This window comes from Protomyctophum bolini, assembly GCF_963924005.1.
Source record: "Protomyctophum bolini genome assembly, chromosome: 15".
NCBI classification, from domain to species: domain Eukaryota; kingdom Metazoa; phylum Chordata; class Actinopteri; order Myctophiformes; family Myctophidae; genus Protomyctophum; species Protomyctophum bolini.
In genome coordinates this window covers 26355627-26476556 of record NC_137876.1, presented here as the reverse complement: position 1 = coordinate 26476556, position 120930 = coordinate 26355627, and the positions used below count along the sequence as shown (strand labels likewise).

Sequence of the window (120930 nt, the reverse complement as noted above, 5' to 3'; positions counted from 1 at the left end):
TTGCAGGATTGGTCCGTTTTGAACAAAGCCTCATCAGCGTGCAATATGTGAAATCTTTCAGACTTTCCTACTAGGCTGAGGAATACAGTATGGCGCCACCAACAGGTGGATTTTTGCAAAACATTTCACATAGCGCCATCAGGCCACAACCTGACCTGGTGGAGACTTTTTCTAGTTTACACTGGCTCCCTGTCCATCAGTGTTTTCAAAATAAAGCCATTTCTTATCTCATATACATGAACGTTCCAGACCCTTCAAGGCATCTGGGTTAGGTCTACTTTTTGTCCCCAAAACTGAATGTGGAGAAGCAGTGTTTAGTGAATTTCTGCTAGGACCGTTTGTTTGAATCAAAGTTGAAAGAACTTTTGCCACATACAGTACAGTATGGCAGCATTTTACTGCTACATATTCTATTGTTTATTTTGTCTTAGTGCCATGTAAAGCACTTTGAATTGCCTTGTCAAAATGTGCCATCTTGCCTTGCAACTTCTGATGAGCACATTTGCAGAACCATGGATTGTATGTTAGAAGTAAAAGGGTGGGGAGACTGTGAGAGCAGATGTGGGATTGGGGTTATCAATTAGGCACCTCATGTCACAGATGTTCTGTTAAACCCAGCACTTTATAAACGATATTGAACTGAACTCCCAATGTGCTGCGGATGCAATATAATGGAGATATCGTCGCTGTCGGGCAGAAACCTCATCTGCATATTTTAACTATGTTTTTCATAAGTTAACATCCTACTTGATCATCGAGCGCTACACAAGTAGCACTTTTACACATTTTAATTCCCGAAAATTAACAGTTTTTGACATGAGGTTTCCGCACGACAGAGACGATATGTTATCTCGGTGAACATGCACAAAAGCGTCATACCGACTCAAACGATAAAGCATAAATTATACATTTGATTTCTACATCCGATCGAATTACAAACCACAATCATAAAGAAAGAACTAGAAAAAACTAAATGAATATTGGGAGACAAATATTCAAGTTGACAGACACTTTAATTGAGACGTGAGTGAACCTTATTAACCATGTGGGCATTTCTATGGACTTCCCCTCATCTCTACTTTAAAACGATACAAAAGAAGGAGAAAAAAAGCCGTATTGCGGTGAAGCCGTCTTGAAAGTAAGATACACTATTTACACTGAAAAAAACAAAAACTACGTTCATTTCCATTTGTTATCGTTGATGTTCAAGGGGGAAAAAATTATGAAATAAATAAGACTAGAAATGCTCATTTTGTCAACGTTCACAGCATGACAAATCATATTCAACTCAATGGTGGAGCCCCCGTGTGGTCGGTACAGACTTGACAAGATATTAGTAAGTAACTCAGTGATTATTGCCAAAAAGCCTTACTCTATACATTATAATATTCAATACATACTCTGCTGTATTTTGTTTAGAAAAAAAAGAAAGACATTTGGAAACTGCTACTTGGATGATTGTACAGCTTAAATACTTCTAGATATATATATATTTATACTTTCGTTTTAAACCCTTTTGTTCATAGCTTTAACTCGTTGGCAACTTTGGAAGCGATGTTTTTGAAAGCGATGGATGAGCCAGATATCCGTTTAAACCTGACGCCGTTGAGTGACAGTCGTGGCAGCTTGCACACCTCCATCTCCCACTGCACCAGGTTCTCGGCGTGCCCGTCGCCGTGCACGCACAGCAGCAGGAAGCTCTCCTGCTGCTCGTAGTCGCAGTTGTTGGCGTCGAGCACCTTGCGAATCTCCCGCATGATGTCGCAGGGCTCCATGGAGCTGGTGGTCCTCATACTCCAAGTGAATCTGAGGGAGCGGGGTTTACCACTGTCTTTAATTTCCCCCTTCTGATCCCCAGGTACATGGCGACTGTCAGGGGAGACAAAGAACAGGATTAGTTCTATTCTCTTCTCTGTGGATTTGTAAAAGGAATGGCATCAAGATTAGGGATGCAACAGTGAATCAAACTAATAGATTTAATACATTGGAAACTATCCCAAGCAATATTCACTGAGGACCTACTTTGGGTATGTCAATAAAAGCTCAAATCGTGTTGCGATGCATTGTGTGCTTGCATGTTCGTTATTTTTACTATTTTTGCACAACACCGTTGTAAGAAAAAATAAACATTAAACAATGTTTAATTGATATATATATAAAACCTGTTTTGATTGTTCGATTAATCAGAAAATTAATAAACACAATAATCGCTAAGAAAATAATCAACAGTTGCAGCCCTAATTAAGATGTCTGTCAGTAAGAGGCCATTGGGGCAACATGAACAGAAAGGAAGAGCTGGGGTGGGAGATGTATTTAGGTCATTTTGTAATGATTGCATTAAGTTCTTAGCTGCAATAGGCAGTCGATTCCAAAATGAACCAGCAACTTAACCAGAATTTATTTAGCAGACAATGTTATAATTGGTACAGACTAGAGAAGAGACTGGCTGGTTATCTGCCAAAGTCACTGGCAGATTAGACTAATTTAACAACCACAGACAAGCATTTGATTCATTATAGTTGATTTTTCACCCAGTAGATAAATGTTAAATTAAAAAGATAAGTAGGGTGTTTTGGCTAGCTTTTAGTTTACAATACCAAAACATGCGACATTAGTTAACAAATGCATTAACACAAATGCAGCACCATGCACAACTAGAAACAACACACAGTTATGGCATGGCGCCTGACAACAGAACAAACATTAAAACAACTGGAGTAATTTCTGGAAACCTGTGACACAACCCCGAAGACACCACAGTGCAGGGAGGAACCAGGCAGCTTATGTTTTGACCGACAGATTGTACACGGAGAACATGAAAACAGTGACCTACTGGTCACTGGGAATGTAAACAGACAACCTCACCTTGAGCCCTCAGGTCTCCCGTTTCTCTCAAACTCGGTTGAGACTCTGGGAGCAAAAGTTGATGAGGGAGGGAAGAAAAACAAAAAGCAAAGTTGTGGTTTGTGCACAACAGATATGCATTTTACTTTATGTAAATAGTGAGTTTATTTTAGTAAACAGTGAATTGATGTGGAGCAAAGTGTTGTCACAGAAGAAAGAGGAAAAGAATAGTGAAGCCGAGTTGTGTAAAAAGAGCCTCTACCAGACACAGCGACAATGGAAGACATTTATCCTTCCATTAGGATCAATGGGAATGAAATAAAGAAAGAAAACCCATCGATGTTCAGTGGCAAATATAAACGCCTTCATGTGTTTTGTGAAGGTGAATAAAATAAAATAAAAAGAAGACGGATATAAGAAATGCTGTACAGAACATTCAACAGAGAGTGAGACGGAGATGCAGCTGATGGGGCGATGTGTTAAAGCACTGGTAGTTTCACAATCACCAGAACATAGATGTGACTTCCAGATACAATGTAAGATGGTCTACAATGTAGTGGGACAAAGAGACTTTAAAATCCCAAAATGACTACTGCAATTTCCATAGAACAAGGTAAAGGTATGATGAGTTTCATAATGTATTGAATATGGACATATATTCTGTATTTTTTGGGTTGCCTTCATTGTAATCACAATTTATATTTGTACTAATATTTATTATTTGTGTCACAATTTGGAAGCCCTGATGTAATGCAGTGTGTTAGGACACTGTTAATACAATGTAGTGTGTGTTACAGTGCATCATTGTACACAGTGAGGTTTAGGTGCTGGTATAGCAGAGACATAACCTGAATTTTGATCCACTGCGGACATTTCCAAGGTGATGTTGACATATACAGTAAGGTCAAACATCTACCCAAATATCTTCTGGTAACAAGATGTTCCTGTCTGATTAGAGACCTTCCTGAGACAAATCTCCAAAAGTTGACCTCTGTAAATGAATTGATTATTGGAAGGAAAAGCAAAGCAGAGCCGTTGTGTGCCCATTTTGTCTTCTGTCCTCTGTTTGTCCCCTCCTGTCACTGGGTAAAATATACCTGATAAGATTTGTCCTAGAAACGGTGAGACAATGCAGAGCGACTGTTAAATAAATGTGTAACCAGTTCTTCCAACTACAAGCCACGTTAAAAAAAAAAAAACTTCCTAGCAACCCAAACCCCCCCCCCCCCCACCATCTTCAATAGCACTTGGTTTTAGAGTCGTGTAAGGCTGCATGCAGTCCAGCCTGGAGCAGGGAGGAGGAGGGCGGCATGGGTTTCAAAGATCCTGTGGGATTCTGTGTTCTACGGCAATAGCAGAGGTTCAAGATACGGGCTGAGACTGAATCTTGGGGCAAGGAAGGAAGGAACAAGGAACTGTGGAATGCGTGACACACAAGTGTACACAAAGACAAGGGACGCTGCAGGTCATGTGTGTTTGTGTTCCCTCTACGTAACCGTGACAGAGCTGACTGACTGGTGTGTGTGTGTGTGTGTGTGTGTGGTGGAGGGAGGGGGGACAGATTTGAAGCGGTCCCTTACTCTAGATCTCCTTCTGCGACTTCCTACAACTCTCTATATCTGCTGCTCCTGAATCTGGAAGAAAAGATGGATTCTGAAAAAAGAGCATGGGTTTGAAAAATAAACATGAGAGTGAGAGAAAGAAAATAGCGAGAAGAAAATGAGAAACAAAGAAACAAAGAAGTAAAGGGTGAGAAGGAGAAGAAAAACATTGAAAGAAAGCATGAGGAAGAATGAAATAACAAATCAAAGGGTAATAAAGAAAGAGTAAGAGAAAAAGGAAGAGTGGGGAAAAAAGATTAGTGACAAAGAGCAAGAAAGAATGATAGAAGGAATGCAAGAGTGAAAGAGAAAAAGAAAAACCAAAGAGTGATAAAGAATGGACATGGAAAGCCAAAGAAAGACTTGAAATGTGAAAAAAAAGAATGATATTTCATGTACTCTTCATTTGCCAAGAATGGAGAGATGGCAATGAGGAAGGAAGGAAGGATCGAGCGATGGAGCGAAGAAAGAAAATAAACAGGCCAGATAGCTGGACAGAAGACTTACTAAGGGTCTTTGCTCCCTGGGCAGAGGGGACGGCAGGCCCTGATTTGCCTGTCTGCCTTTTGGCTGGGTCAATACTGACCCTAAGACACACGGTAGGAAGGAAGAGCAGGGACAGGTCAAAGGTTAAAGGGCACAGGAAGGTTAGGAAGACACACATCGAAGGCAGAAGAAGAAGAAGAGGAAGAGGAGGAAGAAGAAGAGGAAGAAGAAGAAGAAGAGGAAGAGGAGGAAGAAGAAGAGGAAGAAGAAGAAGAAGGGGAGGTAGTGAAGAGAGGAGTGAGTGAAGCTAGCCAACGCCAGAGAGGAGAAATGAGGATGTGGGATCACCGGTGCATGTGACTGATGACCAGTTTGCCAAATGGATGGGAAGATGATAGACAGCAGATAAATCAAGTGAGGAAGATGAGGTGAAAGGAATGAGACGGGAACGCAGTGATGATGGCGTGATAGATGACAACAGAGCCTCTTGTCTAAAACAGATGACAGAGACCAATGACAGTTGATAGATGGCACTGGCAGGATGATGGAGCCAGTTTACCCTTCAGCCAGCCACTAGAGGGCACTGCTGTGTCTGGAGACATGGCCCACAAAACTGTGAGATAGGAGCGAATACCAGGTGATCCTCTTCAGTGAATAAAGGATTTTTTTTTTGTTTACACCAGTGGTTCTCAAACATTTACATCTCAAGAACCTCCATAAAGTGTGCAAATGGACCCATAAAGGTCGATTTGGATCCATTTGCACAACTTCAGAGTTTACAGACCTATAAGAGTCTATTTAGAAGCCCCCCATAGAACCCTGCAGGTCACACTTTGAGAACCACGGCGTATACACGTTGTCATGACAATAAGCCCACTCCTCCTCAGGTACAACATCTATTGTATTCATACCCAGAGTTTTTTCCCCATTGTAGATTATATTGAGATTGTGGACAATTTCCGCTTGCTTGTGTTGTAACCGTATCCATATTCTATTCCAGCCTCAGGGATTGAATAAAGCTCATCTGGGAAGCATCCAGGTTTCCTCAGCCAGACACCAAACATATCATGTAGGCACAGACCCAAGTGTGACATCATCCCCTTGGTGTACACCCGCTTTCCTGTTTTTCACATCAGTGAAGTGAAAACCCAAAGCACAAATAGAGCCACGAATCATCAGTGTTGTGAAAATCTGACCTCTAGATCAGTATCTGTGGCAAAAACATCACTTATTTGACCAGATTTGTTCCTGTTGATGATGATGCAGTGGTTCAGAAATACATTGGAAACATGCATATTAGAGGCTTCCTCCTTTAACTACTCTAGTCGTCCTCTCAGCTTTCCTGTCAACTAGAAACAGGAGAGCAGTAAACACTCTTTTAAAAAAATGGTTGTATATGATTCACTGTTGCGCCAGATAATCTCTTTAACACACGTCTTAAAAAAACAATATATATATATATATATATATATATATATATATATATATAAAAAATAACGACATTTTTATTGCTTTTTGCTACACAAAAGGTTACTCGGTTGAATCTCCATTTGGGTATGAGTAAAGTTAATCGAATGTAAGCAAATCTAAATCATCTACTGTCTTGAGTGTACATTTTGTGCTAAAGTCATTGAGGCTACATGATGCCAAAGGGAACATATTTGCTCTGTATAGATCACATAGACAGTGAGCAACACACTGCCACAACCAAAACCACATAGGCACTGCTAGTATCAAGGCTGCAACACAGAACCCTTTTTAACATCGTGTCACAGTCTCCAGTGTGTATTTAAAACAGTATACTCACTCCACACAGTTCAATACTTAAATCATTAATGTGGTGAAAAGGAAAAAAAACAAAACAGCAGCTGCAGAAGCGAACCCCATGCATGCATTGGCGATTGATTAGTGGCAGGCTAGTTTTGTTTGTTCTGCGTGGTTGTGTATGGATGACACCTAGCTCATTGGAGAAGGCTAATAGGCCCTTCCTCCCAAATCAGTTGTCTCTTTACTCAGAGTCGTCTCTCTGGCCAATAACAGCTAACTTAAGACACAAACTGGTACATGTGCGACGGAGGGAACCGTGAATGCAATCTGTCAGTTCAACCAAACACCACACCAGAGTGCCTCCACTAATCAGAACACATTCAACCAGAGGAAGGAAGTAATGAACTCAGCTGGTGTAGTGTTTCTTTGAAATGAAATCCTGCAGACACACAGAGCCTGATTTATATTTTATTTGTGGTAAGACTGTGACTGTGTCACTGACCGAAAATAACTGAATTTCACTGTGAAAGTAAACTGAAAACCTGTTATTTACATTGAGCGACATGCTCATAAGACAGAAAAATTATAGCAGGAAGTCCTATCAATGGTCCTAAGGGATCACTAGCATTTATGGTTTTATATCCTACTGTTGACTGTTGTTGTTGACTGGATTCACCTGGTTCAAATATTCCCTAATTTGACTCTACTAGAAGGACAAGGGCAGGCTATAAGCGATCTCCAAGGACCAGTAAGCACTACTCTGTTGGTGCATGACTGCACCTACTGCCTACAAACTACAAAGCTGTGTGTGTGTGTGTGTGTGTGTGTGTGTGTGTGTGTGTGTGTGTGTGTGTGTGTGTGTGTGTGTTAGTAGGTGAAGCAGTTAGCAGCCAACGGCTTTAGGAGTTGGATTTAAGAGTTGAGTTGAGTAAAGTTATTTGTTTTCACTTGTGCACAGAGCAAAGGCAAAGGACAAAGGTCCTACCTTTTGGTAAACCTGAATGACATGTTTCTACAACAGAAACCAGACAAGGGAACAGTGAAAATGGTGAAGGAGGAAGTGAAGGGGAAAAGATTATGAGAAATCTGAATGAGTGAACAAAAATGGAGTGATTGGAATCAGCAACAGTGAAAAGAGGGGCAGTTTCGTACAACTATCAAAGGTGTTGATTTCAATTCCTCATTTTAGATCAGTCATTTCAGAACAGTTGTCACTAGCCTGGCTGCCTGCTCTGTATACTAGGAAATGTAGCAACAGGTTTACATTTAGCCGTTGTCCTCCATATAGGTAAAGGAAATACAAATACATTGGTCTTACAAGGTACAAGATTACAGTGATAAGTTAAAGCTAGGCTTTTTTTTTTCATACGCTCATTCACGGAAAACATTCAGTTAAAAGTTACCAATCATATAAAATGTATTATGTTTATTTTACAAGTCATTAATAATTATAATAATAATAGTAATAATTGTGTACTTTACACACACACAGCGTTTCAATTCAGTCCAATGTAAAATAGGTCAATGTCTTCATCGGGCAGCCAGGATAGGACAGATACAGTTTAGGAATCAATCACATTCTACAGCACAATGAGCGACCCCTCCCAAAGCATGTAATTAATGACGCTAATTCTATGATTGGTTTTTAATTGGTACAGAGGGAGTCACAGGGGATTCTACTGTTAACAGAAGGGTTGGGGTCTATGCATTTCCTACTCAGTCGACTAAGTCAGCAAATAAATATTCTTTTTATCCATGAAGTAAATAACCAACATGTGATTTGAATAAAACAGTGGTTCTCAAACCACATTAACCACCCTATGTTATACTTTGGCTTTTCGAAAGTAGCTAATCTAGAAGCTCACAATGTGTCGTGATGCGAGGAGTGCATCTGGAGTAGATCTGCGGAATCTAGTATAGATAGATATAGATAGATACTATATACTATAGATCTAATAAAGATCTATTTTAAATGCGTTTCTTTTTCGAAAGATTTGGGAAAATCTCAGATGAGAGTTCACTACCAAATATAGATGGGGGTCTTGACATTAAATATTTGAGAACCACTGGAATAAAAATATATAATAATAACAATAATTGTAATAATAATAATAATATATAATTTGAGTTTGAATTTATCCATTGTCATGAATGAGCAGAAAGAGGCCTAAACCCCAACCCCGTCATAAAGGCACATAGACAAAGCAGCGCACACACACAACCCTTCCCGTTTATAACCTGGTCTAATAACTGAGCTACTCCACCAGGCCTTGTAACGACAAACATCCCACCGGCACCTCAATCTGCCTTACCTGCGCGTGAGCTTGGACGTGAGCTTGGTGAAGAGATTGCTGGTGCCGCGGCTGCGTCCCTGGGAGAGGGGCGTGGCGTCGTGTGAGAGCGTGGGTGACGCCGGGGGTCCGTTGTAGGTGGCCGTGCGTCGGTCCCTCAGCTGGCCCCCGTGGAAGGTGCTGCGGGTGGCGGTGCTTCGTGGGAAGCGTAGCCTGTCGGGCGTGGTGGCATTGGAGATGCTGTGGGTGGACGTACCCGGGTTCCTCTGGGTGCCGCCGGGAGACACCGCCACGGTGCTGCGGTAGAGACGGTGGGGGTTAGAGGTCAAAGTGGAACATGGAGAAATAACCGCATTGTGGATTGTAGAAGTCATGGATAGCCAGGGTGACTACATTGCCCTGGCATCCCCGTTTTTTTCTTTGTCCAAATTTGTTGTTCATTTTTTCCTCTTCTTATTTTAGCGATGAACAAACTCACAACTGAGTTATAATCTACTGTTCTGTACCATAACAACCCTAGGACCAGTATATATAGGTACGGAACAGTATCTTGGTGCAGAGGAAAACCTCTGGCTGCCGTCACACTCCCATTGTGTCTTCATATTTATGACATGGATTTCTGGCGTCTCTTCATTCCACTGACTTCGAGGTTAAGTGAACCTGGCCTGTTAGATGTTAAACCGAGGGTGGGGAAATTACTTGGGTATCTATCTGGTAGAAAAGCCAAATTTAACAGTGCGACGTTAAGATGTATCCAGCATTAAAGGGGATGTAAGTGATATATCTTTTTTTTGAGTGGTGCAACCACTCCTACAATCAGCAATGTTGAGTGGTGCAACCACTCCTACAATCAGCAATGTCCATGTACCTACGTGTGTGTGTACCTGTGTGTATGAGCCTGAGTATATACTGATTTATACCAGTAGGGGGCGGCAGAAACAGAGGGAGGGGTAGTGCTGTGTAATGAGAGAGAGAGAGAGAGAGAGAGAGAGGGGGGGGGGGGGGGGGGAATTGCACCACTCAGTTCACACGTGTGTGATTTTTTTTAAATAAGTGTTAAAGTTCGCTATATTGTATATTCTAATAGTAATCATTGAGTGAATCATAGAATATTCAATAACAGGGTTTCCATCTCTGTAGTAAGCAAAAAACGAATTTTCAAGTCGGGATACCAATTTCATCCAATCAGTAGAGAGATGGCCTAAAAGTAAAATTGGAAGTGATGAAACAAACAAATGAGCAGACAAATTTTGAATTGTAACAATATTAAAATAGAAGCTGATAAATTGGTTCTCTTAAATAAAAAACTAGAATTGAACGTCCTGAGTGTCAAGCTTAGCCCGTTCTCTTAAACGATGCGAGTTGTGGATACCTATTCAGTTAGAAACTAAACAAAAACAAGGCTGACTGAGGGGGTGGGACGGTAGAACTACAGAGTAATGAGTGAGTGACAGATATATCTGGACCTTTGTAGCAGGGACAAGTGATGAAGGGTCCAGCTGGGGGGAGGGGGGCTCAGAGTTCAAAGTTCAGAGCAGAGGACTGAGGAGAGACCAGGATCATAGCTGTTATTGCAGTGTTTCCTATGCAGAGCTTTGAGAGAGCAGCTGAGAGATTCTCTGTTGTGTGGTTGGTGACAGATGGGTGACAGATGACTGACAGACTCAAAAAACACACCTGCAAACTGGATTCAGGATATTCTTGTTCAAACAAAATGGTTTCAACAAGTATGAATCAGACACCTTAAATCCAGAATGTGACCACAGTCCATTTGCCCTTCAAGTCTCCCTTCACCCAACCCTTGGTTGAAATACCACATTCGAAGTGTTTGCCTCTATTCTCCTCAGCCAAGCGGTGAAGTCCATGGTTTAGTTAGGAGGTTAAGACGAGCAGCGTAAAGCAGCTGGATGTTGGGGTTGACTGTGTGGATTAGCGAGGGGAGTGGGAATGTGGGGGCGTTTGAGAAACACGAGAGAGAGGAGAGACAAGACGAGGGGCGAGATCTGCAGTCCCTGCCGTCTTACTTGGGCGTGCAGTAGTCCAGCTCGTAGTAGGAGTGCGGCAGAGTGGCCCACCCTGCCTGGCAAGCGTACAGAGGGCCAACGGTTTGATACCTCATCCGCACCGAACTGGACGAGGCACCGAACGCGCCGGGCGCAAAGGCAGACGAGGGGCTAGTAGTCGCACAAGCCATCTCAGTCATGCTGCTTGATCAACAGCAAACAACAACAACAGAAAAACCCAAACAGGTAGAATTGAAAAGTAAGTAAGAAAAGACAAACAGAAGAAGAGGGCGGGGGAAAAGTAACATAATAGAAACACAAGAAAAAGAAAACAAATGGGGTCCACTAGACAGGATCTTTAACCTCCGGGTGTTTTCTCTTAAACCAGCAGAAAAGAAAACCTTTAGACCTGAAGCCAAACCGTTTGGAATGGCAAGACTGTACTGAAAAAAAAAAGAAAACACAAACACAAAACTGAAACGTACCTGTTCTCTTTCCCATTAGGAATAACGGACAGGCGGTCTGTGTTGTTTCTGTCGCTACAGACATACGTGTTCCTCCTGGTCATGCCCGCTGACGCAGTGTTATTCTACACACACACACACACACACACACACACACACACACACACACACACACACACACACACAACAGAAGAGTAGAGGCAATCAGTTAGTAGTTCATAGACAAATTCATAATTAAAAATCAATCAATTTCCAAGTGATTGAAAAAATAAGTAAATATAATAGATTTAATCATGATTAATCATTCAATCCTACTTAAGACACACACACACTCACACACAGTGTGGTCACTCAGTATCCCCTGACAGACAGGGGTCTGTCTGTCTGTCTCACACACCCACACACACACACACACACACACACACACACACACACACACACACACAGTGTGGTCACTCAGTATCTTACACTGGGGCCAGTGGTGGCTCCCTTCTTGCGGTCTGGGATGTCAGCCTTGTTGGGATTGTTAGCATTCCCCAGCAGCGGGCTGGCAGGGGGAACTGCACGACTCCCCGGGGTGCCGGGCTTACGGAGCTGAACGCCCCCGGTCTCCTCCTTCACGCTGTTCTCCGCCGTAGTGGTCTGACTCCGCTTGGGGTGGCCTGCAGTGACGTTCTGACCGACTGGAGAGGAAAGGAAAGAGAAGAGCCGTCATTTATTTTGTGGCTTTTCTTCCTCCCGTGAAGAAGAGAAACGGGAACGGAGTGACATGTGACACGTCTTTCTGGAGAACAGCTCATCCAATCAGCTTCACATCCAACACGGCACTTCCATGTGTCCTCTGCAATAAACCTGCCTGGTGTGAAGTCGATCGGATGAACGGTTCTATAGATATGGAAATTGGAAAGAAAGACATACAGTGATTCTTGGAATGTATCGACTAGTCTGCACTCTGCAGTGCCTGGCAGTGCATTGGCTGATTGCTTGGCTCACGGTGTTGCTGGGGGGTTGTCCCTTCACAGCACATGCTCATGAATATTAATGTGGGTGTTCAGCGGCGCACGTGGCTGTTCGGACTGAAGCCATCTCTCAGTCTCCACTGATATGAGCACGCACATTTTTCCTTTTAAAATAAAAATGAATACAATATTTGAATGCTCAAGAAAGCAAAAACATTGAAAATAATGATTTTGAGACAGACATTATAACCACATACTCAATTATATTACTACATTTCCAATTTATAGTATTAATCAGAATTATATTCACTGAGCTATTACCAGTGGAGTAGTAGTGTGCTTCACATGAAGTGTAGGCCTCCACTGTGTTTAATCCTGCTCATGTACAATGATAACCACAAAAACCGTAAAATAATAGGCCAAATGAGTGAAATTGCCACATTTGTCTGGTATAGGAGCACCACAAACAGCAGCAGTCAATGCTTCAAGTCATTCCCATGGAGGATTTTCATTCAAGCAATGCCTGGAGGAGAAGGGCTACTATGTTCATGTTTATTTACAGCAATTACCTATTGTAATTAAACACAGTGAAGTATGCCTTCTGTGCCAAGTGAGTGTCGCGTGGATGGTGCCGTAACCGATTTATGCAGTAACACCCAGCCCAGAGTCTAGTTTTACTTTCTTTCTCTGAACAGCGGAGGCCATTAGACTTTATGATGTAGGCAAGTTTGCTAGTGGTCTCAGCCTCGTTTGCATACTCACCTGCCACCGTCTCCATGGCTTTGGCATTAGTCTCAACTCTAGCTCTCTTTTATGTCTATTCACACAGGACTACTATGGCGCGGAAACCAAGAAGCTTTATTGTGGTAGATGTAGATACAGCAAGTCTGTATTTTACTCAAACTTACTGACACTATGTATTAAATCCAACTGGTTAAGGTTCCATTTGGTCCATTTGTACATTTTGTGTCATTCCATTTCGACATTCCACATGCACTATTAACCCACACTAAAGCATTTATGCTTTATGATGATACACTTTCTATTGTCATTACATTTTAAGGCCAGTAGAGGGCTCCTGAACTCAATGCCAATAATAGAAATGTGCAATATGTTGCCACTCCAGATATATTGAGCTACTATTCACATCCAAGACAAGGATATACTGTAAACACACTCTCTATCAATATTATACTTATTTTAAAGATGGAATCTGGAGTAAATAATTAAATATGATGAGGTCCTTCCTCACTCAAGCTGGTAGCATTGGCTTATCGGTTTGGTATAAACAAGAGGGAGGGTTGACTTGCTTGGCTTGAAATATTGATGTTCTCACTGGAACAAGTGGATCTACACAGGCTATTATGACCTCCTAGACAGATTTGATCTTTGGCTCTTGTAATTCTCCTCTTGAAGTTGAGGGTAGACTGCATGGACATAGTATATCACGTGAGGCCACAGCATCACTCCTCTTTCCCAACACTTAGGCCAACAGCAGGTCATTGGATGCGGCATGCGGAAGTGGATTGTCTGAGCATCAAACGCTTTGGTGCAGAGACTACAGTACATTCCACGAGATCTCTTTGGCTAGCCTATGTGGCCAAAAGGATTCTAATTCACTGGCTATAAATGTAAAATGTAACAGGGGGCAATGCAATATGTTTTTATATGTCAACATACGGGAAAATACATTTTACAGTGGACAAAATATGTCAAACATATATTGTGAAAATGGATTTGGAGGCTAATATGATATCATATAATAACATTTAAATAAATACGGGTTATCTCACCTTGTTCGCTGTAGCGCCTTTGTTTCTGGTTGGAAGAAACAGTCCTCTGGACTTTGAGGTGAGATGGAGACTGGCCATTGAGCTCACTGTTAGGTCGAGGCTTGGCTAGAGACAGGTTACTGCTGGAGGCTGACTCACCGGGCTCCAACTGGGACAGAGAACCCACACCACCCACACAGATCAGAGATCAGAGAAAGACACATTCACATTTTTGTGCATATTGTATACCACACAATATACCAACAAGAGAGAAAGTGAAGTGGTTTGTACCTCGGAGGCCTTCCTGCCCAGGAGCAAGTACGTGGCTGTGATCTCATCGTACTTCATCTTGGCCAGAGATTCCTGGATCTCCTCCAGGTTATAACCCATCCCCACCATCACATCTGCACACAAGGGAAACACAGATTAAAATGCTTATTATATGCCGTGATATACTCTACTCACCCTCATGAGTAGGGTGAGTACTTTCTACTTTCAGAAACGTACTTTCTGAAAAATACTTACATTTACTCATAAAAAAGGAAAAAAAGTCTAACCACACCATCCCATCTGCAGAAAGGCCACAAGCATTGGGTTCTGTTCAAACTCATTGATTTCGAAGAGAATAACTAAGATCCAGGCAGCTGCAAGGTACAGAGGTGAATATATTGTATATATATATCATGGCTTTTTCCCCAGATACAACATTACAAGAATAGACCTGACCTTCTTAATTATAAAGAAAAACATTCTGCTTATTAACCAAAAGCGATGTATGCATACAACTAAGCAAAATCTGTGATTACTAGCCAAATTCCCCATCATCTGGTCTGGTCAGACAAAACCACAACCACGGATGTTGTAAAAGCCATTTAAGTAATTAACTAGTGAATACCGGTATGTTATCCATTGCTGTGCAATTATTTCTGTGCAGGCTTTTTAACTAATGTTTCCTACACATTGGAGAAAGGAACCGCAAGCATCCAGTTAAAACGAAACAAATGCTGTTGCCCCTCTGCTCAGTGCCTTGTGAATATCATCTAAAGAGTTGATGGTTAATGAAACCACAAGTGTGCAGATGTTGTTAAACTAATGAATGTTGTGCTACAGCCCACCCTCAGCTGGGACTCCGCATATATCCGTTTTTCTGTTCCGACTAGCTTTGTGTCTTCATATTGCCATGTTGAAATGCTGCATTCCCTCCTCAGGACCCCGGAGCGATAATGTAGTGCATCACAACACAGTCATACCCATGACCATATGGCTGATGTGTTGTGCAGATTCCATTTCCAGTGTGGGGTTGTGTGCATCTTTTCGGCTGTGGATTTCCTGCCCAGTGAATGCTTTATGCAAATGGGGCAATGGTGATCCCAGAGGGAGGTTATGGTTTATTGAATGAAGCAAACTCTTCGGGGCTTCAGAATGACTCAGTGGAGCTCAGGTGATATTACTCTCCCACTGCACGACTGCATGTGTGCATGCACACACACACACACACACACACACACACACACACACACACACAAAATCGACCCCCTTTCTGCCCTCTAGCTCGATCAGTCAGCAGAAGACAGGTGCTGACAATAAGCACAAGGCTGCAGACGCACAGATACACATGTCCACACACACACACACACACACACACACACGTTCATGGGTGTGCGCGCAAATATGTACTTGCACACGCTCCTCTGACGTGCGCTGGTTTCCAGCCCCAGTCAGCCACTAACAGAGCTCACGTTGAGTGGAGCATGCCAGGTGGAGCTGCGCACTGGTCTTGGAACAGTTATTTGTCTAAGTGAGCGCTCCACATTACCTCGCTCCACCTCTCCCTCTCTCCCCTCCCTCCCTCCCTCCCTCCCTGCCTGCCTGCGAGGATGAAAAGGGCAACTGCGACAGACACATATGCTTTGTTATCCATCCATCTACCGACCTATCAACGCATCACACCGTGAATTCGTACAACTATCCCTCACTTAAAGACTGCAGAACAACAATAAATGATTTGCATTGAGGTCCACGACAGGTATGCTTACTCAGCTATAGTCAATACTTTGTTGGAATAAATACAAATTTTAATATATAAATGAATGAGGGTAAACAAATATACCAAACAATACTTTTAGCACAGGTTCACATTTTGATTGTGTCATTTCAGTCTGCTAATGCCTTTCGACATAATACCTAAAAACTTGCACCTGGGCGTGGGCACACAAAATCGATGAGGAATCCAACACATCAAACCTCATCTTTCTATGTCTCTCCTTTCATGAGATATGACTGATTGTGTAACCTCTACTTCATCCTTGATTATGACCTTGACATGCCAAAAGTGAATTATCTCTTCAGGGCAGCCAACAAACCATTCCTACTACATTTCATGAAAATAGAGTTATTTTGTTCACAGACTAACAGACAGGAGTGATTACAATAACCTGTCACGGACTGGGCAGAAATCATTAGAACAGTTTGTATCTCTTTCCAAGTATTTAGGCCTGACCTCAAAATGTAAAAACAAATCTTCTAAATCGTCCAGTTTTCTGAAATAAATATTTTCACGATAAAAAAAAAAAAAAAAGCAGATCTACAAGCTCATAGTGCGCCACCGAGTGGCGTGCTTTAGTTATTTAGCCGTTAGCTTTTTTTCAATAGCTAAAGCATAACATAATGCTTAAAACACCAACAGGGGTTCCCGCCCAAAATGAGTTAAAGTATCTTTTGTTTTACCATTATTTGTCTGTTTTACAGCAAAAATGAGACACAGGAAAGAGGAAAGTGGCCACTCCTTTTTCCCCCTCACCAAATCTCGTAGCTGAAAATACCCCATTTACAAGGATTATGGTGTGAGCTTGAAGATCTGCTATTTGCACCGAATGTTCACCCCCCAGAATAAGGATTCTAGGGTTCATGCAGTGCAGTGCAGTGGGAGGGATTCAACCATGAAACATTCTCCCCAAGCAAGCGTGTTCTAGCATGGAGTACATGTGGGCTAGTGCTGAGTGCGGTAAACTGCCTGGATACGTTGCCGTTTCAGAGTGCTAAGAAAAAATCCATAGCGTCACAGCCCTACATAACAGCTTTATCAAAGCAGCAGGGAATTCACTTTTACTGAAGAGAGAGCAAGAGAAAAAGAGAGATGGGGAGCTCCCTGTAACGTGCTCCGACTCTCTGATTAGGAAGAACATGTGACGCCGCCTCTTAGCCCCACCCCCCTCTCTTTCTCATTAATTTATCTCTTCACGACCCTCCCTCTCTGCCTCCATTTCTCTTTTGCCTTTCTCTTCTCTTCCTATCCGTGTCATTCACCCATCCCTCCTTTTTCCCCCCTCACTTTCTCCTCTTTCTCTCGTCTTATATCGGCTTCATTAGCTTCTGTTCATTTGACTTCCTTCTCTCATACATTTGTCTTCCTCCGCTGTTTTCTCTCCATCTACTTCACGAGAATCATCTCAGCATTCATCCCTTTCACTCTTTCCATTTCATCCTTCTAATCAGTCTCTCTGCATCCTCGTTCATCCCTCTTGACTTCATCCGCTTCCTCTCATTGTTCTCTGCTCATCTCTCTCTCTGTCCTCATTCTTTCTCTTTATTTATCAGCATGTTTCACGTCTCTCTTTAAAAATTCTGCAGTGTTGGAATATTGGGAGCAGTTCAGCCATTCTGTTGTTGCAGAATAACGGTATTATCATCCATCTATAAATGTCTCTGTAACGTTTGCAATGCACGTAACTCGAGAAACCGTTCGCCCCACCGACTTCAAATTCAACACGCACGTTCCACACTTCCACAGGGAGAGCAGTGCCCGGTGTCGAGTACGTCGGATACCGGTTGTCCAGAACCAGCACAGAATCTCCATATATAGATCTGGCCTGTTCTGACATCACAACACTTCATATTTGGGCATGCCGCCTGATACAGAACTATAGGAATAAAGGGCCACAGAGAGATGGATACAGAAAACTCCATATATGGGCATAAAAGGGACACAGACGTGTATAACGGGTACTCTGACACGGGTATCTTCTATCTATTTATAAATGCACCAACTCGAGAACCCCACCGACTTCAAATTGCCCAGGCTCCATATGGAGCTGGCCTGATCTGACATCACAAACGGGCACAGCTCTAGTTATTAAAAATAGCAGGAATAATAATAAGTTATCATTAATCCTACTATTATTAATAAGCATTGACTTAATGTCAATATCTCATTTAAAAAATGTCATATTTAAGTATATTAAAAAAAGAAATGTGCTTGATTGTGCATGCAATTCCTTTTCCCCCTATACAATCTGTGTACACACACAGTCACACACACACACACACACACACACACACACACACACACACACACACACATTACCTATTCTCTTCTGGTCTGTAATGTCCAATTCTGGTTCAGTGAAGGGCTTGAGCTCATCTTCATCAAAGCCTGCGTTGATCCAGCGGTCCTTCATAATTTGCTGGAAATGAGAGAATGACACATCGAGACTATGATACAGATGGACATTAGGGCACCAGTTAACTGCTCGCAACAATATTATTGGGACTGCGAGTGTTGCGTTTTCCTGTGCTTCTGTAATAAACATGGAGTGCGCTTCAAATCGTGTAAACTCCCATGTGGGAGTTAAACTCCCGGGTGGGAGCACACAACTCAAATTTAGTGATACATTAATAAAACCATTAAAACGGGGAAAGCATTTTAGATTTTAGGCATTGGCTTTTAAAAAATAGCAGTTATACAGCTAAAAATAGATGCTGTGAGCTTCTACATCTGTTTTTGACCTGAAAGTGTGAGAACTACTGATTTATAAAGCATTTGTAGAATCAACCTCTGGTCTTAATGGGTTGATTAAAAAGGTGCAAATACGTCCATCACCTGCCTACTGGGTCATCGTAACGAGCTGAGATAAGACATCTGTTCATCTGTGTGATCTAATGAATCAGTGTAAGGGTTGAATTGATTAGAAAGACCACCCCTTCACAGCGTGAACTAGGCCGGTCATGTGGCTACTGGTGTGGAGACATTTCACTGACACATGGTCCTCTTAAGCCCAAAATCAACCTAGTTGCGCACTGGCTCCTCACACAGAGCTCACAACGTGAGCTTAGAAATCTGGTGAACGACACGACGACTAACCAAGTATAAGTCCGGCTTTATATTCAAGTCAGACACATTAAACTTAATTCACTTATGTATCGACTGTTCCCTTCAAACAGACAGAATGGGAACATTGCTATGCCTTTGATACGGAGGGTCTTGCGCTATACGGGCCGGGGCTCTGCCTTTGAGTCTAATCAGGTTAAGTGCTCATGTTGGAAGTTAATACAAGTTATGTGCCATAATAAAGCTGGGTATGAAATTGTGCATTGCACTTCATTGCATCACAGGGCGTGGCAGAGCAGAGGTGGTGGTGTTAGCATGGGTAAGCACGTAAAATAAAAAACTAAAAACTATGTGATGGCCTAGAAACAAGAATGCTCCCCAAGATTTTGCTCCCAAGGTAGCCAATACCGGTAGCCAAATATGTGCCATAACTGTGTTGTCCCCAATCTCATCGGCACAAATGTGCCACTATCACATCTTACCCAAACTCAACGTTTCCCATGTTTTCACAATTCACCCTTTGTCAGCCTTCTGATTGGTCCCTGAAAAACATGTTATTTCAATGGTAGTGGATGGAGAGAGAGGATTTTTGTCCAACCATGAACCAATAGGTGCGAACTACAGGCGAGCCTTGACAAAGGGTGAATTGTATCACTATATTTATTTATTGTTATTTTTCTACCACAAATTCTCAACTGACAACAGACCACACAAAGGAGGAAGCAAAATCCGTAAGGAACTGAATGGAAGACTGATGATGCACAGAGAGAGAGAGAGAGAGAGAGAGAGAGAGAGAGAGAGAGAGAGAGAGAGAGAGAGGCCTCAACACACTCGGACAAAGATGACTTGTGTGTGAGAGTACTGGAGAAGATGCAGGGTGGATGCAGGGGTCAGGAAGTGGCGGAGGAGTTGATGGTAGATACAGGAGAGGTGAAGGCATTCTCCAGCTGGCTGTGGGGGCATTCTGATGTGGTTCAAATTTAAAATAGGTCATATTTACATTCTGTAGGTCCTCCCTCACCTCCAGAGTGCCCCTCTTAGCCGGGTTGAGCACCAGGAAGCGCTTGAGGAGGTTCTCGCAGTCTGTGGACATGTAGAACGGGATGCGGTACTTCCCTCTGAGAACCCTCTCCCTCAACTCCTGTAGGCGGAGACAAGGATAAGGAGGAGTCAGCGATATAATACATTTCTGTTTATCCTCCAATGTTCCACAAAAATAATTGCTAGTTCATCATTCATCTCCAACTGTGGAAGTAATTGTGTTATGGTGGACATGTTGAAAGAGAACCCTCTCTCTCTCAACTCCCATGGAGGAGAGGACAGGGGCAGTTTAACAAGACATTTCCCACAAGGGTGTGAGTCATTTGGTAACGACTAAGATGGGAGGAAAAAAGCGGGGAAAGAACTGTCCCATGGTCTTATTGATAAAGTGCCCGTGAGAGAATGTGTTTGTGATGAAATATTTCAGTGCTTTTGTAAGGAATGATGAGTGTGGAAATATGACATGGGAGATGACCTCAAGAGGCAGCTGTTGTACAGGGAGGAGACGTGGACTCTCACACTACAGCAGGAAAAGGCCCTGGATAGTGTCTACACAAGAATACTACGAAGGGTACTTGATGTATGCATTGGAGGATCACATTAAAAACGCGGACCACGGACAAGGTCAGAGAGAGAAGGATGGCACCCAGCACTTGTACCGAGCAAACTGACACTTTGGGAGTTAAGCCCTTGCAAGGCGCAGCTAGAAGGGGAAAGAGTCAAACGACCTATGTACGGTAGGCACACTGCGGTGTGAGAGCGGAGCCCGATATAGCCCGGATGCTAACCAATGGCAAGACTAAAGAGATACAACAGGGAGTGCAATAAACAAACATCATTCTAAAACATTTGAAACAATAGCACAAAACCAGATATAAATACAAGAGTTGAAATGCAGCAGCGTTTTGAATGAATAGCAAAGAGTACGAGCGGTCAGCTTCAGTGCAGTGAGTGCACTGCCTGAACAAAACGCAAAGCTTCATTTCAGTAGGCTTGTTTTGTCAAACTCTCTCTTTCACTCTCTAAAGCTGGGCTCACACTATAGGATAATGAGGCAGATTTATATACAACTGCCAACATTTCCGATTTGAGGCTGGTCGGAACTGATTATCTGCCCTGCCCAAATGATCCTGTAGTGTGAGGATGAGTTTTACAGTTTTAACTGCATTGGCCACCATCATAATATCAAACTTGTTTGATATGTAGGATTTAAAGTCTGGATGATTGCATCACTAGTCTGAGTGGAAAGGCGTGAGTCACAGGTGACCACAAAAGCCAAGACAGATGGGAAGTGAATACCAAATATGATTACTCTTATATATAATTTCTTTTTTTAACTATTTTTGTTGTTGTTGCTACGTACAGGCATGTGTGTGCGGGTGCACCGTGCTTTAAGCCATGTTTTGATCACGACATCACAACAAAACGGTAGGTTAAGTAACCCCCGGTTTTTTGACAATTTGGTTTCGACTCTAAAATCAACCAAACCGAATAGCAAATATGCATTTTTCTTGCCACTATTCCGCCGAATAGTTTCGGTGCATCCCTAAGAATGTGTCTTAAAACTTCTGTAAGTGTGAGCATCAGATCTGCACTCACCTTGAGGTTCTGTCCATCGAAGGGCAGTGAGCCACTGACCAACGTGTAAAGGATGACTCCCAGACTCCAGACGTCCACCTCTGGGCCGTCGTATTTCTTACCCTGGAACAGCTCTGGGGCGGCGTAGGGAGGGGAACCACAGAACGTGTCCAACTTGTTTCCCATAGTGAATTCGTTACTGAAGCCAAAGTCTGCTATCTTTATGTTCATGTCTGCGTCCAGCAGCAGGTTCTCTGCCTGGAGACACACAGAGGAGTGCAAGGTCACATTAAATAGTCAGGGGCGGCCTTTTTTTAGGCCCGTTTCAAGGCCAAATATGCGGCCCCCATATATTTATATATATTATATATCTATTATACATTTGAGAAGTTGTACCCAAGTGCCCAGGACAAGGGACCCAAAGTCAACAGCTACGTCACTACTGCAACGCCGTCTTACACACACTCACACGGCAGTGACGTCACACACTTACACTTACCCACTTACCCAGGCAGCTAGGTTATATAATTTAGTCCACTACTCGTAGTCAACGTGTGTGTGTGTGTGTGTGTGTGTGTGTGTGTGTGTGTGTGTGTGTGTGTGTGTTTGTGTCTTGCATCCATACAACATCACTCCCTCTCTAGCCACCCTCCCATGCACCGTTCACTCCACTGCCTCCCCATTGTTATTTTATTTCATTTTCCAACTGTTCAAAAGCAATATAATGAGAGTTCAATGCTTTCTAATTAAAAACCTTTTCCGCAAGTGTTTCCGTACACTATTTGCGCATTTCCCTTTTTTCGAAAAAGTGTTTTTGCGAAAAATGTAGACTTATTCGCATTTTGAGGCGTTTCCATCCAGGAGAACAAAACGGCTTCATGGAAACACACCTACTGAAACAATTCTGGCAGTAAATGAGTGAAATAGAATATAGCCAATGTAGCAAAAGCCAGTACAAATGAATGAATTGGTCTCTGTGCGTGTGTTCATTTGTCAACTAACATTGACCACAAGCAGGGCGGTATGGCTTAAATCAATAAAATCTATTACATATTTTTTGTTATACATTTTTTTATGTCAAATGATTGATTTCCTCAGTAAGTAGCTGTGCAATAAGCAGGATAACTAACAGCAAGGCCGTCTTTGAGAAATAAACTAAACTGGGTGATTCAAGGGCCTTCTGCTTTTAAGTCCTGCATTACCCTTTCAAGAGTTTATATCTCAGTAATGACCACTTTGCTTGTTCATTATCCTTTAAATGTACTCGAGCAATGAAATATATCGCAGTGCTTAGGAGGGTTTCCGCATCATTGATGGGGGACACATGTTTACTTTATGCTCGTTTAAATGGTTAAAATGGGCCACTTTTTGCAGTGCATCCTATAAAAGTCCTTGAGCAAGATACTGCTTGTTTGTTCACCGTACTGAACATCTAGAGAACCACCATCAGCTAAAAGTCTCATTATGTCAACAGAAAAAAGGAAAGTGCACAAAATCCTCATTGTTGTTAACCATTCGAATTCTAGCAACCATATTCTGGGGGGAACATTTGCCAAATATAGCAGATCTACGAGCTATACAAGATCTACAAGCTCACACATGTGGCATTGCGTGAGCGTAAGATTATTTTGCTATGTGGGAGTCAGGTTCCAGAAGCATCCGCAGTGATGTCGTCACATGGACCCAAAGTGATGAAGTCACGTGGAGCTGCTCGAGAACAACAAAGTGGCCGACAAGTCCGAGCCGCTGTACTGTTAAAACTTTAACTATGTTCCATTTCCACTTCTCCTTTTCCCATGTGACCATTACACACACACACACACACACACACACAAGTATAAAAATTAAAAATGGATGGCGCTTATGGGTCCGTTGCTTTCAGATTCTAGGTTTGACAGTGCATACACACATGCTACCGGTACTCTCAAATCTTTGGCTCATATTTCTTTCATGTGTGTGTGTGTGTGTGTGTGTGTGTGTGTGTGTGTGTGTGTGTGTGAGACTGTGTGTGCAGAGAAAAACAGGCTTTGGACAAGCAGCTGCCGGCAAATGGGAGATATATATACTGTACAGATTCTCCACCACCACCACTCCCACTGACGTAGAGGCCCCTGGCCCACCGAGGCCTAGATAAAAATACCGGAACCATCAATATTAATAAGAAGTTGGAAGCTTGGTGTGTACTGCTGGTGCCATTAAAACGACAATAGCTGGTGTGGGGAGAGAGCAGGGGGAAACATGTGAGCAGGTGAGAAGGAAAGAGGATCCACTTACGCTCCTTACACGTGTGACTCACACATGTAGAAACAACCCCCCCGCCCACCAGCGCCCCACCAGTGGGCTTTATGGAGGTTTATTATAGCAGTTAATACCCGAGAGGTCATCTTTCACTGTGATTATGAGTCAGATAGTGACGCACAAAAAAAAGGTATAATGCAGAGCCTTGTGCCATCGGTGCGCGGGAAAAATCCTCAGTGTTTTATTTAACAATTTGGTTCCGTTTGCACACTTTCGGGAGTTACAAATGGATACGTTAACACTGTGGGTTTTATTGTGCGCCACCTAAGTATTACTATCACGGCGGTGAGGAACATCTGCAAGGCTGTCGCTAACCAGAGCATTCATACGGACAATGCTAGTTCACTTCATTGATAGCAGGATTTGTCGGATTGTCCATCTATCGTATTGTGTTCTGACGTGATACGTACTTCGAGGGTCCACTGAGAATGAAAATTCTTTGTATTTTGTGTTTTCTTCTTGGGGTTGGTATTGTACTTGCCTTAGTATCATCATCATAATCTCTGCCAATGTTTATGACATTCTACAAAATGTTCTTTTATTTATCAAGTCATATTTGTGAGCATAACGTGGGTTTTATAGTGTTGGAAATCCTACTTAAACTGCATGTTTCACCCATAATGACATGCCCGAAATAGGGACCCCAAGCGGTTAAAGTGATTAATCAAAGTGCAGTCAGTGGAGTCTTCTACTCACCTTAAGGTCTCTGTGAACAATGTGCTTCTGGTGGCAGTACTGCACTGCTGATACAATCTGGACAAACAAGACAAAGACAAACACAGTGTTAGTCTAATGTCTCACACTCTGTACAGTGTACACAATGACAAAGCATCATGTGCCAAGTGATGGTACATGATGGTACAGTAGGTTACCAGATGTAGTCAAGACAGAGAGAGGGAAGATACGACCACACACGGGCAAAATACTAGGGCTGGGCGTGGTATATGGCGTGGTATATATCGTCAGTCAGGACACTTCGACGCTAGCTCTGGGGGAGCCCGGGTTCGAACAGGCAACCTTGCGGTTCCCATCCGGCCACTCTACCCCCTGAGCCACCACCGCCCCTCATCGCATTAAAATAGTCAAGCTCACAATGTGTAACAAAGTTTTTGCCTACAGTGACATGCCCAAAATGGGGATGCCAAGACCAAGTAGAAAGTGGTTAGGTCTGTCCGTCCTTTTTATTAATATTTAACCACAGGTATTACCAAGAACATTTCCGGCCAACAGTGACGATATAAGCAACTATATTATTCCCCTGTGGATTCCTCAAGTCACAACAGGTTCAACACATGACTTTGTTTGATGTTGCATTATTTAAAACCAGTAAGACGGGCGAGAAGCGACCTCGCCCTAAAGGCCAGAGGTAGAGTTGCTGGCCGGCTCCATATATGCAGATCCAGGTGATAATTATATGGCGCGTGTCTTGAGTGTACAGGGTTTGATGAGGTCAGATCAACATATGGAATGTCAGAACAGGTCAGCTCCATATATGGAGATCTAATAACTTGATGAGGTCAGATTAACATATGGAATTAATTCTGTATTGGCCATATATGGATCATGTCACGAGGCCTGACGGACACGAGATGCAGGTTTTCATAGTAAACTGCGAGCTACAGTAGCAATCAAATATTTTACATTAGGTCAGGTAACTTTGGCGTTCAGAGGGTAAGCCATGTTGACACCATAGGAATGCGGACCGTGTCGACTCAATGCACAATCCTGACACCAGGGTTAAGCACTGTTCTCTTTGCTAAGGTTAGGGTAAGGGCCGATTCATACTCCTATTTTACCGCTGTTTCGGCGCTGTAGTGCCGAAATGATTTCGGCTCGTCAGAAAATTTCAGTACCACCGAAGAGTCGACTTTAGGACGGTACCCGCCCCCCCCGAACCTCAAATGACGTCACATTGTAGGCTCTATACAGAGCCGAACCGACTTTTATTCGGCTCTAAAATAGGAGTATGAATCGGCCCTAAGTGTTTGCTTCGTCTTTTGTTTTTATCTCATCTGCACAAATGTTCTTTCCAACGTTCCTTGTCTTTTTTTTGGTTTTAAAAAGACTTATTCCTGAGTTTTCTATCACTTCAGTTCTGCTTTATAATGATGCGACTGAACCAAGGTAGACTAGAGAGTTATAGGTCACTTCTCTTTGTACAACTGTTACCAGTGTAACTTCATATGATGACTTCAGCGAATTTACACTGATGTGACTCATCTTTACATTCACCTTTCAATTTGGTTGGTGAGGTGGTGGTGAGTTTTTTTCATTTGCCTTTTCATCTTTCCACCCAAATTAGTCAATCGTTTGTTGTGTTTGTTGTATTTTTAATCAGTTGAAAGTCAGGGTTAAAATGTGTTGTCCCATAGGTCCATGGATGTGTGACAAGACATAGATTATGTGATGCGGAAGTGGTTTCGTTTAGACATTTTTCATTACTCAGGATGTCAGTGGTGACAGAGCTGTTCTCAGGTCAGGTCTCTGGGCTGTCTGGAGAGAACAGCCATAAGGCAGAACAGAGTGATGAAATCAGAGCACTGCAGGGGAAAATACTGGGTACCTGTCTAAATTTAGCCCTGGCCTCTTTTTCCTTCATCCTTCCATGGGCGACCAGGTAGTCGAACACCTCTCCTGCAAGACAGAGAACAAGAGGAGAGAGGAGAGAGAGAAAAGGGGACGATAATTAGAGGAACAGGCAGAAGTGAGAGAATGGATGTAAGGGGGGAGAGAAGAGGACATAAGAGTAACTTCAAAGCCCAAATATAACTAGAACTGCACTCTGCTGAGTGCATACTTGCTTGTTGCACACTAGTAGGCCATAAATGGCCAACTAGTGCGCAAGCAGAGCGCGCAAGTACTTTCGACCTCTGTAAACTGTCACATCTCAGTATCTCTGTGAAGGAACGTTTGAAATGTATAATCATTAGGTGTAACTATTTGCTACCTACCTACTTTTTTACAGAAAAATAAATCATTGATATGTGATGAAAAAATCACATATCAATGACCCCAAAATCTGTGTAATCTGGTCCCAGCAATTTGATTAGCAGTATACTGTGGTTACTTGGTGCCAAGAAGTGACAGCCGTCAACCATTTTTTTGGGTATGCAAGAAAAGCAGCAAATCTGTGCCTGGTTTGCTGGGACCAGATTACACAGATGTCCATTTTTCTTACGTCATCATTGAGAGCTAGTCATACATATACACACCACGTACTCTGGTATACATATGTGTACATATACATATACTATATAGAGTATGTAGTTGTAATTTGATTAGCAGTATACCGTGGTTACTTGGTGCCAAGAAGTGACAGCCGTCAACCATTTTTTTGGGTATGCAAGAAAAGCAGCAAATCTGTGCCTGGTTTGCTGGGGCCAGATTACACAGATGACCATTTTTCTTACGTCATCGTTGAGAGCTGGGACCAGAGTACATGGTGTGTATATGTATGACTAGCTCTCAATGATGACGTAAGAGAAATGGTCATCTGTGTAATCTGGTCCCAGCAAACCAGGCACAGATTTGCTTACACAGAAAAGTGGTTGACGGCTATCACATTGAAGAGACCGGGCGAAATTATTACTTGCGCGCTCTGCTTGCGCAAGTAATAACTTTACAGAAGAACAATGATCATCGAACTCAACTTCCCAAAGCAGCAGCCCTACATAGGGCGTTTACTGACTGCACTGAGGTACTGTAGGAGAATAACTTACAACTTAGAGCAAGTTAGAGCACTGAGGGGGGTATGTGTCTTGCTCAAAGTAGGGGGTACAGGGCAGTCTCTCTAGCAAATAAACATGGGGTTTTCAAACGTTATGCCATGGATCCCCATATCAAGTGATTCGGTCCTAGTAGGGACACCGATATGAAAAGACTAAGCGAGCTGGCCACCCAGAGAAACATATGATATCCCTTCTCATGTGTTGGATTAGAACCCAACACTTTACCTCTATGCAATATTTGAAGCTGTGTCTGTCTCAGAGATGATGATAATAATAATGCTGCTTATTCTAAACATGGCTTCCAACCTCAGACTGTTTACTTCCCTCAGCCCACGCCATATCATGCCTTCGAGCTCATACAGTACATCCCCCTCCACCCAAAACGTGACTGTAGTGTACTTCCTCGTGTGCCAACAGAAGCAGAGTGGTCGACAGTCGAAGCGTGGGGGTGCTTGCGCATCTGTGTTAAGTGTGTCCTTTGCGCGTGCACGTGTGTGTACACTTTTTATGCGTGTCTGTGTGTGCATGTATCGAATCGATGCCTTTGTGTGAAGTCTGTCAAGTGCGTGTCAAGTGGCGTGTCAAATGGCGACGATGGTTGAGAAGTGTGTGTAAATTGTGCATCGAGTATGTGCTAAGAGTGTGACGTGTGTGCAGGCATAAGGCTTAAGTGTATTTACATGTGTAGATAGATACATGTTTCTTGTGTATTCAGGAAAACCGGCAACAACCTGCCCAGGGATATTTTGACCCAAAAACATGGGCAGGATGCAACTACCTAAGGGTCAGCATTCATTGAAAGGAACTATTGTTGGGGTACTTGCCAATTTGTGTGAAGTGAGGGGTGCCTAATGTATTTATATCGGCCACATGACGTCTTAGGTCATCATTTAGGGCCCCAAAAAAATATTAAAGTCCAGACTTTGGCAAACGATTTACGTCCCAAGTGCTCTACACAAACATTACAAATCCGATAGACTTGGCTGCCATATGACGTAATCTTCAAAAGCCATGCATTGGATGGGCTGGTACCCCCCCCCCCCAAAAGAATAGTAAAAAAAGATAATAAATAAAATAAGAGATAAAATCCTCTATTACAGATCAATAGGAAAATAGTACACCAGACAATAAATAGGTCAGATGAAAAAGAACAGGAATAGAAAAGCAACAGGAAGTAAACAATTATAAAAAAGAAAAAAAGGATGTCCTGACCACAGCAATGCCCTGGCCCTCCTGGGTTTCGCATTCAGGATGTGGGGTTTACATCAGTATGCTATGGTCACTGTATAAAAGCACTAGTACAGTACTCTTGGAGGCCAGTCTATGATGTCAGTCATCTCCATATTTGGACAGAGACAGACACACAGAGATTCATGGGATTTATAAGACAGATCAGGTCAGGGTGTGTGTGACGGTCACTCACCTCCACTGGCATACTCCATCACCAAGTACAATGTCCTCTCGGTCTCAATCACCTCAAACAGTTTGACTGAGAGAGAGACAGACAGCAAGTGACAGAGAGGACAGGCAGAAAAAGGAGTGAGATAAAGACAGAGCGAGTTAGAAACAATTATTCAGGGGAATTCAATTACATCTCAGGGCAGTGATCAATGTTTGACATTTACATTGATCTACAACATTGTAGAACAGTAACAACTTCATGGACATGAATACCTAAAAAGTATTAAACGGGAAAGAACAGATTTGTCAGAGGACACTTAGGGAGGGAGAGAGAGAGAGATGCAAGTAATTGATGCTGTGTTTTATTAGAGAGACAGAGACAAAAGTAAAAGATCACCACTGTTTCCGCATCTCAGGGAACAATGTTCACCATCAGAGACCTGCTCCCTCTATACAGACTTTTCTTAACTCATAGACTATAGTTTGTTGTATGGCGGTGTCACACGCTACGTACGGTCTGACAAATTGAGCTTGTAGATCGGCTATTTTTGGCACGTACCACAAAGTATAAATCGGGCTAAGGACTGCATGATGAGCAGCTGAACACTGCTAAATATAGACCAGAGAGAGAGAGAGACACAGGGACAGAATGAGAGAGAAGATCGATAGACATTTTGGGAAGGAGAGAAAGAAAATGAGTGAAAGTGCGAGAAGAACAGAGAGCGAGAAAAACGTTTTGACCGGTAATTATGTCTCTGCACAGGAAACCATGGTGCGTTGTCCCTTCACATAAACCAAACATACCCTCTAGTCGGGTCTGATCTGCCTAGGTGCCGTGTGGCAACTGTGGCATCATGACAAGTGCATGTGGTTTTATCCACTGTGTTGCGCGTGTTTGTTGTGCTTGTGTTTTGGGCGCATGTGTCTATATTAATGTTGCAATTAAATGAAGTTTATGCGCATGTAGTACTGTATGTGTGCGATTATGTGCATACATGCAAGCAAATGTCATCCACTTACCTATATTGGGGTGATTCAAGATCTTCATTATTCTAACTTCTCTGAAAAGCTGAAAAAAAGAAAAGAAAAAGCATTAATAATTTACTGATTGTGATTATATGGACCTCGTGATGATGCATTTTTTTTTCTCAGGATAAGACCAGGTCCACTACAGGAGATAATTTTACATCATTTTCATGTATCATTCTGTTTTTCTTCCATTCTGTGCAACTCTTCTGATGATTTCCCAGAGATAGTCAGTAATAAAGCACATGTACTGACAATGTGCCAGGGACTTATGTGCCTGTTTCAATGCATTTAGAAAGACACTCACTCAACTCAGTCTCATTCCCATATGTCATATCTGCCATTTTGGACACTTGCTCTTACAAAAACAAGACATAAAAGGTAAAAGGTAAGTGTTGGTATTATAAAATATTCAGTGTGCTTAACGGTGTGTAGACCCACATGTCATTCCTTCCTGACCCACTAAATGCCACCTGAAGACCTCTCTCTTATGACTCTCCTACACTGTCTACTACACCTACTCAGTGTTGCCAACTCTCCAGTAACGGAAGTAGCTAGTGGCTCCTCGAAAAGTAGCTAAAAGTCGCTAGGGGTGGGATATGCGCGCGCGTAGCGCGCGCCGCCCCTAGCGACTTTTTTGCGTCCCTAGCGACTTTTAGGCGCCCCTAGCAACGAAAATATGTAGCCAGCCCAGAAAAACATTTGTCATTTATGTGCACTTAGTTTGTATCATCTCTTCATTTGATAACACATCGTTTAAACTCATTGTAATATTTTAAAAAAACATACCTCAATTCAACTAATGTTTAGAACGCTATTTTGTTCCGATCCATACAGGAATTAGAAGGTTAATACTTTATGCATCCGAGTGTGTATTTTATTTTTACTAGCAGACTAAACTGAGCTGCCAGTGCTTCCTCCTTTCTTGCTCTGTCGAGCTCGAGGGGCGCGTTCGGAAATACCGCACCGGAGCGCACTCGCCTAGGCAGAGCAAGAAAGGAGGAAGCACTGGTAGACAGTCTGTGCAGTGTGCACATAACCGAGCCGAGGAAGCCACTGAGCCTGCTGTGACCTGTGAGCCAGACCAGACGCGCCGACCACTTTTAGTTTTGCCAATTTCGCGGATTTGAGGCTGAGAAAAAAAAAAAAAAAGATTTTATCTCTGGCGCATATCTGGCGCCTGTCAACACGATTTGTCCCCAATTCACCAGGGGAAAAAAGCTAGATTTCTCGCCAGAAGCTTTTCACTAATTCAGTCGCTAGGGGGGTCTGGAAAGAAGCTAAATATGACGACAAATCCGCTAAGTTGGCAACACTGCACCTACTGTCTGTCTCCACTACAGCTGTCCTACTGGGTCTGTCTTACACCATTTCCCTCTCAGCTGTTCTAATGTCTGTCTTTCCTACACCGTCTCCCACTCAGCTGTCCTATTGTCTCGCTATACTGCCCGCCTCTCAGCTTTCATTCTGTCTCCCTTACAGTCTCCCTCTCCATGCGTCTCTCCCACATACTACCTCTCAGCTTCTTTACTTGTGTTTGTCTCTCCTACACAGTCTCCTCTAAGCTTTCCTACCATCTCTGAACTGCCCACTCTCCATTAAAAACATTCACACAGTGAAGAATTTCAAATAGCAACCACCCCCCACAAGGGAAAACGAAATGTTTTACAGAAAACCCTGAGCGTATTTGCTTGTCACATCGTTGTGGTGACCACCTGGTGATGTGAATAAAGTTTTAAAGTGTGCTATAGCTGTTACCATCCCGCCCAGAGTGCTGAGTGATCAGTGGACCAGTGGTGGGGTCCCAGAAACGGTAAGACAGGCCAGACAGGTCGATCCGTCGGGGACAAAATACTCTCTTTTGTCTGGCCCAACTGGGAACGAAAACTAAGTGCTACTTAATATTGATCCCTTTAACTACATTCTCTATGTGTGCTCCCCCACTCTCCATCTCTACCTCTCCATATGCCTCCATCTCTCTCTGAGCATCTTTACAATTCCCTTTAATTCTCTCTCCCTCATACCATCACTAGTCACTACTAACCACCCCTCCCTCCCACGATACTCTCCCTCTCCTCACTCCCCCCCCCCCCATCTCCATAAAAATATAAAAGGCATCAATCTTTCATGGAGTGAGAATAGGGGCTGATGCTTCTTGTTGGCTTTCTGATGGTCTGCAGCTGCAGCACACGGACACAAACGGATATTTAGAAAAAGCCTGCCACGTGATGAAATGAGGTCCTATATAATAAAACACATTAGACTGCCTCATATCAAATAATATCAAACTCTTTCTTCCAAACTAATTTTATTATTATTACATTGTAGTAGACAATACTCTGTGTGGGGGTTTATGTTCATGTAAATGTACACACATTCATGTACGGGATTGCATGGGTCTGACTTTGTTAGCATACGTGTGGTACGTGTGTGTATGTTTGTGTATCGGCCTACATAGCCATGCACGGGCAAAATGTTGTGACGTACTAATCATGTGAACACCCTGCTGGGAGAATGAAATGATTTGGCAACATGAGTGGCAAGGAATGTATGCTTCTCTTAATCTCAATGTTAATAGTCTGTTTATGTTAAAGTGAGTCCAATAAAACTATTTTCTGTTAACCAACTTGAATGTTTTCCACAAAAGGTAAAAACAACTGAACTATAGCAGATCTACAAGCTCACAATGCCTCTCAATGCAAGGCATTGTGAGCCTCCAGATCAGCTATCCCCCACCCCCAAAAATAAAATCTCGTACTTCTGTGCACAGCTCTGAACTATGATTAATAGACAAAATGCCTTTTCATCAATCTGAGATAAAATGTCCATACTGAGAAATGCAGAAATGTGTACTCTACTACACACAATATTGGCTCTTGGAGTAAACAGCTTTCAGTCACCCTGTGCCACGCCTTACCACCAGAACCTGTATTCCTTCCTGTGTCACGCGTCATCCTCTCTACCCTTTCTCTGTCCTCGTGACTGCCTGATAAATTATAAATTCACTATATGTTTAAGGATGCTGTCCCCTGACTCCACTCTGACCCCGGACCCCATTTCTAGGACTAGACACGGTGCAGAGGGCTAACAAATGAGATGAGGAAAAAAAGTCGTTATTCCATAATTAGTCTTCTTACGTAGCTATATACAAGAAATTGAAGGTAATGGCTACAGTGAGTACACCTACCTCTACAAAGAACTAGATGACACAAATAAGAATAATATGAATGGCGCTAAAATAGCGGCAGTGTAAAATCAAACACTGCTTTGTACAAAAATAGAAATTCTGTAGGATCAATAATGTTTGTCAGTGATGTAACATTTAAAAAGCCCCTAAATGCCATGGTTCACTTCAGAAACCCAGCTCCATGTGTCAACTATGACAGTTCATCTACCATCATCAGCAAGACAGCGTCTGGTTAATTAAAGGGTTAATTAAAATAGCCATCATTGTCAGGGGCCTTTGATGTAATCAACCTTTTGAGAGATGCCATGGTAACAAATGGGGCCAGGACTCTGTCTGTCTGCTTACCGAGGAGGAGGAGGAGGGGAGAGGAAGAAAAAGAAGACGAGGAGATGTTTTAGCCTGAGATTGAGGTCTACCTCACTGTCATTACCCTGCGCCCGTACTACAGCTCTGCCCATCATTATAATCTAAATACTCTCCCTGCTGTTAGAGAAAGTATAGAGGAATAAATCGCAGCTTGTTTTGACTGTGACAGTGGAAGCCCTATCATTGCTGCTTAACCAGGACAGGACAGTTTCGTCTTTGTCCCCCGTATCCGTATTCACCGTGTTCTTTGAGGGGAAACCCACCGTGGATACTAGTGAGGAACAGTCTAAGTCATGGGTTATATTCCCAGGGTAGCTTGGTAACAGGGTCCATCCTTCCATCTTAAACCACTTATCCGTAGTCGGGTCGCGGGGGCAACAGCTCCAGCAGAGAGCTCCAGACATTCCTCTCCAGAGCAACATTTCAGAGCAACTTCCTCCTGGGAGATCCCGAGGCGTTCCAAGGCCAGTGAGTCGATGTAATCCCTCCATCTGCGCCTTGGTCTGCCCCGAGGTCTCCTCCCAGTGGGACGTGCATCGAGGACCTCCCTAGGGAAACGCTCGAGACTCGAGAGGCATCCTAACCAGATGCCCGAACCACCTAAGCTGGCTCCTTTCCAGGCGAAGAGGTAGCAGCTCTACTCTGAGTCTCCCTCGTGTGACTGAACTTCTAAGATCAGTTTAACAATCTGGCTAAAGTCTGGCGTTAATATTCCAAACGAGAGGGATGCTGAATTCAGAAATGAAGACAGAACACATGCCCATCTGGTCAAAACCATGGAGAGTTCCCTAGATTAGGAGATACGAGCCATTCTTTCTGAGTAAACAAGGAAGTGAACGGCAGCGCGCATGCGCAAATAAAAAAGCCCTAAAGATGTGTATACACGTCCAAGGCCACCTGCGGTTTGATTAGAAAAGAGGTGTATACATACACGTCCAAGGCCTTAATTGTGTTAAATTCCAATTCATTACGGATTATACAAAAGGTCAGTATGGTGTGTCCCTGACTCCCTGGGATGTCTACCTACCTGACACCACAGGTCAAGAACACAATCAAACGATAACAAATACTGGCAAATACCAAGACTAGGTCTGCTCTTTTGAATGTTGAAACTTTCAGCTCCATCCGAGTGGAAAAACACAGGATGAGAGTGATTCACCAACACAACTGTCAGGAGGCCCAGGATGTGAATCGACCCTACGGGGGACGAGTAGTGTGATGAAACCCTCCGAGTCATATCACTGCAGTGAAACACAGATCTCCAACACGTCGTCTTTTATGTCATATTAGCATGCAGCAGACACCTTCAGGCCAAATGACACAATGTCAGTTTGGTTTAGGAGATCACAGATGAGACATCGACTCTTAATGAGTTGACACGTAGGTTTTTAATAAGTCCACCAAATAGACTGATAGATCAACAAGCCAAGATATAAATCTGAAGAGATAATAATCACGGTTAGATCAATACAATCACATAGTCATCATGAACGAACGTGTGTTCGATATAATAATTATTTATTGAATACCATCTATCAAGCATCAACGTTAAATTGTTTCCCTTTCATTCAGGGGTGATTCGATGTTTGATCTTCACCAGGCCTGCATTGTTCACAATCATATACAGTATATTGTGTAGAACTTTTCTTCCCCCTCCATGTTCAAAAGGAGAACAGAATTACATGGAAAAGAGGATATGTGGCTAGAATTTACTAATGACTTCCTCCTTTGATGTGTAGACATCAGATTCTGTAGACAAACACTTTGATTATATAGTTCTGATTCTAGTAGAAGTAAATATATTTCTGACCACACTTCCTAAATGGCTTCTTGTGAGATGGATGTAACGTTCAATATTATGATTACAATATATTTTGCAATTCATTATGCTGTGTTTACAACAGAATGACAGACCATAAACATTATACTGTAACAACACAGTAAAATCCTGTGTTAGTGTATCCATTTGTAACTTAGAGCACACAAGTGGATTTCATTGTGATTACCGTACTAGGCATTTAATAACTGTTACTGAACTTTGGTCACTGGTCAGTTTATGAAACAGGAAATGGTTGAGGAGAGGCGTGAGAGGGAGGGGGAGATGAGGCAGGGAGTTTCAGAACTCTGAAGCATATTGGGAACTACTGTGTTTACATTTAATCAAGACTTAACCGCATGCTCTATTTCTTCAACCTTTACCCTGAGAGACTAAAGAGACGGTCTGCCGGTAAAAAGAAGAGCACTTAAGGAGGGAACTTGCGACAGAGTGAGAACAGAAGGGGGAGTAAAAGAAGATTACGTAGAGGGACAGTCACAGATGTGAGAGGATTCAGGATTGATATCAACTCTTCCGACTATTAAGAAGAGGGCTGAACATAAACATTGGAGATTCACAAATTGTCATCAGTGCCGTGTGAACGACACACAACGGTGTCAGATGGACCTCAACTAACAGGTAGCCAGGATCACTGCAGGAAGCAGCAGAGAGAGAGCCGACAGATGAGAAGGGAGACAAACACAATGTCCAAGATTTGATCCTTTGAGACGTATTTGAGCCTGAACAAAAGTGCAGCATTGCACTGAGATTGACAGGCTAAACAGTGGCCCTGCGAAACAGGGACAGCATGGCGCCACCACCAACACCAACACCAAGTCAGGTTTCAATTAACACTCCAAAGTTTTACTGTGTAGGGTACTAGGGTTCAATCCCCCTCGATGTTCAGAGGGTGAAGCATGGCGCCAACACCACCAACACTACTAAGGGCTAGTGGTCACATTTCCTGTGTGAGTCAGAGTGTTGACTACAGAACTGACAGGATTTGGGGTTCAATTCATTGGATAGCTAAAATGAGTAGACTGTGACTCTAAAGGTTGCTTTGGACTTTGCCTGGACAGTGAAAACTGCAATAATTAATCAGTTGCTATAAAATGGCAACTTCCAATGTTCTTTCTTTGGTTTGTGGCTCCAGGAAGCACCTCCCTATTAGATTCCGTTTGTGTTTGGTCAGAATGCCTAAAATGTTGCCAGGTTACGCACTGAAGTGACTTTGACATGCTTCAGTCTCAAGTTGAACCAAGTTCATGCAAGACCACTTCAAATGCACAGCAGAAAATGGAAATGACCGTTTCCTCTACTGCTTGACAATGTGATCAGCGCCCAAGACTGCCAGAGTTGTCTGTGTAGCTCAATGGAATAAGAATGGAAATAGCATGAGGGTTGAGGGTTCTATTCCTTGCATGCCTCAGTGGATTGACACAAAGAACTTAGAGTGAGAGCCTAAATATAGAAGAACTGGAAAGGCAGAGGAACTTTAAAGATATCCATTTGTGGAAAATACTTTAATAAAGCATACTCCATGTAACCCTGTCCCTTTGACTAAAAAAAAAATTTGAAACATCTCAAAGCCATAGCAAGTAAAATAGCATGTAGCTGACAAATCCTATCCTCAAAGAGGAAAGACAAAAGCCTAGATAAAAAAATGACAATGCCCAAGCATGAAGTAGAGCGCCTTGTCTTTAAATAGCTCTGGTAGCATTTCACTTTGTATATTTTAAGACTTCAAAACAATATCTCTTATCATTATATAAGTATAGGGCAAAACATGGCTGATTTCAGAAGTGCACACAGAATTCATCAAATATAATTAATTCTGTGACATGAGGCTATATTTAGACAAAAAGCAATGTTGATTACTTCTGAATTCCTAAATGGATTCTCTCTCACTTAAAATGGCAAATACTTTTCGCTAAGAATCTTGTTTTTCTCTATGGCAGTTTCAGTAACTACTGACTGATTTCAGCCGAGCAGGTCACAAAGTAATGACGCCCCCCCAGAACAACAAGGCCTGCCGACAAAGAGCCTGACGCCTTTTGTTTTTGTGAACAGGCTCCTGTCATGACTCAGCTTAGCAGTGACGGCCAGCCCCACACGGCCCAAGGCCCCACACACACACACGCACACACACACACACACACAAAGAACCCACAATCAATGGTGCTTTGGAAAAACTGATGGAAACTGCCACCGACCACTGAGCTAAAGAGAGAGAGGGAAGTAGAGAGAGGGAGAAGCAGTGAGGTGCTTAGTGGGGAGACTCCGTTGCAGGGAAACAGAGAGACAGCAGGAGCAGTATAAAGGGAAGGAAAGAGAGTAAAACAGACAGCGAGTCAGCAAGAAAGGAGACAAAACGACAAAGTAAAAGACAGAGAGAGAAAGCGAAAGAGAGAGAGAGAGGCAGCCAGCAGGCTCAGTGTGTCCATGTTATAGTTGTCTGATTAACACAAGCCCCCTCCAGCGCAGCAACAGACAAGTCAATAGTACTGCTCTGCTCTGTGACCAGTGCAAGGTACACAGCCAAAAGACAACCCCAACCCCTCTTTCTTCAGTCTCTCAGTTGTTGAACTTGAAATGTTAAAGAAAACCACTTTCTTGAACTGACCCTCTGGTTCGGACACACACATCACATTTATTATCACAGCTGATCTTATCATCTTTACCTATCAAAATACCCTTACTGCAATTTCAAAAGTTTATTTATCTAGCAAAGTCCACAACGCATGTGTGTTCATTTGCTTAATTATACTATGTCCGTCGTACACCAGTGCCACCTGCCAAAAATAGACAATCCACAAGCTGTGAGCTTGTATATGTGCAATTTTCAGCGAGTGACACCGTCGTACGGCAAAAGGGTATAATTTGCCGTATGTATACTGTTTTTTCTCAGAGATGCACTGCGTCACATCTCACATGCACACATTCTGTCCTCCCAGAATGTGAGGACAGAGGACAACGTGAGAACGGTTTGTGCATTTATAAGTTAAATTTGTCCCAGCATGAACAGGAAGGGAGGGATGGGGTGAATTACCTTTTGCAGACTATTTGGGTTCAGTTGTGTCTTGTCTATTATCTTAATCGCCACCTGTGGAGAGAGTAAAGACATTTGAAACAGAGATAATTGAACGGAACCATTCAGAACACAACACTGGAATAGAGCGTAAAATAGGATGGAACAGAGCGGAACAGAACAGAAGAATTTTAGGCATTTTGCTGACGCTCGAGTGTACAGGACAGGTATAGTACAGTTTACAGTAGGGACATGGTTTTGTTCAAGGACACTTCAGAATGGAATAGACATGGGGAAAATAGAAAGGAAAAGTTTAGTAGGGCCGTCCCAAATATATTCGGCACAGCCCAATATTCCCTGTACCTTCCGAGGAAGTATCAATACACATTTTCAATTAGCCAATGAAAACCAGGCTTTTTGCAGTGAGATTGTTTGAGATTGATCTCTGCAGACTCAGAGGCCAGCACACTATGGCAAATGCAGTAAGCCATGTCTCCAATCACATTGTCCAAAACACATCACAAACAAATCTTGTCTGTGTAAGACTATGAAATGGAAACTAGAAGGCAGTTGTATTTAATAAAGAATGTAAAATGTATTCTTCTGTGAAGCTCCTAGCTAGTTAGTTACACAAACAGTGCTCTTAAATACTTTTTACATACATAAAATATCTGCCGCTGCAGTGACAAGGAAATTTAATTCAAAGTCATTTAGAATGTGAAACATGTACTGTTGACATAGTTGCATGTAAAAGAATGTTATTCAGCCAATCTCTTAGTTACACTAACATTGATCTTGTGAAGCAGTTTGTACTTCAAGGTACATAGAAGTATTTTAAAGATTGTCATGTTCATTTGGCCAAAGGGGACAACTAGGCCCAGACAGTCACTTCCACACTAGCTTAAACACCCACAAGCAGCCAGTGGCAGATTACAGTGGATTGAAAGCTGATACTCTTCATCAGCTCTGTGTGCACACATGACATGATTATGCAGCATCCAAATATTGGAATTATGTCCCAATATCAACCTGCCAAACAACCATTTGAATATTCGGGGACAGCCCAACCAAATAATCCAAGCAAAACTGTAGTTTAGCCATGAGAAGAAATTGAGCCTTCACTGTGACATCGACACACCAGTAGCCTGGCATGACGTCAAACTATTGGACGCCTACGCAAGTAGCTGCTCTGAAGTGTGTGGGTGTACAGTACACGCTACACAGTGCCTTATATTTCCTTTTTTAATAACAGGCTTCCACTCAAATTAAATTGATTGTTAACCTGAGCATTAAGAGAAGATTCAGGGTCAAAAATCATCATCACCGGTCTAAGTCTAAGTCTAAATCAAGTCTCCTTTGCTAGAAAAACAAATCTGTTGCATGTGGTAATTAGGAATAAACAGCCATTGACTATCATGGCTGGGTGTTCCTGCGTTGGTCCGTTATGACTTTTTTTTTTATTGCAAAATTGTTAATTTTCTCCATCTGCTCTGAAGAATGTACACGTGTGTGAATGTAACCAAATGGACACTTAATTTAAGAATGTAAATGTTAACGTTCAGGTTTTTAAAGCATAACAATAGTGCTGCAGCACAGCTCCCCTCTGCCTTCCCTCTCACCTCTCGGCCTGTGAGGATGTGTCGGGCCAATTTGACCTTAGCAAAGTTGCCCTTGCCGATGGTTTTCAGTAGCCGGTAGTTGCCGACGTGGGGCTGTTGAGGTTCGTCGGCCCCCGAGCTACGGGATCGAACCCCGGAGCGAACCGATCGTGTGCTGATCTCCTGGCGGCCATTGCTGTGAGATGTGTGCTGAGGACAGACAAGAAGTTATAGACGTGAGGCATGATGTTGACTAGATCTGCTCCAAATATACTACGTACTGTAGCCATTTTGCGGACAAGGTCATTACTTGAAGATTGTTGTTCAATATTTCTGAAGCACAACAATGTTTATCAGTATATAAAAATGCCATCTTGTCAATCAAGAACTTCAATTACCTGTTATGCTTTAAAATAAAGTAAAGTAGTGACTTGTTTCTTAATTGAAAAATGGTCAGAACCATCAGATCATCAACCATCTAATACCATCTAAATTGAATTACCTGGAATACCAACTACACTTGTCTGTAAAGGAAACTTGATTCACTTCATTCAATAGCAGTTTATGGAATTTGACACTAGTAACATTGACACACTCTTAGCATAAGTACATAGCGATAACAGGACCTTACACACTGAGAGGATCAGGAGAGGGCAATTACAGCAGACTGTAATACACATCACTCTACATGCACTACAATTACACAAATAGTTGAGTTTACACACAAAAACATATAGGCCACGCTGACTCATAAATGATGCCGGACGTTACACATCTCTTAACATTCATTCAAGCAAAACCATCTGATATTTATAGTATGGCACCCCAAGAAAAGGCATAAAGTAGACCGAATATTCTCAGCACAAGTTTTACAGTACAGCACTAGGGCATAAGAAGACCGTGAAGTGAGACGGAAATATTTATGAAGGTTAAAGCCTGCAGTGTCTGCACTGTTCACACATCACCACCGGCATTGTCCACATTTTGATCCAACTGATTGAAGAAAATGTTTGTGTTTAAGTGATTGTGTTAATGAGAACTGATCACGTGACTTTAAAATGTCTCATGAGACCATGAAAATGTTTTGTTTACATCATAATTTCGTCATAACTGTGTTAATTAAAAAATAAATAAATAGGGTAGGTACTAGGTACCCTCACAAAAACATGCAGTAATCCTAGTCTCTAAACTGGCCAGCTGGGGCGCCTGATGGAGGGGAAGGAACTGGTTGGAATAACGTGTTCCTTCCAGGCCCAACCAGGGAAAATCCCCTCTGTCAGGTGTAAAGGAGCGACTTGGACACTCATGCATGAAGGAAGCATGAGTTCAAGTCTGTTGCTCTTTCCAGGTTGGCGGAGGGTGTGTATAGAGCCCAGGATCACATTAGATAATTGACACAGGGGTGAAAAATTTGTTACAAAATCGTTGGATAAAAAAATAAAAAAAATAAAACCAACCTCTAAGACTAAGTGCAACTTATGAAATTAGAAAAGAATACTATTTTCCTTATACACATACAGTCTTTAAGACGCAACTGAACTGTGTAGTGGTTACTCAGGAAGTACATTGCAATCCTTCAGCTTTCAATAGTCATTAGCTTGATACATTGTGTATACCCTGCCTTGAATACAAACACAGAAATGGGGAATGATTCTCATAGCACAGTTTAAAAACTCAAAGCACTTCTGTTTGAGGTAGGCATCAACTACCTTGTGAACTCCCTGCAAACACCCCAACCGCCACAGCTAGCCTACCTGGTACCTGCCATACTACTGCATAGGACTGGTCCATCTTATGAACTGTTCAATGACATTATTAGAGTCAGAGATATGAAATGAGTGACCAGGTATTATAATACTGTAGTTATATAGGGGTTAATTGATGTTTAATGAGCTAAATTAATGGGCTATATGAAATTGAAATACAGGAATAAACAACAGTTTTAGAGCATATTCATTTGACTTTTAACAGGAGCCAGCGGGTGGTTATGAGCACCAATTCATCCGACCAAGAGTAATTAATCCATGATTAATTGATTGAATACTTTATTAACAGTTTGCATGGACAAGCACAGGGAAGTACAGTATGCAAGGTCTGCAAAAAGGATTTACCGTCCGTTATCCAAGAAAGCCTATGGCTTGTTTCCATTGGGGTACTTTTGTACTTATTCAAATCGCCTTTAAACTATTCACTTGTGCATTCATTCCCATTTTTCCCGGTGATTTCCATCATCACCCACCCTCTACCACTTCCTCTGAATTCCCGGTGGGTTTACTCACAAAGCTGGGATGCCTCCATTCAGACTGAGAGCCTGTCATGTTCCTACAGCTGCATTCATGTCAGGAAACAACCTGGTCGTTACTGTAGACTAGAAGCTTTCTTCCTTGATCAGTGTGCATCGACTGACAGTGGTACTGGGAATCCTCTCGGTCAAATGAGGAGGGGATAAACTAGTGGTCCTCAATCTCAAGGTGGGATCCAGGCCAGGGACCCCCAGGGGTGACTCCAAAGGGGCTCCCCAGCTAAACGACAAACAGTTAAAATACTTATGGCCCATTTTATTTTTTTAGGATATTCGAAAATAGGATGCGATGTAAGGCGTGGTGAGCTTGCAAATGCATATAATACATATACATTTGGGGGCCGTTTCCATAAAAAATAAGTTAAAGAACCACAGTACTAGGATGTAGCTACCAGTACCAATAGCTATGTCTATCTGCCATCTCTGCACTAAATAGGTTTTGTTTTGAGTTTGTTAAGTAAAAACAAAACTCTGTATTGACCACCTAAATTGAATTTACGAGACGGGATGTTGATCCACATCAAGATTGCCATGAATTTGTCTTCAGTTTGAACATTTGGACGCTCATCTCATGGTGTCTGTCCACTCAGTTAACAGCCTGGTAGTAGTCGCTCATGGATTTATTTCCCAAAGCTTTTACTCCCAGAAACTAGACTTGGGATATAAATCTGACATGGGGGGGTTTACTTGGTAAAGAGGGGTGGGTGGGACAAACTAAAAGTCCATATGTGGAAACGACTGAACCCCAGACTGACACATCGGAAAACCAGTAGCGAGCCCGATTCTTTTTTTCCCTTTTGCCAACCGGGTTAGCCAACCAGTACCAGCAGGCAGAATTATTGTAGTTTCTGTACAAGGCTGGGGCCTCCTGTGTATCCTGACTGGCCTGGCACACACACGCATTCAACAATTGAACACAAAGTTAATGACTTTGTTATTGGATGTGTTTTGGATATTTAGTTTCCAGTTCGCCGTGCGGGCAGGCTGATCACAGGGCGTGTTTGACGTAGAGGATATGAGTGTTTACGAGTTGGTAACAATGTTTCACCCCCCTTGTGAACCCACAGCGAAACACCGAAATCACACAAGACAACACAAGTACTTCTCCACCAGAGTTAATAATAACCATATTACGGTAGATCATGAACACAAAGCCAAGTGTAATGCCATTATTTTTTTACTACTTACACTTTCCGTCGACTTTTCGTTGACCGTTGGCAGGATAGGTTTTGTTGACATTGTTGGGTTTTTAATCCGTTAAAGACTTTACTGTCCTTTTTGTAAATGTCGCACCACCTTCAACTAATGGAATATGTTCCTCCGAAAACCATTCAGGCTTCTCGCAAAGAAAGAGTCTCCACATTGATCGATATACAAAAACTCCCAACAAGACAGACGTGTTATCAGCCCCGATCTCCTTTATAATTGTTTGTGATCGAAAAGTTGTACTAGATATCCTAAAGATCAGTATTTACATGGCGTAGCTATACCGTACATGGCCTGCGTTCAACTAAAGGCAAGCACAGGCAGACAAAAATCACTGTCCGTTGGGGTTGCAAGTAAAAAAAAATTGACGGCGGCGTTAGCCGCTTCCGAAAATCTCCTCTGGTTTTACAATCAAAACTATCTGTAACAACACGTCATGGCGTCCGCTGTCACCCGTCGATATTTTAACAGAGATTCAAAGCTTCGAGACCCAGAAAAGACTTGCTGTCGGCTCCGTTTCCTCCATCTCCGGCCCAGAACACTAAAAGCTGGTGGTGGTGTTTTAGGTGGGACCAAAATGGCTCCTCAGACAGAGGCTGGAGTTGGATTAGAGTCAACTCAACACCGCATACGGTACTTTTTTTCCTTTACTTGTGCGTTAAGCTTTATGCCTGTCTTAAGTAAATGTAGGCTAATATAACTTAGAAATGTCAAACTGTACAAGTGTGTGTATATATGTAGTGTGTGTGTATATATGTGTATATATGTATATATATGTATATATACACACACATTCCTTGTGTAAATTATATTAGCCTAATTAAAATAAAACATGTATACATAGCCTACCATACTGGATTTATCATACCATTAATATATAAATACAAGAGTGGCACTGGTACATGTTTTCCCAACTGTAAAGTAGGCTACATTTCAACACTATACTAGCCTACAGTAAAGTCAGTAATCATTGATATTCAAAATAGGCCTATGCAATCTGATTTTAGACCAACCATGTTAAAAAAAATCAAGTCAATTATGGGTGGAAGATCACATAAACATGTAGCCTACTTTGTCAAATCTATGGTCAACTTATTTCAAACTAGGTTACCAGTGATAAAAGTATGAACCTATTTTACAGTCTGTGTTGAACAGGGAAACTTGCTACGAAGTTCTACCGTCGGACTTTTATCAAGGCAAAAAAGTCCCCTCTGCTTGCAGACAGCTGAACAGTTCGCTGGAGGAAGTGAGGAAACGGCCTGACCTCCACACTCATTGGAGCACAATGCAGAGTACAGGCTGGTGTCATCATTTTGGAGACAGTCGGAAACAGTCACTGCCGAATTAATGGCTTCATTTGAAAGCTCATATCAATGTATTGTGGCTCGCTGTTGTCAGTATTTACAAGCCCAGCAGCACCAAATAAACTAAACACTTTAGTAGAAAACATCTAATTTAAGATTAGATTATGTCAAGATCTGAAAGCCTCCTGCTAGGGTGTTTTTTTTTTATAAAGTCACCAACTCACCATATTCTTTTGTCCAAATTTAACACGCACAATATATAGCCTACTAGTTTGCCGGGAATTAAAACTGAACGATTACATTGTCCAGGCATAACCTGCCCCATACAGCATTAGTAATTATTGGCTGAAACACTTTAGTCACGGCAAAGACTACAGTACTGAACATCTATTACACATTTAAATTAGGTGGATAGCAAAACATTCTTTATTGACTGGAAAATTCATACAGAAACAAAATAAATGTGCAGTCAAATGAACCCACCCCCCACCCCAAAACACCTTGATTAAAATCCCCAAAAGCTTTTTTTCTTCTTTTTTTTTAACATTTTTATCGTCTCGAATACATCATGTGCAGCAAGTGAAGCACTATGTTTATTCATGCCACAAAGCAGAGACAGGGCTGTTGGATGAGGATGGAGAGAGGGAAGGTTAATAAGAGGACGGGGGGCAGGAAAAAGGCCAGCCACTTGGGTAAAGATTTGAGTCAAAGCCACAATGCAAGAAAGTATCTCTTCCAAGTCCATCGTCTTTTTAAATTGCATCAATATCGATGTCTTCCTCTTCTTTCTCAGGTTTGTCTGGCTTCACAGTCTCGACCGTCAGCTCTCGGGCAGAGGATGAATACACCACCTGGGGACAGAAATCAGATGAGGTGGTTTTCATTTCGCAGGATTTTTTGTATAAATCTAAAACTGATGTTTGTGTCATGAGTACATCCAAACAGAAAGTTTGTGTCCATGTATCCCAAGTTAAATGTCAGTGACCAAAACTACTATTGCTTATTTATACTTGCGCACCATGTCTCACACCAAACAGAAGAGCTACAATCTCACATCATGTCGCGCTGCGACTCTAGTCACTGTCCAAGCTTTAAATTACTGTCAAGTAAGCATTGTCATTTGTCTTCTGAAACAATGTTGAATAGAGTGCTAAGCACATGAGGCTGACTTGCAGCTTAATGCAGGACATTAGTTAACCATTTCAGGGAATGAATTGTCTTAGGGCAGCAAGTATTTAAAAAAAATCCGCAAAGAAATTATTCTACAGATTTGTGATTAATTGTATAATCAAGTGCTTTTTTAAAGTAAAAACATTTATGGTTAAAATGTATCAACAAAACAAATTCTATAAGTTTTCTATAACTGATTAAATAGATTACTCTGATTAACTTAAGATCCATTTTATTATTTTATATTTCTTAAACTATTAAATTGATTAGTTTGATTAATGTGCATATCCCCAAAGATTATAGATTGCTGTGGCGCAACACCTACCAAAGAAATAACTAATTGAATACACCAATGGTTGTGTGCAAAACCAGCAGAGTACAAACTCGGCCAGAGTACACACGGGCCATTGTCCAAAATTGAACAACCCACAGTGAGGCCAGTTGATGCTACAAGTTTGTTTTGATCAGACATCGGCAAAATGCAGACATTTTTGCCTAGAAATGTTATCAAATTATGTAAAATCTGTGACCCCTTGGTGAAGTCTTAAAGCAACAGTACCCTACAGCAATGGTTTAACCCTTTTCATATCAAGGCCCATTATTTATTCAGCATTTAAGCCACAGACCAACATTTGATGAGATTTAGCCTCTCAAAACCAAAACTTAGAACATTGTTCTATGTCATCATTGTATAAGATTTTGGCCACAATTCCATGCTGTATTGATGTGGTATCATAGGAGATAACAGGCAACCGATCAAAATAACAATTCTTCTACATCCCTTCTTGTAAATTAAGTAATGCAGATGTACAATTTAACAATAATTTAACTTTTGAGTTACGGGTCCATTTGGTTTCATTCTACACTCTCGAGTTGAAGATCTATAAAGATCCATTTGGTTACCAACTCTCCATTTGGTTACCAACTCTCCATTTGGCTAGGGACCACCTGGAAGCCCCTCAAGGTTAGGACCACTGGTTGAAAACCACTGCCCTACAAACTCCATGACATTAAAACAGAAAAATACAGTACTTTATCAAAACAGTTTAATTATTGGCTAACCAATGCTGTACTGTAAGCATCACTCAGTGACTTGCAGTCAGCCACTGATATGTGTAGGGATGGCTTGCTGGTTTTGACCATCAAGACGTTACAATTAGTAAAAGAACATTTTAAAATCATTTACCTCAACGTTCTCATCATCTTCATCTTCCTCTTCTTCGCTTCCCCCGCTCTCCTCCTCTGCCTCCTTCAGCCATTTGACGAACGGCGCAGCTTTGGCCTGGATCTCTTTGGCAAGTTCCTTAGAGATGTACTTCTTAGAAACCTGGTGGAGGAAAGCGCAGGAAGTCAGACTTTATGCAGTCTAGAAATAGGCTTACATTTTTACAATAGAAGAATTATGTGGAGGCAGTAATTCTACGTTTCTAAGTAATTCTAAGTTCTAAGTAATTTTAAGTTTCCAAGGTCAACCCAGTAATACACCCCCCCCCCCCCCCTATTTGGGGGCTTAATTCACTAGTTAGTTTGATGAAACTAACATGAGTTTTATTTATTGTTCAATTAAAGTGAATGTCAAAGTACATTATAGCATTGACATCCACCAAAAACCATTATACAATATAAATCTAGTAATAACCTAGACCTACATTATATAGTTCTGTAAACTATTTCAGAAGATAGATACATCACTACATTGCCTAGTCATAACGTCAGTCACATTGTACAACATAGGTCAATTTACTGCATTATTCTGCGGTTAACTGGTTATATTTTCTCCGTAAACAATTATACTGTGGTTTTCACAAGACTGAATGTCTTACACCTAGCAAGTTAAAATGGAGTGATTATGGACAAAAATATAAGCATATGAGAAAAAGTAAAGCCATTTACAGAAAAATGATTTACATTTATACGTCATGAGGCCAAAGTTTAATAGACGATATGTAGTAATGCTGGAATGGTTCTTTAAAACACCCACTCTCCTGAAGTAGACGCTAATGAACCGCCTTTATACTGTCACACACAACTCCAGCTACCTTCTCTGACCAGGCGATGATTACGTCTTCTTCCAGCAGGTCTGCGTCGTACAGGTCTTTGAGGATGATGGGAACACGTGGCAGCAGCTGAGCCTGGTGCAGCTTCACCAGGCATTCAAACCCTCCCAGCAGATACTTCTGGGCCTTCTTGTTGTTGTGACAGAACTGTGGGTAGCATTAGAAACCAATTTTATTGGACCAGTACATTTTCAGACAGCGAGCAATGTGACTTTTATGTATCATATTTACAGACCAAACTAATTTCATGATAGCCAGGTTTTAATAGGTCTTCAGTGAAATCAGTTCTTTCATATTTAACAGGTTAAAAAAAAAACACTGGAACAAGTGTGGAAATGGACAATAGAAAGAATTTTCATCCCTGTATCAGTTTGATACATTTCATACACATTTTAGGGCTGTAGCTGTGTCATTACTCTCTGCCCAGATTACTACTGGTTTCAGTCAAAATGTCCAACTATGGACAAATTTAGACCTATGAAACCAGCTGAATACAATTTACTACAAAGCGCGGGCAGTAGTCTGATATTCCAGACCACAACTGCAGCCAAGCACCACCATGCCTCAGGTTAGCCACAAACTTACTCGAAGGAAGTGGCGTGTGTACTTCTTGATCTGGTCTCGGATGTTCTCGTCGAAGAGCAGTTCGCTGAGGATGAGAGGTCCCATGGCCTTCACATCCAGACGCTCTGCCTCAGCCAAGATCTCCTTATCAGCAGCATCTATGGTTCCACTCTCCTTCTTATGCTGAAGACACCAGAATACATTTTATTTATCTTGAACATTATAGCAGCATGAACATGCGGGCTGTTTGCAGGGCGTTAAGGCGATTTCTATTGTTATCCAAGTGGAAAGAAAACAAAAAATAATTAAGCCAACAATAATAGCTACAGATTAGATGACTAGCATTTGTGGGCTAATGTGATTAGATGACTAGCATTTGAGAGTAAAAAATAAAGCGTTTGTTATAAAATAAAATAAACATATCCACACATCACTCAATGTGTAACACCATTATGTAGTACTCCGTTTCAACTACTTAAAACAAACAAGTTAAATTAACAATGTATTATCACCAGTCTTACTTTGACAAAGTTGTAGAACAAGTTGACCCTCTCCTCCAGGGGTTTCTCCAGATCCTCACTGAGGGTGAGGACCTTGGCGTGGTCACTGATCTCCTCCATCCGTCGTCTCTGTGCCTCCTCCGTTGTCTCCTCCACCCAGTCTTCATCGTCGTCATCACCATCCTAAAAGGTCACACAAATACACAGGTCAGATGGAAGGGCAGGGGTCAAGACAAACGCTAAATGAAGTATGCTTGGCTGTCAGTTTGATCATTTATTTTGAGATAACACCCCAGTAAGGTCCCGCGACCCGACAGCAGTTGAAGATAGATGGCCCCAGCAGTGTTTCCTTAAATGTCTGCCAGCAGAAATGTTACCTTCCCTGTGCCGTCATGTATACAAATGAAACATTGTAAGAGTAAAAGTCACAGTATCATAGAAGCAACTAGCAAGTACACACAACAGTTAACCTCGTGTCTCCAGACTTTCTGGTTTGTCCAGTATACAACAGATAATTAACTGTAATAAATAACGCAAACTACAAATGCTACAGCTAACAGACTAATGGAGCAAGTTAATACAAGATCTTGAGATATAAGTTTGTGTATGTATATCTAACGTGTGGGTGCGTGTGTTCAACACATATGTAGAGAGGTTACACACCACAGCATCCGGAGCGTCAATGTCATCATCTCCTGCCTCTCCGCTACCAGAACCGTTTTCTTTGTCCTTCTTGCGGTTCTTCTTGTCCTTCTCCTTCTTGACAGAAGCTGATCCATATCCACAGTCAACAATAGCTGTGGTGAAGAACAGCAGGGGAGTCATTAAAGTCACGTTTCTAAACCTGCTTCATAGACCACTACCAGGATGATGGGTTCAAATCCCGGTCTAGCGCAATGGTGGGGCATGGAAAACATCTGACGCAACACACCTCAGTAGGAATGGAAGCCTTTCACTTTGGTAGTATTAACATTAACAGTCACTAAGAAAGTACCTCAGCTAGATTCTGAAATTCAAAAGAGTTGTGACGCAAAGCTACAAGTGTTCACGCCAAATTGCTTCAGGTAAAGCAATTTAGCTACAGTCTTGGTATGAAATGGGCTATACAAAAGCCAAAGGTCTCACCTGGTGGGTTTTTGAGGATGAAGGTGCAGAGTTTGTGTCTGGTGTCAAGCATGCCACGGTATCCACAGGCCTTACAGGAGTTGCCGATGGTTTGTTTCTTGGGATTGACATGCTGAGAATTGCAAGATCCAAAAATCAATACTAATTTACCCCAACAAGTTACAACAACAAGATAGATTACTATACGTCACCAATATGTTCAGACAGATATTTAAAAAATAGATGCCTCATTGGCTGCTGCAGTTCGTTGACGTGTTGATGTGTGTTGACGGGAGGGCGGAAGAATTTACACTGGTACGCCGGAAGAGTGGATGGAACATTACGTCACGCTGCCACTCAAGTGACACTCAAGGGCCAATCACAGCGCATCTTTTCCAGGACTTATCAGACCTGAACATGGGCTCCGTGGGGCTTCGCAAGGAATCTCGGGAATTTTTTGCCCTCCCTTGAGCACATGAAAGATCCTAGATGTACATTTGATGTGCATTTTCAAATGTATGCATCAGCACATTCAGCAGCCACTATGGCTAGTAACAGCACAATGCTCAGATGTTTAACTTTGATCCTTTATAAACTACTAGTCCTTACCCGTTCTGAATATATGAACAGCAAATAAATATTATATATATATATATATATATATATATATAATATTAGTGGTCCATGACATGAAAATGTTTGAGAACCACTGCTCTGAAACAACATTGGACAATGATGTTTGACAGTCAGCTATATTGTTGCTTATTGTAGATTGTATAGGGCACATTTTGTTGTGTTGCAGCGGTAGCTAGAGGAAGCATGCCAGTGGGGTAACGGTGATAACAGTGGCCTGTGATGCAGGTGTCGCTAAGGGACGGAGGTGCGAGGTTAATTCACTAATAAATTGATTATTAATCATTAATGTGTCAAATGGGAAAAAGGGCTCCGTTACACCCTCCATATAATTATGGTCCATGCCTGTGTGAAAAGTGGGAGTGATTCGTACAGTTAATGATGAGATAACGCGCTGTCAGTGACATTCATTCAGACATTTGCTGAATTATTATTTAGATTTCATTCAATCTTCAAACATTTACCAGGTCAGTTTCAGGGTTGTCACACTCGGGACACAGCACAAATTTTCTGATGAACCCATCAAGCATGTCCTGTAACTTATTGGCCTCGTGGGAGCCGTTGACAATAAAGCGGTCGTTCTTCGCATCAAACTGGGTCTGAGCACCGAGTTCACAACCAAAAAACTTGGTTGGGTCTGGGAGAAAAAAAACAAAAACATACAGGCATACATTAGACATTTTTATTCATCTCAAAGGATGCTCTCAAGGGGCATGTCAGCCATTTGAAGTGCCTAGTTAAGTTTCAGCCTTAGGACACGTGTAGAATGTGTTGGTATATTTTCAAATACAAGGAATTTGATTCAGGGCATTGCACCAAATCATAAGTTAATATGTATAAAAGTAAAAAATAATGTCCCTTCACTCATTTATCCAGCTATTTATACTGTCAAACCTGACATTCCTAATGGTTGGGATTCAATGCCACCACAGCCTTTTCTCTTGTTCCTCCCATGTTTTCATATAAACAACTAAACATCGGTTAGGTTTTTGTTATTCTTATTCAGGGACTAGTTCAAACTTGAGATTCAAGGTAAATGCAGAAAACCAGGTGTTCCCTGGTGTGGTGTCCAGTCAGGAAAGAATGTATTCATAAAGCTGTTAATGAAACCACTTTGTTGTCATCCTGTGACACTATCCTTTTGTTCAAATCATTACAGCACTTTGTGACCAATGAACACAAAAAGCTGTATTGTGGTTGTATACACTACAGGGAGCGAGGCCAAATGGACTGGAGAATGACAGATGAAAAGGTTAAATTAGCTGATGTAGTTAAACGGTGTTGTGGATGTAAGCTAAAGTTAAACAGCTGCCTTTTTTATACAGCAATAATATTGTGAGGCACTGTGAATTGCATATTATAATAATCACCAAATAAATGTGTCAGCCAGGTTTTACTTACATGTTGGAGGCCTGTTCAATGCCTTTGCAACATCAACCATGTTGACAATGACCGTCTTGATTCCATTCCCTTTGCCTTCAACCTGAACAGAACACAGAAATAAGAAATCTTAGTCTATAACTCATTCTATCATTCTTAATTCATTAATTACTCAAATATGATGCAAACTATATGTGTTGACTTCTGTCGACTAGTTATCTTAGCCTCAAGACAGACTGTTGGCTCACACCATTTTCAAATACAATGGCTAAAGCTTAGCAGAAATGACTTGGGTACCTTGGCAATCAAACGGGGCATCTTGTAGCGGTAGAACTGGTCCAACACGCTGCGGTTGACGTTGACAGACATGTTGGCTGGATGTTATGAGCACTATCAGTAAGATAAACAGATCTTGAATGGCGATTTTTGGGGATCTTCTGTCTGGAAAAGAGGGGATGACATAAACGACTGCAAGCGTGCTCGGTCTCTGACATGAAAAATGTCGTGCCGCTGTGGCCGCAAGCTCCTCGCTTGAAGGCTAGGTTTCCACCACACAGGTTCCAACGGCTGCGCAACAGCTCTGCAAGACAAGAGGGGGAGATAAGTGTACACTTGTTAGCAAGCCGTGTCTCGTTAGCATAAACATTGACAATTTGTATCTTATCAATACTTACTTTGTGCTTATTGAGCCATTTTGCATGAGCAACACCTCAGTTAAGACTAAATCTAATCCACAGATAAACAGATAAATAAATCATATTAAGATGTACCCACTTGTCATCAATTAGTATCAATAGTAAGCTGGACGGCAGGGAGGCAGAGATACATTTTACTGGTTTGTGTGCAGCTAATTGGACAGTCAATCATTTCATGCAAACTGCCAGTAGGACAAGGAAGAAACTACTCCAAAATTGCCTCAGGTGGCCTATAACTCTTTTAGGACGTACACAAATTACATGGCCCAACTTCCCATGTAGGCCACACCCATCTCTGGCAAATATTCTTCCAAGCCACTTTGTTACCAATCTTAAATACATTGTCCAAAACTCACATAAATCGTTACACATTATCTCAGGAGTCATGGGTAATTAGGGAGTGTGGTTACCTGCTGGTAAACAGTGGCTTTTTACTGCGGTTCCATCTTTTAAAGAATCCGTAATGCCCCCTAGAGCAAAACCTGAGTTCCAATTTAGTATGTGAAAGGACGTTGCGTCCCGACTCCCCAGAGGCAAACACTTTTTTTGCTTAAATTGTGCAATCACACTTCCAGAGGCAGCCCACATAATGTAATATAAGTTTAGCTCAACCGCCCCCAATGTTAAAAGGAAAAGAAATAAGTGGAACCTCTTGACATTAAAGAATTTGAGAACGACTCGTCTACTGTATGCCAGTACGTGTCATTGGGTTCAGTGATACATGTAGTTGGGGGGGGGGGGGGGGGGGGGGGGGGGGGTAAAGTCTACTAAACGGATCCCGTTTAGTAGACTTGAGCCATATGGCCCATACCCATCTCCTGTAGCAGGGGAGCTTGATGTACACACCTTGGACATGACACCAATATGGAGCAGGGACTTATGCCTTTGATGCTGAGTGCCAAGCAAAGAGGCATTGGGCACCATTGTAGAGTTGGTCTTTGGTATGACTCAGTCATTGATCCCTGACCTCCAATTCTCAGGGTGGACAAACTAACCAAAGTGACTGAGCTGGTTAGATAAATGAATTCAGATTATTAACTATTATCAACAAACTAATAGGCATCCATTTGTAGGATGTTCTATAGCAGCAAATTCAACAATGTCCACAATAAACGGTCATGTAAAAAGGAAAGAAACGTCAGCAGTGTGTCCTCAAAAGCCCCCTGCATTTTAGGAATTTGTCTGACACCATTATCCAGTAACGGGCAACTGTCCAGAGCAACCTAGGAGAGGAACAATGCAGTAAGCCTACATTCCAGGATCTACAAAATTAAAACCAGCCAAAATACAGACTGCATGGATAAACGGTTGAGTGCCGTGGGAATATAAGTAACAAAATATCCCTGTGATACCTAGAATGATCATGTGAAGTTGGAAGTGCTAAGCAAAGAAATTAGAGCAGTAGTCTATTTAAATTGGCTTTGTAAGAGCCCTTTATTTAAAATGAAGGCCTCTGGGTTTAGTGAAATAAAGGCTGCTACTGTTAATAGGTCACAAACAGGGGCCTAGTTGCTGCCAAAGCATTTTCTCCCTTTCGCTCCCCCTCTCCGAGTGTCGGCTAACATTGCACAATGTTGAGTTCCAGCTCATGGGGTATTTCGCAGCCATGGTAATAATTAAATCCACCCCGAGAAAATGACTCACTACTACTACTACTACTACTAACTGCTTCATCAATGACACTGTGGTAGCGGTCAAAAGCTGCTCTGGATGGGGCAGAGATCGTGCTGTATTATTTCCATAGAAGAGTTGCGCATAATTTACCTTTATGGGTATGTCACTTGCCGAAAATAGACGATCTACAAGCTCAGAACTTTGTAGATCTGCCATTTTCGAGACCGACAGTTATACGACCTGGTCTAGATCAGGCTCTAGCAGGCTGCTACTTGGTGCATAGTGCGTCACCATATCTGGGCTGTACAGTCACCGCACACGAGTGATCGAGCTGGGAGACGCCATTTTGATCCACTTGCTCACAAACAGCATATTTGTACGACACAGTGAACGTAAATTCGTTATGTTTTGCTATAAAATATCCCACCCGTTACATTAACACACGCTGATACAGTAAACGAGCATGCATCAATTCATACAACTTACCGTTTTCACAAAACAAAGACATAAACACAACGCTGATCGTCCCAAGAGGCGCAGTGAAGGGTTGTCTGTCTTGTCGCTTGGTAGGTATGATAATTGATTTAAACAAGCAAAGGTGCTTTATTTGCTTCAAAAAGGCGCACAGTTGTTCAGCGGAAAAAGTCCCAACAATGGAGCCGATGTCGTCTCAAAAGAAACGGGAATATCTGGAACGTCCTCGGGGTTTGGAAACCTTATGGGAGAAAATGATTGTTATCCAGCAGAATGTTGCTTGCTAGTACATAATCAGGTGTGTCAATTCGCGGCCTTTCATTACGATTGACAAAAATGACGTAGTTTCAACCGAATAAAGTGACGCATCGTTGTTTTTCTCCCTCAAGTAACAAGTTACACGTCATTTTTAATCGAGCGTGTGTCGCTGTGACGGGGCGTTAAATGAACAGTCAATAAATCAATACATAGAAAGCAACACCGTCATCGAAACATCGACGTTTTCTGTGTCGAGCTAAATTTAGTATGAACGACGAGGCATCGTCAACCAAACGAGCCATTAACTGGATCAAATGAATCACACGTGTTTCAAAGTAATACACAGATAGCGACCGCGGATATTAGCGAAGTTTAACGTTACCAATGACGGTTAAAAAAAGCCACCTTTTAGGCTTCGAATAGAGCAACAAAAAATATTGTTAAATTTAAGTGGAAAAGTCGGGGTTTTCTCACTGAGCTCCAGGAAATAGACGGAGCCAGCCTGGACACACGGAGATGCTTCAGGAAGCCCATTGACGACGTGCCATTACGGTCCTGTTAGCTCACAGGGCTAACAACGCTAGCCGCCAGCATCGAGACGTCGAGGTTGTTGGATCCAGATATTATTGGCCAAAACAAAAGTCGCGTAATTGAAATCAGCTGGCTGAATTAGTTAGCTATGACATAATAAAACGGACAGTTAACCTACGTCGTCGGGATATAAAAAAACGAGGCGTGCAGTAGAAGCGCGTCTCTGTGCTTACCTCTCGAATGTTCTGCGGAATAACCGTGCCTGCTGCGTAGATTTTACTGACGACCACTGTAACCATGCAGCGTCAAGTCAGCGCTAGTAAGTCAGCGCAAACTGACACACGACGACTTCCGTCCTCTGCACTTCTCCAAAATAAGTTATTATTACAAAGATGTTCCTGCATTTTCATTTTTATTCGTAAAACATAATAAAAAGAATATCCTACATATAAAATATATATTATAATATATATATATAATTTTTTAGAGCATATCTATATTATTGTTTTAATGCTAAATAGCAGGCAAGTGAACCTTTTTACTTGAATACAATTTCCAATCAATCAATCAATGGGAAAAGCAACATTTCGAGGTCTGCGCAGCAAGACACAAAACAATCCTGGAATCATGTCATCATTATGTCATTGGTAGATGGTAGTTAATCTCTATCACTAAATAATTAAAATGTGATCTATTAATTTCATTAACGTGTTCCACAACAATGCTTTTATTCTGACGACAATCGACTAAACCGGAGATCGTTACTTATGCTAGCATCTGCTGACTTTATACAAACCATTCACTATTGATGTAAACGGACGTAAACTCCCTTTTCATTGGTTGTTGGTGACGCTGTACGTGCGCAGACGCTTCCTGAACTTGACTAGCAGCAGAAGCAGCAAAATAAAATGGTAAGTATGAAAAGAAGAAAACCTATTCTCTCTTTTAAAACGTTGGCGTTTGGAACACGTTGCCTGCATGACGATGCTGAGGGTGGTGTTTGGTTGACAGAGAGGCCCCAGTGGGGTTCAAGGGGGGGCAGAGAGAGAGCCTTTTATGTTTTTAGTCAAGTCCCATCCCGTGAAGGAGCGGATCACATGACAGCTCCACTATATGCATTCATCAAGCTTCCTTTAAATCTCTCTTTAGTTTGCACGGTTTGATTTTAGTTTGGCTTTTATTTCCAGTCTACTATTTCTGTCTACAGTTAACATTGTCATATTGATGATAAACCCTGGTTTAGATTGTGAATTTGTGTCACCCGTTCAGCTTAAGCTATAAGCTAGCAGGCTAACAACTAATGTCATCACACATCTCATCGTTTCATCAGTCACTTTCTGATGTAGTAATCATTCCAAATACAACCATTATGTATGAAGTAGGCAGGGTCTTCATTGCAAGGGGCCGTGTTGTACTGTACATCAGAACTTCCATTCATTCATCCTCTATCTTTCTAATGTATCTAACATTCTTATTTCTCTCTACACACAACCATGTACACATTTCTTTGAGGACCAGCAACTGGGAGAGATACCATTGTAGGGACTGTCGTGTGACTGGGTCTGACCACTGTTAAAATGACGTTTCTCATTTGTTTATAATATTTCACCCATCTTTCATAAGCTTGAAACATCAGTCATTACTTTGCACCCCATTGAAATCACTAACCAGCAACCACTAACAAAACTGATGTTTTGTGTGATGTCAGTCTATTTAATTCATTCACTTTTTAATTTCTAATATCAGTTTTAACCCCTCGTTGTCCTGTTTTAAAACATTATTTTGTTTTTTTTTGTTTCGTTTCCTCTTCCAATCTTTGATCATGCCTCATGTTGTTTTCTCCACACACATCCTGCCTTCCCACCTATCTCACCCGCTCCCCTCCTCCCACCTCCCCACCTTGCTTGTCTCCAATGAATCAACCAGGCTGGTCACCGGGTAAGTGCCCCTTGCTCCGTGTTGGATCCCTATTCTCTATCTCTTCTCTCATCTCTGCTGGGTGGAGGGCCTGCCTTGCACACTAACTAACGGGGGAATTAGGGATTTAAATGGGACACAGCTGTGGAGTTTCACAGCCACTGCCAGGTCTGCCAGTTCACTGACAGTAGTGGATTGTTGTGCTTGGCAGGCAGGCATTTGATGCTCTGCTCTGGTCCCCAACTAATGATCACTGATCTACAGAATTGAAGCGCGCAATGAACATAGGAATAGTGTGGTCAATTATGGGTTTTATATTGAATATTACTTGTGGATGTTTCTACCATTGATTGACCCCTGTGTTGTGTGAAAATTGATTGATTGAAGTATTTATTAACATTATGCAGAATGGGTACATTTCAAACGAAAGCACAACTCAATACAAAAACTGTTACTGTGGACGACGCCTTGTTAAAGCATTACACTTGTTTACAACAGGGTCCAACATTTTTAACATAAAACATGTATGTGTGACTGTGTGCGTGCATATTCTCCCAATCAGTTTTATTAATTGTTTCCATTTTTTGTTTTGTCAAGCCTGACAATATCTTGATGTATGTCTTGAATATGCACTCTGATCCCTTACTTATTCTCTCTAGTCTAGGTTGTCCTCAGGCGAGCCCTCCTTGCCAGATATTTCTTCTGGGATTACAAATTTCTTATCAATTTCACAGCTTATTATCTGGTCCATATTATTGCTTGTGTATCCATGACACTACACCAGCTATTCTTGTGGTCAAGACCAGCATAATAGTGCTTCTAGTACTGCTATGAAGCAGTAAGATATACAGTATCTATATAATCCTAAATCCTCCACAAAAAATGAATTGCCTGGATTCTATTTTCGACCCCCATCATTTTCACTCTGCATTCTCAAAAAAAGGCAAGGCTTTTGTACACTGCCCTTTAATTAATAGGGAAACATAGCAACGTTTCGGCCTATCTTTTGGATAGCCTGATGAAGGCCGCATAGGCCGAAACATTGCTAGTTTCCTTATTAAAGTTTTTTCACTGCATTTGAAGACAGTGTGTGTGGGTATTTGTTATTTTACTCTGCATTCTCTGAAAGTACAGATTCAATTTTTCATTTTAGATTTTAGCGTTGGCTATTAAAAAATAGCAGATCACAAAGTCACTTTGTACCACGCTGCAAACTTGTACATGCTATTTTTGAAATTTGTTGAAAAATATTGAAAGAGTGAGAAATACTCATTTAGAAGGCATTTGTAGAATCGGCATCAGGCCTTATTAATGGGTTATTATTAAATCATCTCTCTGTCCTGTGCTGGTAGTTGGTCCTGGTGTTAGGTGACCTGCACATTCCCCACCGGTGCAACACCCTGCCAGCCAAGTTCAAGAAGCTCTTGGTCCCAGGCAAGATCCAACACATTCTCTGTACAGGCAACCTCTGTACCAAGGAGAGCTATGACTACCTGAAGACCCTAGCTGGAGACGTCCACATTGTCAGAGGAGACTTTGACGAGGTGGGTTGGTGTAGTAGTGTACATGTGCACAGTTACGGGATATACAGTATACGAGTGTTTGCACTCCGTTGCACAGCTGCAAAAACACAAATCTCAATCGGATCACTGTCAGAAGTACTTTAATCTTAAAGTGCAATACTTATACAGTACATGCATGTATAGTTCAGTTTTTTGTAAGTCCTGTCAGTTTTCAAGGATGCATGAACACACACAACCTGCCCACTCTCAGGACATTGCACGATAAAACCATCAACTAAAAGCCTACACATGTAAATGTAATTCAGCTTCCTCTACTTGTTGATTTCCTGTCATTTCATCTCAGTAAAGATAAATGCTGAAGAGAGAGTAGTGCTCTGCTTGAGGGGGGGGGGAAAGAATGTACATAAAATAAATGACAGCATCTCACTGTGCTTTATACCTCACCCATCTCATGGAACAGAACCTGAACTACCCTGAGCAGAAGGTTGTGACGGTGGGCCAGTTTAAGATCGGACTGATCCACGGACACCAGGTGATCCCCTGGGGGGATATGGCGAGTCTGGCGCTACTGCAGAGGCAGTTGGATGTCGACATCCTCATCTCTGGACACACACACAAGTTTGAGGCCTTCGAGAATGAAAACAAGTTCTACATCAACCCCGGCTCGGCCACAGGGGCCTACAACGCACTGGAAAGGTATGGGAACAAGAGACCGTTTCACAGTTAGGAATAGGATCAAAGCCGAAATTGTAGTCTGGTCAGTTTGAGCACATGGCTGGAGGAAGGAAGGTGGCCAGAAAGAGAATCAATAAAAAACAAGACCTATCATCTGTGTGAAAATACTAGTTAGGTTGTAGTCATTAGATTATCATGCCACAGAGAGTTAAGCTAGAGCTACTCCTGTACTGCAGAAATGAGCCGATTGTCCCAATCACCGGTGTCATTTCAATGGCATTAAGTCTTAACTTTTTCCCGGCAGCAACATCATCCCCTCCTTCGTGTTAATGGACATCCAGGCATCTACGGTGGTCACGTACGTCTACCAGCTCATCGGAGATGACGTCAAGGTGGAGAGAATTGAGTACAAGAAGTCGTAAAGCTGGAGTGAAGGAGTATGGAGGGAGAGATTGCAGCAGAGAAGAGGGAGGAGGGTGAGGCTTGGGGTGGGCGCACTTGTTGGCTACATGTTTATCGTTTCATTCCTTTCCACCTGCGGCTTCCTGGGCCACTACAACAACGTTAATGCTGTACCAAACTGTTTGCTAACTTAAACTCTAAAAGAAAAGAATGTGTATGATTATATAGGTTTATATATGTCATCAACGTTTGCTTGTGTCCAAGCTATCGTTTGGTATCTGTAGAGGATGCAATAACGTCACATGTATTTGTATTCAAGGGGAGGGGGTTCATTTGGTGCCATTTTTTTTATTTTAATTTTTACCTCTTAGCTGTTCCAGATCTCCTGTTAGTACATGTAACCCCTGAGAAAGTGTTCTTATTGTCATTTCACCCCCACAATAAATATCTAATTTCACTCATTTAATCGATAGTAGTTGCATTAGTTATCCAAACCTTTCAGTTTAATGTGAAACATAAATGTAACGTGGAAATGAACATTGTGGGATGGGAGGAAAGCGTCTACTCGTCTTCATACCAAAACCTTCATACCGAAAATGTCATTCTAGGCAAAGGCAGATCTACAATACAAGTTCATAATCTGTCCCATTTCCACTATTTGTCATACAACGAAGTACCACTTAAGAGTGGTTAAAGAACATAACTTGCGCAGCACATGCCCAGAGAGAGTGTGCTGTTTCACAATCCTCTGCAAGCAGCCCCTGTACCCCCTTGTAGTGTCCCAACAGAATCTTTTCCTGTACAATGTACAGTGTAAAAGTTACCCTAGGGGGAAAAAACACTGGGCTGGCAGTAGTGTGAGAGAATTTTTGTTTTTCTGATGCTGATCCAGAGTGTGTGGCATTTGGCTAAACCTGTGCCCAATGTTCCATCCCGTGTCTAACTGCATGTACCCTGGGGTCTACCAATGCTGTCTACCTCCGGCAGACCAGAGTTTGACACCAAGGTCAGGAGGCACGTGTGCTGTTGTGTAGCAGGTCATCTGGCTAGAGCTGTGTGTAACATTAGCTTCCATTGAGGATCAAATGTGCGCCACACACACAGCAATATCATCCGTTAGTCTAACTAAAAGTGTAGAGAGAGAGAATTACATGCTCTACCTTAAGCAAGGCAATAAGTTTGCCATTCTCAACCCTTACTTATCCTATTTGCATATTTTCTTTATACAGAGACAGTGGTGTTAAAAGTACATTTACTCAAGTACTGTACTTTTTTTTACACTGGGAACGGAACCCCCAATCCAGTCATAGATCTTGATCAGAATCAGAATGCTTTATTAGAGCATACTAGAGCCATTATTTGACTTTTTACAACATGGAACTGCAATTGAAGTCCATGTGTCCCAACCTCAAACCTGAAAATGTTTGAAAATATGAACATTCGTTAATCGGTGGTCTAGGACTAGTATCCACTGAACAACACAGAAGCATAACTTTTTAAATATGTTGTGTGTCACACATCGGAGGAGAGGCTGTCACTGTCAACCCCTATAGACAGTAAACTCAGACATTCACTGAGAGAATCATCAGGTCCTTCCTCAATGTCCAGATCCAGGTCATCCCACAGACTGCTGCTCCTGGATCCTGGTCACAGATTCATGCCAAATGCCAAAATTGTGTGTTATTTGTGCAGTTCTTCATCCTCAATTTACAACATATCAGTCAAATCCAATGAGGTATAATTTAAAAAAGGTAGAAACCTATTCATCCAATCTACACTGTAAAATCCAAAGTCATAATTGAATTTAGAGACAAATGCTTTTTTTTGTACACAGTTTTGATTGGAATTTGATTCCTCACTATTAATCTTTTATGCTGGGGACACCCTGGAACCCACCCAAGGACTCCTGTATATGGGTCCCCACTACCCAGACTCCATGTTGAGAACCAGTGCAGCAGCTCTGTCAGGAACGGATTTAAAAGATTATAGTATAGTACTAATGCAATTTGATCAACTTACGTTTCAGCTTTGTCTTTTTCTTCAATCCAGGCACCTTTGCGGTGTATTTTTTGGTGTTTCTATGTTTTGATGTTGGTGTACCAGGAGATCTGTTTTTTAAAACAAAAACAAGAGTTTGTATTAAAGAATTTAGGCGTAAATTCCTATAAAGTGCCAACATTACTAGAATTAGCAATTTTAATAAAAATATGATTAGATTTTTTTTCCAGTAAAGCTACCAGACCCGGGTGCAACTATACAAAATACACATTTCTGTCTCTGTAGTACTGTATGTACAATAGTGCTAGGTAAGGAAATTAGAGACAAGAGATTTATTTTCAATATGTAATAAATTAGATTATCTGTATGGTGTTTAAGATTGGCATCAAGATAGCTAAATTGTAAAAAAAGAAAATAAGAAGATAAAAGAATACATTAAATTATATGAAACATTGTTTCCTAGTCCTACCTTCCTTGTCTTTTGGCATGGATTTTGGAGAGCTTGGATTTCCCTGCATGCTTTGCACCACTGTGTGTCTGTTGCTTTGAGCTGCTGGGAACTTCTGTTTCACTTGTATTATTTTCTAGTGCACACTGTACCTCCGGCTCTGGAGTCACAACAAAACTGTCCCTCTCTGGACTGTTGTCTATGAAAAACATCAAACAAAGAACACATCATAACTTTAATTTACATAATCATGCCGTGAAATGAATCACGCAATGAAATGAGAACAAATTGCATCATTCTTACTATTCAACACCATTGTATTACAAGTCTGACATTGCATTTTCTCTCTTATTCTATTTTCTTAAATATCTCCTTATAGCTTTCCAGGACTGCTTGTTTCTATATATGGCTAGTGAAACAACCACCTTTGAAGATCAATAAGGTTCAATGTAAGTTATCAAATGATGCTGAATTGCAACAGCAGTGTGCATTTCCTCCACGTTTCATCCTACATGCAATGGATCTGCAGCGATCAGGTTTAGATGTGCAAGCTTTTCCTTTTCCCTTAAGTCAGCAGCACATTGTCCCACACAAAATACAAACAAATGCATTTCTCTCACCTGTCCTTATGCACCTGTGGAGCACATTCATGTAATGTTGGGTAATAAGGTTGCGCACGTGCTGTGCACTGTAGGATTCAGCTATAGTATACAGATACTCCTTCTGAGCTGGGGTCAGCTCTGCGTTCTAGAGGAGAGAGAAAGTCACTGGCTCACTAGTGTTTTTCATTCCATGCTGTTAGAAATCTACCCAAAATAAAATCTTATGGTTTTGGTGATTATATTCTGCATTCAATAAGATTAACTTTAATCACCAGGCATAACTATTTCAGGGCATGTCATAGGCAAGACTCTTTTCTTTTTTTTTATACTTAAAATAGCAGATTTACTCACAACGTGTCACAATGGGACATGTATTACAGTATAGGCTAATTTGCACCTGAATACAACAATACCATGGCATGACATAACATGGATGTTCACCTTTAAAAATGGGGCTGAAGTCATAGCTCTGCGAATGTGAATGATGGGTTCATGCTGTGGAGAGTGTCTAGCCAGGGGTCTCCTGACCCTCAAACCACTTTTCGAGTTCACACTGACATCGAGCAATACTGTTAACAAGAACACCACCAAACTGTCTAATTTAGCTCTTGAAAATCACAATAAAAAATCATCAGTTTTCATCTCGAGTTTGTACAAATGTAATCAATTGAACCATTGAATCCATTGCCTTCTGTTTCTTATCTCCGCTACAGTGTCAGCTCCCTCTTCTTGTGATATGTTTTGAATTTCATTTACCGTAATTGATCTAGGTTGCATTGAGTTGAATTGAATTGAACCATGACCAATGGATTAAAAAGGAAAACTTTGTTTAGTACTCAGCATAGACCGTATGTCTTTGCTGTAGTTAGTGTGTCAAACCAAAGCATTCCTAATTAGGACACCAGCCGCCAACGTTCTTCCTGTTACAGCTCAGGCAGGCATGACCCAAATTCAACCTCAGGTGTAGTATTTCCTCTAGTTTCCACAGATAATGTGCACACTGCTGGGTCTTGAAAAATCTGTCTCTCGGGTTTCAAACCAAACAAGACACTGACGTATTTTGTTGATTCAGCAAGGAGATGGTGTCTATGTGTCCGAAATGCTGACTGGGTTGACTGAGAGTGAGTTGAAAGAAAAGTTAAACTTGTGTTCTGGATTTAAATATGCTTGTCTCTACTCTCTTCTCTAAAAAAGCTGTCATTTTATTAACTATGTAGCCTTAATCATGGAGGAGTATTTTAGATTTGAATGTTTAGTTATTCAGAACTGATATTACTAGTATTAACTAAGGAGCATGATGAACTTACCACTATTTGAATCAGGTATCCCTGTTAACCTGCAATTTAAAAAAAGTTTCAGTTAGTATAATCACAATGAACTGCATATTGAATAATACTATTCCCTTATTTCATTTCTAGGGAAGCTATAGGTTAAAAGGTATGCGTTTAATTAATAAAATAATTATAGGCAGAAAAGAAAAAGAAACGATTAGCAGTTCATTATTCACAGTGATAAAATGCTGGTACAGTATCACTTTACCTGGGCAAAATGCTATCTGGATGCTCACTGTTCACTTTCTGATTTTCTGCAAACGTCACCTGCTTTTTCATGGCAGGAAGAGGTGACGTTGCAATGAGCAGGTGGTCGAGCCCACTGACCTTGGATGCACACATTTCCCAGCTGGTCTAGGCCCAAGCCCTCTTTCCTGTGCCACCCCTATATGCTGTTTCCAACTTTCCATATCATCCGTCTGCAGTGATGGAAGAAGTACTCACATTTTTTATTGTAAAAATAGTCTGTTTTCAAGTACAAGTTCGATAATTCAATACTACAAATTGTACTTGATTAAAAGCAAAAAGGTACTGGTATCAAAAGACCACTAAAAGTACTCGTTATGAAAAATGTCCCATTTCACAAGTTTTCAAAATGTATACAAATCCTTTGAAAATAGCCGAATTACAAGCATGGGTTTGGGGTTGTAAATCGGCTATTTTCAAATGGCCAAAGTATGTAGTCATAGGTCTGAAGTATTTTTGTAATAATATTAATAAAAATAACTAAGTAACTATAACTAAAGTTTTCAAATAATTCTGGCCGAGTCCAAGTACGATATTTGCCTTTCAAATGTAGTGGAGTAGCCTAGAAGTCAAATTATTTAAAATTGGAAGTACTCAGTAGAGTAGAAAATACCTCAAAATTGTACAAAAAAAAAAAAGTACAGTACTTGAGTAAATGTACTTTTAACACCACTGTCTCTGTATAAAGAAAATATGCAAATAGGATAAGACTGCCCACTACCCGTTAGAATGTATGATATAAAAAAGTAGGGCTGAACCAGTCTACCTTGTTGTAAATTAATAATATAGCCCATTAATAATATATTACTAATAATAATAATATAAATAGAGACTCACCTGTATAAATAAAGGTAAAAAAAACAAATAAAGAACAGATCCATATTCACTGAAGGTCCAAACCTATAACTTTAGAATGAAGGAAAGGCTACTGGCTCCTATAACTAGAGGGCCCTGTAGGTGTGTTCTTGAACAGGTATCTATGTCCAATCTGCATGGGAGTAGCACCTTCAAAATAAAAGCATACAGCCGTCACAAAAAAGAACATGCTAAGCAAATATTGTGGTTAACAATAACAAGACAACACAAACATATACATATGAATTACTCAGTTACTCACTTAATTAAAAAGAAAAACAGTGCTATACACCTGTGCTACATGCTCAATAGGATCAGTCTAAATCAGGGGTTGTCAACTGGTGGACCTTGGACCACTGGTGCTCTGAGAAGGTTTGTTTGATAAACTTAGACCATATCTGTTGGTGGGAGAACAGTGGAATTAGACATCATCATTAGCCTATCAGTGGTCATTTTAGGAGGCTTGTACTTAAAGCTTAACTATGATCGATGAGGATCAGTTCATTGACATGTCCACAGACTGTCAAGAGGCACATGTATGAAACAGTCCCTTGTGAAGTTACGTTCTGGATGAGTTGTTAGAATCCCTAGAGCCTAGAGCTTATAGTAAAAGCAAAGTGTTTTTTACCTTTTGGAACTACATATTTTTGTGAGTTTTTTTCCCCCCACACAGGCATACCAGAATTGGTACAGGCCTACTGTAGGTTAGAGACAGAAAATGATACTAGACTTTGTCCACCACTATAGCCAGCCCAAGAATAGACAGACTGCAACTCAAGATAAAACCTAATCATAGCCTAGCCCATATCCCCCGCCTGACACCACAGTGGTCCACAGGTTGATTAGTCATGGCAGTGGTCCCTGCTTGACAATCAGTTGAAAACCCAAATTCAAAATATGACTCATATGTATAGGAATACATTTTGACCTAGCACTGTGAATTTGACCTTTGGATATTTGATGGGGGAGATAATAATAAATGTAGCAAGTGCTATTCCCAACTCATCTGCCAAGTGTAGATTAAAACAAAACACACTCAGGACCCCACACATTCTCACTCATACACGCACACAACCAAACCAACTGAGGTTGGATTAGTTTATCACCCTCACGCTACGTTTTTCACTCTCCTCATCGATGGCAAATTAAGGCTGAGTATGTGATGAACTAATAAATGTAGATATCAACTGGACAATATAATAGTAGAGTTCCAACCTTAATTAATGTAATTTGTTTTTGTTAGTCCTCATTAGAATAAAATACAGTCATGCCTGTATTTTCGTGGCTCCTTATTGCTGGTCACCTGTATCACCTGCCAAATTGGGTTATCATTCTGCTAAAATATGTTGTGTGGCTTAAAGGACCACTTCACCACTTTTCAACCTATCTTCATATAATAATAGGTCCTCACTAATAATCATGAAAAAAAAATGGTGCAATTTTTTTCTACTCGGTCTGTGTCTCATAGGAGGGCTGTGGGCAGTTCAGAAACCGTCTTCCAGTGACATCATCGATGGGGAATACAAGCTAATAACTGCAGGCTTTCTAGTCCTGAAAAGTTACAATGTGAAAATGGAAGCCATCGTTCTCACGATAATGAAAATCGAAATATCTTTGTAAAAAAATCTGCCTAATGATGATGTCACTGGAAGACAGTTTCTCAACTGCCCACAGCCGTCCTATGAGACACAGACTGAGTAGAAAAGAATCGTGCCATTTTTTCATGATTATTAGTGAGGACCTATTATATGAAGATGGGTTGAAAAGTGGTGAAGTGGTCCTTTAAGATGAACTTCCAAGGTTTCACATACTACCATGGAAAACTGACCCTATAGTGAACGAAAAGGTTGTCCTGCTGGAATTTCCTCACTGTGTATAGGGAGGGAGTTTAAAAACACATCTGGCTGGCTGGCTGACAGCCTCACCATTACACAGCAATTCTCTGAAGTCTGAACCATTGAAGGTTGCCGTTGTCCTGCACTCTATATTTTTGTTTCCTTTGCATCCAGATAAACGCCAGTGTCTCATCACCTAAGAATTCTTCCACACTATGAAGTAGACATGTGATGTTGGTGGTGGTGGATGAGGTTAGCCTGGCATGGCCATGCAGACAGACCTGGCAAAAAAAAGAAAACATTAAAAGTCCATATAGCTACTTGTCCTGTATAAATGAATGAAGAGTGAGACACCAAATGAATGCAGATGCTGCCATAGGCCTATAGGTGTATAGACTAATAGACTTTTTTATTGCCATAAAATAGTAGGCTAGGGTTATGTTACATCCTCGATGATACTTACTAATTAAGTTGTGTTCCATTCAGGTCAAACAGAATCATGGTGCTTCTATTGTGCATGTTGGCTCACTGGAAAAGGCTCTGTTTATCATTGGTAGGCTATTCGTGTCATTGGTATCGCCTGTGAAAGATTAGGATGTAACATTACCCTACTAATTAATCATGTCAGGCCACTGTGACAATGCCCATCTACACGCTCACAACACCTCACGTGCTGTTGTGAGCGTGTAGATCTGCTATTTTCTGGAAATAGTTAAACTTTTAGGCCGAGGATTGGCGCTGTTTGACAGACCGTCAATATGTAAACAATGAGCTGATAGATTCAGTCAGATTGCTTTATACTACTAGGCCTACTGCTGAAAGTTTGTGGGATCAGTGCTTATTAACACATGGGGTCACAGGCAAACGAGGCATTCCTACACTACAGTCAGGCGGTCATTTCACTCAATGCCATTATCAAAAATATTCCATATTCAATCTTTTTAAGCATTTTTTAAGTAAAAATGCCTTGTATTGGCAAACTTACTTGATAAAGGAGTTATAACTCCATGGTTCTGACTGCTATTATTTTTTTGTATTATTGTTATGTACTAATAATTACGTAACTATATATAGTTACCTATATAGGCCTACATACAATTATATACATAATATATATAGGGGTATCATATAACAATTAGGTGAAAACTAGTTTTTAGTTTTCATTGCTTATTACTGTTTAAGTAAAGTTCCCTGCAGGGGCGACTGACTGGGCGTTAGTAAACAATGACGTCAACTCAGAATACTGCGCGTTGCTTGTTGCAGCAGTTTGTTTGGTTGGCATAGCTCTGCCCCGGCTCCTTTAAAGTCTTTTGTTGTTTTACAATTTGTCTTCTGGTTCTGAAAATGTCAAAAGTAGGAATGCTGAGAGCGTTCGTCAACGAGAGATTGACTGTGGCAGTCGAAGAGATATTTGTGCAGTTTGAAAGAACGATAACAGACTACGAGGATGAAGTTACTCGTTTAAAAGCGCAGAACATTCAACAACAGACGCGACTGGACACCATTTTGAAAACTCAAAGTAGTAGAAGAAAAGGTTTGTTTAAAAAATAAACAATACAGCTCTATGACGACTACTACTCTATGACTTACTACGTACTTAGTGTGCAATGTGTGCATCTTATTCTTATGTTATTTGTGACTAGCCTAAGATTTAGACTCGTGGATGTACTGACATTTGATTGAAAATGTCAGAATCGATAAATACATCGTAGGCTAATTTGTAACATGATTAGAACTTCTAATTAGGCTATGCCACAAATAAAGACGCACCTTATTCTACTGCAGGCAAGCGGGTATAGGTGTCAAGTTCCACATTTTTAGCTGGATATCTGTAACCGCTCCTATCCAGCAGAATAAACGCTCCAACTGATATCTCAAGGTGGTTTATTTCCCCAAGACAACGTGAAAAACTGCAACACAAAACATAACAATATCCTTTTAAACACAATGAAGCATGAAATATGAATGTCCTTGTTGTCAGTCAATCATGATGTCCGTATTATATATAAACAAACACAATGATACACAAACAAACGATCGACAGAAGTACAACAATGTTTACAAACAAAGAAAACACATATGTAACATACCGTGTGCGCCTTCTGCAGATTATTTTAGGAGAGCTACGTTATCTTCTCTTATTATTCTTTATCTTCTCTTATATTCTTTATTTAAGGACGCTCTCTTTTTAGACGTGAGAAGAGCTCCTTGCACCACTGAAACTCAGCTTGTTCTGAGTTCAGCTCACACAGGTGCAATCGATGCTGCCTCACTCTAATCACAGGGCTCTTCTCCTGCATGCCCAAACCCAACAGGTGATTGAAATGAAACAGGTGAGCCTAATTCAACCTGCCCATGAACCAGACAAACAGACCACAAATACAGAGCACAGTTGCCACAGTAGATGGCACTATCTCACCATGCATTTACCATATGTACCCAAATAAACACACATAATGTTCACATATACATTTTCAGAAAGGTGAGTAATAAAATAGAACATTACAAAATACCCATTGCTGGGACAGCTACAATATCAATGAACCCTAGGTTTCATTGATATCCAGCTAGCAGTCTTGCACCAAGGCTAAATTAAACTCCTAGCCAGCCTAGCCCTAGAATAGCTAGGGGTTAATGTCCTCATTGAAAGGAGTTTACATATGCTTAATTATTAAGCATTATGTAAACTACAACAAACAACAATATTAAGTTAATATTGTTGTGAATAACTTCTGTTAACAGAGAATGTTGTCTGTATGAATCTCGTGGAATAGTGCAGAATATACACGTTTGATTGATTGAAGTATTTATTAACAGTTTGCAGAATCACAGTACATTTCAAGCACAACTCAATACAACACCTGTCAACTGTGAGTGCATATGACCCAATAAAGCATTACACTACAAGAGGGTCCACCTAACGTTTTTGGCAATAACTTTAAAACACTAGCCCAAAATTTGAACTCTCGTAGATGTATGTGATTGAAAATGTCAGAATCGATAAATAAATATATGAGATTTCAAAATCTGGGCTATTAAAACACCACTGATAGTGTGATATTATGATATTTGTTCAAATCCATTTTTGCTCTGTGTTTGTTTCATTGTTCTCTCCCAAGAAGAGAACTAGTTTATTTTTGTCATCATTATTAATGTATTTCACTCTTCCCTCTAGAACCTACCCAGGTTATTCCAGAGGAGGTTTCCTCTGTGCAGCAGACGAGTCCCAGTCTGTGCCAGGAGCAACCAGAGCTGCTGCTGATTAAAGAGGAACGGGAGGAATTATTTAGACCTTTGTCTTCACATGTCAATCAAAGCAAAACTGAGGACAACAGAGAGACGGAGTCACCAGTTGGATCCTCAACTGCGCAAAGGAAAGTTGATGGAAATCTAGCTACCAACATTAAGCTCCTCTCTTCAGACCGTTTTGAAACTGACACTGAAGACAGTGATGAGGATCAGAAGGATACTGGGGAACCTAAGTCAGGTTTATACATGCTGAAACCAAAGAACGCACAGCTCATGAAAGGACAAAATCCGTCTGTCAAGACACCTGTCGAATTTACAAACCAAATCCCAACTCCTCTTTGTTGTAAAATCTGTGAAAAATTATTTCCAAGTAAATTGTCTTTAATGGTACATGTTAGAATTCATTCAAGAGATTGTGGTTTGTGTGGAAAACATTTAGAGGCTTCAGAGAGCTTGAAACTTCACCTTCAAGCTCACAGTACCTGTAATATTTGTGGCAAAACATTTACATGGGTTTCAGGTCTTCAAAGGCATATGAAGGGTCACACTGGAGAGAAACCCTTCAGCTGCACTGTTTGTGGTAAAGTATTTAGCGAGAAAGCCTATATGAAAGTACATATGAGGAAACACACAGGCGAAAAGCCGTTCAATTGTACTATTTGTGGAAAGGGAATATATGCTAAAGGGCTTTTAAAAATACATATGAGAAGTCATACTGGTGAAAAACCTTTTATTTGCCCATTTTGTGGTAAAGGGTTTGGCCAGAAAGCAAATCTAAATGTACACATCAGAAATCACACAGGGGAGAAGCCCTTTGGGTGTAGTGTTTGTGGAAAACAATTCACAGAGAATGGAGCACTGAAAAGACACATGGCAACTCATACTGGGGAAAAGCCATTTACCTGTACAGTCTGTGGTAAAGGATTTGTTCGTGAGTCAGTTCTCAGGAACCACATGACGATTCATTCAGCGGAGAGACCTTTTGTTTGCATGCATTGTGGACAGCGATTTGTCGAGAGTGGACAGCTGAAGAGACATGTGAAATTCCACACAGCACAGAAGCTGTACTCCGAATGCTCCCTTCCAGTGGACAGTTTAAAAGAGCAAAGCGCCAGCTGTAGTTTTCAAATGAAGGACGAAACTTGAAACGGTCAGTATTTGTTTGGGTTGGGTGCAGGCTATGTGGTGGGTACAGTACAGTTGGTTACATGTACTGCTATGTGAGCAGGGGTTTCTATTTGATTATTTATTTTCGTTTTATAAAAAGTAGTATTGATTTGGTTTCAGCATTTTACTCGTGCTTGTATTCTTTTATGTTGCTTGCTTATGTTAGAAATCAATTATTGAATTGATTTCTAGCCCTAAAACTGACATTTCCATTCCAGATACTTTAGTATCTGAAGAAATGCCCCTGTCCAGTTTCCCTAGCAGACCAAAGCATAGAGCGGATACCATAAGCATATAGCTTTTTGTTGCGTTCAAGGGTGATTCTTTTTCATCAATCTGTTATTAGTTGTCATTACACACGCATCCATGCCTTGGTTGTCCCACACGAGCCATGGCAAGTCACTTGGGATCAACAAGCAGGAAAATGTTACTTGTGTGCACTGCTAAATTGGAGTCTGGAGTGTGGGACGATGCAAGGTTTTACCATATTCCATACTAGTTTGAAGTTTCCTGATAACATGTGTGATAATAGTGCAGCATAGCTGTAACCTCTATAAACGTGTTTACTGTTTATTTGGTTGTTCACAACAGTGAATGGGGCATGATGACAAACTATTAACTAAAATAAAGTTACATGTTCTGTTGCTGGTGTTTCATAAGGAATACATTACCCTAATGAGTGAGTAGGCAGGATGTTCAGTGTCTAGTTTAAAGGCAGTTAAGTGTAATGAAGTAGTAGCGATTGAGGAGACCATTAATTCCATTACAGAACAATCTATTTAGCTACAGTATTGTATAGTTAGTTACAGTAAAACATCAGGTCCAGAGGTAAGTTTAGTTTTTTACATGGTGCACTGCACACAAAAGAAACATCACTCACTAAACTACCATTACATCTGATTTAAAGGGGCACGGTGGCACATTTGTTAGTGCTGTCGCCTCACAGAAGGTCCTGGGTTTGATTCCCACTCGGGACGCTGTGGGTGCTGGCAGCGTGTTTCCTCCTCCGCGTCATCAGTGCCCATACCCGAGGGGCCGGCATTGATGTGTGGAGTTTGCATGTTCTCCCCGTGTCCCCTAGGTAGGTACCCTCACAAAGAACATGCAGTAATCCTGGTCTTTAAACTGCCTCCCCCTGGCCAGCCGGGGCACCTGATGGAGGGGAAAGGAATAACGTTGTCCAACCAGGGAAACTTCCCCCTGTCAGGTGTAAAGGAGGAACTTGGACACTCAGGCATGAAGGAAGCATGAGTTCAAGTCCGTTGCTGTCCCCTTGTCCCCCATATATGGGGACTAGGTTGGCAGAGGGTGTGAGCCCAGGATCACATTAGATAATTGACACAGGGGTGAAAAATGGGTTACAAAATCATGGGATAAAAATTAAGAAAAAAAAGATCTGATTTATATTAAAAAATCACACCTGTGTGAAGTGAGGGGCGCTAATATATTAAAGTCTAACTCATGTTGATTAGGTGATGTAAAACAAACGGTGACAAAACAAACATTAAATTCTCTTTGTTAATGGCATGTAATGTTTGTGTTAGGGACAAGATGACGTAAATTTTCCCTTCATTGTCAATGGCGTTTTTAAAACAAACATTGAACCTGTATAATAGGATGGTCTAGCACCCCTCAAAAATATATCTGATCTACAAGCTCAATGCATTGCATTTGTGACGCATTGTGAGCTTGTAGATGGGCTATTTTCAGCAAATAACTGAGTAGGATATACTAGAGGCAACATCAAGATATCAAGTATTAATGTATTAAGTGTTAACTATAAAAGATGGGGTAAGTGATTTTCTTTGGTTAATATAAGTGTTACATACTTGTGTTTGTTCAATAACATGAGTCACCATGTTTCTCCAGCTCTTCATTGAACAGAAAAAGCATTTTTTTGGGATACCATTTTTATTTTCTCTATCTAATCCTGAACTCAGACAGGATAAAGATTAAACAAGTGAAATTGGAAGTGATGACAAGAAATTATAAGACAAAGTTGGAACTGGAACATCATCAAAATGAAGCTGTTAAATGTTTAGTTTACCCCTGATTGGCTGAAATTTGGCAACCCACCTCAACAAAAGGTTTTGTATTAATCAAAACTTTAATATAGATATAGTTTATATGATATCTATATGGATAATACTCTATTATAGAGTATTATTATTGACCAGTAGGTGGCGGTATGTACCTAAAGGCAATGTTCAAATTTTAACTAAAAGGATTGGCGTCATAATTGTGCGCGAATGCTTGCGTTGTTGACTATCTATTAATATTGTATGTGGACATCCATGGTGTTATAGCTGCTAATATTTGTTACTATTACTAAAAAGATTTTGGAACTGGAAATGTCTAACGTGCAAATGCTGAGAACATTCGTCAACGAAAGATTAACTATGGCCATTGAGGAGATATTTGTGGTGTTTGAAAGGACAATAATTGAGTGCGAGGATGAAGTGTGTCGATTACAAGCAGAGAACGATAGACACCGGCGGCTGCTGGATGTCATTCTAAAACCAACAGGCATGTATAATAAATAGCATATTATTTTTGTATTTGCGCACAATGTATCAAATTAATTCCATTGTGAGGAGGAGGAAATGTAGCATTGCTGTCATTAACGTTATTGATTTCTGAAACTGAAATTGATTACTAACAGTAACAGTATGCGGAATACGTACAGTACATTTCAAAAGAAATCACAAACTCTACAAAAACTTACTCTAATGCGCAACGCATTAGAGCTATGGACCAGAGCTATAGCTCTGGTCCATAGCTGTGTCTAATTGTCTATAGACGACACCATGATTAAGCATTACACTTCAAATCATATAAAGGAAGTAAAAAGGGAAAAACAAATATGCAGTGAGCAAGCTTTAGTCTCACACACGTTACAATTTCAAACTTGATTTCAGGTGACATAATTATCTTAATAGGAAGAAAAACATTACATGGGTCTGTGATTTCCAACAATGTAATTTGATCCCATAGGTCCCCAGATTTCTGCCAGTGAAGAGGGCTTTTATGAGCAACTGGACAGGAGCCACAGTCTGGATCAAGAGGATGATGAGTTTCCACTGATTAAAGTGGAACTGTTTGAAGGCCCAGGTGAGACAGATTTCTCAGAGGTGACCAGTAAACTACTGCCTCCAGTAAAAAGTGAAAATGAAGATGAGAATCCTATGTCTTCAGAGCTCAGTCAAAGTCAAACTGAGGAATACCAAGTTACAAAACTTCGAGTCAATACCTCAAACGATGGCCATCTCATCTCTTCCTACTGTTCTGAGACTGAAGACGAAGATGATGATTCTAAGGAGGTCAAGGACCCTCACTCATCTTTAAACATGGAAGGACAATGTCTGTCCCTCGCCGATGACTTCAAGACACCTCCAGAATTGTCCCAAGAACTGAATTCAACAAATCAAAGATCAACCACTTCAACTTGTAAAATATGTGAAATGTCCTTCATTAGTTGGTCGTCTTTAATTTTGCATGTTAGAACCCATAAACGAGATTGTGGTCTCTGTGGGACACATCTAGAGCCTTCTGAGAGCTTGAAACATCACATACAAGCTCACAGAACATGTAACGTTTGTAGCAAAAGATTTGATTGTATGTGGGGTCTCCAACGGCATATGAAAAGTCACACGGGTGAATCACCATTTAGTTGTCCATTGTGTGGCAAAAGATTTCGTCAAAAGTCAGCAGTGAAAACACACATGATGAGTCATACAGGGGACAAACCCTTTAGTTGCAAAGTATGTGGAAAACAATTTCATGTTAGGGGAACCTTAAATAGACATATGAGAGTACACACAGAGGAGAAACCTTTTCCATGCACAGTTTGTGGGAAGCAATTTAAAGACAATGGCACACTGGCAAAACACAGGAGGAAGCATGGGGAGAACACCTCTGCATGTACTGGGTAATGATTTGTTGAAGTGAACAGTTGGAAAAAACATAGGCCAGACACTGCAACGTGAAATCTGTGCCACAAACATTTTAGCAACATGTCAAATAGCCAACCAGAAGCAATACGTTGTTTCCTGGACCACCTATTGCACAATCAATCACACTGAGGATAGTACAGTGCTGGACTACAGAACACAAATTAAAACTTAACCACTTAAACCCTATTATACTTATAGACCGGGATCCCCCAGGGGTCAGTACTTAAAACTCTTCGCTAGCCTCGTATGCCCAGCTTTGAGTGTTTGTGTAAAGTAACAAACATTGAAGAAAAGTGTGTAAACAAATATTGAAGCTTTTTTGAAGACGCAAATTGTGATTGGCTGGAATGAGATGATAACATATTACGATAAGAGCGCCCCTCACTTTACACGGGTGTGATTTTCTTTTCCAGGCAGGTTTCTGAACAGCTGACACCGTTATATTCTTGTATAATGTAATGTTTAAGTTTAGTGTACTGAAAATGTATATGCATTTGAGTGCATTGTGTCAATGTATGACTGTAGTGTTTGTTTTTGGGGGAGGGATTGTGTGTCCTTTGTGTTAAAGCAGATTATTTCTCTATAATTTAAGACAGTAAAGGCTGAAGGTGCAGTTGGACCTGGTTGATAGTTTATCATTTGACAGGTCAGCGCACCACAGCAGGCTTTGCACAGTGGGACCCTCCTGACCTGCCTGGGACGTCTCTGGCAGTGAGTCCACCAGGTTGTCCCTGATCACTGGCCCTGTCCATCACTGGTCACCTATATAGTGTGTGTCTTGACTCAGCTTCTCGATGTCCAGGTGTGGGTGCCATTCTCCAGTTATGGCCGGTGGATCACGCCAATGATATCCTACTGTCATAACTGTCATGTGACATTTACATGAGGAGAGACATTTTTGACTTGACAGTATGACTCAAATGTCATTGCATTGGTATAGGCCTGGACTTTTAGCTCAACTGCCTGGGCACCGCGGCTTTCGTCTCCCGATCCTGACGGCATTTGCGTGTCTTCCCCCCATTTCAGATTACTTTCAACCAATAGAAAAGGCCAAACAAAATATCTTTAAAGAAATGTCATTGGTATGTACTTTTCTGTATGTGTATTGTGTACTGTATGCAATAGCCATTGTGCTGTTCCCCCACAAGTTCATTCAATGAAATCAGTACATGGATTTATACATGTTCCAGTCAGTTTTGTATTATGGTTATTAAGTAGTAGGCTATAAAAACAACATTGGATGTGCTGCGTTGGTCTGAAATGTCATAAAAGTTCAACATCAGCTTTGTAAATTGTGTTAGCATAGATCTTCAAAGATTACAATTTAGGCATTTAACAGACACTCTTTATCCAGTGCAACTCTTTATCCTATGCAACCTGCATAGAAAATATGTAAGACTTTTAGACTTCCATGCCCACATATATTGTTTTTGCTTCTGTAACGTAAAGAGTCAATGACCATTCAGATAATGAATCGTGTTTATTTAGACTGTAATTTGGAAATAAATGATTCAGCCTGTAAATGAAGTTACACAGTTGAGCGTGTTGTACATATTTACATAATAAGTAATTTAATAATCTATGGAGAGAGTGGCCGTATAACGCCTAGATAACTGTGCGTACGTGAACAGTGAACGTAACGTGATGACGCCCCTCTAGTTCCGCCCAGAGCCTGGGTCCGCCTACTACTTTTAGTTCCCGTCTCTGGTTCCTTCGCATGACTCACAACAACTGCCTTTATTTGTTAGAAACTCAGAGTGAAACTTAACCGCGCGTCACCACTGGCTTTCAAGTGGAACTACCGGCGTAGGTGGAACTGCGGAGCCGAGCCGTGAATCAACAACGACCGCTGTGCAGTACTGCAGTTTCGTTTACGGCTCCGTTCGTTCTGTGTGCTTCCATTCTGTCCCGACCGACTCTTCCTCTCAAAATGTCCAAAGTACAGATCATGAGAGCTTTCGTCAACGACAGACTAAATGTGGCGGCTGAAGAGATATCTATGGTGTTTGAAAGAACGATAATGGCATACGAGGAGGAGGTTTCTCGAACAAAAGCAGAGTGCGAGTTCAAAGTGAGACAGTGTGAGCTCAAACAGAGACAGCTGGACGCCATTTTAAGGAGGGAATACGAGTTAAATAGAACCGGTTGGTACAATTAAGATGCTTTTGATGTTCACCTTGTTCATAGATTAAATTAGAGATTAGATGTCATTCGTATAATCACCAGATCATGATAGGTTCATTTGTCATGAACGTAACGTTAGCCTGATATGTGACCCATTACCATTAGGCAGTTGTACAGCGTCTGCCAAGCAAACCACAGTGACTTTTTAAAAGTAAGCATTGGTTAAAAGAAAGTACCTTCCACTGCTTAGCTATACGGTGATAATGCATACTGCACACATCTAGCTAGCCTCGGTACTGGGCTTCTATTTTCGTTCGAATATTTAGCTAACGAGTAGTAACGACCCTTATCCTGGTCTTGTCTGTATACTACTCACTATCGCCCCTCGTGGAGAGCAGCGTACCTGTGTTGCTGATCAGAGCAAAGATCAGAGCCACTCTGATGTGTTTTACAAAAGTCGGCCTCCTGGTGGCGCTATAAAAGGCAGATGCGGAAAATGCAGGTCAAAGGTTTGTCCTTGGCCTCTAGGGAGTGTGCATGCAACGTTTCACGCAGATCAGTGCAGTTTTAGGTAAAATGTGAAAAGCTGCCTCATGGTGCCGTTCTGGAAAATGTGGGGCAGAGGTTCATCGTTGGCATCCAGGGAGTGTGTGTGCAAAGTTTGGCATCGACCGGGTTAACGGAAGGACGGACACACGGACGGAGTGCAAAACATACTCTCTACCCATGCCTTCGGCATGGTGCTCTTCTTTCCCTCTACACACCAAACTGCTGTCAAATAGCAGATTTTAAAGCCCTGTGAGCTTGTAGATCTGCCATTTTTGGCAAATTCTTCCATTACAATAGGAATGCTGTATGGGTCAAAGTTCCTATCAGAAACATTTGGTAGCACCCCTTAGGGGTCTGACCCCCTGTTGAAGACCCATGGCCTAGACATCACTAATTGTAAATTTCTATCACTCTTCTTTCTAGACCACCTCCAGGTGTTGTTCAACGAAGTGGAGGAGGCTACCTTTGAGAAAGAGGAGGGTCTTCCCAGTCTGGTCCAGGGGGATCTAGAGCCTCCACTGATCAAGGAGGAACAAAATGAACTATCGCTTGAGCCAGAGGCTAAAGTGAAAAGTGAAGATTGTGATGAGGGACCACAGTTTCCAGACTTCTGTCAATACCTAATTGAGAAAAACGGAGACACAGTGCCACTAGCCAGCAGCTCACGCTCAACGTGCACGTCGCCCCCACTGACGAAAATGGAAAGTAATGGATACAAAATATCAGGACCAGACAATAACCTGGATTCGACCGAAGATGCTGTGGAGGATGATTTGGAGGAGGCTAGGGATTGTCAGTCAGATACCGACTCACTCACACTGGACTCAAACAACATGCAGAATTTTTCTGTCAGCACTGAGTTGGCAGCATTGGGACTGTGTAATGATCCAAAATCACCAAGCCAAACTCCATCCTCATATTGTTGCAAAGTATGTGAGCAACGTTTTCCTAACAAAATCGCTTTAATGCTGCATGTTAGGACCCATCCATGTGAATGTGGCCTCTGTGGAAAACCTTTACAGCCTACAGAGACCATGAAACTGCACCTTCAATCTCACAAGCGATGCAGTGTTTGTGGTAAAAGATTTACTACCATTTCAATTTGTGAAAGACACATGGCACTTCATACTGGGGAGAGGCCATTTAGCTGCTCAGATTGTGGTAAGGGGTTTACTTCTGTGCCTCTTCTTCAAAGGCATAAGCAAAGCCACACAAAACCGTTTAGTTGTCAAACTTGTGGCAAACGATTTAGCCAACAGACAAGTCTAAAGACACACATGCGTGTTCATACAGGTGAGAAACCCTATGTGTGCATAGTATGTGGCAGACGATTTACTGAGAGTGGTTCACTAACAAAACACCTAAGGGTTCATACAGGCGTTAAGCCCTTTGGTTGCACAGTTTGTGAAAAACGATTTACTGAAAGTGGAGCACTGAAGACACACATGAAGATTCATATTATCAACCAATTTAGCTGCAGAGGCTGTAAGCAAATGTTTTACGACAAACAAACACTGAAGCAGCACATCATGGAAGCGCACAGCAAACAGAAATTTGCTTACCCAAATAGTGAAACAGATTTCTTATCGTCTGCAATCTTTCCTGTACCTTAAAAGGAAAATTCCGGATTAACCATTTTCTTACCGTAATCTGATATCCAACGAGTGGTACATCCCTCCAGAGCACACTGCAGCTCCTACTGCTAATTGCCACTGTGAAGAAAAGCGCTGGTCCAGACATTGTAAACATTTATTTTCATGTTAATGGTATATAGATTGATCTTTTGGTCCCTTTACTTTATACTATGTCTTGAGATTTATTTTAGTTTTGTTTGTTTATATATTAAAAGTTTCCGTTGGCCATATTTTTCGACTCATTTGATTTTCGGAGGGAGACGACAAATCATGCTAACTTTATCATACCGGTTATAAAATGTTGGGTGTATGTATATTTGTATAAACCAGGTGATACATGTTCATAAATGGACATTGAATGTTTTTTTATTTGAACACAGATTATCCAATTAGAACTCCAGAAGGTGTGTGAGGGGTTCGGGGGAGCTCAGGATGATATCCTGTTTCTGTCCATAAATTCCATGTTCCACTGTCCCCCTCAAAGGTGATGGCCTGTTACACTTAGCTGAATATGTGGCCATGGCTGTCCTGCAGTCAGAGACTAGTGTGGTGTAGAGCTGGGCACTCGCCCAGGGTGGGCAGCCCTCCTGGTACTGTATCCTCTTCCTTCTCAGTACCAGCTGGTCCCCGAGCAGAGAGTCCTGGGGAACCAACAGAACACTCCCAGGGAGTTCCAGAACAGAAACCGGAAGCCTGGAGGAATTCCGGAATAACTTGGCGTTCATCACAGTGTCGGCTGTCAGAGCAGAAAAAAAAGGAACTCCATAATGTGTTTGGTTTATTTAGCTTACCCTCTGTGGCACATTATTTGATCATCTGTCACACAGAGAAACTGTAATGACAATTTTTAAATAATTTTACAAATGCAAGCATAGATTGTGAGGTTTCCACTCTATATGCAGGTTGCATGTGTGTAGCGGTAAGCTATTTCAAAGTGCTTTACATAAGATAAGCACATGGATTTAAAAGGTTACGACAACATAAGGGACCACTACAGGTATTTACATACATTATATTGTTTCTTTTTATTACTGAAATGAGTGGAGGAAGTTGCTAGTTGTTTTGATTTAGTACTTTATTGACAATTATTAAAACGTACAGGTAGTACAAGTTAAAACATGCCAACTGGATGACAAAAAAGCCAAAGGATTGTTTCCATTGTGGTCCATGTACTGCAATTGGTATAATATTGAAAAAGAAATATACTGGTAGACTATTGCATTGAAAAGCACCTATTGAAAATGCCAATACATAAATGTATTATGATCAAACAACTAAACGCTGCCAGACTAAATTTTGTTTTAACTGCTGTGGGAACATTTGGTAGACCTGTTCCCACTCCCAGATGATCTGGTGCCTGCGATATATACTGTCCAGTGCCGTGCACCAAATTAGCGCTATATGATATGATTTACATAGCTGGAAAGGCGATTGTAGAATATACTGTACGTGTCACTGAGAGAATGCTCTATAAAGAACATTCTTTCTCAAACAGAACAAACTCATGAAAATTTAATTATGATCATTATAATAGCAAGATAGACAAAACTAGATTGACAAAAGATGAATACTGGACAATCCCAATGGAGAAGAAAAAGAATGACTTACCCATCTTTTGAACAACATCCAAGGTGGCTCCTTGGAAGAAGCACACATACACCACCATTCCCTCCTGTATCTGAATAGAAGATTATATTACATTTGAAAGACAGCCTTTGATTTCAACATGGAAAATGCAGTCAGCCATTTTAGGGATATTTCTGTTACTGCATCTTAAAAATAGATGAACACAAATGGCAATCATCTCAAGATACATAGAATAAGTGGAAGAATAAAGTGCAACACTATAAAAAACGATCTTTTGCCAAATTGAATCTCATGCAACCCTTACTTTGAGTGATTCATAGCTGCATACATGTTGACGGTCAATTTAAACAGATGAATAATCAACAAACCTCAACCCACTGTGCCTCAGCTCCATCCATAGCTGGTCTGACCTTTAACCTGGCCTGAGAACAGTGCTGCACCACCACCCTGGCCTGTAGCGGGCTGGGCCCCCTCACAGGGGGCACACTTGGACACTGGCTACACACAAGACAGACCAAGTGAAGAGAAGATGATAAGGACATTGCTGCTTTTGCTCTCTGGAAAATTATGATCATTACAAAAACAATAAATAAAATTTTTATATTTGTTTAATGACACTGTTGAGCAAAAGTAATGAAAATAACCAATCTACAAGCTTGTCCGTTTGTGGGTTTTATGACAAGTACTAACAAGAGCTTGTGACTAAATAACTACATATGATCCCTTGGAAGAACGGTTATTTTTTTTAAAGTAATAGCGTTGGACATACAAGGTTTTCACCCAACAGCAACAATAAATTACACACCTGTATTTTGATTTCACATTTTTTGCCCTGATGGATTCAGAGTCACTGAGGGCGGGCCAGGTTTGAGGCCCCTGGGGGACCAATGGATCCACCCTCTGGCTCTGACTGGGCGTTCTCTTAGCTGGACATTCGGAAACCGAGTCTTGAATCATCCTTTTGGGTCGGACTTGGCTGCTGGTCGGGGTCTGAGCTCCTGTCTGGATCTGGGTTTGAAAACAGGGTTGTTGCGCATTTGTGAGTTTAGCTGGCTGGTTTCTAATTCCAGGATTAGAGTGAAGTCGGGTCCCACTGTATCGAGACGTGGTCATCTGCTTTGGGGCGTGGGACTGTGGCTGGTCAGTTTTTAGGCCCTGGATTCTTGGTGCAAATGTTGTCTGAAGACAGGGTTGAGGTTGGCGTTCAGGTTGAGACTTGCTGTCCTCTTTCCGGGCCAGAGACTGTGAATCAGGTTTCTGCCGACACTGGGTTTAAGGTGAGAGGAGAGGACAGTGTAAAGTGTTCGAGTGAAGGAGTGAGATTGCAGCCGACACAAGGAGAGGAGTGCCATGAGAAAAAACAAAACAACCACTATCAATGTAATTAAAATATTCAAGTGTGTGCATTGCTGCTGCCAACAGCAGAGACTGACCAACCTTTCGGTCCGTGAGACTGCACTCTGGCAGTTCTTCTTCATTGTTGCGGAAGGTTTCTTCTTCATCATCATCATCATCATCATCCTCATGATCACTAATCAGACAAATAGAACGAGAAAAAGTGAGATAGTATGCACAAAATGATCACAATTAAATTCTAAATATAAAAACAGCAGTTACATGTCATAACCTTATTACAACCATTGTATGTTGTGTCTGTGTTAAAGCTGCAGAAAGTGCCACACTAGTTACACTCAATCAATAACTCTTGTTAGTGAATGTAGATGTATATAGAATATTGTATTAAGACACTCAAATACTCAAAGGAGGTCATACAAACAATATAGTAATACTTAAAAAGGAGGTCATACATACAAGCAATGTAAGAACACTCAAAAAGGAGCCAATACAAACACTACTCTGAGAGTGTGCTAATCTCTGAATGATGAGAGCAGTTTAGTGTGTGTTTTTGTGTGGGTCAATACCATGAACACACAATAACCCCCCCACCTGATTGTGTATGCATCTTGAGGCAGCTGTGGGGAGTCCACCGTGGTCTCTAATAACCCCTCGGTGGGTTCTAGAACCCCTGAGAACTGGTGTTCCATCTGTTTTTTCAGTATCGTCCGCTTTTTTGTTCCGGAACACTCTGAACAGTTGTCAATCCAGCGCACAACGTCTGGCTTCATCGTCTTCCAAAAGTACCTTGAGTTTAAAAGGCCAGAGAAAATACTACTTTTACCTTTTACCATGAAACACATCATCATATAATCCCCGAAACTGAACCACTCACTGTCCCCTTTTTGAACTTTGGTTCTAGAACTGGTTCTGTTCTTATTTTTTGCGATGGTTTATATCACATCTGCATCTTCCAATCTGAATAGTGACATGCCCACTTTGGTTCCCACTTCATGGCAAGAACAACACTTTTTTTGGTTCCAGTTCCAATCAATATTTTGGGGATCTGAACCAATTAATTTGGTTCAAAATGATTAGTAACAAATTTCCTTCAGGATTAAATAAATGATAAAGTACATATATATCTACTGTGCAGCCTGACATCCATGTACAATATCAATGATAAAAAACAAAACAACAATGCAAGTTATTTTAAGATTAATTGAAGGTTAAACATAATACAAAGAAATGTTAGAAACCTCTCATTGAGCAGGCGGAGACATTTCTTCACATCGAGGTGGTTGAGATCGTTGTGGTAGCTGACCAATGCCAATTCCACATCCTCTCTGCTCCTCAGAACCCGACGCACATGACCCCCACGCACCATGTGCATCTCATCATCTAGGAAGACAGGAGATTCATTTGAGTTGATCAGTATAATGCACTACCAACTATAGTATTTGCACTAGACAAGGACATATTCTGCGTTACCCGCACAAGTATTTAGCCGATCTGCCCTTTCTGCCACCCGGAGACGGCGTTTTAGGGGACTTAACCGGTTCTTTTTTAAACCAGCTCCCAGTGGCAAACTTCGGAGACGCTACTTTGTCGTCTCCGTGTGTACAGCGAATGCTGCCCATTTGCTGAAACAGTGACGCAAAAGTCCCCTCACACCCTACAAACTAACCTCACGTCACCAGGCTTCTCACCTCCAAAACAACTGATGCAGGTTTATGACGAGCCTTTCATAACCACCAGCTCACTGGTATCAATTGCATAATTGTTATTTATTACTGTGTATATTGTATGTGAATGAATGGTGTTGTTTGACCTGTAAAGGGAATCCTTTAATATTGTTTATGCATTTGTTCATGAAGTGCTAATGGTATATTTCACCATAACCACTTACATAAGTATCACAGCTATTTTATATTTTCAGGTGTCAATAAATCTCTACTCTGAAAATAGCCAATCTGCAGCCCGTGGGCTTGTATAGACATAAATTATCGTCGTTTTAATAATAGTCGGTTTGCACCCACACATCTGATAATAATAAACATAGCCCTAGGCTTTACATACTGGGTGACCCAAAGCAGGTAGCTCACTGTGACTATGCAGAATTCATCCTCACGGCTATCATGATTGGTAGACAGGTGCTGATGAGGGGTTGGAAAGCGTCAGGGAGTCCATCGTTTCATGACTGGTTTGTGGAGTTAGGTAAGGTTGCAGCATATGAAGAAATGGCATACAGGAGGTCCGACAGACTGGACAAATTTATACGGAAATGGGGAGGTTACATAATGCACATTGCTGTCAATCCCATTATGGTGTGAGCGCAACGCCTCTTTTTCTCTTGTTTTCTGTTTTCCGTGAATACATTGTAAATTGATACTACCCAGGTGTAATGGCATTTCTTTTTCCCCTTTTTTATTATTTTGTTTTATTTTATTTATTGTATTGTATTGTATTGTCTGTATTGTTTTATCTTTTCTGTAAAGATTTTGTTGTGTAATGTATTTATTATTTTCTTGTCTAGTTTTGTTTCGTCTGTTGTCTTAAATGTTTGAGAAATTAATGGAAAAAAGCAATAAAATTTTGAATCATAAAAAAAAATAAACATAGGCCATTTCTCTGACTCAACAAACCATTATTCTTTGTATTTGCAGCCTATATTTGTCTCATACCGTCTCATATTTTTTGATTTGTGTAGCATTCTCCTGTTAATGCTGGCCAGTGGCCATGCACTCACGTGTTTTTTTATTGAATGCGTTATGCTCATGTTCCTATCGGACTACTGTATAATGAGTATGATTTTCACACACACCCATACGTTTGTGATGTTAATTAATTGTAACGGATTGACTATTCATTTGCATGGTTCACGTGACCATTTAATGCGTCTTCGTTGAGCACCTGGTTGGCAGTTGTTTGGATACGGCATGAGGGCCTTTATACAAACCTTTAATGATATAGTTCTTGGCAAACCTCCTGAAGGTGTTTTTCTCCACACTGTTTAGTCCTGGTGGGTAGGTTCTTCTACGCAGGTATCGCTCCACTGCATCATACTTGGCAAAGAACATCTGCTCAAACAGAAAACATGTAAGACCATCCTCTTGTTATATGCCATGGCTCTCATGTTCAACTGGAGTGATTTAATTCACTGCATGACATGCATCTGATTTAGTTTCTGCCATTTAGTATTTCTGTCTGATCCAACCTACGATAAGAATGGACTGGGAAAATAATCATCTGGATAAAAGAGTTGACAGTAGTAGACTGGACAACATCACAAGTTGGTGAGCTTTGCATCACAAGCAATCAATTCAAAGCAGTGCCATTGACATGAGAAAACATACATACATACAGTATACATATTACATTGCCAAAGAATGTGTCAGATGGTGAGCTTTGCATCACAAGCACCAGACAGCCTGTAGTGTTCACCTCTATATATATGATTTCACCCCCCCCCCCCCCCCCCGACATCAAGGTTTACTTTAAAGTGTCTTTATTGTTACATATATAAAGATATATACACAGCAGTAGTTTTTGTAGCAGCAGTACTCACCCAAAATGCTATGCTAAGTAACCGTAGCTGCCCATAACACTTCCCGAAAATACATGCATCACCCTCCTACCAGTACAAATGCATAATAGTCCTGTCAAATACAGAGCACTCTGTATTTGACATGATTTGTTGTGTATACTAGCATCTAACCTGCATTTCACCTGCTACTATTAGTTCCTAACATTAATCCATTTAATATTTTTGTTAATTCCCCAGATCAGTACCTGGTCTTGGGTGTTGACCCAGTCTAGTGGAGCAGGCTGGGCAGAGTCGATTTTGTCCGGGTCCTGCAAGAGAAAGTACAGGCACATTTTAGACCACAGGAACCCAGGTTTCTATGGTCGTTTACTTTGGTTGCGGATTTATTTGTAGATTGGCAACAGCATGCCTGCCACTGCTACAGTCAATCAAATTACTTTTAGAGTATATACGGTACTCACACACTATTTCTCTATTCTACCTGCTCTTATCTGCAGTCATGGTGGTCAATGCAAAGACACAAACGATGCTGCATCGTGCAGTGCCAAATTGCCAATAAGGCAAACGCCAGGCAATATCCCAACTTCAGAAAAATACACAAAGTGTAATTCAGTACCATGTACACAGGTGTTCGTCTCCTCACCCAAGGGTTGTTGTAAACAAAGAGCGAAGGAACAGCATCTGGTCGGAGGCAGACCTCATTCCCGCTGTGGTCAAAGCAGTCTTCTGTGAAATGTGATGAACACACGGAGGACCAGAGCTTAGGTTGCCAGTTTGGACGACCCAGGTTCCTCAGCCAGCGAGACAACAGTGCCGGGTTCTCAATAGGAAATCTGCAGAAAGACCATGGGTCAGTGTTGACCCTTGTACCCTAGTCAAGTGTACAAGGTAACATTCACAGCGTCACAGTCTCCCTCCTGTCCCCTCCCACTGATCGAGCTCTGATCTCGTCAACCATCGCTTAACACAGCAGTTCTTAAAGTGGGGTCCGGGGACCCCCAGCGGTCCTTGAGGGAGAAAACCAAATTAGAAACCAAATGGACGCTTATGGCTATGGGTTTGTAACTCGGGTTAGTTAACACAGTGTACAAATGTACACAGTTAAATCAACATTGATTGTCCAATATACAATATAAATTAGGGTCCCAGAGATGGAAATACCATTAAATGGTGTACGTAGGCGTTGCGTAAAATTGAAATGGTTGAGAACCACTGGCTTAAAAATGATGATGTGTGCAATGTCAGTGTTGTGATGTCAGATATGTCCATATTAGAGTATCCTCAAGTGCTGTGGCATCAGGCACGTCACCTATTTGAGCATAATTTGTCTAAACACCCGCCTGCAGAAACACAACATGTACTTGATAATATGTCCCATACTTGTGGAAGGTCAAGCCCAGTCCTCTCTCTACTGGTCCACAGCTGTTTGTACACTTGTAGACACTACAGCGAGTCACTCTCATCTTGGTTCTGTTCATGCAGGTGTCACAGGTGGAGATCCAGATGGCCAGGTCTTTGCTCAGTGTGGCCCAGAAGAACTGCTTCCAGATGACCCGTTGACAAATACCCAGCCCCCGATGACCCTGGTTGTCATGGAAGTGGTATAATATCTCTTTCACCTGGAGAAAGAAAATGAAGCGGTTATTGGCTTATTAGATTAGATTCAATTTATTGTCACTGCACATAGTATACAAATACTTTGACAATGAAATGAAGAGTGGCGTCTAGCCAGAAGTGCAATACAGTAATGCAGTAAATGAGAGAATAAATGCAGAAAATTTTACAGTATGTACAGCAATGTAAACATAATAAATAGAATAAATAGTAATGAGTATGATGGTAGAACCAAGCATAATCTGGATAAGTACATGAGAAGAAATATGACGTGATACGTCATACGCTGCCACGGGACATACGCATCGGAGCACCGAACAAAACGCTCTGCTTGCGCAAGTAATGAGCAGAATTTTGAATCAAATCACCTCTTCTTTGCTACGTGGTACTTTGACAGGAGGGTTGACCCGTGTGTACATCAACACTCCATCTGAATCAGAGAAGAAACTGTATTTTAGAGTTAGTAGTCAAAGCATTTCAACTTCACACATTAGATATACAGGCAGATACGAGTGGGACAGGAAACTCCACTGTGGGGTATAGTCTTGGTTTACTTTTTCATCGCCTTATTGTTTTTACAGAATTGTAGAATGAAAAAAAAAGATATTTTTAAATAATTTACTTAACTTAAAGTGTAGGGAATGGGAAAAAAGATATTTACACGTGACGCGACCCACTGTTTGGGAAACACTGCACTATCCGGTCAGCTCCTGGCACTTCCCCGTGTGCCCCCCCCCCCCCACACACACATTATCCCAATTTAGTCAATACCCTGTTTTTTTGGGGGGTTTAAAGGTGATATTAAAGGTGATTCACTTGGACTAGTCATTCGACCTGAGCAGTCGCATTCCCAGGAGCTCTCTCCAACCAAGAACCGGTAGCTATGTTTTCAACTTGTTCCGCCTTTTACCTATTCTTCATCCTATGGATTACGGACGCATGCTTTAATTCAACATGGAGTTTACACCAAGAGGAGATGGAACGATACGGAAACGAAGCAGAGGAGTTTGAGTTTCACAGCGACTATTTCCTCCTAAATGGTTTGGAATGCAAACACATTTCTTTTGGGTCGGCGGCGATTCATGGCCTGTTAACAGCGAACCCGAATCGCAAGTACAAGCCCCCGACTGGCAAAATGGATCGCAGAACTGTGATTATTTTATGCCTGTTGCTATCGGGAGACATTCATTTCAATCCTGGACCGGTTACACGATCACAAGCGGTCTCACAAGCGAGACTGCTCCTACAGCAAGAGGTACTTCCGCAAGCCACAGCCGTTTCCATCGCAACGCGCCACGGCTTCCAGAGCGCCGCCTCCATGGACTTGACCACGGACGCAACTCCAAGATCAGCCTGGGAACGCTCTCCAGCCTCTCCCCCACAGCATACAACCAACGCCAGCGGACCCCCTTATTTCACCGCGGGCGTTATGTTTGCTGAAACCAACCCGGCTGTGATCGAAACCGAGGAACACCCCCCCCTCCCCCACACCCCCAGTCAATCCAGGACTACTGAGGACAATGGCATTGACATGTGCAGGACATGTCCTGACATGCACAGTCAATCCAGGACTACTGAGGACAATGGCATTGACATTCCACCGCCCCTCCCCACTCACACCTCAGCCACGGAAATTCCACCGCCCATCCACATTCACACCTCAGACTATTTCAACACAGACGAAATTAACACAATCGTCGAAACCAACGGCCTTCATCTGTTTCATTTGAATGTGAATAGCCTCAGTCGCAAACTGGCAGAGATCAGACATCTATTTCAAAACGGTAAGGCAAACATCCTGTGTTTTTCTGAAACTAAGCTTGACGAGTCCACTAAGGACCCAGAGATAGAAATAGAAAACTATACTGTCATTAGGAACGACAGAAACAGGCATGGTGGTGGCGTGTGCATGTATATTCACAAAGACACTGAATATGTTACTCGTACTGAATTACAGCATGATGAAATTGAAACTGTGTGGGTTGAATTAATTTTCAAAAATGCTAAATCAGTACTAGTTGGCACCGTCTATAGACCGCCTGATCAGCACGGGTTCTATGATATTCTTGAGGGGTGCTTAGCTGGGGAGGAATCTGTAGAGAAAATCCTGATTGGCGACTGGAATACGGACATGCATCGTAAGGAAGTGCCTGTGTTTAAATCGTTTAGTCGGCTCTGTGATCTGCATGGTTTCAGCCAGCTAATTACCCAACCCACAAGAGTGTGTGATTCTACTCAAACTGTCATTGATCTCATTCTGACCTCGGACAAATCCAGAATCTCCAAGAAAGGGGTTATTGTATGTGGGCTCAGTGATCATTTTATGATTTTCTGTACCCGCAAAATACAGAAACTAAAATTTGACTGTCACAAAACAGTCATATCTAGGGACCTCAAAACCTACTCTAGTGAGGCCTTTAACCTAGAACTGGAGAGACTGGATTGGTCCGATGTGCTCAGGAGCTCACTAGTCGAAGAAGCATGGCTTGGCTTTAAAACCAAATTTACAACAGTACTAAACAACATGGCTCCTCTGAGAACCATCAGGGTCAAAACCCGCTCGGAGCCATGGATGAATTCGGACATACTGACTGCAATGAAAGCCAGAGACAACAAATGCTCTGAACTTCTTAAATGCAAGTCCAAGCTAGCTAAGCGCTTCGACAGTGATCTCCAAACCAAACTGTGCATCCTTAAAACCCAATGTAACAAACTAAGAAACGGTGTAATTGCCATGACCAAATCAGCCAAAAGTAACTTTATCAATGATAAAGCCGAGGAAATCAAAAACAATCCTCGGGAGCTCTGGAAGCTACTAAACAACCAACTAGGCTGTGGTCAGAAACTTAAAACCAGGTTTACTAACATAAACATCAAATCAAATAACACCCTCATCACTGACAAGGTTGATGTAGCCAATCACTTGAACATCTTCTTTACAAACATTGCAACAATGCTGGTTAACAAACTGCCCTCCCACTCTGGGCGTTTTGGTGTAGAGCACATCAAAGGCTTCTACAAAAACCTAGGTGTTTGTAAAGATGATTTTAAAATGACAATGGTAACAACTGAGGAGGTACTTAAGAAACTGAGTGCCCTCCAACCCCACAAGGCCACTGGCCATGACAATATTCCCTCCAAATTTCTCAGAGACTCAGCCATTTCCATAGCTCCAGTCATCACCCACATAGTTAACCTCTCCATCAAACAAGGACAGGTCCCCAGAGATTTTAAACTGGCCAAAGTAACCCCCCTGTACAAAAAAGGGAGCAAATTAGAACCCGGCAACTACCGCCCTATTTCTATTCTAAGCTCCATCTCGAAAGTGATGGAAAAAATAGTCTATGAACAGGTTGAAAAGTATCTTGCCACTAATAAATTGTTGTACGAGTTCCAATCTGGTTTCAGAACATCCCACTCCACTGACACATGCCTTCTCTATTTGAGCGACCACATCAAACACGAGGTGGATGCTGGAAAATACTGCGGCATGGTCATGCTGGACCTCCAAAAGGCTTTTGACACCGTGAACCACTCCATACTGGTTAACAAGCTTAAAGCTATTGGTTTTGATAGCACATCAGTGAGCTGGATGCAATCCTACCTGGAGGGGAGAGAACAGATGGTGGAAGTGAACGGAACACTGTCCCCCCCCCTCCCAGTGAGCTGTGGCGTCCCACAAGGAAGCATACTAGGACCTTTACTGTTCCTAATATATGTAAACGACATGACTTCAGCTTGTGACTGCAACTTGTTCCTGTTCGCAGACGACTCAGCACTGCTGGTCTCGGACAGGAACAAACTGCAGGTTGAAAAGACCCTCAGCTCTGAACTCGGTAGAATCTGCACCTGGCTCGCTGATAACAAACTATCCTTACACCTGGGAAAAACTGAATCCATTCTCTTCGGATCAAATAGTAATCTCAAAAAGGCAGATGGCTTCTTGGTTAGAGTTGGTGATGATATTATCACACGGAAGGATCAAATTACCTACCTAGGTTCCATCCTGGAGGCCAATCTTTCCGGTGATAAGATGGCCACCAACGTAATCAAAAAAGTCAATCAAAGAACAAGATTCCTCTACAGGATCTCCTCACTGGTCGACAAAAACACCTTGAAGACCTTAACAGGAGCCCTTGTACAAGGTTTCTTTGACTATGCATCCACCTCCTGGTACCACAGCACCTCAAAGGCCCTTAAAACAAGGCTCCAGACCTCCCAAAACAAACTGGTCAGGCTCCTACTTGGCCTCACCCCCCGAACCCACCTCACCCCTGCCCACTTTGACAGGCTGGGATGGCTTAGGGTCGACGACAGAGTACAGCATCTTGCAATGGGTCTGGTCCACAAGATTAGATACACCACCAAGATACCCATGTACCTGTCTAAATACTTCCTTAATGTAAACGAAGTCCACACCCACAACACCAGAGGGAGTGCAACAAACCATGTACAACCCAGATTCGGCACAAACAAGGGACTAAATTCTTTTCGCTCCTATGCGACCAAAATGTGGAACGCCCTACCAACAGTCATTAAGACATGTGAATCCCTTGGCTCCTTCAAAACTGCTCTCAAAGGGCACCTACGGATGGCTGCAATTCGAAACTGGCCTCTGTAAAAGCTGAATTTGTATCTGGATTGTACTATGTTTTTGTATGGACGTGGTGTTGGGTGCCTGCACATATGCACACATGGCATCAACGCATGGTGTTGTGTGCAGGCGCCCTACACTCTGTCTTTGTACTATGGATTGTACTATGTTTTTGTATGGACGTGGTGTTGGGTGCCTGCACATATGCACACATGGCATCAACGCATGGTGTTGTGTGCAGGCGCCCTACACTCTGTCTTTCGTTTTCTTTTCTTTTATCCCCCTGTTCCCCTCACTGTATATATACTTTTTTTCCCTTTTCGCTTCCTATATGATGAATTCCTGTTCTGTTCTTTAACTACATAGAAGTGTCTATTTGTTTGTCTCTAAATGTTTTGATGAATTGAACAATGTGGACCCTGTTGTAAACAAGTGTAAGGCTCACAGTTAACAGTCTTTGTATTGAGTTTGTGCTTGAAATGTACTGTAATTCTGCAAACTGTTAATAAAGATTTCAATCAATCAATCAATCAATCAATATAGGCAAGTTTTCAGCCAAAAATCAACATATTTATCTATCTATATTTGTGGCCTTATTCCCTCTATCTTCCCCTATATTTTGATGCTGAGCTGCTGCCCTGTAGACATACACTCTCCCTTTGTCTCCCTCTATGTGTTTGTATCTGTTTATATCCACTGTTGTTTATGTCGCGGGACGGAAGCGTCGTGTTGGGAGGAGGGTCTGTGTGGGGGGTGACGCGGAGTCTTAGCCAATTGCAGCGCGAGGCTGTGACTGTGTGTTCGACCCAGCAGTATTATAATGAAAACGCAATGCGATTTCATTGCAACTTGCAATGAAATCGCATTGGTGAAACTAAGATATGGGGATAATATTATACTTGCAATATGCAAGTATAATATTATCCCCATATCTTAGTTTCACCATTGTTCATGTGAAATAGTATGTTTATGATGTAATATGTAAGCCTGTTGAAATTATGAGAATCGCTATGTATAGCGCATGGTTTGGTGGTCCGGCCGGCTTGAAGCTTGCATTCAACCCGTGCTCGCCAACGGTGACAAGCCGTCGCTGATCATCATAGCGATGAATAACCGTGGACAAAGTAGTTCACATGAACGATGCTGTAGTGGCTGGGGCATTTGAGGGGCAATATGTTTTATATGCACGATTACAAATGAAAGATAATTGAATTGAGAGCCAGTGAGTCTGCTCCACTACTTCCTACTTCCTCATTTGCGGGACTCGTCGTGTCAGTCTTGTGATATTGTGATTACGCTACAGTTACCCTTAAAAAAACATGTCAACTCAATGTCATTGTTGTAACTATGATATCGATAGAAATTCATAATTTTTTAATGTCATATTTAGCCATACGAGCGCAATATCCATAGCGTCCCTCCCAGCAGCAACAACAACCCCATAGCCTGAAGTGACCTGGCTCAGCCAATAGAATGACGGGGGGAGGGGGGTGGAGCTAGATTTTAATTTGTTTGGAAACACTCGATCAATTCTGTGTACAAACACTGGAAACTTGCCTATATCACCTTTAAGGTTTGTTTTTAGTTCAATGTTTGTTTTAAAAACGCCATTGACAATGAAGGGAACATTTATGTCATATTGTCTATTTATTGTTAATGACATTTAATGTTTGTGTTGGCACCGTTTTTTCTACATCGTCATAACACCTACATCAACATGAGTTAGTTAGTGCCCCTCACTTCACACAGGTGTGATTGTTTCTCTCACCAATCACAGCGAATTGCTTGGACTTTCTCTTCAGTGAGTACTGACGGGGCTTGGTGTATGGAGGCAAAACCCTATGCGTCAGATACCTGCAAAGTCACAAGTTTCAACACAACTTCAAAAGGACATAAGGACAACTAGGCTAGTACAACCTTATGTTGTGCTAGCCTAGTTATTATTTTTAAATGATCATTATGATCATCATCGTTTTGTGCTACTGTGCTCTAAACATTAATGGAGTCAGTGCTGCCGCCTTTATTTTTTTAGGAGTAATTACAGGTTGATAGCAGCAATATTATAAACAGTTAGTACCGGTAGTAGACATTTTACATAAAGATCATTACCCATAGTCGTCGTTGTTATAGCTGTACTATCCTGGCTGACTGTAAGTGCATGATGTAAGCAGAGTGCAGAGTTTACAAGCTTAACCCATTATGTTACACTTTAGCTATTGAAAAATAGCAGATCTACAAGCTCATAGCACGGCACCCGTGCTACGAGCTTGTAGGTCTGCTAAAATGTTTTAATCGTGAAAATGTTGCACAAATCTTTGAATATTATTCTTTCCGAGCCAACGTTTTTAACTCAATTCTTTGCTTCTGGGAGGACAGTGGAACATCATATTTTCAGATGGGGGTCGGCGGCCAATTACATATAATTTCTGGGGGCCTTGACATGAAATATTGAGCACCACCCCAATATAGAAAATATTTCAGAAAACTCTCAGGATTTAGAAGACATTTTTAAAATTGCGACGTCAGGCCTAAATGGGTTAAGGTGCAGTACCTTTCTATGTTGTTATACGTCACGAAACATGGCTCAGCAGTGCGTGTCCTCGTCACAGTGATCACACCCTGAATCCCTGTTCTGTTGTTGGCATCAGGAGGAGGGAGGGAGTACTGGTGTTCTGGAAGTTCCCCGCAGAGGTCTGGGGGGTGTTCTAAGGCTGCTTCCGATGTTTCTGAGATTTCCACGGTTTCCGCTGTGCCTGAGACGATGATGAGCTCCTCCAGAGTGGAGACCTGGAGGGAGAGCTCATCTTCAGGAATGGCTACCTAGATTCAGACAGATGTCAGATTCAGTTTTTATTGTTACTAATAGATGCATCCGTTCAGGTACATACTGCTGCTACAGCTCAAAATAATAAAAAAAAGAAAATGTAGATGACCTACCTTTTCTTTTACTAAATAAATGCTTCATTTTAGAATTGGAAACGCAGTGTGCTACATAAGAATGTATGCATGTGCATGATTTTTAACACATACTTTGGGCTGGTCAATATGTTATCGTGAAGAAATAGTTGAAGTCTCCTAGATATAATCCCATTTTCTATCAGATTTAGCAATGCACCTTCATGTTTGAATGTCTTCCTTATTTAATGAAATCACACTTCCAAATAAAAACGCATGTGGATGTACAGACCCTGTCTGCACCTTCTAACGCTTAAAGTCTCCATTCCTTAGTTAATGTCATTTATGTCATTTTGACCTCGACTTTCATGGCGACTTGACCTTCATGATCCACAAGGGTGGGTGCCACTGGGGCTAGCGCCCCTCAGAAAGTTAAAATATGGATACAAGGTTTCTGCCCAACAGCAACAATATATATCAATACATATACATAATTTGTGTTTATGTAATGTATCCTTCACCTGGACCTCCCTCTGTACAGCCATGATGGTGGGAAAGGCCTCTGGTTTCAGAATAACCTGACCCTCCTCATTGACCTGGAAGCAGGAGGGGTCAAAGTGATTGGAGCATAGACGGGAGGCGCCCCGCACGGAACACCCGTCTCTCTGGGCCACAGACAGCCACTTCTCCCTAATTGCTGGGTCCTTGGGGAACCTGGGAAAGAGGAGAGAAGCCAATTCTGAACCTGGAGAGTCTTCTTGCTTTGGTATGAGCACCAGAAAGAAAGTAGGAAGGATGGATGAAAAGATGGATTGAATGAAGAAAGAGAGCAAGGGAGAACACGTCTAAGAAAAGAGACGTAAAATGTTATGTACCATGTTCACCAGTAGGCAAAAAGTAGAAATAAATAAGAGTTATGTACTTGTGGAAAGTGATCATGCTGGGATTGTTCCAGCTGCTGCTCTCACAGCCGTAGGCCAGACACTGGAGACTCTGAGTTTCTGCTGGCCTGCGTCCCAGGAGCCTGGGTTGACACTGGGGACACTTCTTCACCCAGTCCTTAACAGCATTAGTCACATTACCCCACCAGTACAGACACTGATGAAAGACACAACATTGTCATTTAATTAAAAAAAACATAGAATGGTGAATGTTTAAAGCCAAAACAACACTGAGTGTCTGATATGTTTGGATATCTAAATTCAATATCATAATTTATTTAACCACATGAATCCTGGTGTCCCCATTTGGGGCAAAACAATAAACTATGTTTTTGTCATTCATAAGCATGGGTTGTTGTTGCCATCATTATCCAACGTCAGGCGCAGTGTAGCATCAGCTGAAAACACGTAATGTTTGTGGCCTCCGTCTCATATCTCTTCGTATATTAGTAAAATATCTCAAATCCAGCGAACCTCATCATTATTTTATATGGCTCTTGACGATTATTCTATTTTGTATACCCCATCATTGGCTCAAACTGATGACAATTATTATGTATTAATTCAAGATCTGGTTTCTGTGAGTGCTCAGAAGTGAGGGAACTTCACCATGATCTGTTCTCTCATCTTCTGAATGCCTGTGTGGCCGTTGTCTTCATGGAAATGCGTCAGGATCTCCGGCAGTTGCTCGAGGCTCCTAACCACCTTCAAAAGGCGGCCCTTGTACGACTTGAACAGGCATTTATCTGACAGACAGACACAATTGATAACCACCTTCAAAAGGTGGCCCTTGTACGACTTGAACAGGCATTTATCTGACAGACAGACACAATTGATAACCACCTTCAAAAGTTGGCCCTTGTACGACTTAAACAGGCATTTATCTGACAGACAGACACAATTGAAATAAATAGTTCCAAGAAAGAAACTTAACAGATAAATAGCTTAATGATTTGGACTTTTTTTATTTCTTGATTTTGGAAATGTCAAACATCAGTGGCCCACATATGCAGATAGGTCTGCATTTTTATAGACACTGCAGGACACCGTTTTGCCTCATAATTTTATTATATAGCCCACTGAGTATTTACCTTAATAAAGATTGCTCTCTTATAACTTTATATTCATCGTCTGTGGTGCTTTCAGGTTCTGACATTATACCTACAATTTGTAGTACTCATAACAAACCCACATTTATTTACAATATGAAAAAGGTTGACAGCGGACGAGCAACTTTTCTTACACACCTTTATATATGACATTTTTGCTTGCTCTTTTGAAGTTGAACCTCTCCATCGGGCTTTCAACCTCAGCAGGGAAGGTTCCAGTACGAAGGTACAACTCCACATTGTCCATCATGCGTCCTTCAAGTCCATACTTGCCTGACATCTGTAAGAGATGAGTGGTGTGGAGAGAGAGAGAGATTTTAAAAGTACCTTTATTAAATACTAACGCAACTCAGCACCAAATCACATCATTACACATGCTTCATTAAAACTTGGAAATAAATATTAAAAAGAGATAATTAGTTCCCCATGCTCCCCCACCATACACAGGACCCCTCCCACAGCCCACGTTGCATCAAAAGTCTCTAGATTGTCCACTGTCCTGTAATAGGCATGTTCAACCCTGAGGCGGGCTCAGGGCTGCCACCAGTCCTTGCATCACTTGCACAGGGTCTACAGACCCCACCCCCCGGGTTTTGTTTTCCCTGCTAATCCAGATGGCCAACTTAGCCACTCCTGACATAAAGTTCATAAACACATGGACAGAGTATTTTGGACAGAGTATTTTGGACCAAATACAAATAACTCATGTGAGAAAACCTCCCCCAACTAGTCTAAATAAATCCCTTAACCTGTAAGAACAGATGCTCTAAGGTTTCCTCATGAGTACAGAAAACACAACCCACCCCATGACTAGGATCGAGATGTGCTATGTGTCTGTTCGTGTCTATCGCTCGATGTACTATCCTCCACTGGAGGTCAGCTGTCTGTTTTTCAATGGGCAGCTTGTACAGGGCCCGCCAGCAGCCTTTCGGGGACTTGTCTGTACCAAAGAACTCTGACCACCTCGACACTTTCATCCGTTCCAAGGACCGTACGTGACACACTTTGACACAGACCTGGTATGCTGTCTTTTTCTCCATCTCCTCGAACTTCCCAAGCTGCGGAACAGAAAAAGAGAGGAACTTTTCCTCTCCCTCCTCCCACAGCAGGACCAACAGTCAAAGCAGGGAAGCAGTACTCCCCCCTCAGCCCAATGTTCTGAGAGAAAGAGAGAGAGAGAGAGAGAGAGAGAGAGAACGGGAAGAGAGATAAATGCCCCTCCCACACACACAAACTTTAGCATAGAAACATACACTGTACACATACAAATTTGGACTGTAAATTAGAAGGCAAAACTTTTTGGGGCCACATAGCAGCTTTAATAATGGGTAGTCTAGAGACAGGCGTGATATGAATAAAAATATATAATGTATAAACTATAAAGTACCCTCCCTCTCTCACATATAGTTGCATTGTGCCAGAGATAGTACATAACGGAGATAGCTACATTTAAAAAATGGCTCTCTCCCACCTTCAAATCCCACATGCGGTAGATTATGAGTATAGTCACTATAATATAGGCAGAATTGCAGATCTGTTTGTGTACACAACCCCCCATACCACACAGAGAGATGTGTGTGTGTGTGTGTGTAGTTACTGTTTCACGAGTCATCAGCATTGCTCTTCAAAATCAACGTCAACATCAATGTCTCAAAAATACTTACCTTATTGATTGTGTGTTGTAATTCACATAATATTTCGAGACTATCTTGAGTTCTTGACTATATAAGTTTTATTCAGTTTATTGGATGTCTAAAGTTACGTTGTGCTTCTCATTGAAGCTGTAAAGTGTAACACTATAGTTCAGAACATAGAGGTTCAGAATGATTCAGAAAAAGATAGTTTACCTGGAAGTAAAAGCCTGTTGACGCGACGTTAACCTGGAAGTGCAACCCCAGGGCAGCGGAAGTAAACATTGACTTGTCCACATTGGGGCTCCGTCTTATGAGCTAATTTAGAACTTCCTGTCTGAGAGCTAGCTAATTTAAGACATCCGGTTGCCTTCAGAATAAAATAAGGATATTTAATTCGTTATTTAAATAATTATTACATTACATTATTAGTATTATTATTACATTACAGTTATTGTAAAGACACACATTATGTTTCTGTGTAAAAATAAGTAATTAAATAACATAAAAAGGTTATCTAAATGGATAAATGCTATTCACTGGAGTGCATGGACTTTATAAAGTGGACACTGGACAAAAGACGGCTCCGCGAGGCAACTATCTGGACATACCCACGCGTTCGGGAAGATGTCCTCTACCACCCCACAGTCTCCGCTAAGCGGGAGAGGTGTAAAATTCACAGCAGCAGAGCTTCTACTGGGGTCAATGCAAAAAAATGTACCGTTTCCGGACCCAGAATGGACACTGGACAAAGAGGCCTCCGCGAGGCAACTATCTGGACATACCCACACGTCCGGGGAGATGTCCTCTACCACCCCACAGTCTCCGCTAAGCGGGAGAGGTGTAAAATTCAGAGCAGCAGACCTTCTATTGGGGTCAACACTCAAAAAAGTGCCGTTTCCAGACCCAGAATGGACACTGGACAAAGAGGCCTCCGCGAGGCAACTATCTGGACATACCCACGCGTCCGGGGAGATGTCCTCTACCACCCCACAGTCTCCGCTAAGCGGGAGAGGTGTAAAATTCACAGCAGCAGAGCTTCTAATGGGGTCAATGCAAAAAAATTTACCGTTTCCGGACCCAGACTGGACACTGGACAAAAGACGGCTCCGCGAGGCAACTATCTGGACATACCCACGCGTCCGGGGAGATGTCCTCTACCACACCCCACTCTCCACTAAGCGGGAGAGGTGTAAAATTCACAGCAGCAGAGCTTCTACTGGGGTCAATGCAAAAATAATTACCGTTTCCGGACCCAGACTGGACACTGGACAAAAGACGGCTCCGCGAGGCAACTATCTGGACATACCCACGCGTCCGGGGAGATGTCCTCTACCACACCCCACTCTCCACTAAGCGGGAGAGGTGTAAAATTCACAGCAGCAGAGCTTCTACTGGGGTCAATGCAAAAAAAATGACCGTTTCCGGACCCAGACTGGACACTGGACAAAAGACGGCTCCGCGAGGCAACTATCTGGACATACCCACGCGTCCGGGGAGATGTCCTCTACCACACCCCACTCTCCGCTAAGCGGGAGAGGTGTAAAATTCACAGCAGCAGAGCTTCTACTGAGGTCAATGCAAAAAAATGTACCGTTTCCGGACCCAGACTGGACACTGGACAAAAGACAGCTCCGCGAGGCAACTATCTGGACATACCCACGCGTCCGGGGAGATGTCCTCTACCACACCCCACTCTCCACTAAGCGGGAGAGGTGTAAAATTCACAGCAGCAGAGCTTCTACTGGGGTCATTGCAAAAAAAATGACCGTTTCCGGACCCAGACTGGACACTGGACAAAAGACGGCTCCGCGAGGCAACTATCTGGACATACCCACGCGTCCGGGGAGATGTCCTCTACCACACCCCACTCTCCGCTAAGCGGGAGAGGTGTAAAATTCACAGCAGCAGACCTTCTATTGGGGTCAACACTCAAAAAAGTGCCGTTTCCAGACCCAGAATGGACACTGGACAAAGAGGCCTCCGCGAGGCAACTATCTGGACATACCCACGCGTCCGGGGAGATGTCCTCTACCACCCCACAGTCTCCGCTAAGCGGGAGAGGTGTAAAATTCACAGCAGCAGAGCTTCTAATGGGGTCAATGCAAAAAAATGTACCGTTTCCGGACCCAGACTGGACACTGGACAAAAGACGGCTCCGCGAGGCAACTATCTGGACATACCCACGCGTCCGGGGAGATGTCCTCTACCACACCCCACTCTCCGCTAAGTGGGAGAGGTGTAAAATTCACAGCAGCAGAGCTTCTACTGAGGTCAATGCAAAAAAATGTACCGTTTCCGGACCCAGACTGGACACTGGACAAAAGACGGCTCCGCGAGGCAACTATCTGGACATACCCACGCGTCCGGGGAGATGTCCTCTACCACACCCCACTCTCCACTAAGCGGGAGAGGTGTAAAATTCACAGCAGCAGAGCTTCTACTGGGGTCAATGCAAAAAAAATGACCGTTTCCGGACCCAGACTGGACACTGGACAAAAGACGGCTCCGCGAGGCAACTATCTGGACATACCCACGCGTCCGGGGAGATGTCCTCTACCACACCCCACTCTCCGCTAAGCGGGAGAGGTGTAAAATTCACAGCAGCAGACCTTCTATTGGGGTCAACACTCAAAAAAGTGCCGTTTCCAGACCCAGAATGGACACTGGACAAAGAGGCCTCCGCGAGGCAACTATCTGGACATACCCACGCGTCCGGGGAGATGTCCTCTACCACCCCACAGTCTCCGCTAAGCGGGAGAGGTGTAAAATTCACAGCAGCAGAGCTTCTAATGGGGTCAATGCAAAAAAATGTACCGTTTCCGGACCCAGACTGGACACTGGACAAAAGACGGCTCCGCGAGGCAACTATCTGGACATACCCACGAGTCCGGGGAGATGTCCTCTACCACACCCCACTCTCCACTAAGCGGGAGAGGTGTAAAATTCACAGCAGCAGAGCTTCTACTGGGGTCAATGCAAAAAAAATTACCGTTTCCGGACCCAGACTGGACACTGGACAAAAGACGGCTCCGCGAGGCAACTGTCTGCCTGCCTGCCCAATTGTCTATGAGTAGCTGTCTGTCTGTCTATGAGTAGCTGTCTGCCTTCCTGCCTGTCCAATTGTCCATGAGTAGCTGTCTGTCTGTCTATGAGTAGCTGTCTGCCTTCCTGCCTGTCCAATTGTCCATGAGTAGCTGTCTGCCTGCCTGTCCAATTCTCCATGAGTAGCTGTCTGTCTGCCTGTCTATGAGTAGCTGTCTGACTGCCTGCCTGTCCAATTCTCCATGAGTAGCTGTCTGTCTGTCTGCCTGTCTATGAGTAGCTGTCTGCCTGCCTGCCAGCCAGCAAGTTGGTTAACAGAAAATAAATTGTTATGGCTGAGTAAAATAAAATACAATAAACACAATTTGCCTGAAAATAGATTACCCAGATATGACCTTTTTCATGAAAAAAAATGAGTAGTGATATGGCTGACTGAGTAAAATAAAACAATCTACCTGAAAATAGATAGCTATAAGTGAAGAGCAATTTTCGCAATTACCATTTCCGCAATTTCCACCATTTCCGCAATTACCATTTCCGCAATTTCCATTTCCACCATTTCCGCAATTACAATTTCCGCAATTTCCATTTCCATTTCCAACTATTAATGGCAGCTGGGTTTCATCAATCAAATAAAATAGAATTCTGTCCGTTTAGCTATAAAATTATGTCAGGGAATAGGGATACAGAGTATATGTCTTTCATTTGCATTACATACAAGTATTTGGCCACAGACCCACATGAAAATATGTAGTTCTAATCTAGGGTCTACCCAGAAGCAAAGATTTGAGTTTAATTTTTATTTTATTTGTGGCATGTTTACGATAAAAATCTACGAGATTGTATATCTGCTATTTTTGAAAAGCCAAAGTATAAAATAGTTAATAGCTTTATTAATGGGATACAACAAACAAGCAATAAGAGACATTTTAAACCATATAATCAGAACAGTATTAACTTTATTTGTACAAAATATTCCAAGAAATCTAATCAGAGCGACAATAAACATAAATAAAACAAAGTGTGCCGTTTTCAGCTCCTCTGGCCATTTTAGATGAGTTAATCACAGAACAGCAATAAGAGCAGAACATAAAACATTAAACAGCAATAAGAGACGAATATCAACAAAACAGCAGGACAATAATATGATGATCCCGTTTTCAGCTCCTCACTTTTGTGAAGAGTTCGTCGCAGACCTTACTAAGCTCTTCACACTCTTTTCCCTGAGGTACAGAGAATGGTGAGAAAAAGGCAGAAAACATAAGTAGATATCTTCAGATTATTACAAACAGTTTAGAGAGTAGATAATCAACTAATGTCATTTTTATTCTGCTTAACAGTGTTCACTTACTTTCTGGTCAAGGCTCTTTTCCAGAGAATGAACCTTTAGCTGCTCCTTTTTGATCCTGGCCAGGGCATCCTGAGCGCATGCTTTCAGAGTTTCTTCATTCTAGTAATTAGGCAGATAAAACAATTGTGTCATAACAAAAATTTCAGTTTATAAAAGCAAATCCTTTTTTGTACTTTTCAATCGGGCCGGCTATGCAAGGACTGAGCCTTAATAGGTGAGCCTTAGGTAGGTGAGCCCAGGCAAACGTCACCCACATTCCTAGTCTCTGTGCAATGTGTACAACTGTAGTCCTGGGGTTCTCGAAGATGGCACACTAATTTCCTGTTCTGGATCATTTTGGGTTGTGCATGCTTATCTGACCATTGGACAGACATGGGGAAACAACGATCGGATTAAGGTTGGTGAACATGCGCTGCTCCCCGCTTGCGGTTATGGTTAGGGTTTGAGGTAGGTTGTCGTTCTAATGACAGTCGGGCCAATAGTATGTCGAAACTAAAGCCTGTACTGGGTGTACCCGATCATTTTACTATAGCTTTGTTTGATTGGGTCTGCAGCAGATTTAAACTGGGAAACACATATCAGGTGCAGGCGTTTACACAATCAGTTCAAATCTGTTGCAGAGCCCATCAAATAAAAGATCAGAATTTACAATTAACATTACCCATTGAGAAAATCACCCCAGTACAGGAAACAAAAAACGGATGTGCCTCCATCTCGAACCCTGGGACTAGTTATGCACAGAGCCTATGGAGGACATGAGAAAAGAAGAAGAAAATAACTCACTCTCTCTCCATACCAGGCAGCCTACTGTATGTAAAACTACCCAATTCGATAAGTTTTAACACAGGTTGGCAGCGATTTTCAAGTGCTAGCTCTTGACACATGACAAGTTCAAGAAGTGTTACATCAGATCTTCAACATGTTCTCAGAATATGATGCGTGTTAAAAATTAGATATGTTCAGCATGACCTCCAAGTCATGCTGTGATGACTATTACTCACCTTTCTGCAACCTACAATGACCTCCTTATATTTGTCCAGTCTCTTCTGTCTGACTTCAGAGAAAGACCTCTCCAAGTTACTCAGCTCGGTTTGCACTTGTTCCTTCTCCTGCAAGGCCTCCCTCAAGGCCTCCTTGAGGCTTGTTTCCATCTTCTGGCGGTCTCTCTCTTGTGTAGCTGGTAGAATGAGGCAAGATTGACAGAGACAAACAATGATCCATAAAGATGGGGGATAGTGCACATTCACAGAACCCTGCCATCAAATACAAATTCGGTTTCAATAACTTACATCTCATCTTTGCACTTGAGCTCTCGAGTTCAGAAACGATTCTCCTGTGCAAGAAATTGAAAAATTGCTTAAACTGTACATGAATAAAATTGATAAAGTAGCAAATAACAGTAATAAATGGCTCACTTCTTGTCCTCCGATTCTGCAAAAAGCTTGTCATATTTTGCTTTCCATTGCTTATCTTTTTCATTTGCCTGTTGAATAAATATACTCTATTGTTAGAATCAGTGTATGTCTGAATTTAATTAATCTAATTATTTCATACTCAAGACATTAACTTGACACTAAAAGTAATACATAAACAGTGGCAATGAGAATTAAATCAGCTCTTAACTTACCACCGTCTGAACCAACGCAATGGCTTGATCCATGTCTTTCTGACTGTATTTCAACATTTCAACAATTGCATCCTCTGTATTTGTTGGCTGGGGAAGAGGAGCGACTCTGAACACATGCATTTCAGAATCCTGGACAAATGGATCCACAGTCTAAATAAAAATGAGAGTTTACATAGCTTAGATAGGCTGATTCAACAGCTTTGATGCAACACAAATTAACTCCATTTAATGTTACAATCCCATGAATTTCAGAGTTTTAAAATTGTAATGCAGCTGGTGGAATTTTAAAGCTTTTGCAAATCAACTGAAATGAAAAAAAAAAAAAAAAAAAAAAAAAACTGATGTGATTTCCCAGTTCTGTTCCATCCCAAGGTTAAACCGCTTCCCTCTTTCTTTACTTTCACATTCCTTCGTGGCTAGCAGAAACATTGTCTAAAGTGTTTTACTGATGGGGTAGACAATTTTAGTACAATTTAAGAAGAAAGAAGTGATGGATGATCCAGAAAAAAAGGCTCTTGCATATATTGCAGGAATGGTTCAAGTATGACCAATTACAGTGGCAAATGTGACAGGTGACTTACTGATTCTATGACATCAACTAGCTTGAAATCATCTTGTGCAGCCTTTGTATCAGCAATCTGTGGAGCTTCCAAACTGAAAAGAAAGCACAGTTTAATTAATTGACTGGCTTTAAAGTAAAGACTATTTGATGCTCAGCATAGAACAAGTCAAGCTAGGGCATCTGGCGGGTGAGGTTGGTGCAACATACCGTGAAACAAAGGGGGCTAGACGAGGGATAGGATTCTGTGCACCAGGGCCCACTGCCTTTTTGGGGCTCTCTTTCATCAGGGGGTCAAACTTAAGGTAGAGAGACTGTTTCCTTAATGCAGATTCCTTGAACTGTTAACAGCAGATTAGCAAACAAAAAACACATTTAAATTTAGTAAGTACAAAAGTACAAGGAGAAAAAAAAGAGAAGAAGAAACATGAGGGCAACACTCACGCTGCCAGTCCCACATTGTTCGAGGTAGTCCATTTGACCATCAAAGTCATTTGCCATGACTAGAGAAAAGATAACATAGCAAATTAAAGAGGGCAAATTCAGGTAGCTTATATTCAATGTATGGAAGAGAAATTTTATACTTAATTTAGTTATTTTTGAATATACAAATAAAAGAGTCCTCAAATGTACCACTCAAGAATACAAAAGATAAGTAAACATTAAATGTCTGTAGGTTTAAGCAGGATAAACATACATATGAAATAATCAATAAACATATAACTTAAATGCACTGCTTAGGATTTCAGGTCAGAACAAACAGTTAAAAGTGGTCGAGCTACAGCTCAAACATGTGCAGTCCATAATACATTGTGATACATTGTCCCTTACATACATTAATGTGTGCTCATTAACCCCTGCACTGTACAGGGGAGAACAAACAGTGGCTAAATGATCCAAACTGACGTTGGTTCTTGGACTCACACAGGTTGGAGGGTTGCAGAAGGTGGTAGAAACTAAAGGTGGCGGTTTAGGTTTGGGAGACCGCAGCAGTGGTTTGGTGATCTGGGCTTGAGGAAATGAGTGCAGCTATGCCACTTATATAGCCTCCCACACCTGTGCGTGGCCAGGGAACAACCTGCCATTCAATCAGGCTTGATTTGGTGGCGTTGCGTGCCTCTCCATGAGCCTTTTGACATCCATCATCATAAGTGTCCTAAAATGTGAGACAATATGACTTACACATGGTTCCAGGAACAAACTCCTCACTGGGTTCCAGCAGCCCAGTCTGTGAGTTCTGATCAAGGTGACCCAGTGTAATGAATTCAGGTGTAATAAACACAGGTTGCTCAGTCTCAAATCCCAAGTCAGGGCCAGGAGTAGCCGCAATTTGCAACTCTAGAACCAGGACACACATAATTGTCATTAAAAACTGAATGATTTTGCTGTTTACAATGGAACAACTTCACCCAATCAGAGTCATGGGTTCAAATCCGGGTACCGACAACTCAGCCTTTGAGTCTTCAAGAACCCTAATTTTCAAATGTTCAAGCATGCTCTTTGATCAATGTGTACATTACAAAAAAATATTTTTCCAAATATAAAATAAAAACATGCCAAAGTAACATTGAGATGCCCACTCTTCCGTTTACCGTTGGGAGGATGAGTGAAGCTCAAACAGTTGGGGTACCATTAACGACCTATAGGCCTAGGCATATTTCTACATTTTTCATTCTGGTTTAATTAGCTTGTGAGGGGTCAAACTAGGGTTTTTTAATGATTCTAAATCCATTCCAAGCATTTGTTTTGCACGAAAAACACTCCTTGGGCTAAAACAGGCCATAGCTGTCATCACATTTGGGCAAGTGCCTATGGCCGTTTTAGCCAAGGAGTGTTTTAGAATCATGAAAAGTTAGTTTGACCCCTCACACATGTTACAGAGCAAAATTTAAATTAGATTGTTTTGTTGTGTTATACTATAGGTTGATAATGGTACCCCAACTTTCAGCAGCTGTCACATATGACATATTCTCAGAGGAAACTGAATTTCAGTCTTTGTGAGGTGTGTTCAATACATTTCTTCATTGGTGAAGAAATGTATTGCTAAGGAATTTATTCCCAGATTGGACATTCTTCTGATAATATTCCCTGATTAGCCATACCTTCTGGGATAACTTCAGTACAGTAACAGTATGTGGTGTAACTAGGGATGTGCCGATGAGACATTTTGGGCGATATCCGATATAATTAATTGGTGTTATGGCTAATAACCGATATGTTGATTTGATCTCATTCTGTATTGAAATTCTTTATCTTTTGTCCATTCTGAAAAATACATAGGCTACAACAAGGTATATGCACTACAGGCTTAGGCAAGTCAGATTTAACTTAAATACCTTTATGTTTAATATTGTGAGCTTGTAGATCTGTTCAAGCTAGGTGTAACTAGATGTAACACATTCACCATTATTAATTTGTTTGGCAGGTAAATGCATCACATCAATCATTTTCACTTTTTCACTGCATCATTTTCACATTTTCACTGCATCTTTAAGGAACCATCATGGAGTGCAAAATGCATCTGTTGTAAATGTACTCAAATGCATGTTCACCTTTATGAATGATTTTGGGTTTAACTAATCACTTAAATTCAGTCTTTATAGTTGCAACATTACCACTGTGTCTAGCCTTTACTTTTATCCTGTAATGTTTAGTTTAAAGAGAACGTTGTAGGCTGTTTGTCGTTTAGTGAGAAAGATTAAGTTGTATTCAGTGCTGTACTGCTTACAGTGTAATATGAGTGACTTATTACTAGCCAGGCTACCACTTATCCAGTAGCCTATAGCCTTTGAAGCAAAATACAATTATGATTGTGAAGTTAAACATTCTGTATCTTCTTTTACATTTGGTGCTTTAGTTTAGGCGATATACTCCCCCTTTAGCCTTTGGAATGCTTGCAAAGCAACTTTTATTAGTCAGAAAGCTATTATTCTACCACCAGGCGGCGCTGACAGGCTTCTTTAGTTTAAAGTGGGAAATTTGGTATAGTCTTTTTTTATTGGCCTAAAATATTGTCTATATACATACATTCATGAATCCACTTGCTGACCGGATGTAAATATTGGGCAATTTTCTTTATAGGGGTTTCTTGTGATACTTCCATTAACATCCTATGGCATGCCAAAATGTCAAACTTTCCTTTTGCTTTAAGTAGCATGTTACATGTCAAACTAGGGTTTTTTCATGATTCTGAATCCATTCCAACTTCCAAGCATTAGTTTTCGTTTTGGAAGACATGGCACAGATGTCAAAAGAGCAGCCGCTCACATGCAAGGTGTGTGGTAAAGACTTGAGTGTATGCAACACTTTGACAAGACACCTCAGGACTGTATGCAGCAAACATTAGTTACTCTACACACAGAAAAACACCTGCAGACTCGTTTAAAAGACAAAAATCACTAACTACTCCTGTATCTGAATATGTGGATGTTAATGGAGAGGTGGAAGACGGTATTATATAGTGCTGATGATAAATGAGCAGCGAATCATATGTAAAGTGTGTGGGGAGGATTTTCACTCAAGTCTCATTTATTGAATCATCTGGGAATTCACAGTAAAGATGACTGTGGGCTGTGTGGGATGCACTTCAAGACAGGATGATTTTACTTCACCTGAAAACTCACAAGAATGTGAAAGTAGATGTCTAAACACTGTCCACCTCTGATGGTAGTGACACAACAGTCAATGGTTTTGAACTGCATGTACTTGTAATGTGTTCGTACCACAAGTGTTCTTTCAGTGTAAACTGAAGATTGTTTATACATTGTTTTTCTCATGTCCCCCCCCCCCCCCCCCTAGAAGCAAATATTGTTTCGAGTTAAAAACGTGAAAGAATATATATTCAAAGATTTGCGCCACATTTTCAGGATTTTTCAAAAATAGCAGATCTACAAGCTCAATATTTTTCAATAGCTAAAGTATAACATAACACAACACTTAAAACACAAAGGGGTTCGTGTACATAATGGGTTAACACCCATGATGTAAATCACCGTCAAGTTCAAGTGCACGGTCATGTGACGGAGATTGATCATCTCCGTCTCGGAGTGCTATGAAAACTGATCCATTGTCAGCAAGCCTAGAGGCGCTTGCTGACGATGGGCACATTTTATTAATGGATTAAATAGGCCCGGGCCCTCAAGGTGTTAATGTTTCATTAATGTTGTTTTTTGTGTTCTGTTTGCATTACGATATATATCATTGAACTCTGTCATCTTTGTAGTCGTGGTGTGCACTCTTCCATACACTTGAAACAATATCTTTATAGTTAGTGCTTGATGTGGATGGCCCTTCATGATGATGGTACGTTATAATGTTTTCTGTCAAGTGGGGGGTCACGAGACATGGCCAAAGGGGTCCCCAGGTTGAGAACTAGTCTACAGTGCTCAGAATATAAAATACTATCTTCCTATTATTTCTGATAGGGGCCAGGGGGTGAAAGGTGGGGTTTCTGAAGAACTTCAAGGGAGTCTTTGGTAGTTGGAGGCTTTAATGCTACATAGAAGGTGGAAGGCAATGAAGACTATTAAGTCATTAACATACTGTCATCTGAACTAAATGCACCCTTCAACTTCTTGTTATCTAATGGCTGGCGTAGAGCAGTATTCCTCAAACGTTTTCATGCCAAGGACCCCCAAATTGATATTTATTTGGTGGCACCACATTTTTTATATTTCTCCAATATGCTGCTTTTACACTGGCTATTTTTGAGGGGTGCTATATACAGGTTTAATATTTGTTTTAAAAACGCCATTGACGATAAAGGGAAAATTTACATATTCTTGTCCCTAATACAAACATTAAATGCCATTAACAATGGCATTTAATGTGCCTGCAATCCCCCAAGAACACAAGGCAGAGAGAGCCTCCTGTTGGCTCTGGCATTATGAAAGGGCAATAGCTGGTAGCCTGGATGAGAGGGGCAGTGATTTGGCCAATCAGTGCTGACCCACCAACTGGAGTGTATTGTGGTTATGGTTTAAGGTCGGGGACCACCTAATGACCTCTCTTCCAGGCCAAGGCTTTATCCATTACAGATGGATTTACAAACTAAACAGATGCACACTCTTCTTCGACGAGTAATCTTTTTTAAACCCCCTTTTCTCCTCTATTTAGTTGTTAAGCCAATTGATTCCTCCCCACACAGTTGTCACTGCTGTTGTATCTTCCTGCCAGTGAGGAGCCCTCACCGGGAGGACGGGAGCTTTTGTCCTACATTCTAGATTTCCCAAAAGAAAATAATGCGTTGAATTCACTCTGAAGCCCGGACAAAACATAAACTCACTGGCAATAAAACATGACCTTTCTTTTCCATGTTAGTTAATAACAGTCCAGAGGAGGTTAAGTGTACATATCGGATAATATGGAGTTTTCCCAGAGTTGTGAGTATAGGCCTATGTATTATGTGGTGTACCACATTCACCATTCATTTGTTTGGCAGGTAAATACATCACATCAACCATAAATATTGTTTTCCAAAGTGGTACCATACATAGTTTGTCTGTTTCACTGCATCTTTTAGGAACCATTATGGAGTCACAAAATGAGTTTAAGTCATTTAAATTCAGTTTTTGTTGTTGTTGCAACATAGTCTTTACTTTATCTTGTAATGTTGTTGAACTACGGTACAACTTTGTAGGCTGTTTGGTGAGAAAGTAGTAAACTTAAGTTGTATTCAGTTGCAGATGCTTAACAGAGTGTTGTCTGTGAAACCATTTGACGTCTCCTGGTCTTGTTTTCGTCTTGTGCAGGTTAGAACTCCATCAGATGAGTGTAGGGTCCGTTGGTGTCGAGCTTCAGAACCTGTCTGTTTCCATACGTCCCGTGTTTCAGCACCACTGCTCCAGATTGGAGCTCTGTCACTCCACTCCCCGTTTCCCCTCCAGCCTGCATCAGTTCCTTCTCACACAGAGACACAAATTCATGGTAGAGTCTCTGTCCATCCTCTTTGCCAATGTTGGCGTGGTACTGCATGACCCTGCCTTTGGCCTTTCCTCCCAACGTTGCCTGGGGAACGATGAGCAGGCTGCCGGGAAGCTCCAACACAGAGACATACTTCCCAGAGTCAGACTCACACAGCCTCAGGTTCAACAGGGTGGAGACTGGAGGAGATAGGGAGTAGAGGGCAAAACAGCAGAAAACAAGGTACGAATGCGATTATATGAATCTTTCTTTGAATAGTTTAGGTGAGAGAATGTCAGATGACCATCTGCAACAAGTATGAGTACATACAGTACACTACGAGACTTCGGCGGAATGCGGAATGTAGCCATAAAATGGCTGTGATATTACAGTACATATGTAGCCTATGTAGATGGAAAGAATGCCACACATGGCACACAGTGAGCTATATACAGAGACAGACCACTCACCCATCTTAGGCAGGATGTTGTCTGTGGCTCCTTTAAAAAAACAGACATAGATGACCATGCCTCTGCCAATCTGGGAGCAAAAATTATGTGATTAATTAATGAAGGAACCTTGACATAGAAAAGTTTGATAAGTTGAACCACTGATTTTAGCATATCATTGTGTCAGCTGTGGCTTTCAAGTTTCAGTGTATTCTACTATTCTGTGTATTTAAGATCTGAAGCCATCTGATCGCACGTTAGACTCGGAGTCTGAAGGCAGCATTGAATTGCACTGGACTGTACTGTACTGGAGTCACATCTCCCATCTGATCGCTTACCTCAACCCACTCTGCTTCAGAGTGTTCATCTGCAGGTCTTGCCTGCAGTCTGCCATGCAGACACTGTTGCAGGACCGTCCTGGCAAGTACCGTAGCTGCAGGAGCCTTCTCTGTCATTTCTGAACGTTTGTCAGATGTTAAAAGGCAGCAGAGTAGACTGACATTCAACTGAACTGCTGTTTATAAAAGCAAGTGTAAAACAAACTGAGGAACTCTAGTCTACACTGTATGGGTGAAAGCAAAACCGGTGTTTCTGACCGAGTCCGACTGACGTGTTCCGCATGTTATTCACAGTCGTTGGACGCTCAAGACTGCGTGTATTGTTTGCATTCGGAGCCCACGGCTCTGATGCGCTGCGCGACTTTGCGCAGGTTTGACGGTTTCGCAACTCGCTAACAATAACACAAGCCAGGGCTGCCAAACATGGCTCACTGCACATACATCAAACTTTCCTGTTTACTAAGATTATCTAGCGTTCGTGTTGTTGACAAAGCGTGTGTGCTACAGGCAGGGAGAGATATAAAACATGCCCCCTGGTACTGTGCTTATTTTTCACGTTGTAAGGTAAGATGTTCTTTGGGAAGGGAACAAGGGATCCTAGCTTAGCATTAGCATAACAGCTTTTGATGTAGTTGGCATTATGGCATCACATTACATGTGGACCTACCTCCTGTGTGTACCTCGTGTTGGATTGATGTTCTTTTCCATTTCTTTCCGATTTGGACTCTCATACTGTCTTCTGTATACAGTAGTGCGTCATCTTACACATTGTGTCTCATGTTGGAATACTGTTCTGTTCTCTGATGAATTAAATTTAGTCTTTTTCTGGTTTAATCCTCGTAGCTCTGCTCTGATCCATAGCTCTAGTCTAATGCCTCTAATGCCAGAGCTATATTGACCTGTACTTTCGTTTGAACTTAGTGTACACATTCTACTAGTCTCTCAAGACAGACTGTTAGCGGAGGCGCTGTTTTCCCGAATATTTGACGATGGGATTCTCAGATTGACATTCTACAAACTGTGAATATAAATTTCAATCAATTAATGTTGGACCTTGAGCAAGGCTGCTACTGCAGTGTGTTATTTGGTATTTTTTGCCTTGATTGATTTTTGATTGATTCTTTTATTAGACAATATATCATATGCAAAAACAGTAAACATTTTATCCAAAAGGATGTCACCGAAAAAAGTCCTTGCGGTCTTGTTTCCATTCGGGTCCCAATGCATTCATTCATAATACAGTGATGACAGTAATCGAGGATACCTCACAACACATGAAAGTTATTTACAGGTGTACCAACAAATCTAAATAAATCTAAATACCAAATAAATCGCTCGGAGGGGGGGGGGGGGGGGGGTATAGGGAGGTTGGGCAGTCATCTTCTCTCCTTTTGACCAGCTGATATTGATAGGTGATTTTTCCAGACCAGTTTTAAAGGAAGCCAGTGATTTGTTTGTTTTGAGGGAAGGGGGCAGGGCATTCCACACCTGAGTGGCAGTGCTGTGGAAAGTGAATTTACCCATATTTGTTGTGGGTGGCACCAGATCATTATTTATACTCCCTCTGGTGTTGTGGCTGTGAGAGTTGCTCACCTTTGTGAGGTAATCGGTTAAGTAAATGGGGACTGAGGGCACTGAGGGAAGGGTTGAATTTACTATTTTGAAAGTCAGCCCCATTTTCAACTGCTTGACTCTGTCTTCTATTGACAGTAGTGATGGTCAAATTAAGCTTTTATGAACCACTTGAAAATGGTTAAAGCTTCAGTGATGGTGACATCTCCTGGCGAAATGCTAGACTGCATTTAATTTAGGAAGCAGAGACAGGGGACACAGTGAAATCATAGTAAATTGGCTTATATTATCACCAGATTAGATTTTTGCTGTGAAATCTTAGAAGGAATGTATTGTACAAATACAGACTTGAAGTCGATTGATTCATTTTTGTATTCAACTATTGGTCCAACATCTGAGGTTTATCCTAGTCTAATGCATGGATCTGGATTAACAGTGTATGCTAAAGGCCTAATTTGTAATTAAATATTGAAATAAAATAAACTAGATAAAGTGACCCTGGAAGATTTGGGGCAGAGGTTCATCGTTGGCATCCAGGGAGAGTGTGTGCAACATTTGGCATTGACCGGGTTAACAAATATAGATTTGTCACTATTTGTCTATTTGTTGTCTGTTGCATCAAGTAATTGCAGCATCCCACCCCAGGTTGAATCCACAACCCTCCTTCACCAGCCCAGCGCGCAAATACGGTCAAGCCACGGAAATAATTTAACGACAGGCTTTCTCTGTAGGTTTTATTATCTTTGCGATAGCTGTTCCGTGGCAACTCAAAGTATCAAACCAGTTTGAGGAAATGAACCAGTGGAGCAGTGGTTCATTTTTTTACGTTCATTGTCCTTCCTTGTTTCTGTCTCTCAGAGTTCAGGAGGTGCAAACTCCCTCCAAGAGAGACAGAGGCAGCAGATGGCCAGGGGACTGCCCAAACAGAAGCCCATTGCTGGGGTCAAACAGGTGATTGTAGTGGCCTCTGGGAAGGGTGGCGTGGGCAAGTCCACCACAGCAGGTAAGCTGCTACTTGTTCTCAAACAGTGTGTGTGTTTGGCTGTCTGCGGACGCCAAGATTTCCATATTTTACCACACTTCTTCAAGATTTCATTTTTGAGGGGCGCTATCCCCTCCTATATTCAGCTATCAGTGTAGATTTTCGTCCTACACAAACATTAAATTCCCATTGACAATGAAGTAGTGTCTGAGCAAATAGGCATAGTGTCTATTTTGTGCCATGGTGATGTACGATGATGAGAGCGCCCCTCACTTCACATGGGTGTGATTTTTTTCAAATTGTGAGATTGTATATCGGCTATTTTCAAATAGCTGTAGGGTTAAAGTGGTTGGACAGATTCTTATGCATTTTTTGCTGGGAACCCCCTCAATCCCCAAACAGTACTCGTCGTCACTTTGACCATTCATTCATCTTCTGTTCATAGTAGCTGTAATGGAGAGAAGACCCTTCATTGACAGACCTGTGAAAAGAAAACATTTCTAGACATTTTAAAATCTTGCATTAAAAAACGTGCACAGATCACAAATGAACGTCTTGTGTTTCTAAGCTCCATCACCTCATTTAACTGGAGGTGTGGTGTCTTTTTCCTTCTTTGACATAATCTTATTCTTGTTTTATATATTCTATATATGTCAAACAATAATTGTGACATTTTCAGCATTCGTTTTTAAATGCGTTCTGCATATTCAAGCTGATACACAACTACATTTATTTTTCTTATTATTATTTTGAACAAAAAATCTGAATGTTCTTTTTATTCATGGTATTATTGTTATTCTGTCTACATTTTTATAACAGTGAATTTGGCCCTTGGACTAATGGCCAATGATCCGGTAAGGTCACCATGTTATTCATTAGTCCATGATATTTATGTTTTTTTAGTTAATTGCATGGCAATTCAAAATACAAAAATATGTAGCCTGATGAAGAACATTCTAAACAATAGCATGCTGTAACTCATATATATACATGCCTCTCCTCCCTTCCTCTCCCCTCCTTTTTCACTACTCTATCCCTTTCACATTTTCCCTTCTTTCTGTCCTGAAAAGTCTAAGTCAGTTGGTCTGTTAGATGCTGATATATATGGTCCATCTGTTCCTAAGTTGATGAATCTGAAGGGAAACCCAGAGCTCTCTGACAGTATGTCATATATCATTTATGATTCATTGACACAAAAAAACAGATATGCACAGTATAGTACAAACTGAGTGTAAATGTTAAATATGGCATGATCATCTTGAGCTGTTGAAATGGAATGGATAGACCAGCCTGTTGAATTTGTGTCATGTCCTTTATCCTTTCAGGAAACCTGATGATTCCTCTCACCAACTTTGGGATTCCATGGTTAGTCGCACAATTCCTCTGGTGTTTTACTTTTCACATCATGTGTGATACATGGAAAATAATATGGCATCATTTGCATTTTTAAACGGTATACGGTACACTCCGATTAGGGTACATATTTACCAAAGTTCCTTTGGTAACTAACAAGTTACTTTTGATAGGGAGTAATAAGTAAAGTAATAATATTATACTATTGAATGAAATGAGTAATGTATTACTTTTTTTTAAGTAACGAACCCAGCACAGCTGTCGACTGTCTACATTATTATAATCACAATGCTTTTTTGCATGTGTTGTCTACTTGCAGCATGTCCATGGGTTTCCTAGTAGATGATGTAGCTCCTATTGTATGGAGGGGTCTGATGGTGATGTCAGCCATAGAGAAACTACTCAGACAGGTGGGACACCAACACTAACGTCATTATAGCACTGAATTACTACACTGTAGTGTACAACAACTGTATGATCAAGGAAATCCAAGTTCCAATAGTTTTCCATGACAACCAAGCTTGCTAAGAATTGGCCCTTTTGTCCTCGGGACAATGTTAAAAACATTAGCCACAGTCAGGTTCACTTCCTCTTTGTTGTTGAGGGGAAGTTGGCTACAAGTTATTGGTCAGTTGCTTTGGACAGCTAGCAACCATTTATGCCTGATTTATGCAGAGTCGCAGAGACGCAGACCTAAAATAACAGATCTATAAGTTCACAAGGGGTTGCATGTGCAACACGCGTTGAGCTTATAGATTGGCTATTTTCAGTCCATGACACCATTGTGCAACAAAGTATAAATTGGGCTTTATCCTTAAAACGGCACCTATATTCAGTTTAGGTCATAATCTATATTTTGTGTGTATAATTCAGATACCTAATTTACCTAACTATACTTATAGTTATATAACTTATAGTTATTAGTGTAGAGTAGACAATATTGGCATCATGATGTTTGTATGACATTCAGTGAGGTTTATAAATATAATTTGATCACTTTGAAAGTGTGTGTGTGTGTGTGTGTGTGTGTGTGTGGGACTGGCTGTGTGTGCGCATATTTTTTCTTTGGCAATTCTCATGCCAGTAAAGCCCTTTGAATTGAATTTTGTGTGTGCCTGCCTGTAGGTAGAATGGGGGTCATTGGACTATCTGGTGGTAGACATGCCCCCTGGTACTGGAGACGTACAGCTGTCAATCTCACAGAACATCCCTATAGCAGGTCAGACACGCACGCACACTAGGTCATATCACACTACACTCCGAGTATACATCAAGGGGAACAAACGTCTCTATTTCAGCCTTTTCATTGAGTGTCCTCCATGTGTCTGTCCTCCAGGGGCGGTCATAGTGTCCACACCTCAGGACATTGCTCTGTTAGACGCACGCAGAGGTATTGAGATGTTCAAAAAAGTAAATGTGCCGGTAAGGTGATATCCCTTCTATGATGTGTGTTCACTGGAGATCTCCTGCAAAAGTCAAAATGTAAAAAAAAATATAATCTAATAGCGTTTGACGCACACGCACACAGTCACACATACACATACATGCACATACGTATATATATAGAGAGAGAGAGAGAGATTTTCTTTAAATCACAGATGGATCCCTCTAGAGCATACATGGGCAACATGTGGCCTCCATCTTCACTTAATGTGGCCCTCAGGTTAATATCGGAATACTGGTATATTATTAATTTCAGCTGTTAAGATTCCAAACATGACCCGCTTTAATTACTTTTACTTCAGTTTATATTAGTAGCTGAATGACTAGTATTAGAATTTTAGTGTATTTTTTATGTCCAAAGTATTAACATAAGTGACCTATGCATGTGGAATTAAATAAACATGTTACTTTTCAGGTTTTCAATTCAAATATAGCAAAAATTACAGATCTACAAGCTCAAAACGTGTCGCACTGCAACACGTTTTGAGCTTGTAGATTGCTTGCTATTTTGATAGGACAGTATATTATGCAATGTGGCCCTCTGGAGTGAGCGTGGAACTATACTGGCCCTCTCCATCTTCAAAGTAGCCCACCCCTGCTCTAGAGTGTATTGTAACAATATTAAGTAACAGACAGCACATAATGTTTTTTTTTATATATACTGTCTCCACTCTAATGTACCGGTAGGTCTTGGGCCTGGTTCAGAATATGAGTGTGTTCCAGTGTCCAAACTGTAACCATCAGACCCACATCTTTGGTTCTGATGGAGCCAGACACCTGGCAGATACACTGGGAGTACCGTTCCTGGGTAAGAAGAACCTTATACTTTATTCTCTATGTTCAACTGTTTAGTTAAATCATGACCGAAATAAATAAAACCTGCCCCCATCCCATATCTCTCCGTGGTTCAGTCTCTTACATTCTCTCTCTGTTTCTGTCTCCAGGAGACATTCCTCTCCATCTGAACATCAGAGAGATGTCGGACAAAGGGAAGCCTGTGGTCGTTTCCTCTCCGATCAGCCCTGAGGTTGGTTCTCTTCTCTTCTCTTCTCTTCTCTTCTCTTCTCTTCTCTTCTCTTCTCTTCTCTTCTCTTCTCTTCTCTTCTCTTCTCTTCTCTTCTCTTCTCTTCTCTTCTCTTCTCTTCTCTTCTCTTCTCTTCTCTTCTCTTCTCTTCTCTTCTCTTCTCTTCTCTTCTCTTCTCTTCTCTTCTCTTCTCTTCTTTCCTCTTCTTTCCTCTTCTCTCCTCTCTTCTCCAATCACTCAATTACACAATGACGTGTGCGTGCGTGTGTGTTTTCCAGGCTGAGGCTTACCGGAAGTTGGCGTCTGCAGTTGTCCAGAGACTACAAGAAGTATATGCTTGATTGACGGCTTCAACAAGAAGTGGACAACAGGTCATGTTCAGGGATGTGATCAGGAAAACGTGCATACACAAAGAAATGCATAAGACATTGCTTGACTGCAAATTCTGAGAGTTGGTACAAATGGAACAAAATGGACTGAGGAGTTTCCTATTTGCGCCGACTCTCTGAAAGATGGACAAAGACATTGCATCCCTGCATGTTTGATTCTGATTTTTACATGAGAGAAGACTGGAATAAAATAATGTTTTTTCCGGAGTTTGTATTATCTTTTTGGAAGATTGTTTTTATGATGATGCTGGCATCATTGGCTCAGGAGGTAGAGTGACCATCTTGGAATCGGAAGGTTCGTGGTCTGATTCCCGGCAGTTCCTAGCTGTGTGCTGAAGTGTCCTTGAGCAAGACACTGAACACCTAAATGCTACTGGGGAGCAGGTTGGTGCCTTGCATGGTTTGTGTTTATGTGAAATACATTGAGGGGTGTGTGTGTGTGTGTGTGTGTGTGTGTGTGTGTGTGTGAGAGACTTGGCACACAGTGTGTGAGACAGATTCAAACCCATGGTGGTACATTTCTGTGGTGAATATATTATCTGCTAGAGCTGGATGCCTAGAGTCTTTGCAGAAATTGACGGTCCTCACCTGCTCACCTTAAAGGACCACTTCACTTTTCAACCTGCCTTCATACAATTGGTCCTCACTGATGTTCATGATAAAATGGCACCATTGTTTTTCCCTACTCAGTCTGTGTCTCATAGGAGGGCTGTGGGCAGTTCAGAAACCTGTCCACCAGTGACCTCATCAAACGCATCATCAATGGGGAATCCAAGCTAATAGAAACGGCAGGCTTTCTATTCCTGAAAAGTTGCAATGCGGTAATGGAAGCCATCATTCTCACGATAATAAAAAGAGAATTATCTTTTTTTTTTATCGTAAATAAATCTGCCTGTCACTGGTGGACGGGTTTCTGAACTGCTCACAGCCTTCCCTATGAGACGATGAATAGAATTGTGGTATTTTATCATGAACATTAGTGA

At 41.6% G+C, this 120930-nt stretch overlaps 10 protein-coding genes across 26 annotated transcripts in view; 4 read left to right on the top strand and 6 right to left on the bottom strand.

Annotated features, from left to right (window-relative positions):
- Positions 1-994: 994 nt before the first annotated feature.
- On the bottom strand, positions 995-44434 carry mark3a (MAP/microtubule affinity-regulating kinase 3a). Of its 13 annotated transcripts, none has more exons than XR_013965407.1 (19): positions 43852-44434; positions 40383-40571; positions 38785-38838; positions 30361-30409; positions 29363-29428; positions 26775-26845; positions 24908-24964; positions 21935-22171; positions 20295-20435; positions 18551-18650; positions 14479-14591; positions 14209-14356; positions 11925-12139; positions 11478-11581; positions 9011-9286; positions 7684-7710; positions 4425-4497; positions 2866-2910; positions 1775-1869 (listed from the first exon to the last, which is right to left on the bottom strand). XR_013965407.1 is itself a non-coding variant. In XM_080783946.1 (19 exons), the coding sequence occupies exons 1-17, from the start codon at positions 43900-43902 to the stop codon at positions 4426-4428; spliced, it is 2004 nt and encodes a 667-aa protein (XP_080640072.1). In that variant the 5' UTR covers positions 43903-44434; the 3' UTR covers positions 1775-1869; positions 2866-2910; position 4425. The 13 variants fall into 13 exon arrangements, 9 of the variants coding, with proteins under 9 accessions (XP_080640064.1, XP_080640066.1, XP_080640068.1 ...); XR_013965408.1 differs by having other exon boundaries at positions 4425-4478; XM_080783946.1 differs by lacking the exon at positions 7684-7710 and adding an exon at positions 4953-5032 and having other exon boundaries at positions 4425-4478.
- Positions 44435-45719: 1285 nt separating this feature from the next.
- Positions 45720-56479, bottom strand: eif5 (eukaryotic translation initiation factor 5). 2 transcript variants are annotated; one of them, XM_080783073.1, is made up of 12 exons: positions 56387-56479; positions 55377-55605; positions 52879-53161; positions 52603-52684; positions 51666-51838; positions 50590-50701; positions 50128-50261; positions 49486-49647; positions 48986-49147; positions 48383-48547; positions 47530-47670; positions 45720-46024 (listed from the first exon to the last, which is right to left on the bottom strand). In XM_080783073.1, the coding sequence occupies exons 3-12, from the start codon at positions 52948-52950 to the stop codon at positions 45926-45928; spliced, it is 1302 nt and encodes a 433-aa protein (XP_080639199.1). In that variant the 5' UTR covers positions 52951-53161; positions 55377-55605; positions 56387-56479; the 3' UTR covers positions 45720-45925. The 2 variants fall into 2 exon arrangements, with proteins under 2 accessions (XP_080639199.1, XP_080639200.1); XM_080783074.1 differs by lacking the exon at positions 56387-56479 and adding an exon at positions 56097-56380.
- Positions 56480-56945: 466 nt separating this feature from the next.
- Positions 56946-61127, top strand: vps29 (VPS29 retromer complex component). Its single transcript, XM_080783077.1, has 4 exons — positions 56946-57064; positions 59423-59614; positions 60054-60289; positions 60573-61127. Exons 1-4 carry the CDS (start codon positions 57062-57064, stop codon positions 60688-60690), a joined length of 549 nt encoding a protein of 182 aa, XP_080639203.1. The 5' UTR covers positions 56946-57061; the 3' UTR covers positions 60691-61127.
- Positions 61128-61264: 137 nt separating this feature from the next.
- Positions 61265-66229, bottom strand: fam216a (family with sequence similarity 216 member A). The gene is made up of 8 exons (XM_080783076.1): positions 66133-66229; positions 65258-65468; positions 65026-65054; positions 64160-64287; positions 63737-63863; positions 63138-63315; positions 62690-62778; positions 61265-62313 (listed from the first exon to the last, which is right to left on the bottom strand). Exons 2-8 carry the CDS (start codon positions 65389-65391, stop codon positions 62183-62185), a joined length of 816 nt encoding a protein of 271 aa, XP_080639202.1. The 5' UTR covers positions 65392-65468; positions 66133-66229; the 3' UTR covers positions 61265-62182.
- Positions 66230-69267: 3038 nt separating this feature from the next.
- LOC308328995 (uncharacterized protein) lies at positions 69268-73045 on the top strand. Its single transcript, XM_080783141.1, has 2 exons — positions 69268-69519; positions 71161-73045. Exons 1-2 carry the CDS (start codon positions 69330-69332, stop codon positions 72378-72380), a joined length of 1410 nt encoding a protein of 469 aa, XP_080639267.1. The 5' UTR covers positions 69268-69329; the 3' UTR covers positions 72381-73045.
- A 1603-nt stretch (positions 73046-74648) lies between these two features.
- LOC308329351 (uncharacterized protein) lies at positions 74649-77864 on the top strand. Its single transcript, XM_080783610.1, has 2 exons — positions 74649-74927; positions 75396-77864. The coding sequence occupies exons 1-2, from the start codon at positions 74753-74755 to the stop codon at positions 76331-76333; spliced, it is 1113 nt and encodes a 370-aa protein (XP_080639736.1). The 5' UTR covers positions 74649-74752; the 3' UTR covers positions 76334-77864.
- Positions 77865-81030: 3166 nt separating this feature from the next.
- LOC308329332 (uncharacterized protein) lies at positions 81031-100079 on the bottom strand. Of its 3 annotated transcripts, none has more exons than XM_080783586.1 (20): positions 99948-100079; positions 99300-99441; positions 98422-98563; positions 97784-97920; positions 97156-97331; positions 96755-96947; positions 95890-96158; positions 95107-95192; positions 89113-89174; positions 88511-88749; positions 87774-87963; positions 87376-87438; positions 86543-86663; positions 84843-84984; positions 84196-84390; positions 83686-83779; positions 83054-83514; positions 82617-82746; positions 82270-82339; positions 81031-81397 (listed from the first exon to the last, which is right to left on the bottom strand). In XM_080783586.1, the coding sequence occupies exons 2-20, from the start codon at positions 99321-99323 to the stop codon at positions 81051-81053; spliced, it is 3141 nt and encodes a 1046-aa protein (XP_080639712.1). In that variant the 5' UTR covers positions 99324-99441; positions 99948-100079; the 3' UTR covers positions 81031-81050. The 3 variants fall into 3 exon arrangements, with proteins under 3 accessions (XP_080639712.1, XP_080639713.1, XP_080639714.1); XM_080783587.1 differs by having other exon boundaries at positions 99881-99968; XM_080783588.1 differs by lacking the exons at positions 97784-97920; positions 99300-99441; positions 99948-100079 and having other exon boundaries at positions 98422-98545.
- Positions 100080-104119: 4040 nt separating this feature from the next.
- Positions 104120-107853, bottom strand: LOC308329801 (transforming acidic coiled-coil-containing protein 3-like; the record flags this gene model as incomplete). The annotated part of the gene is made up of 9 exons (XM_080784304.1): positions 104120-104182; positions 104311-104409; positions 105312-105487; positions 105600-105643; positions 105726-105793; positions 105938-106043; positions 106707-106837; positions 106941-106999; positions 107679-107853. The coding sequence occupies 9 exons, from the start codon at positions 107851-107853 to the stop codon at positions 104120-104122; spliced, it is 921 nt and encodes a 306-aa protein (XP_080640430.1).
- A 2826-nt stretch (positions 107854-110679) lies between these two features.
- On the bottom strand, positions 110680-113416 carry dtd2 (D-aminoacyl-tRNA deacylase 2). Its single transcript, XM_080783838.1, has 3 exons — positions 113185-113416; positions 112868-112937; positions 110680-112597 (listed from the first exon to the last, which is right to left on the bottom strand). The coding sequence occupies exons 1-3, from the start codon at positions 113299-113301 to the stop codon at positions 112248-112250; spliced, it is 537 nt and encodes a 178-aa protein (XP_080639964.1). The 5' UTR covers positions 113302-113416; the 3' UTR covers positions 110680-112247.
- Positions 113417-113588: 172 nt separating this feature from the next.
- The window catches only part of nubpl (nucleotide binding protein-like), a 7468-nt gene continuing 126 nt past the window's right edge, over positions 113589-120930 (top strand). Inside the window, exons 1-11 of one of the 2 annotated variants that reach the window (XM_080783475.1) lie at positions 113589-113748; positions 115615-115759; positions 116558-116592; positions 116809-116899; positions 117064-117103; positions 117411-117501; positions 118217-118310; positions 118428-118513; positions 119222-119342; positions 119479-119561; positions 119837-120930. The exon at positions 119837-120930 is cut by the window's right edge and continues 126 nt beyond it. In XM_080783475.1, coding sequence (XP_080639601.1) covers positions 113608-113748; positions 115615-115759; positions 116558-116592; positions 116809-116899; positions 117064-117103; positions 117411-117501; positions 118217-118310; positions 118428-118513; positions 119222-119342; positions 119479-119561; positions 119837-119899 — 990 coding nt within the window. In that variant the 5' untranslated portion in view covers positions 113589-113607 and the 3' untranslated portion in view covers positions 119900-120930. The remainder of the gene's footprint in view (positions 113749-115614; positions 115760-116557; positions 116593-116808; positions 116900-117063; positions 117104-117410; positions 117502-118216; positions 118311-118427; positions 118514-119221; positions 119343-119478; positions 119562-119836) is intronic. The other variant, XM_080783474.1, reaches the window with a different exon arrangement.

What these genes read in the sequence shown, in the direction of transcription:
- mark3a (XM_080783938.1), bottom strand. Translation starts at nt 43,902, where the DNA reads ATGTCAACAAAACCTATCCTGCCAACGGTCAACGAAAAGTCGACGGAA. An exon ending in ACATCCTCACAGGCCGAGAG is followed by an intron (nt 38,839 to 40,382) that starts GTGAGAGGGAAG and finishes CTCTCTCCACAG; the next exon opens with GTGGCGATTAAGATAATAGA. An exon ending in CTTGAATCACCCCAATATAG is followed by an intron (nt 29,429 to 30,360) that starts GTAAGTGGATGA and finishes TCTCTCTCTCAG; the next exon opens with TCAAACTGTTTGAGGTGATT.
- eif5 (XM_080783073.1), bottom strand. Translation starts at nt 52,950, where the DNA reads ATGTCTGTCAACGTCAACCGCAGCGTGTTGGACCAGTTCTACCGCTAC. An exon ending in ACAACCCTGAAACTGACCTG is followed by an intron (nt 50,702 to 51,665) that starts GTAAATGTTTGA and finishes TGCAATTCTCAG; the next exon opens with CATGTCAATCCCAAGAAACA. An exon ending in ACACACGCCACTTCCTTCGA is followed by an intron (nt 48,548 to 48,985) that starts GTAAGTTTGTGG and finishes TGCTACCCACAG; the next exon opens with TTCTGTCACAACAACAAGAA.
- vps29 (XM_080783077.1), top strand. An exon ending in TCAGAGGAGACTTTGACGAG is followed by an intron (nt 59,615 to 60,053) that starts GTGGGTTGGTGT and finishes CTCATGGAACAG; the next exon opens with AACCTGAACTACCCTGAGCA. An exon ending in GCCTACAACGCACTGGAAAG is followed by an intron (nt 60,290 to 60,572) that starts GTATGGGAACAA and finishes TTTTCCCGGCAG; the next exon opens with CAACATCATCCCCTCCTTCG.
- fam216a (XM_080783076.1), bottom strand. Translation starts at nt 65,391, where the DNA reads ATGTGTGCATCCAAGGTCAGTGGGCTCGACCACCTGCTCATTGCAACG. An exon ending in CTTCAGCCCCATTTTTAAAG is followed by an intron (nt 63,864 to 64,159) that starts GTGAACATCCAT and finishes TCTCTCCTCTAG; the next exon opens with AACGCAGAGCTGACCCCAGC. An exon ending in GAAAAAGACAAAGCTGAAAC is followed by an intron (nt 62,314 to 62,689) that starts GTAAGTTGATCA and finishes ATCTGTGACCAG; the next exon opens with GATCCAGGAGCAGCAGTCTG.
- LOC308328995 (XM_080783141.1), top strand. Translation starts at nt 69,330, where the DNA reads ATGTCAAAAGTAGGAATGCTGAGAGCGTTCGTCAACGAGAGATTGACT. An exon ending in TCAAAGTAGTAGAAGAAAAG is followed by an intron (nt 69,520 to 71,160) that starts GTTTGTTTAAAA and finishes TCTTCCCTCTAG; the next exon opens with AACCTACCCAGGTTATTCCA.
- LOC308329351 (XM_080783610.1), top strand. Translation starts at nt 74,753, where the DNA reads ATGTCTAACGTGCAAATGCTGAGAACATTCGTCAACGAAAGATTAACT. An exon ending in TGTCATTCTAAAACCAACAG is followed by an intron (nt 74,928 to 75,395) that starts GCATGTATAATA and finishes TTGATCCCATAG; the next exon opens with GTCCCCAGATTTCTGCCAGT.
- LOC308329332 (XM_080783586.1), bottom strand. Translation starts at nt 99,323, where the DNA reads ATGGAGAAAAAGACAGCATACCAG. An exon ending in TACCACGTAGCAAAGAAGAG is followed by an intron (nt 88,750 to 89,112) that starts GTGATTTGATTC and finishes TTCTTTCTCCAG; the next exon opens with GTGAAAGAGATATTATACCA. An exon ending in CTCCGCCTGCTCAATGAGAG is followed by an intron (nt 84,391 to 84,842) that starts GTTTCTAACATT and finishes TTTAAACTCAAG; the next exon opens with GTACTTTTGGAAGACGATGA.
- dtd2 (XM_080783838.1), bottom strand. Translation starts at nt 113,301, where the DNA reads ATGACAGAGAAGGCTCCTGCAGCTACGGTACTTGCCAGGACGGTCCTG. An exon ending in CTGAAGCAGAGTGGGTTGAG is followed by an intron (nt 112,938 to 113,184) that starts GTAAGCGATCAG and finishes TTTTGCTCCCAG; the next exon opens with ATTGGCAGAGGCATGGTCAT. An exon ending in CAACATCCTGCCTAAGATGG is followed by an intron (nt 112,598 to 112,867) that starts GTGAGTGGTCTG and finishes TATCTCCTCCAG; the next exon opens with TCTCCACCCTGTTGAACCTG.